This window comes from Biomphalaria glabrata, chromosome 10, assembly GCF_947242115.1.
Source record: "Biomphalaria glabrata chromosome 10, xgBioGlab47.1, whole genome shotgun sequence".
In the NCBI taxonomy this organism is placed as follows: domain Eukaryota; kingdom Metazoa; phylum Mollusca; class Gastropoda; family Planorbidae; genus Biomphalaria; species Biomphalaria glabrata.
The window spans coordinates 44,390,858-44,507,507 of NC_074720.1; the positions used below are offsets into that span (position 1 = coordinate 44,390,858).

At 37.7% G+C, this 116,650-nt stretch overlaps 2 protein-coding genes across 9 annotated transcripts in view; one reads left to right on the forward strand and one right to left on the reverse strand.

Moving 5' to 3' along the window:
- Nucleotides 1-901, reverse strand: part of LOC106054269 (polyglutamylase complex subunit TTLL1-like) — a 24,333-nt gene extending 23,432 nt beyond the window's left edge. For 2 of the 6 annotated variants that reach the window (XM_056043561.1, XM_056043559.1), the window contains exon 1: nt 759-901. The gene's annotated coding sequence lies outside the window, so the exon portion shown is untranslated. Of the gene's footprint in view, nt 1-344; nt 466-528; nt 678-758 lie in introns of those variants that run through there. The other 4 variants (XM_013210062.2, XM_013210061.2, XM_056043557.1 and 1 more) reach the window with 3 other exon arrangements.
- A 38,830-nt stretch (nt 902-39,731) lies between these two features.
- Nucleotides 39,732-110,246, forward strand: LOC106062840 (uncharacterized). 3 transcript variants are annotated; one of them, XM_056043553.1, is made up of 22 exons: nt 39,732-40,180; nt 61,377-61,852; nt 62,291-62,387; nt 73,708-73,903; nt 76,153-76,352; nt 78,385-78,532; nt 84,736-84,894; nt 85,150-85,314; nt 86,970-87,141; nt 88,587-88,769; nt 92,938-93,080; nt 94,421-94,521; nt 97,036-97,282; nt 97,724-97,882; nt 99,983-100,036; nt 100,406-100,481; nt 100,594-100,709; nt 101,679-101,837; nt 104,210-104,432; nt 105,405-105,540; nt 106,131-106,370; nt 108,073-110,246. In XM_056043553.1, exons 2-22 carry the CDS (start codon nt 61,645-61,647, stop codon nt 109,547-109,549), a joined length of 4,659 nt encoding a protein of 1,552 aa, XP_055899528.1. In that variant the 5' UTR covers nt 39,732-40,180; nt 61,377-61,644; the 3' UTR covers nt 109,550-110,246. The 3 variants fall into 3 exon arrangements, with proteins under 3 accessions (XP_055899528.1, XP_055899529.1, XP_055899530.1); XM_056043554.1 differs by lacking the exons at nt 39,732-40,180; nt 61,377-61,852; nt 62,291-62,387; nt 73,708-73,903; nt 76,153-76,352 and adding an exon at nt 76,381-76,832; XM_056043555.1 differs by lacking the exons at nt 39,732-40,180; nt 61,377-61,852; nt 62,291-62,387; ... (1 more) ...; nt 76,153-76,352; nt 78,385-78,532 and adding an exon at nt 82,905-83,141.
- Nucleotides 110,247-116,650: the final 6,404 nt, after the last annotated feature.

The following is a 116,650-nucleotide window of genomic DNA, read 5'->3' on the forward strand; positions in this document are numbered from 1 at the left end:
TTCATTTTAATAAAAACAAGCCAACACTGGAATAATCGGGACATGCCATTTGAAAATATTAACATTCTAGAGCACATTGAGCACAAATTTTGTACAAAAAAAAATAAAAATGTAATTTTACTATGAAATTCAAAATACCAACGTTTATGGACCTATGCAGGTTTTATATGAAAAATGGAATACTACTTCCGGTGTTTATACGCGGATTTCGAACTCACTATAGTTAATTATATCTCAAACATAATTATAAGAATATTTAGGAATAAGTCAATGATGGTAATAGTTTAGATGCCCAGATACCTAAACCGGCCACCATGTTTTCTAGTCTACAGACAGATACACACCACCGCTGATGTGTGATGATGATCACTTGGTAAGTTGGTCTGAAAATCAAAAGACTGGACGTCACTGGACTTGGACACTTGACTGACTTGAATAACAATAAACTTTATAAACTAGACTAGATTATAGACGTCATCTAGATCTATATTATAGTATACATAATTATAACTTAAGATCTAGACCTACACTCTAGAATATATACATTCTCAGTATATCATCTAATCTACTAATGACTTCGGGTTGTTCATAGTCATATCCATGATACTGTGTGTGAATGCGTCCTTGGTTTCGATATATTTTTTTCGCATCTCAATAGTGTTGCCAACTCAAAAATATATCTAGACTCTAAATACTATTATATAGTATTACATAAATATTTTGTTTCGGACATTCCTTCAAATTATGAAAATAATTACATTTATAGGAAGACGGTGGATGGCAGTTGACAGGGTTCAAACCCGGAACCTTTTAGACCACCGAACGTCAGTCCAGACGAAATATGTCATTCTAACACACGACCAGGCAGCCCTCCAGTTCCAGTACACCGAGTAGATCTATAATAATGACAAAAATAAACAATCTATTTTCTAGGTCAGTGTTTCATGTGTTCCACGTTTTCCGAATGGTATTTATCTAGATTTGCACATGTGTTTATGTGTGTACGTAGACAGTAAAAGTAGCAATTTTGTTACCTACAGCAAGGAGACCCTTTATTATTTCTGTCAAAAGTTTGACTGCTTATTATGTCACCAATCTCGAGAAGAGCCCCCCCCCAAAAAAAAAAGAGAAAGAAATAATATATTATAAAGTTGTAGACCATACAATCTTTATAAAGAAGTATTTCAATTATTTTTTTTTTAAAGGCACCTTTTATAAGGATCTTCCGTGACAATAAAAAGCCAAAAAGACCACAAAAGCTAGTAAAAGCAATGAAATTAAAAGCAAAACTGGTGAATGTTTTTCGTTTTTATGTTTGAAGAAAAAACAAGAGAAAACGAGTTTTGTTGCACTGCTTGGGATAGATGAACGCGTGTAGAATGTGCGGTGCGGCGTATGATCGTTTTATATATGAAACTTTGTTAGGCTGAAACCATAGACATAAATAAATATAGACTGGAAGTAGGAAGTTATTTTTATTTGGGGGAAGTGAAATATGTTTTATGTACTATATCTATGTGAAAAAAAAATGGCGGCGATTGAGCTATAAATTCTAGGACTAACATTTCAGCCAATATATACCTTTGATCTTTAGTTTTGAAAAGTACAAAACTTCCATATTCCCAATATTTTGTCTTTGTTTCATAATCATAGACATAGGCAAATATATATAGGTTTGTGATGTGGATCTACAAACTTATCTTTTCCCAAATATTTCCGATAATAATTTGTTCTTTGTCGTCCAGTCTATATATATATGTCTATGGCTGAAACTAATGACTAGACATTTAAACATTTCTTAGATTCGTATTATTAAAAATAACGTTTAATTTTCACTATTGTATAATTTTTTATTTTTTGTTCATTTTTTATTTGTTAAATTTTTTTCATCTTTTTTTTTTTTTTTTTTTTCATCTTTTTTTTTTCTTTTTCATTTTTTTTCTTTTTTTTTTTTTTTTTCATTTTTTTTTTTCAATTTTTCTTTTTCATTTTTTTTCTTTTTTTTTTCAATTTTTTTTTTTTTTTCATTTTATTTTTTTCAATTTTTCTTTTTCATTTTTTTTCTTTTTTTTTTAAATTTTTTTTTTTTTCATTTTATTTTTTTCAATTTTTCTTTTTCATTTTTTTTCTTTTTTTTTTCAATTTTTTTTTTTTTTTCATTTTATTTTTTTCTTTTTCATTTTTTTTTTCTTTTTTTTTTTTTTCATTTTTTTCTTTTTTATTTTTTGTTCATTTTTTTTTTTGTTCATTTTTTTCTTCAATTTTTCTTTTTCATTTTTTTTCATTTTTTTTTTCAATTTTTCTTTTTCATTTTTTTTCTTTTTTTTTTTCATTTTTTTTCTTTTTTTTTTTCAATTTTTTTTTTCATTTTTTTTTTCTTTTTTTTTTTTTTCTTCATTTTTCTTTTGTATCAGATCCTCTTTCTTACTTCATTACATATTGTCCACATATTGCAGTTAGGTTTCCAATATGGATACGTTTTTAATGTCAACTTTTATTTATTTATTAAGCTTTTTTTATTTCACAACGAGCCAGTACTGTGCAAAGAATGGCAGGATTGGTAGCTTCTAGATACATAGAAAAACAAGTTTGTTGGACCAGAAACCTTTTAACACAGCTTATATCAACTCCCTCCGCCTGTCTTCTTGGTAAAAATTATGGACTTATTCCCCTTTTTATTTTCTCCTACTTCTAGGATCAAATTGAAATTGTGCATACTTATTCATAGTCTATGCCAATACATGAATCAATAAAAAAAATAATTAGTTGATCAATCAGTGGTAATTAAATAATTTCGTTTCTGTATTGAAAAAGGGAGTTAAACCTTGGAGTATTGAGAGAAATTGTAGCGATTTTAGCGGTTACTCCCCCTAGATGAGCCTTTAAAAAAATGTTTATACTTTGCTTGATATTTAACAAATCTTTTTTTAAAAAGTGGTCTTCCTCTTTCACTATTGTTTTCTTTACTGTTCCTTAAAATGTTTGAAAACTAGGAAGCTAACACACTAATTAGAAACGGGGCAGGTAAACCGTTAGGAGTCCAACTATATACTACAATAGTAATACTCTTCTAAACTGTTTAACGTGTTTCGGAAATCACTTCAGAGTTGGAGATAATCTACTTCCTAGTCCAAACCTCCCGCAGGACGACACGGTGGGGGTGGCAGCGGGCAGAGTATGAACCATCTAGAGTCGTGAATCTGGTCGTGAGGTTCGCTGGACTGTCGTTCGGATTTATCGATGGTCGAGGGTTCAAATCCTGCCCGCTCCCATCCCCCCGTCGTCCTGCGGGAGGTTTGGACTAGGAAGTAAACTATCTTCAACTCTGAAGGAACATCCGAAACATGTAAAACATTTTACAAAAACAAAACATTTTACAAAAAAAATTAGAAACGGGGCGGGTAAACCGTTAGGAGTCCTACTATATACTATAATAGTAATACTCTTCTAAACTGTTTAACGTGTTTCGGAAATCAGAGTTGGAGATAATCTGCTTCCTAGTCCAAACCTCCCGCAGGACGACATGGTGGGGGTGGCAGCGGGAGAGTCTAGACTACTAGACGATCGAAAGACAGTCCAGCGAGCATAAAGCATGACTAGGCAGCCACACTTATACAGCAGTATAACTATAAAACAGTTGAAAAAAAATTGTTTTAACGTGGCACATTGATCTATGTATGAAAAAATAATAATTTGCATATTAAATGAAAAGGGTTCGCTTTTAGAAGATCAAAAGTGGTCGGTGCATCTATTTCGATCACGGTTTCATGCAATGGTGAAAATTGTTTTGTTTTTTTCATTATCATTATTGTACATTCTAAATCTGTCAAAAAGAATAATGTGTAACAACGTTAGTTCAGTACAAAAAAATTTGTATAGATCTACAGCATAACTAGGACACGTAATTTATGTATTGTGCCAAAAATAATGAACACTTGGCTGATAGCCTAGCATTTTTAGACTGACGGGCTTGTAAATTGTTTGAATGTCTGCTTGCAGATTGCTTCAATAACTTGCTGGTAGATTGCTTGAATAACTGGCTGGAAATTGCTTGAATGACTGGTTGGTAGATGGCTTGAATGACTGGTTGGTAGATGGCTTGAATGACTGGTTGTTAGATGGCTTGAATGACTGGTTGGTAGTTGGCTTGAATGACTGTTTGGTAGATGGCTTGAATGACTGGTTGTTAGATGGCTTGAATGACTGGTTGTTAGATGGCTTGAATGACTGGCTGGTAGATGGCTTGAATGACTGGCTGGTAGATGGCTTGAATGACTGGCTGGTAGTTGGCTTGAATGACTGTTTGGTAGATGGCTTGAATGACTGGTTGTTAGATGGCTTGAATGACTGGTTGGTAGTTGGCTTGAATGACTGTTTGGTAGATGGCTTGAATGACTGGTTGTTAGATTGCTTGAATGACTGGTTGTTAGATGGTTTGAATGACTGGCTGGTAGATGGCTTGAATGACTGGTTGTTAGATGGCTTGAATGACTGGCTGGTAGTTGGCTTGAATGACTGGCTGGTAGATGGCTTGAATGACTGGTTGTTAGATGGCTTGAATGACTGGTTGTTAGATGGTTTGAATGACTGGTTGTTAGATGGTTTGAATGACTGGCTGGTAGATGGCTTGAATGACTGGCTGGTAGATGGCTTGAATGACTGGCTGGTAGATGGCTTGAATGACTGGCTGGTAGATGGCTTGAATGACTGGTTGGTAAATGATTTGAATGACTGATTGGTAGATGGCTTGAATGACTGGCTGGTAGATGGCTTGAATGACTGGCTGGTAGATGGCTTGAATGACTGGTTGTTAGATGGCTTGAATGACTGGTTGGTAGATGGCTTGAATGACTGGTTGTTAGATGGCTTGAATGACTGGTTGTTAGATGGCTTGAATGACTGGTTGTTAGATGGCTTGAATGAGTGGTTGTTAGATGGCTTGAATGACTGGTTGTTAGATGGCTTGAATGACTGGTTGGTAGATGGCTTGAATTACTGGCTGGTAGATGGCTTGAATGACTGGCTGGTAGATTGCTTGAATGACTGGCTGGTAGATGGCTTGAATGACTGGCTGGTAGATTGCTTGAATGACTGGCTGGTAGATGGCTTGAATGACTGGGTGGTAGATGGCTTGAATGACTGGTTGGTAGATGGCTTGAATGACTGGTTGGTAGATTGCTTGAATGACTGGCTGGTAGATGGCTTGAATGACTGGTTGGTAGATGGCTTGAATTACTGGCTGGTAGATGGCTTGAATGACTGGCTGGTAGATTGCTTGAATGACTGGCTGGTAGATGGCTTGAATGACTGGCTGGTAGATTGCTTGAATGACTGGCTGGTAGATGGCTTGAATGACTGGTTGGTAGATGGCTTGAATGACTGGTTGGTAGATGGCTTGAATGACTGGCTGGTAGATTGCTTGAATGACTGGGTGGTAGATGGCTTGAATGACTGGTTGTTAGATGGCTTGAATGACTGGTTGTTAGATGGCTTGAATGACTGGTTGTTAGATGGCTTGAATGACTGGTTGTTAGATGGCTTGAATGACTGGCTGGTAGATGGCTTGAATGACTGGCTGGTAGATTGCTTGAATGACTGGGTGGTAGATGGCTTGAATGACTGGTTGTTAGATGGCTTGAATGACTGGTTGGTAGATGGCTTGAATGACTGGTTGGTAGATGGCTTGAATGACTGGCTGGTAGATTGCTTGAATGACTGGGTGGTAGATGGCTTGAATGACTGGTTGTTAGATGGCTTGAATGACTGGTTGTTAGATGGCTTGAATGACTGGTTGTTAGATGGCTTGAATGACTGGTTGTTAGATGGCTTGAATGACTGGCTGGTAGATGGCTTGAATGACTGGCTGGTAGATGGCTTGAATGACTGGTTGTTAGATGGCTTGAATGACTGGCTGGTAGATGGCTTGAATGACTGGCTGGTAGATGGCTTGAATGACTGGTTGTTAGATGGCTTGAATGACTGGTTGTTAGATGGCTTGAATGACTGGCTGGTAGATGGCTTGAATGACTGGTTGGTAGATGGCTTAAATGACTGGCTGGTAGATGGCTTGAATGACTGGCTGGTAGATGGCTTGAATGACTGGCTGGTAGATGGCTTGAATGACTGGCTGGTAGATGGCTTGAATGACTGGTTGTTAGATGGCTTGAATGACTGGTTGTTAGATGGCTTGAATGACTGGCTGGTAGATGGCTTGAATGACTGGTTGGTAGATGGCTTAAATGACTGGCTGGTAGATGGCTTGAATGACTGGCTGGTAGATGGCTTGAATGACTGGCTGGTAGATGGCTTAAATGACTGGCTGGTAGATGGCTTGAATGACTGGTTGGTAGATGGCTTAAATGACTGGCTGGTAGATGGCTTGAATGACTGGCTGGTAGATGGCTTGAATGACTGGCTGGTAGATGGCTTGAATGACTGGCTGGTAGATGGCTTGAATGACTGGCTGGTAGATGGCTTGAATGACTGGCTGGTAGATGGCTTGAATGACTGGCTGGTAGATGGCTTGATTGACTGGCTGGTAGATGGCTTGAATGACTGGGTGGTAGATGGCTTGAATGAATGGTTGGTAGATGGCTTGATTGACTGGCTGGTAGATGGCTTGAATGACTGGGTGGTAGATGGCTTGAATGACTGGTTGGTAGATGGCTTGAATGACTGGCTGGTAGATGGCTTGAATGACTGGCTGGTAGATGGCGTGAATGAATGGTTGGTAGATGGCTTGAATGACTGGTTGGTAGATGGCTTGAATGACTGGTTGGTAGATGGCTTGAATGACTGGCTGGTAGATGGCTTGAATGACTGGCTGGTAGATGGCTTGAATGACTGGCTGGTAGATGGCTTGAATGACTGGTTGGTAGATGGCTTGAATGACTGGCTGGTAGATGGCTTGAATGAATGGTTGGTAGATGGCTTGAATGACTGGTTGGTAGATGGCTTGAATGAATGGTTGGTAGATGGCTTGAATGACTGGTTGTTAGATGGCTTGAATGACTGGCTGGTAGATGGCTTGAATGACTGGCTGGTAGATGGCTTGAATGACTGGCTGGTAGATGGCTTGAATGACTGGTTGGTAGATGGCTTGAATGACTGGCTGGTAGATGGCTTGAATGACTGGCTGGTAGATGGCTTGATTGACTGGCTGGTAGATGGCTTGAATGACTGGCTGGTAGATGGCTTGAATGACTTGCTGGTAGATGGCTTGAATGACTGGCTGGTAGATGGCTTGAATGACTGGTTGGTAGATGGCTTGAATGACTGGCTGGTAGATGGCTTGAATGAATGGTTGGTAGATGGCTTGAATGACTGGTTGGTAGATGGCTTGAATGAATGGTTGGTAGATGGCTTGAATGACTGGTTGTTAGATGGCTTGAATGACTGGCTGGTAGATGGCTTGAATGACTGGCTGGTAGATGGCTTGAATGACTGGCTGGTAGATGGCTTGAATGACTGGTTGGTAGATGGCTTGAATGACTGGCTGGTAGATGGCTTGAATGACTGGCTGGTAGATGGCTTGAATGACTGTTTGGTAGATGGCTTGAATGACTGGCTGGTAGATGGCTTGAATGACTGGCTGGTAGATGGCTTGAATGACTGGCTGGTAGATGGCTTGAATGACTGGCTGGTAGATGGCTTGAATGACTGGCTGGTAGATGGCTTGATTGACTGGCTGGTAGATGGCTTGAATGACTGGGTGGTAGATGGCTTGAATGACTGGGTGGTAGATGGCTTGAATGAATGGTTGGTAGATGGCTTGAATGACTGGTTGGTAGATGGCTTGAATGAATGGTTGGTAGATGGCTTGAATGACTGGTTGGTAGATGGCTTGAATGACTGGCTGGTAGATGGCTTGAATGACTGGCTGGTAGATGGCTTGAATGAATGGTTGGTAGATGGCTTGAATGACTGGTTGTTAGATGGCTTGAATGACTGGCTGGTAGATGGCTTGAATGACTGGCTGGTAGATGGCTTGAATGACTGGCTGGTAGATGGCTTGAATGACTGGCTGGTAGATGGCTTGAATGACTGGTTGTTAGATGGCTTGAATGACTGGTTGGTAGATGGCTTGAATGACTGGTTGTTAGATGGCTTGAATGACTGGTTGTTAGATGGCTTGAATGACTGGTTGTTAGATGGCTTGAATGAGTGGTTGTTAGATGGCTTGAATGACTGGTTGTTAGATGGCTTGAATGACTGGTTGGTAGATGGCTTGAATTACTGGCTGGTAGATGGCTTGAATGACTGGCTGGTAGATTGCTTGAATGACTGGCTGGTAGATGGCTTGAATGACTGGCTGGTAGATTGCTTGAATGACTGGCTGGTAGATGGCTTGAATGACTGGGTGGTAGATGGCTTGAATGACTGGTTGGTAGATGGCTTGAATGACTGGTTGGTAGATTGCTTGAATGACTGGCTGGTAGATGGCTTGAATGACTGGTTGGTAGATGGCTTGAATTACTGGCTGGTAGATGGCTTGAATGACTGGCTGGTAGATTGCTTGAATGACTGGCTGGTAGATGGCTTGAATGACTGGCTGGTAGATTGCTTGAATGACTGGCTGGTAGATGGCTTGAATGACTGGTTGGTAGATGGCTTGAATGACTGGTTGGTAGATGGCTTGAATGACTGGGTGGTAGATGGCTTGAATGACTGGTTGTTAGATGGCTTGAATGACTGGTTGTTAGATGGCTTGAATGACTGGTTGTTAGATGGCTTGAATGACTGGTTGTTAGATGGCTTGAATGACTGGCTGGTAGATGGCTTGAATGACTGGCTGGTAGATTGCTTGAATGACTGGGTGGTAGATGGCTTGAATGACTGGTTGTTAGATGGCTTGAATGACTGGTTGGTAGATGGCTTGAATGACTGGTTGGTAGATGGCTTGAATGACTGGCTGGTAGATTGCTTGAATGACTGGGTGGTAGATGGCTTGAATGACTGGTTGTTAGATGGCTTGAATGACTGGTTGTTAGATGGCTTGAATGACTGGTTGTTAGATGGCTTGAATGACTGGTTGTTAGATGGCTTGAATGACTGGCTGGTAGATGGCTTGAATGACTGGCTGGTAGATGGCTTGAATGACTGGTTGTTAGATGGCTTGAATGACTGGCTGGTAGATGGCTTGAATGACTGGCTGGTAGATGGCTTGAATGACTGGTTGTTAGATGGCTTGAATGACTGGTTGTTAGATGGCTTGAATGACTGGCTGGTAGATGGCTTGAATGACTGGTTGGTAGATGGCTTAAATGACTGGCTGGTAGATGGCTTGAATGACTGGCTGGTAGATGGCTTGAATGACTGGCTGGTAGATGGCTTGAATGACTGGCTGGTAGATGGCTTGAATGACTGGTTGTTAGATGGCTTGAATGACTGGTTGTTAGATGGCTTGAATGACTGGCTGGTAGATGGCTTGAATGACTGGTTGGTAGATGGCTTAAATGACTGGCTGGTAGATGGCTTGAATGACTGGCTGGTAGATGGCTTGAATGACTGGCTGGTAGATGGCTTAAATGACTGGCTGGTAGATGGCTTGAATGACTGGTTGGTAGATGGCTTAAATGACTGGCTGGTAGATGGCTTGAATGACTGGCTGGTAGATGGCTTGAATGACTGGCTGGTAGATGGCTTGAATGACTGGCTGGTAGATGGCTTGAATGACTGGCTGGTAGATGGCTTGAATGACTGGCTGGTAGATGGCTTGAATGACTGGCTGGTAGATGGCTTGATTGACTGGCTGGTAGATGGCTTGAATGACTGGGTGGTAGATGGCTTGAATGAATGGTTGGTAGATGGCTTGATTGACTGGCTGGTAGATGGCTTGAATGACTGGGTGGTAGATGGCTTGAATGACTGGTTGGTAGATGGCTTGAATGACTGGCTGGTAGATGGCTTGAATGACTGGCTGGTAGATGGCTTGAATGAATGGTTGGTAGATGGCTTGAATGACTGGTTGGTAGATGGCTTGAATGACTGGTTGGTAGATGGCTTGAATGACTGGCTGGTAGATGGCTTGAATGACTGGCTGGTAGATGGCTTGAATGACTGGCTGGTAGATGGCTTGAATGACTGGTTGGTAGATGGCTTGAATGACTGGCTGGTAGATGGCTTGAATGAATGGTTGGTAGATGGCTTGAATGACTGGTTGGTAGATGGCTTGAATGAATGGTTGGTAGATGGCTTGAATGACTGGTTGTTAGATGGCTTGAATGACTGGCTGGTAGATGGCTTGAATGACTGGCTGGTAGATGGCTTGAATGACTGGCTGGTAGATGGCTTGAATGACTGGTTGGTAGATGGCTTGAATGACTGGCTGGTAGATGGCTTGAATGACTGGCTGGTAGATGGCTTGATTGACTGGCTGGTAGATGGCTTGAATGACTGGCTGGTAGATGGCTTGAATGACTTGCTGGTAGATGGCTTGAATGACTGGCTGGTAGATGGCTTGAATGACTGGTTGGTAGATGGCTTGAATGACTGGCTGGTAGATGGCTTGAATGAATGGTTGGTAGATGGCTTGAATGACTGGTTGGTAGATGGCTTGAATGAATGGTTGGTAGATGGCTTGAATGACTGGTTGTTAGATGGCTTGAATGACTGGCTGGTAGATGGCTTGAATGACTGGCTGGTAGATGGCTTGAATGACTGGCTGGTAGATGGCTTGAATGACTGGTTGGTAGATGGCTTGAATGACTGGCTGGTAGATGGCTTGAATGACTGGCTGGTAGATGGCTTGAATGACTGTTTGGTAGATGGCTTGAATGACTGGCTGGTAGATGGCTTGAATGACTGGCTGGTAGATGGCTTGAATGACTGGCTGGTAGATGGCTTGAATGACTGGCTGGTAGATGGCTTGAATGACTGGCTGGTAGATGGCTTGAATGACTGGCTGGTAGATGGCTTGATTGACTGGCTGGTAGATGGCTTGAATGACTGGGTGGTAGATGGCTTGAATGACTGGGTGGTAGATGGCTTGAATGAATGGTTGGTAGATGGCTTGAATGACTGGTTGGTAGATGGCTTGAATGAATGGTTGGTAGATGGCTTGAATGAATGGTTGGTAGATGGCTTGAATGAATGGTTGGTAGATGGCTTGAATGAATGGTTGGTAGATGGCTTGAATGACTGGGTGGTAGATGGCTTGAATGAATGGTTGGTAGATGGCTTGAATGACTGGGTGGTAGATGGCTTGAATGAATGGTTGGTAGATGGCTTGAATGAATGGTTGGTAGATGGCTTGAATGAATGGTTGGTAGATGGCTTGAATGAATGGTTGGTAGATGGCTTGAATGAATGGTTGGTAGATGGCTTGAATGAATGGTTGGTAGATGGCTTGAATGAATGGTTGGTAGATGGCTTGAATGACTGGTTGGTAGATGGCTTGAATGAATGGTTGGTAGATGGCTTGAATGAATGGTTGGTAGATGGCTTGAATGACTGGCTGGTAGATGGCTTGAATGACTGGCTGGTAGATGGCTTGAATGAATGGTTGGTAGATGGCTTGAATGACTGGTTGGTAGATGGCTTGAATGACTGGCTGGTAGATGGCTTGAATGACTGGCTGGTAGATGGCTTGAATGACTGGCTGGTAGATGGCTTGAATGACTGGTTGGTAGATGGCTTGAATGACTGGCTGGTAGATGGCTTGAATGAATGGTTGGTAGATGGCTTGAATGACTGGTTGGTAGATGGCTTGAATGAATGGTTGGTAGATGGCTTGAATGAATGGTTGGTAGATGGCTTGAATGACTGGTTGGTAGATGGCTTGAATGAATGGCTGGTAGATGGCTTGAATGAATGGTTGGTAGATGGCTTGAATGAATGGTTGGTAGATGGCTTGAATGACTGGTTGGTAGATGGCTTGAATGAATGGTTGGTAGATGGCTTGAATGAATGGTTGGTAGATGGCTTGAATGAATGGTTGGTAGATGGCTTGAATGACTGGTTGGTAGATGGCTTGAATGAATGGTTGGTAGATGGCTTGAATGAATGGTTGGTAGATGGCTTGAATGAATGGTTGGTAGATGGCTTGAATGACTGGTTGGTAGATGGCTTGAATGAATGGTTGGTAGATGGCTTGAATGAATGGTTGGTAGATGGCTTGAATGAATGGCTGGTAGATGGCTTGAATGAATGGTTGGTAGATGGCTTGAATGAATGGTTGGTAGATGGCTTGAATGAATGGTTGGTAGATGGCTTGAATGAATGGCTGGTAGATGGCTTGAATGAATGGTTGGTAGATGGCTTGAATGAATGGTTGGTAGATGGCTTGAATGACTGGTTGGTAGATGGCTTGAATGAATGGTTGGTAGATGGCTTGAATGAATGGTTGGTAGATGGCTTGAATGAATGGTTGGTAGATGGCTTGAATGACTGGTTGGTAGATGGCTTGAATGAATGGTTGGTAGATGGCTTGAATGAATGGTTGGTAGATGGCTTGAATGAATGGCTGGTAGATGGCTTGAATGAATGGTTGGTAGATGGCTTGAATGAATGGTTGGTAGATGGCTTGAATGAATGGTTGGTAGATGGCTTGAATGAATGGTTGGTAGATGGCTTGAATGACTGGTTGGTAGATGGCTTGAATGAATGGCTGGTAGATGGCTTGAATGAATGGTTGGTAGATGGCTTGAATGACTGGTTGGTAGATGGCTTGAATGACTGGTTGGTAGATGGCTTGAATGACTGGTTGGTAGATGGCTTGAATGAATGGTTGGTAGATGGCTTGAATGAATGGTTGGTAGATGGCTTGAATGACTGGTTGGTAGATGGCTTGAATGAATGGTTGGTAGATGGCTTGAATGAATGGTTGGTAGATGGCTTGAATGAATGGTTGGTAGATGGCTTGAATGACTGGTTGGTAGATGGCTTGAATGAATGGTTGGTAGATGGCTTGAATGAATGGTTGGTAGATGGCTTGAATGAATGGTTGGTAGATGGCTTGAATGAATGGTTGGTAGATGGCTTGAATGACTGGTTGGTAGATGGCTTGAATGAATGGTTGGTAGATGGCTTGAATGAATGGTTGGTAGATGGCTTGAATGAATGGTTGGTAGATGGCTTGAATGAATGGTTGGTAGATGGCTTGAATGAATGGTTGGTAGATGGCTTGAATGACTGGTTGGTAGATGGCTTGAATGAATGGTTGGTAGATGGCTTGAATGAATGGTTGGTAGATGGCTTGAATGAATGGCTGGTAGATGGCTTGAATGAATGGTTGGTAGATGGCTTGAATGAATGGTTGGTAGATGGCTTGAATGAATGGTTGGTAGATGGCTTGAATGAATGGCTGGTAGATGGCTTGAATGAATGGTTGGTAGATGGCTTGAATGACTGGTTGGTAGATGGCTTGAATGAATGGTTGGTAGATGGCTTGAATGACTGGTTGGTAGATGGCTTGAATGACTGGTTGGTAGATGGCTTGAATGACTGGTTGGTAGATGGCTTGAATGAATGGTTGGTAGATGGCTTGAATGAATGGTTGGTAGATGGCTTGAATGACTGGTTGGTAGATGGCTTGAATGAATGGTTGGTAGATGGCTTGAATGAATGGTTGGTAGATGGCTTGAATGAATGGTTGGTAGATGGCTTGAATGACTGGTTGGTAGATGGCTTGAATGAATGGTTGGTAGATGGCTTGAATGAATGGTTGGTAGATGGCTTGAATGACTGGCTGGTAGATGGCTTGAATGACTGGCTGGTAGATGGCTTGAATGACTGGCTGGTAGATGGCTTGAATGAATGGTTGGTAGATGGCTTGAATGAATGGTTGGTAGATGGCTTGAATGACTGGTTGGTAGATGGCTTGAATGAATGGTTGGTAGATGGCTTGAATGAATGGTTGGTAGATGGCTTGAATGAATGGTTGGTAGATGGCTTGAATGAATGGTTGGTAGATGGCTTGAATGAATGGTTGGTAGATGGCTTGAATGAATGGTTGGTAGATGGCTTGAATGAATGGTTGGTAGATGGCTTGAATGACTGGCTGGTAGATGGCTTGAATGACTGGCTGGTAGATGGCTTGAATGAATGGTTGGTAGATGGCTTGAATGAATGGTTGGTAGATGGCTTGAATGAATGGTTGGTAGATGGCTTGAATGAATGGTTGGTAGATGGCTTGAATGAATGGTTGGTAGATGGCTTGAATGAATGGTTGGTAGATGGCTTGAATGAATGGTTGGTAGATGGCTTGAATGAATGGTTGGTAGATGGCTTGAATGACTGGTTGGTAGATGGCTTGAATGAATGGTTGGTAGATGGCTTGAATGAATGGTTGGTAGATGGCTTGAATGAATGGTTGGTAGATGGCTTGAATGACTGGTTGGTAGATGGCTTGAATGAATGGTTGGTAGATGGCTTGAATGAATGGTTGGTAGATGGCTTGAATGAATGGCTGGTAGATGGCTTGAATGAATGGTTGGTAGATGGCTTGAATGAATGGTTGGTAGATGGCTTGAATGAATGGTTGGTAGATGGCTTGAATGAATGGTTGGTAGATGGCTTGAATGACTGGTTGGTAGATGGCTTGAATGAATGGCTGGTAGATGGCTTGAATGAATGGTTGGTAGATGGCTTGAATGACTGGTTGGTAGATGGCTTGAATGACTGGTTGGTAGATGGCTTGAATGACTGGTTGGTAGATGGCTTGAATGAATGGTTGGTAGATGGCTTGAATGAATGGTTGGTAGATGGCTTGAATGACTGGTTGGTAGATGGCTTGAATGAATGGTTGGTAGATGGCTTGAATGAATGGTTGGTAGATGGCTTGAATGAATGGTTGGTAGATGGCTTGAATGACTGGTTGGTAGATGGCTTGAATGAATGGTTGGTAGATGGCTTGAATGAATGGTTGGTAGATGGCTTGAATGAATGGTTGGTAGATGGCTTGAATGAATGGTTGGTAGATGGCTTGAATGACTGGTTGGTAGATGGCTTGAATGAATGGTTGGTAGATGGCTTGAATGAATGGTTGGTAGATGGCTTGAATGAATGGTTGGTAGATGGCTTGAATGAATGGTTGGTAGATGGCTTGAATGAATGGTTGGTAGATGGCTTGAATGACTGGTTGGTAGATGGCTTGAATGAATGGTTGGTAGATGGCTTGAATGAATGGTTGGTAGATGGCTTGAATGAATGGCTGGTAGATGGCTTGAATGAATGGTTGGTAGATGGCTTGAATGAATGGTTGGTAGATGGCTTGAATGAATGGTTGGTAGATGGCTTGAATGAATGGCTGGTAGATGGCTTGAATGAATGGTTGGTAGATGGCTTGAATGACTGGTTGGTAGATGGCTTGAATGAATGGTTGGTAGATGGCTTGAATGACTGGTTGGTAGATGGCTTGAATGACTGGTTGGTAGATGGCTTGAATGACTGGTTGGTAGATGGCTTGAATGAATGGTTGGTAGATGGCTTGAATGAATGGTTGGTAGATGGCTTGAATGACTGGTTGGTAGATGGCTTGAATGAATGGTTGGTAGATGGCTTGAATGAATGGTTGGTAGATGGCTTGAATGAATGGTTGGTAGATGGCTTGAATGACTGGTTGGTAGATGGCTTGAATGAATGGTTGGTAGATGGCTTGAATGAATGGTTGGTAGATGGCTTGAATGACTGGCTGGTAGATGGCTTGAATGACTGGCTGGTAGATGGCTTGAATGACTGGCTGGTAGATGGCTTGAATGAATGGTTGGTAGATGGCTTGAATGAATGGTTGGTAGATGGCTTGAATGACTGGTTGGTAGATGGCTTGAATGAATGGTTGGTAGATGGCTTGAATGAATGGTTGGTAGATGGCTTGAATGAATGGTTGGTAGATGGCTTGAATGAATGGTTGGTAGATGGCTTGAATGAATGGTTGGTAGATGGCTTGAATGAATGGTTGGTAGATGGCTTGAATGAATGGTTGGTAGATGGCTTGAATGACTGGCTGGTAGATGGCTTGAATGACTGGCTGGTAGATGGCTTGAATGAATGGTTGGTAGATGGCTTGAATGAATGGTTGGTAGATGGCTTGAATGAATGGTTGGTAGATGGCTTGAATGAATGGTTGGTAGATGGCTTGAATGAATGGTTGGTAGATGGCTTGAATGAATGGTTGGTAGATGGCTTGAATGAATGGTTGGTAGATGGCTTGAATGAATGGTTGGTAGATGGCTTGAATGAATGGTTGGTAGATGGCTTGAATGAATGGTTGGTAGATGGCTTGAATGACTGGGTGGTCGTATATGCTTTTAATTTGAAAAGACTGGTTAGCAGTGCCACTCTCCAAGTCCTTCTTCTTTTCTTTTCTCTCAATTAACACACCCACTGTGACACACAAACACACATAGACTCGATCTTCTCTCTCCCCCCCCCCCCCCCACCTTTTTTTAAAAACCCCAACTATTCTTTCTTCGCAGAATTTTAATGAAATTATACAATTTCCACCAAAGTTAATTTTTTATTTTGAGAATCCATTTTAAAATATCCAAAAAAATCTTATAGAAAAGGACAGTTAGTCTTGTACCTGCTTCATTGACTACTCACAAACAGACTGGTACATAGGCCAACATTTTATTGAATACTCACTTATAGACTGGTAGGCCTACACTCAGAATAGTAGGCCTACAGACATTTTGCTTAGTATTCATAAATAGAGTCTGGTACATATATTTCATTGCATACTCACAAATAGATTTGTACACATACATTTTTATTGAGAATTCACAAAAGTTGGTACAAACATTTTGTCGAGTAGTCACACTAATTCACAGATAGGCTACTACACACAGACTGGTACGGACATTTCATTTGCAAACATTTCTAAGCAACTGAAAGCGTCAGAGACACCTATAATGAAATCTAAGGGTACATAACTGAGCCGCTCTCCTGGGAAAAGATTGGGTAAAGAGGTATTGGCCCTTTCCTTGTTGAGTTATTTCTCATTTCCATTCAGAGAAACCCGCTGGCAAGAGATATATGAGTGCCTGGCAGTATCGATTACTTAAATATTCTCATTATTTGGGGCATAAACCTGACAGACCTAGAGAGTCGTAGAATGTGGAACTAGTTCGATTACACACATCCGCAGAATGATATTGTCAAGTTCCTAGAGGAGACATATTTGAATATTCTAAGTCTAGTGCTTTTTTTTTCCCTTCTAGATATAGGGCCTACATTCATCAATAAATCAAATCATTTGTTTATTGCAGAAAGGACTCATAAATATTGCAAAGGGAAAGCTCCAAGCAATATAAAACTTTGTTTTACAATGTCAACAGGGAAACCTGTATTAAAACCGACAGATTGTGAAATTGGTAAATAAATAAATAAATAATGTCTAGATCCGTATCTAAGAATAAATTACATTTTTGTAAGCTAATTTTTTGAAAAAAATAAGAACCGAAAACAAATGGAGTAATATAAAAATCTAGTTCAAATGTTTTAACGCACTTCCCTCAGACCTCGTAGCAATTCTTCCTACCTATTTCTTCTCTAGTAAACACATCGACATTTTCCCTTTCGTCCAATGAGTTTACGATCAATTTGAAATGCCCAGTCTGCTTGTCATGGAAAAAATTCTTTAATAATCCCGTATGTTTATGTACGGACGGAAAAGGAAGGCGTCGAAAAAGAAATAAGAATGGCGTCAATTAGATGACACATTCTCTGCCATTTTCTTTTTTCTTTTCGTGATCTCACCTTTTAAATATCATAGCAGTAGGCCTGCCCATAATAAACTCACGTTCTTACTGAAAACAAAATAATGAATTAGAATCAATGTCTTTAACTCCTTTTGCAATGCTCTTTCTAATATTTATTTCTTTGAAGATAGGCTTAATTGGCAGCAAAAAAAAAATTTAATTAGAACCAATGTCCTTAACTCCTTTTGCAATGCTCCTCGCCAATATATTTCTTTAAAGATAGGCCTAATTGGCAGCAAAGTGTCTGCCTTTCTTCACAAACCTTCCAGAAAATACACTGACATGTCTAAGGCGCATGTTACAGCAATAGATCTTTTGTGAATGCACCTAGATATAAGAAGCTTTTTTTAAAAAGAAATAACTATACTTCCTTAAGGAATACATGATGCGACATGTCATACGAAACCGCATCTACAGAGAATAGATCCTCGTAAATTGCATATTTGTATCGACATGGAATAGGCATGAGCTCAGCTCTTTTTTGAGACAATGTCTGTAATTATGAGATAAGACAGATCTAATTTTACGAACTAATCTTTTCCAACACTTTAAGCATGGAAAGTTTTTCTGTTTTATTGATATGGAGCGCCATATGCTCTTTAAATCAGAAAAAGCGTTAACTTTGGTCTTTGTAAGTAAATAAAATTAGTATTAGAGTTGTAAGATGGTTACAAACAGATCTAATAACTTTATAATTTCTCAGGCTTCTTACAAATTCAGACGTTCCTTCAAAAAGAAGATAATTACCTCCTAAATGTAGAGAGCATCACAAACTATGAGATTAGAGACAAAGTTACTGCAGCGATTGGACCCCATGTTGACCTGCTAACTATCATTAAAAAAAAACGCAAGCTAATAATCTATGGCCACATTACAAGATCTTCGGGGCTCGCAAAGACCTTCCTTCAGGGAACAGTACCAGGAAAAAGATGAAGAGGCAGACAGAGCAAGCGATGGGAGAACAACATAAAAAAAGAATGGACGGGCCGGTCATTGAAAGAGGTTCTAAGGCAAAAGACAGAGAGGAATGGAGAAAGATGGTTGACGAATCTTGCATGGTGCCCCAACGGTCCAGCAGAGGCGTAGCTAGGGTGGGGGAGGAAGGGGCAGAACTTGAAAATCCTCACGGGACCACACTTAAGGGGACCCCTGAATGAGTGTTTTTTTACATTAAATATAAATATTACGCAAAATGCAGGAACCCCCAAAGAAGTCAAGCCCCCCCCCCCCCGGGGCCCCAAATGATGGCAAATTCCTAGCCACTGTCCAACAGACTAAGGGATAAGTAAAAAAAAAATGTAGGCCTATCCATGTGCCACTCTAGTCATGGATTTTATAATTTCTTAAATATATATTTTATAATTTAATGGTCAACGAATAGGATTGCTAAGACTTCAGTTGCATGTCAAAAGTTCAGTCTTACTGACACTGAAATTCGGGCACAAGACGCCACCTCTCAGGCTCTCGGTGGTGCAAGAATTTATCTACCCTTCCTGGGTTCAACTACCTGTACCAACCTAAATCTTGACATTACGGAAACAAATAAAAATTTGAAAGGAATCTGCAGCCAAGTGAAAACTCTCTAAGCGAGTCTGGAATAATGCCGCATTGACTACAGCAACCAAAATGATAGTTTACAACGCCTGTGTAGAGAGTTCACTGCTTTAGGGTCGTGAGTGTTGATCATTATAGGGCCTGCCGCCTACATGTATCAAGCGCATAGATCGAACAGTTTGCGACACATACGTGTATGAATAGGAGAGGAAGTTTTGAAATTGGTCAATACGCACAGTGTCCCACAGTAAATGTTCCACAGTAAGTGTCCCACAGTAAGTGTTTCACAGTAAGTGTCCCACAGTAAGTGTTCCGCAGTAAGTGTCCCACAGTAAGTGTTCCACAGTAAGTGTTACACAGTAAGTGTTCCACAGTAAGTGTCCACAGTAAGTGTTCCACAGTAAGTGTCCCACAGTAAGTTTCCACAGTAAGTGTTCCACAGTAAGTTTCCACAGTAAGCGTTACACTGTAAGTGTTTAAGTGTCACACAGTAAGTTTCTACAGTAAGTGTTCCACAGTAAGTGTTACACAGTAAGTGTCCCACAGTTAGTGTTACACAGTAAGTGTCCCACAGTAAGTGTCCCACAGTAAGCGTTACACAGTAAGTGTTTAAGTGTCACACAGTAAGTGTCCCACAGTAAGTGTCCCACAATAAGTGTTCCACTGTAAGTGTTACACAGTAAGTGTCCCACAGTAAGTGTTACACAGTAAGTGTCCCACAGTAAGTGTCCCACAGTAAGTGTTCCACAGTAAGTGTCCACAGTAAGTGTTCCACAGTAAGTGTCCCACAGTAAATTTCCACAGTAAGTGTTCCACAGTAAGTGTTCCACAGTAAGTGTCACACAGTAAGCGTTACACAGTAAATGTTTAAGTGTCACACAGTAAGTGTTCCACAGTAAGTTTCCACAGTAAGTGTTCCACAGTAAGTGTCCCACACTAAGTGTTCCACAGTAAGTGTCCCACAGTAAGTGTTCCACAGTAAGTGTCCCACAGTAAGTGTTCCACAGTAAGTGTTCCACAGTAAGTGTCCCACACTCAGTGTCCCACAGTAAGTGTTACACAGTAAGTATCCCACAGTAAGTATCCCACAGTAAGCGTTACACAGTAAGTGTTTAAGTGTCACACAGTAAGTGTCCCACAGTAAGTGTTCCACTGTAAGTGTTACACAGTAAGTGTCCCACAGTAAGTGTTACACAGTAAGTGTCCCACAGTAAGTTACACAGTAAGTGTCCCACAATAAGTGTTACACAGTAAGTGTCCCACAGTAAGTGTCCCACAGTAAGTGTTACACAGTAAGTTTCCCACAATAAGTGTTCCACAGTAAGTGTCCCACAGTAAGTGTTACACAGTAAGTGTCCCACAGTAAGTATCCCACAGTAAGTGTTTCACAGTAAGTGTCCCACAGTAAGTGTTTCACAGTAAGTGTTCCACAGTAAGCGTCCCACAGTAAGTGTTACACAGTAAGTGTTTAAGTGTCACACAGTAAGTGTTCCACAGTAAGTGTTGGGAAATGACCCAAGACCTGACAGCATGGAGACTGTGCGTGCTGGTATGAGCCTCGCTGACAACAAAGGAAAGAGGAAAAAAGATGTCTTATCCGATTCACATAGACAAAAACGAGGGCATGGTGGCTGAGTGGTAAAGCGCTTGGGTTCCGAACCGGGATTTTTAATTTCGGGATGCTCGGTCGTTGTGCTCGTTAAACGTTGACCACAGATGGAGGCGCGGTGGTCGAGCGGTTTGGCACTTGGCTTCTGAACCGGGGGTCCCGGGTTCGAATTCTGGTGAAGACGGATTTTTATTTTGAATCTTTAGGGCGCCTCTGAGTCCACCCAGCTCTAATGGGTACCTGACATTAGTTGGGGAAAAGTAAAGGCGGTTGGTCGTTGTGCTGGCCACATGACACCCTCGTAAACCGTTGGCCACAGAATCAGATGACCTTTACATCATCTGCCCCATAGATAACACGGTCTGAAAAGTGGAACACATAGACGAGCTGTGATATAGTTTGCCACTCCAAAATAGACTTCACAAAATCGAATCACAGCATATTCTTTCCGATTCAAGCAGAAATTCATCTGTTCCTTGACTGTCGTTGTAGGCATAGGCAAACTAGGCAGCCGCCTAGTGCCTCCGATTGGTGGATGCCTCACAAAGGACTCAAAACAATTTTTTTAGAGAAGAAATGGCGAAACTTGTGCTTAATGTTATTGTTGGAGTCATTCAGTTTTAAATAAATAACGTAATTTTAATTTTTCGCTGTTTATTATTTTTATTTATCCTATTTCACTTGAGGAGCCATCAAATTCACTTCGCCTACTGCCTCCAATTATCCAAGGCCGGCCCTGTAGACAGAGCTTTTCTTAGGATGACCCTTTCTTCATGTTCTCTCCGCTGTGCCTTGAAGAATGACTTTTGATAACGAGTCAAGTCTTACACTATGACCAAGCCCGCTCAGCTTTCGTCTCTTCACAGTATTGAAGAGTTCTTCCCATCTGTTTGCCGGCCAGAATGATTGATGACTTATATATATATATATATATATATATATATATATAGGCCTATATATATATATATATATATATAAAGAGAGAGAGAGAGAGAGAGAGTGTCAACGAATACAACAAGGCATTGAAGTTTTCAAACTGTTTGTTAAGAATGACAAATGGGCTGAAAATCGAAACAGATTTGATTAATGATAAACCAATTTAATTAATGTTGAAACCAATTTGATTAATGTGATCTCAATAGGTCTCTGGTGCTTCGTAGTAAGAACTGGCGAGATAATGCAATATATAAGCAGCAATAAAGTTGAGTTCGATTCTCATCTCTAATTAAAATCAGAATAAGAAATAAATCTTTCAAAAAATGTTCATAACATCCAATATATTGTTACAAATGACCAGTGACAGGAAGAGGTTAACGTGTGACCCCGACGAGATAACACAGCAGCGGGTGTTCCCTGGAATGTACATGTATAAACAGAGACAGGATGTGACGTGTCCTTACATGTTATTCCAAAAGGTACTAGCAATGTCCAGTGACAGATAGAGGTCACAACTTGTGACCCCGGCAAGATGACACTGCAGCCGATGTTTTCTGGAATCTACATGTATAAACAAAGACAGGATGTGACGTTTCCTCACGTGTTATTCCAGAAGATACTAGCAGTGTTTGTGGAACTTTGGAGGATCGATTAGGGACTCTATATAAGCCAGAGAGTTAATATGAAAGTTAGTCGTGAATGAGTCGTCGGTACTGTTGTCTACTGTGCGAGACAGTAGAAGAGAGATGTGTACGACTCGATGCAAGTTAACTAGGGTAGAGTTAACTGGAGTGGACTACTGTCGTTTAAGTCTATACAGCGGACTTGAGCCGTTACAGTCGATACAGTCGATGTAAGACGTGTGCGGCTCTGATTCGGTAGACTTGAGTACGACTTGGTTCAGCTTTGGGAGACCTGGAGCGACACTGAGAAGTGTGTCGTTGGTCTGTTCTGTGGAATACGGCTCGATGCAAGTTGAGAAGAGATGAATAGCAACGAAGTGAAGGGATGAATTGCAACGAAGTATAGCTAACTGTAAACTGACAGATATTGTACAGTCTTCTACGCTACATGTTACAGTGACGAATTGTTAGAGTTAATAGTCATTAAAGTTATATGAAACTGAAAGTTTAGTCGTCAAGTTCTTTGCTGTGTTTTTATTTGTGTGCCAACTAATACATCTAGCCAGAAGATTCAGAAATACGTAACAATATTTAACTACATCACCATAGACATTAATGATTTAATGGAGACCATTTTAATTATGTAAAAATTAAATAAACAAGATCTATTGAACTAATGTAGACATCTATTGTATAGCCAGTGACTACTAAAAACGTTTATTGAAAGCAGTACTGTGTCACGGAAGCTCAGATTCGTGATTCATCTTATTATTCCTCAACGCATCCGTCCTCGTGTAACACATCTGTCATCGGGGCAGAGCTCAGCCAGACTACACCAAAGAATCTCCACACGTTAGCGCTGCGTGTGCGCGCGTGTGTGTATGAATGTATGCAGTGCCAAATATCAAACAGGTCCAACATAAGCAATACCCTACGGTCAGTGATCACGGCTACTCAACGCGTCTTTCTGCGGTGCGAGAGAACTTAAACAAACACACACACACATTTATGTAAAACGCTTGAATTGGGAGTAGTACAATAGAAAAGGGTAGCTAAAACAGGCTACTCGTAGTTTGTAGCCAAGTTAAATGAACTAATTTCTGTTCATGCTTCAGGAAGTTTTGTATATAAATAAATCTGGATGGCCGGTTGAACCCGGTATCTTCGAGACTACAGATTGTCCAGAGAACATAGAACACCACCAGGCAGTTAGAACTAATATTAATAAAAACCTGTTTCTTAAATGTAAAATAAATTCACAGTTTTATATTTACACATGCATCTATTCCTATTCCACAAACAGGCAATAACAAGTCGGATTTGACCTACCATACAGAATTAAACAGGCTTTTGACGGCAGTAGCCTATATCAAGAATCTATATAGTGTAAATGTCAAGCACATAGACATAAATAAATATAGACTGGAAAAAGGAAGTAACTTCATGTAACTTGAAAACATGTATATCTATTGTATTCGGATTTCCGAATTATGAAAAGTTGCATGATCTTCATTCTTAGAGATTAAACAAAGCTACACTGCCTCCTTATTTTACAATATATATAGGTGTGTATCAAAGTTAAAAAAGCACTTTTATACTGCTCATAAATGCTGTATAATAAAGTACACAAAATTGCAAGTCACAAAATTTTCGTTTCATAAAACTCTTTAATTGGCCAGTCTATATTTATTTATGTCTATGGTCAAGCACTTTAATTTCTTAATGCAAGCAAACTATGTCAAGAAATGTTTTTTCCTTCGGCTGCATTGCTTGCCAACTATAAATGCAAGTGTATCCATAATAAGAAATGTTTCTCAGCCTATCGCACCTCTGGCTTTTATTAAACACCATTTTTGTTTCGCAAGACATATCATTTCACTGTGTCTAAAGCACCAGAATGGAATCCAATCCTACAATAATTATTTGTAATTATTTTCCCCAATGCTTATAGCTTTAAAAATGAACATTTACAAAGATTTACAAAAAGATTTACAAAGATTTACAAAGATTGAGAGGTAACAAAATCAAACTTTGGGAGCAACATTTTTAGAACCTCTCGTCTCACTACCACAGTTTGGTATGTGACCAACTCTAAGAAACTCCTTTCCCGAGGAATCTTAACTTCATAACTTCATCTAGCTAAAATAAACTTAGCCGCAACTTGTTAGATTTAACCTTTGATGGGAGTTGTTATGATTGATTGCATTTTCGAAGAGAATAAAAGCAATAATTTATCCGCCAAATATCATTGGCCTCCTTCAGTCGTAGAACGACTATGGTTCATCTCGCACACTTCCTCTTGTGGCTGTGGAGTCCTATTTTTTCATTCCATTGACTTCCGCCAAATATAATAGCAAACAAACTACACATCTTAAAAAATTACACATACGATATATGAGCACAAGCATCATCAACCAATTAACATAATAGATGCGAAGAAAAACATTAGAAACAAATCAACAGGCGAGATATGAGCACTTACATGATTAACTAATCAACAGGCGAGATATGAGCACTTACATGATCAACTAATCAACAGGCGAGATATGAGCACTAACATAATCAACTAATCAACAGGCGAGATATGAGCACTAACATAATCAACTAATCAACAGACGAGATATGAGCACTAACATGATCAATCAATCAACAGACGAGATATGAGCACTAGCATGATCAACTAATCAACAGGCGAGATATGAGCACTAACATGATCAACTAATCAACAGGCGAGATATGAGCACTTACATGATCAACCAATCAACAGACGAGATGTAAAGAAAAACGTCACCACAAAATAAAATACGAGAAATTCAAAAAGACGCTATACGAAAGGCACAGAATTGCTTTTGTAATAATCCCTAGATAGGTCTAAGTTTCTATTTCAACGAAGATGAAGGGGCGAGGGTGTTTGAGTGGTACTACACTTAGCTTCCGAACAGAGCGGTTTCAGGTTTGAATCTTGATGAAGACTGGGATTTTGAATTTCTAGATTTTTAGTACGTGAATGAGTCAAGCCAGCTCTAAAGAGTACCTAGCAGACATGCTAAAAAAAAATTAAAGGCAAAGTCATTGTCAATTAACATGAAGACGAGTACTATATCATTTTTTATATACACAAAGATGAAAAAATTTTGTTCTCGTCTAAGCAAAGTGACGTAAAATTTCGAACTTTATCTTTAGTCGATTCTATTCAGTGCAAGTGTAATATGAGTCTGGTTCAGTTTGTTTTACATTAGCTCAGAGTTTATTTCCCCATTTTTCCTTACTCTGGCCTTATCTCTTTGCTTCAAAGCCAGGCCTCCAGCTCTTCCAGCCTCAAGCGAAGAAGATCGATCTTGATCATTTCTCTCTCGTGTAGAGTTGTTGATTCTTTATCCTTTAAGGAAAACCTTGTGTGCATCTACCTTTTGTCTTGCCTTCTATTGCATAGCTTCCCATATAATAAATCTTGTGCGTTGGAAATTGAAAAAACTGTCATTAGAACGTGTCCAGTGAAGGGAACGCTCCAACCCAGGTTATCGTTCTTGAAACCTTGTTATTAAAGATATCAATATGTTTACAGTAAATAGATTTCCCATGTGGAGTATGAGTAACAACTGTTAGACACAAAACATTAGCAGGTGTAGCAGTATATCCAAATAGCAGATGTAGCAGTATATCCAAATAGCAGATCTAGCAGTATATCCAAATAGCAGATCTAGCAGTATATCCAAATAGAAGATTTAGCAGTATATCCAAATAGCAGATCTAGCAGCATATCCAAATAGCAGATTTAGTTTCTAAGGACGCGCTATGTTGGTGTCATTGCTCTGTTTGTTTTGCCTTTAGATGGAGCTCTCTATTGCGGTTTTCTTCCCCAGTGTTGGGTAAGTCAGTGTGGGCTTTGCGAGGCCTTGATCAAATTGTGGCACCGATCTTAAGGTGTGATATATCTCATTCGAATAATATGTATAACTTATATTTGCCTTGTAAATACTATTAATATTTATTCTTCATTTATACCACATCATATCATTACTACATTAAACCTTTGCTTTGTTATATGCATTTTCGTTATTCACTAGTATACGTTACTATTTGCATTATTTGTTCTCTTGGTAATTATTTCATAAGTTGATTGCTAGACTGTTAGGGGTGTCCAGGCAGACGAGCCACGACTAAAGTACAACCCAGCATTCCTTAATGACCAGCGTTTGGTGGGGGAGCCCGGGATGGTATATCATACCCTTGTTAAACCTGACAGTTGCTATGAAAAAAACTGGCCAAATAACCTATTGAAAACTACACAATGCGTTTTATAAAATACATATTAGTGGTCAAGTCAAACTGATTAAAAACATTTTAACGGTTCAAATTTTGTTGGTTTTCAATGAGTATATTTTGAAGTGCACTTTTCTAAAAACATTTTTTATAAAAACAAGATGGGTGAAATAAATCTAACGTGCCATAATTTAGGGATTTGGATGTCTCAAAAGATTAGGGGGAGATCTGAAAAGATCATCCACGTCATGGAGGAGACTATGACGCAGTTCCGGTCGCGCTAACAATAACCCACAATCCCCTGATCGTCTGCTCGTCGAGAAGGCTGGGAATATGCCACATAGCAATAGGCAAGGCTTTTGTCCAACAGATGTAATAAATAAAATGGAGAAACCAAGAGGGAAAAAAAAAATCATAATTCACTTTTTCGCCAAAAGCAGAAAACACTCCAGAATAATACTGGTAATTGCACAGGAAGGTATTTATTACACCCCCACCCCCCTTTTCTTCAAGACATGGTGTAAATTTTATGAGAAATGTAAACATTTTTTTAAAGTTTCATTCTAAAACTAGACTTAAATATCGCATATTCTGGTTTACATATAATGTTTACAAATAATTTCTACAGATTATACACCAAATGAATGCGTTGTTAAGTCTATATGCACGATAACTGGGTCACTGGGTGTCAAAATCGACCTTGACATTACCTTATGATCCGGTCCACTAGCTGCATGATGGGTATCCATTCTTTTCCCCCTTATAATTTGTAATGTGTAATAATAAATCTAAGGCAGAATTCATACATTAGCGTAGCGGTGCTATGCGGTCCTTGCTGCTATCGGTCCGCCGATACGTCGGCACAAAGTGTAGAAAATCTCCTAAAAAATTTTGAAAAATGAATCTTTGCTTACATTGGGATTCTTAAACTTTCTTTCATGGAGTTCAATCATTTTGTAGAAAAAGACGAGAAAAATGGACCTCATTCACCAATCGTAAACAAACCTCATTTAGTCACGTGATGCTATTGCTAAAAAAAAAAAATGGAAAAAAACGGTCACGTGACAGTATGTGTGTATTACGTAATGTGTATAGAAGATATAGAAAACCACGTGACTAAATGTTGTTTGTTTACGATTGGTGAATAAGGTCCATTGCCAGATGTTGATAACAACGGGCCCCATATCTCAATAAGCTTAGGGCCTTATTAAATCTTATTCCGGTCCTGATCGGGAGTGGTACCGTGCCATTTAACTGGTGTGCGTTAGTGAATATAGGTAATTACATCTAATCTATTACGGGAGATGTGTGCGACTAGTATTCCAATATTATGAATATAAAGTCTGTACGTAATGATAGTCCTAATAGAGAAGACGCTGTGCCCGAGTGATAAAGCGCTTGGCTTCCGAACCGAGGGTTCAATTCCCGGGGTTCGAGTCCTGGTGAAGACTGGGATTTTTTTTATTTTGTATCTCTAGGGCGTCTCTGAGTCCACCTAGCTCTAATGGATAGCTGACATTAGTTGGGGAAAAGTAAAGTACATCATCTGACCTATAGATCGCAAAGTATTAAAGGGCTACCTTATGCAATGATAGACAGAGGCAAGTTAATGCAATGATAGACAGAGGCAAGTTAATGCAATGATAGACAGAGGCAAGTTAATGCAATGATAGACAGAGGCAAGTTAATGCAATGATAGACAGAGGCAAGTTAATGCAATGATAGACAGAGACAAGTTAATGCAATGATAGACAGAGGCAAGTTAATGCAATGATAGACAGAGGCAAGTTAATGCAATGATAGACAGAGGCAAGTTAATGCAATGATAGACAGAGACAAGTTAATGCAATGATAGACAGAGGCAAGTTAATGCAATGATAGACAGAGGCAAGTTAATGCAATGATAGACAGAGCCAAGTTAATGCAATGATAGACAGAGGCAAGTTAATGCAATGATAGACAGAGGCAAGTTAATGCAATGATAGACAGAGGCAAGTTAATGCAATGATAGACAGAGGCAAGTTAATGCAATGATAGACAGAGCCAAGTTAATGCAATGATAGACAGAGGCAAGTTAATGCAATGATAGACAGAGGTAAGTTAATGCAATGATAGACAGAGACAAGTTAATGCAATGATAGACAGTGGCAAGTTAATGCAATGATAGACAGAGGTAAGTTAATGCAATGATAGAGGCAAGTTAATGCAATGATAGACAGAGGTAAGTTAATGCAATGATAGACAGAGGCAAGTTAATGCAATGATAGACAGAGGCAAGTTAATGCAATGATAGACAGAGGCAAGTTAATGCAATGATAGACAGAGGTAAGTTAATGCAATGATAGACAGAGGCAAGTTAATGCAATGATAGACAGAGGCAAGTTAATGCAATGATAGACAGTGGCAAGTTAATGCAATGATAGACAGAGGTAAGTTAATGCAATGATAGACAGAGCCAAGTTAATGCAATGATAGACAGAGGCAAGTTAATGCAATGATAGACAGAGGCAAGTTAATGCAATGATAGACAGAGGCAAGTTAATGCAATGATAGACAGAGGCAAGTTAATGCAATGATAGACAGAGCCAAGTTAATGCAATGATAGACAGAGGCAAGTTAATGCAATGATAGACAGAGCCAAGTTAATGCAATGATAGACAGAGGCAAGTTAATGCAATGATAGACAGAGGCAAGTTAATGCAATGATAGACAGTGGCAAGTTAATGCAATGATAGACAGAGGTAAGTTAATGCAATGATAGACAGAGCCAAGTTAATGCAATGATAGACAGAGGCAAGTTAATGCAATGATAGACAGAGGCAAGTTAATGCAATGATAGACAGAGGCAAGTTAATGCAATGATAGACAGAGGCAAGTTAATGCAATGATAGACAGAGCCAAGTTAATGCAATGATAGACAGAGGCAAGTTAATGCAATGATAGACAGAGCCAAGTTAATGCAATGATAGACAGAGGTAAGTTAATGCAATGATAGACAGAGCCAAGTTAATGCAATGAAAGACAGAGGCAAGTTAATGCAATGATAGACAGAGACAAGTTAATGCAATGAAAGACTGAGCCAAGTTAATGCAATGATAGACAGAGGTAAGTTAATGCAATGAAAGACAGGGGCAAGTTAATGCAATGATAGACAGAGACAAGTTAATGCAATGATAGACAGAGCCAGGTTAATGCAATGAAAGACAGGGGCAAGTTAATGCAATGATAGACAGAGCCAAGTTAATGCAATGATAGACAGAGGTAAGTTAATGCAATGATAGACAGAGCCAAGTTAATGCAATGAAAGACAGAGCCAAGTTAATGCAATGAAAGACAGAGACAAGTTAATGCAATGAAAGACAGAGGTAAGTTAATGCAATGAAAGACAGAGCCAAGTTAATGCAATGATAGACAGAGCCAAGTTAATGCAATGATAGACAGATACAAGTTAATGCAATGATAGACAGAGGCAAGTTAATGCAATGATAGACAGAGGCAAGTTAATGCAATGATAGACAGAGCCAATTTAATGCAATGAAAGACAGAAGTAAGTTAATGCAATGATAGACAGAGCCAAGTTAATGCAATGATAGACAGAGGTAAGTTAATGCAATGATAGACAGAGGTAAGTTAATGCAATGAAAGACAGAGCCAAGTTAATGCAAGGATAGACAGAGGCAAGTTAATGCAATGATAGACAGAGGCAAGTTAATGAAAGACTGAGGCGATTTGTCAAGACAATATAAAACAGTGTGAGCTAAGGGTTAATGAGCGATGTAATATAAACATGATAAAATAGTGTGAGCTAAGGGTTATGAGCGATGTAATATAAACATGATAAAACAGTGTGAGCTAAGGGTTAATGAGCGATGTAATATAAACATGATAAAATAGTGTGAGCTAAGGGTTAATGAGCGATGTAATATAAACATGATAAAACAGTGTGAGCTAAGGGTTAATGAGCGATGTAATATAAACATGATAAAACAGTGTGAGCTAAGGGTTAATGAGCGATGTAATATAAACATGATAAAACAGTGTGAGCTAAGGGTTAATGAGCGATGTAATATAAACATGATAAAACAGTGTGAGCTAAGGGTTAATGAGCGATGTAATATAAACATGATAAAACAGTGTGAGCTAAGGGTTAATGAGCGATGTAATATAAACATGATAAAACAGTGTGAGCTAAGGGTTAATGAGCGATGTAATATAAACATGATAAAACAGTGTGAGCTAAGGGTTAATGAGCGATGTAATATAAACATGATACGGCATTGTAAAGTAATGGGAGACAGCGCGAAACGTTTGAGCTACGATTAAGCAGCAATCATTGCAACGTGAGTCGGAGTGAGTTAATGTAAGAACAGTGAGATGAAGTGAGACTAAAGGATCCAGAGACAAGTGGTACACTCTTGACTAAGACACCAGGCATGTTGAGCTAATAGTCTGATTCTATGTGATGCAGGGTAGGAATATGAACAACAGAAAGAGCGTATGGGGGGAAATGGGAGGCACTGATAGGGACGGGAAGGTGTTGTCCTTTTTTTTGTCTTAGGTTTAAACTGTGAAACTCCAAAAGCTAAAGCACTATCTTATCTTATATAATACAGACGTTACTTCAAAAAAAGAAGATGATTACGTCCTACGAGTCATGCATTTAGTCATGCATATTAACCAATGACTTAAATTCTGCCAAGTCACTGGTTTTCCTGGCTAGCTCAGGCAACCCGTTCCATGCTCTAATAGCACTAGGGAAGACGGAGCTATTATTATTATGAACAGAGCAGGAGACATTCTTTTAACGTCACGTTACTTAGCAAACACTAGCAGTTGGTCACATATCAAGTATTCCGGTATGCTACTTATCTGATAAAAAAGATGATTACGTCCTACGCATCATGCATCTAGTCATGCATGTTAATCAATGACAATCTGCCAAGTCACTGGTTTTCCTACTTTCCATGAACTAATAGCACTAGGGAAGAAGGAGGATTTGTACAAATTTGTCCCAGCATATGGAACGAGGAATGTGCCTTTATCTTTGTGTCTGAGTATTTTATTACTGACCGGTAAAATAGGAGAGAGATGCTCCATCACAGCTTCCGTATGTCATAAATGTAATGAGCTAATTACTGGTCTATTTGTCATGAGTTAGGGTGATCTCTATTCGCCCTGTTCTAGCAATTATTCATTCCTCTCATTGATTGCTTGCCTTAGATTTAGTCCGTTATTTTATTAAGGCTAGAACATGATGTTTATGAAGGTGACGGTGTGATCTGATGAGCGACATGATGTGATCTAGTTTGTGAGATGTTCTAATCTGATGCGGTAAACCCAGGCCGTAATCTTATGCTGTAATCTCAAGCCGTGTGATGTTTAAGTAGGTCCCTTTGTTTACCCTAGCTGTTTACCTATGTCCACAACAGAACAGAGGCTGATACACACGTGTTTTTGTCGCGACAAAAATAGAAGCCTCTCTTTTTTGGTAGGGGGAGGGGGGAACTAGGGGAAGGGGGGGAGGAAGGAATGCCTTTATTTTGACCCGGCAGGTAATTTCAAAGATCAACTTACCTGATCAATGTAAACACAGAATGAAGGATTCTGAGGGTGGGAGCAGAGTGGCGGGGCAGTTGTTTAGTCGATGTAATCAAAACTGCAAGCAAACAAGTCTGGAAGCGTACTTATAATGGAATGGCTGGGGGCTAAAGACTCATCAAATAGTTCGGAAAGATGGAATCTATTGGGGCGATAGTGTCATCTCAAACACACGAGTGATGGAATGATCTTGTGATAAGAGATTCATTCAAAAAAAATCTGAGTGATGACAAGGTTTTAGGCTTGGGTGTCATGTGATAAACTAGATATAAGAGATCTTCTTATGTTATACAGACGTTACTTCAGAAAAAGAAGATGATTAGGTCCTACGCGTCATGCATCTAGTCATGCATGTTAACCAATGACTTAAATTCTGCCAAGTCTAAAAAGAGATGAAATGATTCGGGGATAAAAAGATATCTAAAAGTTGAGATGTTTTGATGATTTGAGTCATATTTTGTGATTCTTGATACTGCTGCCGAACTGTCAAGGCGCGAATAGATTTCTAAGTGTTTTGTAAAATGTTTTACATGTTTCGGATGTTCCTTCAGAGTTGAAGATAGTTTACTTCCTAGTCCAAACCTCCCGCAGGACGACGGGGGATGGGAGCGGGCAGGGTTTGAACCCTCGACCGTCGATAAATCCGAACGACAGTCCAGCGCGCAAACCGTACGACCGGGCAGCCATCCCCTAGACATATGTATAACATGAAGGGGCCTATAGATGAAAAAAACAAACTCTTATTATTTAATGCAACATAGAATTGTTTGAAATATACCAAACATGAAGGTTTGCAAAGAAATTTTATTTAACAAAGTAGTCTACGAGCAAATATTCAAACCTGTCTTTCCATGAATAAAATGCTTTTGATGCTGCATTATTTAAACAATGCCCAGCCTAGGGGCGACTACTGCGCTAAACTAGATAAAATTCTTTTTTCTTCTCGTTCTTTTTGGCACGTCTGTGTTTGCAGAGACAGTAGAGTTTTAGATGCGATCAAACATCATTTGAAACTGTCTTCTGACACCAAAGGCATTCTTCGAGGAAGACAAGGGACTCTATATCTTAATCTCCTCAGGGCCCGATATTCTATTTTCGTAAAATATTTAAAGGTGTCTATTTTAACTCAGAGGAATATATAATAAAACAAGCAAAATAACACAAAATCTTAAACGAAAAAAATCTTATGTAAGAGAAAAAAACACTGATTCACTGCCATTTGTCTCAATGCTGCAAAAATAAGCTTGATTTTTCGTTTTACAATTAAAATTAGTTAGTTAACACTAATTGATCAACTAATTGGTTACTTTTTTGTTGATTCATGCATTTTCATTGATTATGAAGAATTGTGCACAATTTCAACATGACCCCAGAATGGGAAGTGGGAGAAAATGTTGTGTACAATTTCAAATGTACAGCCCATAGACCTAAATAAATTGTGTACAATTTCATATGTACAGCCCATAGACCTAAATAAATTGTGTACAATTTCATGTGTACAGGCCATGGACCCAAATAAATTGTGTACAATTTCATATGTACAGCCGATAGACCTAAATAAATTGTGTACAATTTCATATGTACAACCCATAGACCTAAATAAATTGTGTACTATTTGATATGTACAGCCCATAGACCTAAATAAATTGTGTACTATTTGATATGTACAACCCATAGACCTAAATAAATTGTGTACTATTTGATATGTACAACCCATAGACCTAAATAAATTGTGTACAATTTGATATGTACAACCCATAGACCTAAATAAATTGTGTACTATTTGATATGTACAACCCATAGACCTAAATAAATTGTGTACTATTTGATATGTACAGCCCATAGACCTAAATAAATTGTGTACAATTTGATATGTACAACCCATAGACCTAAATAAATTGTGTACTATTTGATATGTACAACCCATAGACCTAAATAAATTGTGTACAATTTCATATGTACAGCCCATAGACCTAAATAAATTATCTCTAGACTGGACATGGACATCTTTTAACACTACAAAAAAGGTCAAGAAAATTTATTTTTAAATTCGAAACAAGGCGTTGTTTTGTAAAGTAGCTGTAAGTGTAAAGTTGTTGTTATTTCAATCCTAACCTATGTGAAACATAATTTAATGTTCAGATCTAGATCTAGTAATTGAACATAAAAAATAAGAGTACTCTCGTCTCATAATTATTATTTTGCAATTTTTAGATACATAATCTAGAAAGATCTTGGTAATCAATCTATTTAAATGTACATAAGATGATTAAAATCAATAGAAATGAATTATTTCGATCTAGGATTTTTGAATTATTATCTCTTCTCATATTCCTATCTTATATAATACAGACGTTACTTCAACAAAGAAGATGATTACGTCCTACGCGTCATGCATCTAGTCATGCATGTTTACCAATGACCTCAATTCTGCTAATAGACTAATTAATAGACTAATTAATTAAGCATCGTATATCACTCAAATACAGCTACCATCTCTTGGAGACCTTTTTCAAGAAAGATGCATTTCCAAAACACTCACGATTCTTAAATACAACCTGCAGCCATTTAACCACTGTAACATCAGATCTGAACGAAGTGGTCATCTCCTTTCCATTAGGACTAAAACTGAAAGATTTAAAAACTCCTTTATCCCACTGTCGGTCAGAGTGTTACAAGATCAGCTGTCGTCATCGAGAAGTACATAGAAGTCCAATTCATAAAGCGCTGGTTGTGAATGTGTATGTGTGTGAGTGATTGCTGTTCGAATTTTTTCATCCACATTGTTTTTGTACAGTAGTTACGCTGAGGTTGTCAATTGTAGTCAAACTGAATTTCCATTTGATTGGATCAATAAAATTATCTTATCTTATCTTATCTAAGTCACTGGTTTTCCTGGCTATGCTTTTCTAGAACATATACAATCCTTACACCTCAAGGTGATTGGTAAAAACAAAGAGATTTCAAAGCTTTATTCTACTTTCAGACAGGTCGTTTCAAGGTCATTTGACGTCACCGAGAAGTATATATATGAGCCCAATCGGCCCACTTCAACATGCGCTGGTTGTATGTGTGTGGCTTTCTTCGGTTGTGTTATTTGTGTTTGAGTCTATATTGTTATTGTTATTGGTTGTGCAAAATATGTAGGTCACAGCTGGGGCCGCGTAGCCACGGGAAATATTGCACTCCTCATTAAGCTTCTGACTCGAAGACAAGCCTTATTATTATTGTTATTTTTATAGAATTAATATTGGAAAAATGTAGTTCAACTGATTTTCTCTTTGTATGGATCAATAAAATAATCTTATCTTATTTAGACGTCTCTCGACCTGTTCTGATTTCTGTATATACAATTCTCTCTATTTGTATTCATTTGATTATCTTCGGAATCTTTTGTTGTATAGTTCTTTTTTTTCCCTCATTGTTTGAGTTGTGCGCGTGCGTTTTTTTGCATTGTTTTTGAAGCTAATTAGACAAAACAAGTGATCCAACATTAAATTAGCCTTGTGCACCGTCTACACCCGCAGATTTGTTTCTAACCTTTACTTTGTTTACTTGGGCCTGAATTTCTCTCCCTTTTTTTTACGTATGTTTTGCACTTTCAACGGCCCGCATATTAATGTTCCCCTCTAACATACTTTAAATCTTGTGAAGTCTAGCATCTCTTAAGTTCAATTGAAAAGTCCACTCTCTCTCTCTCTCTCTCTCTCTCTCTCTCTCTCTCATCCACCTCCTTTTTATTTTGCACCCGCTGAAGGACATCGTAATGCTCTCCCATTTAGACTTTTGACTTGGATCGGTCCGCTATTTCTCTCTTTGTCTTTCTCTCCATATCTTTCTCCTTCTGTCTTTATCTTTTCACGTCTCCTTCTCTCTCTCGCCCATATAGTTCTCTCTCCTTGTGTCTCTCTCTGGAAAAAAAAATAGTTTTAGTTGTGACATCTCCGGGAAAAAGATATAGTTTTAGTTGTGACAGCTCCGGGAAAAAGATATAGTTTTAGTTGTGACAGCTCCGGGAAAAAGATATAGTTTTAGTTGTGACAGCTCTGGGAAAAAGATATAGTTTTAGTTGTGACAGCTCCGGGAAAAAGATATAGTTTTAGTTGTGACAGCTCCGGAAAAAAGATATAGTTTTAGTTGTGACAGCTCCGGGAAAAAGATATAGTTTTAGTTGTGACAGCTCCGGGAAAAAGATATAGTTTTAGTTGTGACAGCTCCGGGAAAAAGCCTACTTGGATCCAACCATCAAAATAAATGGACAGGAAATAAATGCAGTTGACAGATTTACCTACCTTGGTAGCACACTCTCCGGAAACGGAAACATCGATAATAAAAATCGACTTTCGAATCGCCAAGGACAATGGTAGAAATGTGTGGAACACCAGACGAGGTATTACCACAAGTACCAAGCTAGGAGTGTATCGGGCTGCCTTCCTCCCAACGTTGCTCTACGCCCTATAAACGTGGACAGTGATGTTGAGATCTTCTCTATCAGGCCTTCAAACACTGCTCAACACAACGCATCTAACTAAAGAACTTGACAACAAGAGATCCAAATTACAATGTGGTAGTTTAATATCTGATTACATCAACAGCCAACACTACACCATTAGCAACACGATATGCTGACTACAAACGCTTTACAGTACATCAACAGCCAACACTACACCATTAGCAACACGGTATGCTGACTACAAACGCTTTACAGTACATCAACAGCCAGTACTACACCATTAGTAACACGATATGCTGACTACAAACGCTTTACAGTACATCAACGTAGTAAACTGGATGGCTGCCTGGTCGTGCGGTTTGCACGCTGGACTGTCGTTCAGATTTATCGATGGTCCCGGGTTCAAACCCTGCCCGCTCCCATCCCCCGTCGTTCTGCGGGAGGTTTGGACTAGGAAGTAATTATCTTCAACTCTGAAGGAACATCCAAAACATGTAAAACAAACAAACAAACTCTATCTCTCTGTCTAACCCTGGACTCGTACTGCATTACCCGAACACTCACTCCACGCCGAACTGACTTCACGGTTGACTAAAAGTCTCTGTCTCCTGTATGCAACTACCTTACACACTCTGCCTAGGTAAGCGAAGGCTTTCGATCACATGACCATAACCACGGGTCATATTTGCGTGTCCATAACAGCCGTTGACCTGTGTCATTCGCCTAAGTCACCATTACGGCCGTTGACCTGGATCATTAATATGCGGGCCTAAGTCACGCATTAATCCTATCAGTCTGTCGCTAGAGTTACAATAGTGTACTGAAGACATGTACAAAAAAAAAAAAACAACACTAACCACTTCCACGTGACATGCCTCTGAAAAACAGCCCAGCGACTCTTTTTTTCTATACAAACTCAATAGCTTTAAACTAAACAAGAAGATCCTTGAGACTTTTCACGGCGCGACTATACAAAATCTGCTAACATAAGGAATAACTTGTTGGCAAGGCAACGCCTCATCTAAACTGTTGCGACGTCTAGAAAACATCATTTAAAAAAGCATCAAAAATTACACTCACAACATACCACATTTAAAGGAACTTTTTGAACAAAAGTGCCTAAGAAAAATCGAAAAAATCTTGGAAGACAACGGCCACCCGCTCCATCAGAACTACGTCAGGTCGTCGCGAAGTGGGTGACTGCTGTCAATCAAAACAAGAACGGAGCGGTACAAAAACTCGTTCGTACCTCACTCGGTCAGACTCTATCACAGGCACTCATTGGTCAGGGTACATGAAATGCACCAAGATACCTGTGTGTAGTCGCTGAATGAACTCTTTATGTTGTCTGTTGTATTTATGTGTATTTTTCTGTTGTGTTGTCTTTATATGAGAAAAGAGTCCTTGTAATCACAACGAATTTCCGTAAGGATCAATAAAGCAGTCTTAGTCTTAGTCTAAGTCTTAGTCTGAATGCTAGATGATAGCAAGAAAAAATACCTGACAATGAAGCCCTCTAAAGAACCGGCTTACCAAGCAATTAGACAATTCTGATGCAGTCTCATTTGAGATATGCAGGCCATGTCTGCAGAATGGAAGACTCAGGCGTCTCTAAAAGACAGTAAGACTCCTATATGGCCAGCTAAGGGATGGAAACGGAGCACAAGCTGAACAATGTAAACATTTCAAAACTCAGTCTCCAACCTTGACCCTGCCACCTAGCAGACGAAAGCTTATGATAGAGCATCGTCTCGGCGCGCTGTGAAAGCCTAACATTCCGGGTTCACATAGGTGATATGCAGATATGCAGGCCATGTCTGCAGAATGGAAGACTCACGCGTCTCTAAAAGACAGTAAGACTCCTATATGGCCAGCTAAGGGATGGAAACCGAGCACAAGCTGAACAATGTAAACATTTCAAAACTCAGTCTCCAACCTTGACCCTGCCACCTAGCAGACGAAAGCTTATGATAGAGCATCGTCTCGGCGCGCTGTGAAAGCCTAACATTCCGGGTTCACATAGGTCTCACCAGTCACATGAATGACCATCAGTTTAATTGGTAAAAGCTGAAAATGATAATTGTTTCGCCTCTTTTCTCTATCAGGAGTTACAATTTCATTTTGCCAAACTAAGCCGATTTTTTAAATCGGTATTCATTTATTTGTTTATGGTCTGTAAATATTATATTAAAAAAAAATGGAGTAATTAAATTTACTAGATGTTCTGGATTTTGAATGGCTGCCTGGGCATGTGGTTGGCTCTCTGGGATGTCGTCTCGGTGGTCCCGAGGTTCAAACCCTGTCCGTCGAATTCCGCCGTCCTGCGGGAGGTTTGAGCTAGATGTTAAAATATTCAATTCTAAAGGAATATCCGAAACTTGTCAAACAAACTTAATGCTGCACTTGGCCACACAATATCTTCTCAATATCTACAAGGGGGCGACTGACAAAGTGTGAAGGGAGACAACTCGCAAACTTTCAACAGATAAACGCTATGCTTATGAGAACCCCCCCAAAAAACTGAACAAAATTCCTGGTACATTTTTCACACTAAATGTGATAAACAAATGACAAGTCTTATAAAATATAAACTTTTGGGTCGATCCTAGATGAGTTGCCTCCCATGGTCATACCAACCAAAATCTATAGAGCTGTTTTTTTTTTTTTTTAGGAGAAAAAATAATTTCACTAAAATATTTCTTATTAACGCAGACTTTTATTTGAGAGTTTAGAAATATATTAGATCTATCTCAATTCACTGACCTAAAGGAACTATTGATATTAAAAAAGGTTCATATAAAAGGGGTGGGGGTGGGCGATGATTGTGCGTGCTGCGTGGTAATAAGAAGGGAAGGGGGGTGAGTAATTCACGTGCAGTGTCTGCTGCTCTTCTAACCCCGCCGTCTCACACGTCACTAAGCCAGGGAATTGTCAAGTTTTTCAGCCAAAAAAAAAAAAGTTCTGGTGGTTAGTTCCAACAAGAGTATGCCAGTTTTTCATTTTATTTTTTTTTTTGAAGTTCTTATATTCTATAGTACATCGATGGCGCGCAAAAAAAGTACATGCTTTATTTATTTTTTGGATTTGAAGAATGTTTACTGCCGTATTTAATAATGTGTTTTCTATGTTGATAATAGACAAAAGTATCACTGAAACGAACAGAAAGCAAGCACTACTAGAAGTGCTTAGGATTAAAACCTAGAAAAAACAACAAAACGTCTGGATAGCAGTCAGTGTTCTATCTAAACAAACATCTTCACATATTAAAACTATTCTCTATACACTCATGCACATTTAATCAACGCATTGCGTCTCATCAATCATTGGATTTATCTCTACAATTCTTTCAACAAATTATTCCAACGAATAGGCATAATATAAAAAGTGGATTCCTTCTGTATTTCCAATGAGTGCAAACAGCAGAACCATTACATGTGATTAGTAGGTAAGTAGCTCTATTATCTGGACAATTTAAAAAAAAAAAGTTTTCTGTTTTTAAATGTGTCAAGAAACAGCTAAATATATGAATTAGACTGTTAATTATATTTATACTTTTAATAAAAAAATAAATAACTTACCAAGATGTGACAGAAAACTTGACTACTATTTCCTGATAAACGCTAGAACGCTTAAGTTCCCCTTTCAGACCTTGTGATTTATAGGGTAGATGATGTAAAGGCTATCTGTTTCTGTGGCCCACGGTTAACGAGGGTGTCATGTGGCCAGCACAACGACCAACCGCCTTTACTTTTCCCCGACTAATGTCAGGTACCCATTAGAGAAGGCTGGACTCAGATGCGCTAAAAATCCCGAAATTAAAAATCCCAGTCTTCACCGGTTCGACAGTCAAGCTCTTTACCACTCAGCCACCGGCCCACCAGAACGCTATGTAAGACCATTTTTTTTTAATTGAAATATTTACCATCTATGACTCAATGGCATCCTTTAGTGTCACTAATCGACTTTTCTACTTATCGTTGTAAAAGAGAAGTGCCCGGGGCCACAAACCTTTGCCGTTGTCGTAATGGTGTCGAACATTCACCATGGTCTAACATCTCAATCAGCTTTTGTATTATCAACTTTGGAGGTGCTGTTTGTCAAGCAAATGTTTATTCAACATTATATCAAGACAGGAGGATAAACTGCAGCATCAAAACTGTAGACATTCATAGGCCTGAATATTTGCTGTTTCTTTAAATATTTGTGGAAACTTTTTTTTACCTTTACCTATCCCTTAGTCTGTTGGACCGTTGGGGCACCAGGCAAGATTTGTCGACCGTCTTTCTCCATTCCTCCCTTTTTTTTTTGCCTTGTTTAGAACCTCTCTCAATGGCAGGCCCGTCAATTCTTTAATGTTGTCCTCCCATCGCTTTTTCTGTCTGCCTCTTCTTCTTCTTCTTTAATTTACTAATTTTTCAATTCATTGGATTTGAAAGGTATTGCTATCTTCCATTCTAGGCGATGCATCTCTTTACACCTACAGCGCCCAGGTCTGCCACCCTAACTCTAACCCTAACCATAGTTCCATAGGTTTTGTTTACCTTGTCAGTTCTGCTGTTCGTCCGGTCAGCCACAATTAATAACACCAGGGAGTTTTTGGTCAGAGCTTTTTTTTTCCCCCTTCTTTTCTGCCCTAGTCTCCGCCATGGCTCCAGAAGCCATCAATCATTCGAACTAGAAGCGTGTCTGTTTGTTTGTCTGTCTGTTTGTCCGCTTCTCATCCATCACGTGAACCACACTTAACTTTCTGGTTGGAGCCAGAGGACGAAAACTGTGAAGCAATAGTCAATACACCTTCAAATAATCAACACATCTTTTAATATAGGGTATCTCTCGACTACACATCAACCTTCTAGACATTAAAATCACATACAACTACATATATACAGAACATCTAATAAAGTTCCCCTTTCAGAATGCCCTATAAGGCAGATGATGTTAAAAAGGTCATCTGTTTCTCTGGCCAACGGTTAACGAGCAGGGTGTCATGTGGCCAGCCCAACGAACAACCGCCCTTTCTTTCCACAATTCAAATATCCATTACTAATGGGTTGTCTCAGGGGCGCACTACAAAAACCTGAAATTCCAAATCCCAGTCTTCACCGAGTTTCGAACCCAGGACCCAAGCGCTTAACCGCTCAACAATCGCGCACTCCACATCACCCCCATACAGAACATGTTGATCTACAGAAACACATCAATATCACACATCCATACTTACATATCACACATCCATACATACATATCACACATCCATACTTACATATCACACATCCATACTTAGGCCTACATATCACACATCTAAAGTACCTAAGTATAAACCATCTACAAACCAAACATCCATACTTACATATCACACATCCATACTTACATATCACACATCCATACTTATATATCACACATCTAAAGTACCTAAATACAACCCATTTATATACCTAACATCAATACTTAAATACACATCTAAAGTACCTAAGTACAACTCATCTACAAACCTAACATCCATACTTAAATATCACACATCTAAAGTACCTAAGTACCACTTATCTACATAACAAACATCCATACTTAAATGTCACACATCAGATTACATGAACTTGACCTGAAAATGCCCTAACCTATTTTGATGTATAGTGTCCTTTAAATGTCCAGATATATATTTTATGTCATCGCTAAATATAGAATTAAGATGTATGTATATCCATACAAATATCCATACTTACATAACATAGTAAAGTTCCCCTTTCAGACCTTGTAATCTATAGGGCAGATAATGTAAAGTTTCTGTGGCCTACGTTTACTTTTCCCCAACTAATGTCAGGTACCCATTAGAGCTGGGTGGACTAAAAGATCCCGAAATTTAAAATTTCATTCTTCACCAGGATTTGAACCCGGGACACGCGGGTCAGAAGGTTGGCGCTTTGCCGCTCAGCCACCGCGCCTACGTACTTACACACAGCAAAGTAACACTTGATCTACACACCAAACATTTATGCTAACACACCACAAATCTACTTCAACATAAAACAAATGTAGTATTAACTCTTATGTAGTAATAGAAGTCAATATAATTCATCTTTCTCCTCTCTCTGTATTCACGTTAACTGGATGTATTCTGTTTCTCTACTTTCTCTACTTACTAATCTTACGCTGAACATCATCCGTCTCTCTGTTCTCTTTTATCTCTCTATCGTCATTCTACAGTAGTTTTACATTCGCTACAATGTCGATATCTTTAACCTACACTAATATACACTTTTACATGTCAATGATGTGTGGTGGCCAAGGCGCTAGATGCTAAAACAAGATGTCGTGGTCTTGGAAATCCTAGCGTTACTGGTAGGTAGCTTATGTAGTGTAATGAATAACAAAGCCCAAAGCATTACCAAACGATGTAATATTTTCACTACTTATAGAATCACGTTTAGATGGCTGCTTGGTTGTTGTGGTTGCCTGGTAGGCTTTCTGGACTGTCGTTCGATTGCCTTGATGGTCCCGGGTTGGAACCCTGCCCGCTGCCATATCCCGCCATCCTGCGGGAGGTCTGGGCTAGGATGTAATTGTCTTCAAATCTGAAAGATCATCTAAACTATGTAAAACAAAGTTAAACTCTAATGAAGGCACTACATTGCACGCTAGAGTTAAACTCTAATGAAGGCACTACATTGCACGCTAAAGTTAAACTCTAATGAAGGCACTACATTGCACGCTAGAGTTAAACTCTAATGAAGGCACTGCATTGCACGCTAGAGTTAAACTCTAATGAAGGCACTACATTGCACGCTAGAGTTAAACTCTAATGAAGGCACTACATTGCACGCTAGAGTTAAACTCTAATGAAGGCACTACATTGCACGCTAGAGTTAAACTCTAATGAAGGCACTACATTGCACTCTAGAGTTAAACTCTAATGAAGGCACTACATTGCACGCTATAGTTAAACTCTAATGAAGGCACTACATTGCACGCTATAGTTAAACTCTAATGAAGGCACTACATTGCACGCTAAAGTTAAACTCTAATGAAGGCACTACATTGCACGCTATAGTTAAACTCTAATGAAGGCACTACATTGCACGCTAGAGTTAAACTCTAATGAAGGCACTACATTGCACGCTAGAGTTAAACTCTAATGAAGGCACTACATTGCACGCTAAAGTTAAACTCTAATGAAGGCATTACATTGCACGCTAGAGTTAAACTCTAATGAAGGCACTACATTGCACGCTAGAGTTAAACTCTAATGAAGGCACTACATTGCACGCTAGAGTTAAACTCTAATGAAGGCACTACATTGCACGCTAGAGTTAAACTCTAATGAAGGCACTACATTGCACGCTAGAGTTAAACTCTAATGAAGGCACTACATTGCACGCTAGAGTTAAACTCTAATGAAGGCACTACATTGCACGCTAGAGTTAAACTCTAATGAAGGCACTACATTGCACGCTAGAGTTAAACTCTAATGAAGGCACTACATTGCACGCTAGAGTTAAACTCTAATGAAGGCACTACATTGCACGCTAGAGTTAAACTCTAATGAAGGCACTACATTGCACGCTAGAGTTAAACTCTAATGAAGGCACTACATTGCACGCTAGAGTTAAACTCTAATGAAGGCACTACATTGCACGCTAGAGTTAAACTCTAATGAAGGCACTACATTGCACTCTAGAGTTAAACTCTAATGAAGGCACTACATTGCACGCTATAGCATTAAACTCTAATGAAGGCACTACATTGCACGCTAGAGTTAAACTCTAATGAAGGCACTACATTGCACGCTAGAGTTAAACTCTAATGAAGGCACAACATTGCACGCTAGAGTTAAACTCTAATGAAGGCACTACATTGCACGCTAGAGTTAAACTCTAATGAAGGCACTACATTGCACGCTAGAGTTAAACTCTAATGAAGGCACTACATTGCACGCTATAGTTAAACTCTAATGAAGGCACTACTTTGCACGCTAAACAAATGCGGTGCTACTTGTCCTGCAAGACAAGGTGGTGCTACACTGAACGCTAAACAGTGTAGGTTCTACATTGTTTAAGTAAGACTCTAATGAAGCTACAACATGACACGCTAAACAAGGAGGTGGTACATAAGACGCTAACGCTTAACAAAGAAGGTGCTACATAAGACTCTAACGCTTAACAAAGAAGGTGCTACATAAGACACTAACGCTAAACAAAGGAGGTGCTACATGATACGCTAAATAAAGGAGGTGCTACATGATATGCTAAACAAAGGAGGTGCTACATGATACTCTAAACAAAGGAGGTGCTACATGATACGCTAAATAAAGGAGGTGCTACATGATACGCTAAATAAAGGAGGTGCTACATGATACGCTAAATAAAGGAGGTGCTACAGGACATGCTAAACAAATGCGATGACATATAAAACTAGTAGCTTACAAACTTGACATAATTCTACTCATATATTTTTTTACAACCAGATTACTGATGAATTCCTTGATATTTTGTTATGAAATTGTTTCAATGTGGTAATGTATACACGAATCGAGTCACCTTGCAATGGCTGTAGAACCACATTACCCATTGCCACTTAGTTGCAATCCGAGAGTGACTTAAAGTTAACCACCGACTTTGCGAGCCCCAATCCTATGATCTTGTAACTTGCAGACATTCTTTAAAACAATAACTAGTTCCAAGGTATATCTACGAGTCAATCTAACCGTTCATGTTAATATTAAAAAATTTATTTGTGCTCAGATTTCCAGGCTGAGTTAGACATGTTCATGGCTATTGTGGAAAAAAAAAAAAGTAAAGTTCCCCTTTCAGACTTAGTGATCTATAGGGCAGATGATGTAAAGGTCATCTGTTTCTGTGGCCTACGGTTTACGAGTGTCTCATGTGGCCAGCACAACGACCAACCGCATTTACTTTTCCCCAACTAGTGTCAGGTACCCATTAGAGCTGGGTGTACTCAGAGGCGCCCAAAGATCCGGAAATAAAAAATCCCAGTCTTCACCAGGATTCGAACCCGGGACCCCCGGTTCGGAAGTCAAGCGCTTTACCGCTCAGCCTACGCGCCTCCTGGCTATTGTGGAGGGGGGGGGATTGATGAAATGTAAGGTTCGACAATTTAAATGCATTTTAAATCTTTCTTATTGCTTCCATTCGGAGAGTTTCTTGAAAGAACCATAAATGGACCTATATATATATATTGAGCAATTTACAAAGGAAAAACAACAACTACGTGACTGAGTTGTAATTAACAAGTTACTAATCAAAAGAAAAAACAAATTATCTGAGCTTTAGTTAGAATTATAATGAAGTATTGACTGAGCTGTATCCGACAAACTGTTAAAGGAAAAAACAGACTAATTGACTGCACTATCTAGTTACCAATTTATTTACAAATGAAAAAAAAAGATAAGTCGATTGGACTGTGGTAAGCTGAGCTGTATGGTGCTGGCTTCTCGCAGGCAAAGGTCAGTGTTTTGATGTATATGGAGTTTACTTGTGACAAATTAACTAACTATAACTATAGTCAGTGCTTTTTTTTGTGACGGTACGCACCAGCACGGCGTACCGGCACCTTTTTCAATGTGGGTAAAAATTATTACTTTTCATGTATTTTAACCATTATTATTAATTTATTAGTAGTTAAAAGTTAGGCAATCCGTCACTGAGTACTGGCACCTAATTTTTTTTTACAAAAAAAAGCACTAGATATAGTGATGTTTGTTTCTTTTATATGTTCCGGATGTTCCTTCAGAATTGAAGATTATTACATGCTAGCCCAAACCTCCCACAGGACAGCAGCGAACAAGGTTTAAACCCGGGACCATTGAGACTACAGTTCTGAGCACACACTACACAACTATACAGTCATGTCTTATGACAGATACATATATTTGCATTGCAAGGTTTGAACCAGCTCTTCTCCTTAGGCCCCAATTCACAATTTATTTCCTGTATTGACTTTTTCCTCACACAAACATTTCTCTCTCTCTCTCTCTCCGTCTCTCTTTCTCTCTCAATCTCTGTCTCGCTCTTATTCACTCTGTCATTCTAGGACAGTGGTTTGTTATTATATTGAGGGACCAGCGCTAAGTGCCAGGAAAGTGCCCACTATCCTAGTGATGACGTCAGTGGAAGGGTCAATACAAGAGTTGCTCATCCTAAGATTAAACGACTTCCCTCCCCTATTTTTTTTTCCTGTACAAATAGTGGGAAAAGGGTCAACGTCTAACCCCTAGCTAAAAGGCGTTTGTTGTTGTTATATAGATAGGTGTTTTTTTTCGTATATAGACGGTCGTGGCTGGCTACTATTATGTACTTTAACTATAAATGCAGACATGTATCCTACAATGTTGTCAACAATCAAGAGAGAGATTTGAAGGCAACCAAACTATCGGCTTGACCAATGAGACGTTCAAATTACGGTAACTGAACTTTGACCTCTGGGAATAGACCCCCCTGATTTTATGAGGCGGGGCTTGCCGTTAATGGATCATGTAGAGGAAGGAGAGTTAAATCAATAACCAATATTTTTTTTCTTGGTCCAAGGAAAGATGAAAATTAACTGGCGTCAAAACAAACTTGATCCCGAAACCTGAGTTGGCTTCTTGTAGGATATTTAATAGTTCTAGATATCTATATGCCAGATATTCGAGGCATCTAGCTAACTAACTGAAAGATATTTCATAAGTCTGTTTATCAACTAGGCAGATTGAGAAATTGAACTAACAGAGTAAATTAATCTTTGATAGTAGACATTTTGATAAACTTCAGAATGTAACTAACTATAGATCAAACAAATCACGCATCAATTTAAAAGTAGTTACCGCCACTATGTCTTTGCACACAGACACACACACACACAAATGTAAAAAAAAAAAAAGTAAAATGTCAAGACCTGTTTAAAATATAATACAGAATTCAATTTCACAATTTCATAGATCACACCATTGTTAATTAAACTTTAGTAGGTAAACTGGTTTCCCTTATATTATGCTCTTAATGAAAGAGTGTATAAAGTGTCCAAGAGACATGTCTAGTCACGAAGTCATTGGATCAAAAAGAACTTCCTTTGAAAGGATGTCAGCTACTTTCTCCATGTAACATTAAGGGCGCTAGGGGGAAATTGGCAATTGGATTTCCTCTCGGAAAGATTAAAGCGGTCGAAGAAACTGACCAATCGAGTTTGCGGCCAGGAAGTTACAGAATGAAAACCTGCTAGTCTTGTTACGGTATAGAATAGAAAGTCTTGTCACAAAAAGTTAACAGCGTTAAACGAAATATGTTACTACAAGATTTACAAATCTTGTGCTATGAACATTGATTAAAACAGTTGATGATAAAAGCACAAACGAACTGAAGCTAAACATACCCCTTAGTCTGTTGAACCGTTGGGGCACCACACATGATCTGAGGACAGTCTTTCTCCATTCCTCTGTCTTTTGCGTTGGATAGAATATCTTTCAAGGATCAGTCTATTATTTAATGTTGTCTTCGCATCGCTTTCTCTGGCTGCCTCTTCTTCCTTTTTTCTGGTGCTGTTCCATGATGGAAGGTTTTTGCGAGCCCTAAAGACCGAAAAGCTAGTTTTTGTTGTTAATGTTGTTTATTTGGGCAGTGATACACAGGCCATCGTGGGCCCCAGCTGCTGCTGTGATTCTATTTTTAACCTCGTCCGTTGTGATGATTTGGAGGTGATATCTCGTATAATGTAGGATCCTTTTGTAACATCTCAATTCAATTGCATGGATTCTCCTCTCTAGTTCCGCGCTTAGAGTTCAAGATTCCCAAGCATACAATGTGGCCATGACCAAGAAGCGCATCAGTCTGAGGATTTAGTACTTAGGGCTCCTCCTTTGTCTTTCTAGATTGTCTTGAGCTTTGCAAGTGCTTCTGTGGACTGCAATTCTGGCCGATAGCTCTGAGGTATTTATACTCCTTCTCTCCTAAGTGACGATACCAGATTTGATTCCACCAGAATGTGGTAGGATAGTTACGGAGAGAAAGAGTTAACCTTTCAGACGCCAGCTTTTCTCCTCCAATACCGATGTCCGTTTTAAAGCCCTGCCTAAAAGTCAAGTAAAGTTCCCTTTTCAGACCTTGCTATCTAAAGGATGATGTAAAGCAAGCTCATTTCTGTTCCACGGTTAACGAGGGCGTCATGTGGCCAGCACAACGTGATCCCCAAGTAATCTCAGGTACCCTCTAGAGCTAGATGTACTCAGAGGCGCCCAGAGATCCAGAAATAAAAAAAAATCCAGTCCTCTGTAGGATTCGAACTCGGGACCCGCGGTTACGAAGCCAAGAGCTTTACCACTTAGCCACCGTTTCTACCCTGCTTAATAGTAGTAATGGAAAAAGATGATCACAAACTTGAGTGTACATTTTGTCGGATCTAGCTTTACTTGACATTGTTACTGAAGTTGAAAGAATTCACGCTGATAACTGCAAATAGACTACATGTCTCATAGGACGTATTCATCATCTTTTTTTCTCAAGTAACGTCTTTAGTTTATAAGATAAGAAGATAAGAGTTTAGTGAAGTGGTACGTTTTAGTGTTTGGTATCTTGGTATCGACTAGACTAAATCGTCGTATCTATAGGGTTTAAGGGTTCACCGTTATTTAAAACCTTTAGTAGTTCTCAACTATTGATTTCTGAGATCTGACCCAATCTCATTTTAATGACAACTCAGCTTCAAATATTAGCAGTGACATCACAGGGAACCGCTTGCCAGTGACGTGTGGAGGTCATTTGTCTCAGATATTAAACTACCAGATGTCCAATTCTTGACGGACAGCTCAGTGAGATGAAATAACGGCTGGTGATTAAGTTGATTCACTGTTTGACTTAAGGTGCCAAAAAGTCTAGACCAGTTATTAAAATAAGGCACAGATTGATCTAAAATCACATCTATGCAAATATATCGCCTTCAGTTAAGAGCACATCTTAATACGTTAAATTACACATAAAAAAAGAGTATACACATTTAAAGTAAACACAGACAAATATATAATGGTTTAATATTGTTGTAACCCTATTCGCGACGTGTGTGATCAGCTGACATAGGTGACACAGTCTAGCGTAATACAGTCTAGCGTGCTATATGGAAGGGCAAGGGACAGTACTGGCAGGAACTTTGCACGTGAATAGGAACCGGGTTATGGTCATCTGATCATAAGCTGCGTGGACCAGAGACACTGTGTGTGTAAGGCAGTGCAGTTCAAGACAGGACAGCGAGTAGACCGGGGCTGTTAGTCTGCCATGAAGTCGGTCCTGGTGGAGTCCTGAAGTGAATGTACGAGTCCAGGAAGAGATTTAGACACTAGAGTTTATTAGTTTAGTACGGTGATGTACAGTATAGCATGTTTAGTGTTGATGTATTGCCAATGGTGTCATATTGGCTGGTTTAATTGACCATTATTAAAGCACCAGATTATTTCGAGTCAAGTTCTTGATGTGTTGATGTGTTGTGTGTTTAGCAGTGTTTTACAGAACGCCTGAATAGGAGAGATCGTAACAATATGTATGAAGTATTAATCCTAATTGACTATTTATGCAAGATCTTCTTCACCTATAGTTTGTTGAACCGTTGGGGCACTACACTCATCATCGGTACATTTTTTTTTGCTTCTACCAGTATTTTGCATTTTAGATACATTCAATATTAGCCCCATGCTTTCTCTTATATGTCTTCCAATTGCTTTTTCTGTCTGCTTTTTTTTTCCTGGTATTGTTCCATTACATGAAGGACAATCTTAAGTATTGTAAGACTTTTTGGCTTATAATATGTTGTTTATAACTACTATATTATGACTATACATATTACATCTTCACAATTATTATAAATCACATGTACATATGGCTTTTTTTTCCAATTAATTACAATCTTTAGGTCTTTTCAAGTAAAAAGAAAAAAAGGTTTAGTTGCTAGCTTTGGAAATTAATACCAACGATATATTAAAACCACTACTACTTTTAGTCATAATTAAGTTGCTACTAATGCCTTTTCGAAACATCTAGAAGCATCTAGAAATTTCTATGAGAAACGCTGAATTAGAGTTACCAAAACTGATTGAAATTTCCCATTACTCCTAACTGTCCTTGGCGAAGAGTTGACCTTTCTTTTTTCCATTGGAAGATGGTGAGATACCCTGAGTAAACTCCCTTTGATTGAAAAGAAGAGATCTTTCCAAACAACAAAGCTTTGAAAGACTTCCTTTTAAATTATGGCCCTTTCTTTGGGATGAACTTAACAAGAAGAACATTTTTTTTTATTTATATATGTTTTTTTTAAAAAGACTACACCTGCTTAATACAACTTCAAATATGAAAATATTTTAATTAAAAATGTGGGTCAAATTGGATATCGAACTCGTGATTTTGACACCGTCAGCTTCTTGATCGATAGTTTCTACTACTTTCTACCAAATAGTCTAGCAGGGCATTGTATAAAACTACCATTATTTATTGGTACCTTCATTACATGTCGAACTCTTAAGATCTAGTCTGGTTTTACATTTACTATTTAGATCTAGAATCTAGCCTCAATCTACAATATAATTACGTTTAAACATAAGCAGAGTTTAGATAATCTTTCAATAAATAAACTTAAAGTAACTATAAATTTAGTAAACTACTCATGTATCGGTACACTATGGCTAACTATGCCATGTTTTTCTTTATTTAATAATTCTAATGATATTCCAACTCTTTCTCTCCTAATCGACGATCCCATCGTTGATTTGACCTCATTAAATTAACTTAAAATTTAATTTTATAACCGTGACTTTGTGTTATATAAAAAGAGCATACATTCCCCTTCAATTCTAGACCAAACAAAACATTTTGTGACAACAAACAACAAAGCTATTGAAGCTTAATCATAACAGGGGAGTGAAATAGTAATGAACTAAAAGAAGAACTCCTTCAAAGAGTGGAAAAATAATAACGGAGAGAAAGAGTTAAACTCTAGACTTTGTAAAAAAAATGTTTGTAAAATGTTTTACATGTTTCGGATGTTCCTTCAGAGTTGAAGATAATTACTTCCTAGTCCAAACCTCCCGCAGGACGACGGGGGATGGGAGCGGGCAGGGTTTGAACCCAGGACCATCGATAAATCTGAACGACAGTCCAGCGTGCAAACCGCACGACCAGGCAGCCATCGAAGACGATGCGCAAAATTTTCCTGAACTTTAATTTATTAAACTCTTGAATACATTGTACTCCGCATATGGAGATTCCCGAATGCGATAGTTCTTTCAAGAATGCTATAGTCCTTTCAAAACCGATGTTGGCTCTAGATTTAAGTCTAGTTCTCAAGCCAAATGTAGCCTACATTTATTTATTATTTACTTTGAAAAATTAGAACGGTCAAACTAGAGGTTTCTCCATCCACGCGGCCAGCGAGATATTAATTCTCAGCGAAAAACATCATCTGTTAAATTTTTAGGAAAACCGTTAAAGCCGTTTTTGAGATCATAGTCCTGGTTCTAGGTTCCAGATTCCATGAAGTTCTGACTTGAATAGAGGTATTGTAAAAAAAAAAAGAAACGTAACATCTTTAACATGCTTTTAAATCATAAAAGTACTAGCCATGTGAGATTAGGTCTAAAAGTGGCGCAATTTATTAATCGTATGACATTAGATCTTAAAGTAACAAAACCTATTAGCCAAATTACATTAGATCTAAAAGTGATGCAGTTTATTAATCTTTTGACATTAGATCTTTAAGTAACAAAACCTGTTAGCCAAGTGACATTAGGCCTAAAAGTAACACAATTTATTAGTCGTTTGACATTTGATATCAAAGTGACAAAATCTATTTGCCATGCGGCTAATAACGAAGATCTAGAAGTGCCAAGACAAATTGTCACCAGGTTATTTTGGATGGCTGTTTGTGACACCGGGTTCATATTGTAATATTACATGTTGGCATTGTCAGGATGGCTACGTTTGTACGTTCATACATCTCTCGTAAATGAGGAAATAACTCTCGATGTAGCAGACACAAATATATATAATATATATATATATATATATATATATATATATATATATATATATATATATATAATAGTAACAACACATAGGAAATACACAATCCACGAATAATCAGTAATAATCCTTTATAGAAATACTTTTCAATGGTAATAACTTATTGACTGGTACAAATACTTTATAATAACTTTCTTAAGTGACTACATTCAATGACTGCTTTCTACTGACTTCTCTTACTGACTGCTCTTAAGTAACTGGTTAGCTCAACGTTAAAAATGTTCACCTTCCAGATACATGATTCATGAACTATCAAAATATCTACTATATGGCACCAACTTTGAGGAGGTGACACAAATCAGTGAAATAATCATGTTTGTACTAATTGTTATAATAACCTTCAACCACAAATAACAAGCTAACCCTACACGTTTCAGGACTCTCAAAACTGATGCAGCAATGACCTTTGAACTTGGACACTTTGCGTCCTTGGCAGGGAGGGAGGGATCTACCATGCAATTCAGAAAGTTGAAATGTTGACAATAAATTATACGCCAGCTTTGGCATCGCTCATCTGCTGACCAGTAAGATTGAAGTTACAGTGCATTCCTTCACTGAGCAGTGGCTAATAACCGATGTTCCTCTTATATCTTTACCTTAGAATGTACCATAACTCCATAACCTTTTCTTTTTTTTTATAAAGGCCAGGGATTTGCTTCCCTTACAGTTTAATTATGATAACAGTGGTTCTCAACCTTTTAGGCTCGGCGACCCTTTTTTACAACCCCCACTCTGCCGCGACCCCCCCCCCTCCGTATACACACACAGCAATAGAAGAATGGACAAAAACAATTCTTTTTTTTTTCGATGGTCTTAGGCGACCCCTGGCAAATCGTCAATCGACCCCCAAAGGGGTCGTGACCCACAGGTTGAGAACCCCTGATCTATAAAGAGGCGGATACATGCATAAAAATGACAATTATAATCTAGTGTAGATATGGATAATAACAAGTAAACTGCAATGAATTTCTTTTACTAATCGAAACTGTTATAATGTGTAGGCTAATGGCAATGTTTTCTATTACGAAGATTAAGGATGGGTGCCGTGTTTTCATGACCACGTAGGCTAAACCCAGTTGCGACCTACATATTTTCCTGCACCTAATGCAGACAAAGCCGTTGTCCGCCGTTGTCAATTAAAGTTTTCTTTACGACTTCTGCGCCTGTCTTCTATAAAGGCTTTTCGTTGGGTATAATGTGTTTCGCGCAGCTTTTGTGAGAGCTCTCCAATAGTACTTCAAAGGTTTTATGCTGCCTTTTTCTTTGCCAGTGAGGGCAAAATGGCGCCTGATTTGATCATTATAGCGCTTGAAATTGTAACAGTATATAATAGTATAGGAAACGTTGTACTACTTGACTTATCTCTTATCGTATTCATGGTAAACCAGTAACATAGACTAAAAACAACGCAAAATATCTAGGTGTTATAATAAATGAAAAACTGTCATGGAATCCCCATATTGATGAAACTATAAAAAAAAAAGCATTAGGGTTTATTACAAGAAATTTCTATAAATCAATTAAGATCATAAAATTAAAATGTTTTTTAACCTTGGTTAAGCCAATAATAGAATATGCATTCTCTGTTTGGGACCCCTCAACTCAAGAAAAAATTGATAAGCTGGAACAGTTACAAAATAGAGCAGTGAGATTCATAACAAACGAATATTCACATTTGACTAGAGTAACACCTTTAGTAAAATCACTAAATTTAGAAAGCCTTTAGGAAAGAAGACTTTAAAGTAGCAGTTATACATAAAGCACTGAACCATAATCTTCAAATGCAAAATCAAAATTTAGTAATATACTCAGAAAGACACAAAGATAAAGGCACATTCCTCGTTCCATATGCTAGGACAAATTTGTACAAATGCTTCTTTTTCCTTAGCTAGCCAGGAAAATCATTACTTGGCAGAGTTAAGGTCATTGATTAATACGCGTAGGACGTAATCATCTTTTTTTGACGTAACGTCTGTATTATACAAGATAAGATAAGATACACATAAACATGCACCAAACAAAACCGACATTAAACGTGACAGAAAGTATGACGTGATCACTGACCAATCATATATATATATATATATATATATATATATATATATATATATATATATATATATATATATATATATATATATATATATGTATGTATGTGTGTGTGTGTGTGTGTGTGTCTGTGGATGAGATAAGTTTAAAAATAGAGTTACTCTATGGAATAGGTTGACAGTTATTGCCAAGACATCGCGCTAATAACATCTGGTTAAAGAAAGAGGACTCAGACTTAATCAATTGTTGATATTAAGTTGAAGAAGGTATACGCTGCACTTCTGTTGAATGGCTGCCTGGTCGTGCGGTTTACGCGCTGGACTGTCGTTCCGACTTATCGATGGTCCTGGGTTCAAACCCTGCCCGCTCCCATCGTCCTGAGGGAAGTTTTGGGCTAAGAAATTAACTCTTTCTCTCCGTAATTATTTACCCCATTCTGGTGGGATCAACGCTGGTATCGTCAGTTAGGAGAGAAGGAGTTAATTATCTTCAACTCCGAAGGAACATCCGAAGCATATAAAACATTTTTGTTACATTTTTATTACAAGTTACTGTTTGTATGATGTTTGCTGGAAGGGTCCCAGATTGCAGATGCCATACACAACAGAAGTAGAAAGAAGGGTGAAAATTCAACGGTGCCTGGAGATTACATATTTCTAACCTGTGACTGCAGGTGTGTATCAAGGATTGGCCTCTTTAGTCACACAAGAAGTTACAAAGGGAAGAGATTCTATCTCTCTAGACTAAAATGCCACAGATGTTTGCTGATAAATAAAAACAAAATCCAGTACAATGGACCTCATTCACCAATCGTAAACAAACATCATTTAGCCACGTGATTCTCTATCTCTTCTATACAAACTACGTAATCCATAAAGGCTGTCACGTGAAACGTTTTTTTCATTGTTTTATCAATATTATCACGTGGCTAAATGTTTGTTTACGATTGGTGAATGAGGTCCATTAATGGGACACCATGAAACAGCTAGACATTATAGGTAAACATCGACAGATAACTATCTATATATAGACCCACTATACAGTCTGGGTTTATTATAATTTGTATGCTCGGGTACAAATTTATTATTACACTGAAACTTGATTTTTTTACATTTAACTTTTTCTCTCCTAATTGACTATACCAAAGTTGATTTGACCTCATTAAATTAATTTTATAGACCTAATTGTGTTTTATATAAAAAGAGCACGCATTCCCCTTTAATTCTAGACCAAATAAAACATCTTCTAATAACAAACGACAAAGCCACTGAAGCTTAATCATAACAGGGTAGTGAAATAGTAATGGGTAAAAGGAAGAATTCATTCGAAACTTAGAAAAATAATAACGGAGAGAAAGAGTTAAAAGACCCGACTACTTGTAGATTCACCTATGGGTGTCCTATATTATAAAGGTCAATGCTATTTGAGAAATATATATTTACTAATAAAAACAGTTCGACAGTTTATTATGAATATTCCTAACATACTATACAACGATTCGATGATTTCTCCCTTTTATATAAAACACCTGACAGCATTTGTCTGCCCCTGCTCACCTATTGCGTGCTATGGTCAGATCTTCTGTTTTATCGACTTCCGTATGAAGTCAATAATTTCCATCATGCAGAATTACATTTATCTTTATTACAGTTATGGCGTATAAAATCATTCTTTGAGCGTAGGAATCATGAGAGAAAATAGCGAGATTGAGGAGAACAAAGAAGAGTAAAAAAAGAAAAATGATAAAGAAACGAAAGAAAACAAAGAGTAGATTTTTAAAAAGTCGTAAGACAACAAAAAAAGACACAAAACAAAATAGAATGAAATATTTTTGTATGAAAAAAAAAAAAGACCATATATTATATTTCAACCAAAGCCCGCTGCCAGAAGATCAAATAGTTATAATTTTATCCTTGTTTCCAGTCTAGTTGGCAACGCACTTTAAGACTAGAATTGAACACCTTCTAGACTGCAATCACCAGACAGGTGAATACACTAACGAAGACGCAGGTGAACACAGAAGAAAACACTAGTCAACACATGAAGAACACTATCTGGCGTAGTAAACTGTAAACTATTTTTGACTGTTGTAAAATGCCTACACGAAAGGGGAGCTTATTTGTCTACATTCCTAACACGACTGAATTTTTCTTGTTAGCAGAAAATGGCTGAATGCAATTTCGAAAGTTTAATTGATGGGACTAATATTCCAGTTAGGTAAAAAAAAAAAGTAAAGTTCTCCTTTCAGACCTTGTGGTCTATAGGGCAGATAAATATAAAGGTCATCTGTTTCTGTTGCCTACGGTAAACAAGGATGTCATATGGCCAGCACAATGACCTACCACCTTTTACCCAACTAATGTTAGGTACCCATTAGAACTGGAAGGACTCAGAGGCGCCCGAAGATCCCGAAATTAAAAATCCCAGTTTTCACCAGGTTCGAACCCCGGGCCCCGGACCCAGGTTCGGAAGCCAAGCGCTTAATCGCTCAGCCATTGCGCCTCTATTCCATTTCTGGATACATATTTTAAACCAAAAGGAAATCTACTGACAAAGACACGCGAAAATAAGAAATTAAACCGACCACCGAAAGAGAGCAGTTTGGCATCATTCTTGCCGGATGTAGTACAGTATGTATACCACAGCTGTTACGTCATTGGGGAATGAAGTACGGTACTCCGGACAATAAAACAAACTTATTTTTTTAATGAAATCATTGTCAGTCCTTTATGTTCCTTTACGTTGATCGAGGAACATAGGGCCTCGTTTAAAAGAACACGACACTCTCAACGGTCTCTGGCTAATCAATCAATTGCTTCCCAGCTATTTCCTGCGTCTTTGCTTCCTATAGTATACTGCGTCACCATATTCATTTGGGTCTTCCTCTGCGTCTTGTGACCTGGGGGTTCCAACAATGTAAGGCCTGTTTAGCTCTGTGGTTGGCATCTATTCTTCAGGTCTGACCAATCCAAATCCATTTCCACTTTTTATCAAAAATGTGCACCTCTATATTTCTGTGTCCACCCTTCTCCCAGAGTCAGGTGTTTTCTACTTGGTCATACCACTGTATTTTCAATATAGTTCTCATAAAACGCCACCGTTTTGACACCACCGTTTTGTCGCCGCCGTTTTGACGCCACCGTTTAATCGAGAGAGGCTCTTTTGTTAATTTATAAAACACAAATCTTGTTATAATAAAAATTCTATGTTCTAGTATATAGAGTAAGTTTGAATGATTTTAACTATTTCATGAAAGCATTTTTGCGAACTTGAAAGGCTGACTGGTCATGTGGTATGCGCATGAACGTGTCGACTCGATAATTCCTGGATTCGAACCCTGCCCGCAGAAATTACCCACCTTCTTGTGGGAGGTTTTGGGGTAGGATATAATAATCTTTAATTCCGAGAGAACTACCGAAAATGTCAAACATACAAACTATGAATGGTCAGATCCCTACATAGACCTTGATGTTAATATGCTTCCCCCAGGGCCCATACCCATAAAATATAGTTTAAAAACACCCAAACACATGATAATGTTAGTGACAAGATTATATTATCTCAAAAGACTTAAATTCCAAATCTAATGGACAAAAATAACTTTTGTTCTTTATTTTAAAAAGTGCATTTCAGTTTGAACACAAGTAAAAAAAAAAAGTAAAGTATCACATTTCAGATCTTGCGATCTCTAGGGCAAATATGTAAAGGTCATCTGTTTCGTTTTTTTCCAACGGTTAACGAGCAGGGTGTAATGTGGCCAGCAAAACGACCAACCGCCTTTACTTTCCCCATTTAGTGTCATTAGAGTAGGGTGGACTCAAGGGCGTCTTAAAAATCCCGAAACTCAAAATCCTAAACGAGATTCGAACCCTAGACCCGTCGGTTTGGAAGCCGAGCGCCTTACTAGTCAGCACACATACCAAACATAGATATTTAAGACATAATAAAACGAGTAGACATAGTATGACAACTCGCGCCAAAACTCAAAATCCCAAACGAGATTCAAACCCTAGACCCGTCGGTTCGGAAGCCGAGCGCTTTACTAGTCAGCACACATACCAAACATAGATATTTAAGACATAATAAAACGAGTAGACATAGTATGACACCTCGCGCCAAAACGTCCTGCCTCGCTCACAAACATCTGCTTATGAAAGTCTGTACTTTTTGTTGTTGTTTCAGCTATAGTCTATACCCTTCAGTCTATACCTCATAAAGTACATCTCTGTTAAAAATTCTTAGTCGTTTTAGAAATGTGGGAAGGTTTCCAGATTGGTTTTAAGTGGGTAACAGTATGTTCCACCTGACACATTGTCTGCGATCCAAAGGTATATGAAACTATCAACTTGTTTCTGAGTAATGTTTCCCATTTAGACCTTGTGATCTATAGGGCAGATGATGTCAAGGTAATTTGTTTCTGTGGCCCACTGTTAACGAGGGTGTCGTGTTGTCAGCACAACGACTATCAGCCTTTATTTTTCCTCAACTTGTGTCAGCTACCCATTAGGCGCCCTAAACATCTCGAAATTAAAAATATTAGTCTTCAGCAGGATTCAAACCCGGGACTCCCGGTTCAGAAGCTAAGCGCTTTACCACTCAGCCACCGTGCCTCCTATTGTTGCGTAGTTTAGACAAGTGTCTTTTGCTTTCTCCTAACTCTGATTTTTTTCCCTCTACTCGTATTACTTGTACGGGGCGAGAGTGTCTTGTAGTTTTGTTTTGAATTGTTTTTGCTACGTCACAAAGTCCGGTGACATCTATTGGATCATTCTTTGTCATGAGGCAGTTCGCCCACTGAATTTGGTTGAAACGGACGGTGTGTTGGTCCGTAAAAGGGTTATTAGTTTGTACTAGTTTCTCGGACTTATTATTCAGTAGGATTTTTGGACCCCTGTTTAGGGGTGCCAGTTTGGAGTTGTAGGTACTGAGCTCGATCCTAAGCCAGTGTGGGCGTTGCTTGTCGTCTAAAAAATATACATATATACTACAGTCTTGAGTGTCATTGTCAGATTGGCGATCATCGACGGCGTTGAGTGTCAGGCCGTTACGCATCATTGGTATCATTTGGGATCAGCTGAGATCTAACTTTGATATTTCCGATGTTGGCCGTATTGTGACGTCCGTTGGTAGCAGTAGCAAGGTGCTTATGTGAACTATTGATTAATATCTATCTACATATAATTTATATATCTATTATCTATTCATCATTTTATCACTCTCATTGTACATATACATATTTCAGTATCAATTACATTATTTTTTTTTTGTTATTTAAACTATCCACATAGTTGGTTACTCTATGTACGACGGTGTGTGAATGATGTTCTTGTCAGGTTGAACCCTGGGACCTTAATTGTGTACAGCTAGTTAACAAATAAATCCTAAACCTGACACCTATAGTCTGAAAAGACAGTTTTATATATCTATCGTGTTTGCTGTTTAATGCGGTACTTTCTTTTTGGTGGCTTATTTTGAGGCCTATATTTTTTTTTCTGCTCCACGTTAAGGTATGATCTTTTCGTGAATATCATGTAGTCCAGTGATGTCCAAAATACGGCCCGCTGGCCAGATTCGGCCCGCGACGTGGTTCATCCGGCCCGCCAAAACGTCGGTAAAAAAAAATGTAGAAAATCCCTATCCCAACGTTTTTTTTTTTGTTTTTTTTTAAAGCTGAATAATATACTTGACCAACGTTAGGGCTCAGACTTTTTCTCTGATGGATTGGTACCATGACAATTAAAATGTGCAGGCTTATGCTATAGGAGAGCCTAAGAAACTAAAAGAGTGAATGGATCTTTACTTTTTTGTTGTGGAACATAACCAACGTATTAGTTTCGTAAAGTGTGGATGTTTTAATGCACAACAACAACAACCGATTATAAAACATTCTTATTTTGACTGGGGATTTAAAGATGATTAAACTACGCATGAAAGGATCGATGGGATTATTTACCAACAAGAGACAAGAATTTGAGCCGTTGGTAAAGCGAGCTACAATGTTGCTCACATTTTAACTAGAGGAATGATGCCAGTTTCCGACGATTTAAAAAATAATTAACCGCCAATACCCCATTAATTAATGTAAGTACAAGATGTAAAAGTTTCTAATAAACTTGTTTTCATTTCATTTTCATTTAGTTTTGAGCATTTTCGGTCATGCGGCCCGCGACAAGAGTGTCGGAAATTAAAATGGCCCGCAGGTTGAATTAGGTTGGGCATCACTGGTGTAGTCTTTGAGACAATAAAAAGTTTGTAATTATCAACTATAATGTAGACTTTTAAAAGTCTGAAAACAGCTATGCTATATTTCTTGACAATAAAAGTTTGTAATAATGTAGACTTTAACAAGAATGAAAACAACATTTCTTGAAAATAAAAATTTGTCTGTACATGTTCAATCTTTCAGCATACCATGTGGTGAATTTATGTAGATTTTTTCACTTATGCTAATGATAAGTCTTACGTGATATAATTGTATGACTTTTTGGTATTGTTTGATTTTGTTATTACCATCTTATAAATTTACACTTTTTCTTTTAATTTCAGATGTTTTCAAAGCCCATTGACATGTCTATATATGTCTACATAATAACAGTCATCTGTAAATCTTATTTTACGGATCGATACACACATGAACTACCATATACCAAACGGATTAAAGACTGATCAGTTCAATTTCCAGTCAACGCTACTTCGAGTGTCATATGAAAATCGAAGCGGAATTAATGTCGCCTAATAAATTCCTTACCAATTCTTGCACTGCTCTTTCTTCCTCGGATTGTTAGCGGCTGTTGTCGAATTCTGGACAGGAAGTATGAGTCGTTCATCTTTTGGCTTAAGAAGGTCTTTTAATAGTGGGCGGAAGTTATCACGCGAGCACAGGAAAGACGTCCACTCGTCTCAGAAGGGCCAGGCCAGGGCTGAACATAATGACATGCATGAGAAGCGGCAACGAAGTCGCCATGACAACAGGGACACTGACAAAGCTACCAGAAGTATATTCGGTGATGTCCCACTCACTGGTAAGAAGAACAAATCAATTGCAATGTCTGTTCTTGAATTCAAGAGTTAATAATAATAATAATAATAATAATTTTATTTATAAAGCGCTGTTAACAAACAAAATGTAGGCTCAAGGCGCTGTAATAACATTACAAACATAGACATTGCAATTGTAATCAAAAAGTAATCTAAAAAAGTTTTAAACAAGTAGGTCTTAATGTTCTTCTTAAAAGTGGTATATATATATAATATTATATATATCCTTTAAGTGGCAGACTGGTTGTGTATCTATGTCACAGATGGTTTGTGTGTATCTTTAGAAATCACATTAGAGTTTAGAGCTCTAATTAACATACACAAAGAGATTAATACATGGATACACGTAGGACGTAACTATTTTCTGTTTCGAATGAACGTCTTTATTGAAATAACATTTGGTGTTACGATTTTTGTTTCAGATACTGAGCGCAGATATCTCTGGGCAGCTCAAAGTGGCAACTTAACAGCCCTGGAAATGTTGGTGGAAGATTCTAGCACTTTTAATCTCAGCTGTAGGTCAGTATATTAGCATCAAACTTGAACAAAGTTATCACTTACGACATGATTCTAGTATTGCCAAAAATACGTGAACTTATTTATCAGTAACATCACCTCCACTAATTAGCTCCCCTAGAAAATTGACCATTCGTTCTACTCTAGCCATTCAAAACCGTTGCTCTGAGATCTGATATATCAAGTCCAATAGATCCAGGGGCGGCCTTAGCAGTGCGCGGGGCCCTGGACGAGTGTCATATGCAGGGCCCTAAGCCGCACGGGTAGACTATATAGACCGTACCACATCACGCTAACGTCTCGTCTGCCTCTAATGCTGTAGGACAGCGGTTCTCAACCTTTTAAGCTCGGCGACCCCTTCTTGTAAAATGTTTTACTTATTTCGGATGTTCCTTCAGAGTTGAAGATAATTACTTCCTAGTCCAAACCTCCCGCAGGACGACGGAGGATGGGAGCGGGCAGGGTTTGAACCCGGGACCATCGATAAGTCCGAACGACAGTCCAGCGTGCAAACCGCACGACCAGGCAGCCATCCTACTATCTTACTATCCCCCACTCTGCCGCGACCCCCCCCCACACACACACAGCAATAGAAGAATACACAAAATACAATCCATATTTTCGATGGTCTTAGGCGACCCCTGACAAATGACCCCTCAAGGGGTCGCGACCCACAGGTTGAGAACCCCTGCTGTAGGCCTTATTTTTGTTACAAAACATAGTACCTTAAGTAGGTAGTAGCTACTGTACTTTTGGCCGTTTGAGTACATTACATAATGATCTGCATGGAAGATTTTGCCTTTTAAGGTTTATGAACGTAACTAATGATTCAGAAATATTTTTCATGAACAATCAATAAACTAGATAATAATATATCTGCTAAACACGCCGGAGATTAACTCTTTCTCTCCTAACTAACGATACCGGCGTTGATTCCACCAGAATGTGGTAAATAATTACGGAGAGAAAGAGTTAAGATTGCGACAACCGTAAGGAGAGTAAAAGGCTCGACTGTTGTGCGCTCGGACTCCTTAGTGCTTTCCTTTCATGTCCGCACAATTGTCGTATCCCTGGCCGCGACAATTGGCGACGTCCAAGATTCTCCAGCACGGCGAGAGGAGCCTCTGACAAACACTTTCCTGTTGCGTCGTCATCATGTAGAAATTAGATGAAGTGTTCCAGCACCTTCACTTTTTGATCTCATAAGTCCACAAAACCCAATATAAGGGACTTCTGCTCTTTGTGGCTAACATCAGGCGTGCAGTCAAGGATGACGGAAAAATGTTACGCTAGATTGATTTTATCACTAATGTTCCGTTTTTAGATTTGATGCCATCAGGTCCATAAGTTCGTTTTGAACCCTATGCCCGATGCAATGTTCGTGAGCCTCGGTGTTCTTAATTCGTCGAAGATGTTCTTGCATGGTTGGGTCGACTTCGGCCAGCAAATTCAATCAAGTCTGAAAATTGACCGTTGTTCGTTTGTTTTCTGTCCTCCCACGAAATGTGCCGTTGTTTTCGTCAAGGTACTGTACAATCGCTAGAATTTTGGTTAAGACTGCGCAGTTTTTCATTTCTTATTTGTTCCTGCATCACGTTATTCGTTGTGCTATCATTTGACATTCCTAGAGCTAAATCCAACCACGCAGTCCCACACTTAACGGGATTTACAGAAACCTCGAGCTGCTGAAGTTTATTATGTCATGTTAAGAGCTTAATGGTAATTGGTATCATATAGATGCTTGGAAAGATTTCCAAAGATATTGAGTAACGAGTCCTAGTTTATGAGAACTGATCTGGTTTTCGAACCTGACCGTGACAAAGGCATCTCCGATCGCGGGGCCCCCTTAAGGCGCGGGGCCTGGGGCTATTGCCCCACTAACCAACCCCTAAGGCCGCTACTGAATAGATCAGTACAAAACTAGGCACTAGATTTCACTAGAAATATATTTCTGACTGTGTAACGCTGAACTTTCGAAAAGGGGAAATAACTCCTTTTTAAAACAGCAACTCTTTCCTCCCTCCTTTTTTCACTTCTTTGGACCTTCACGGTAAAAAAAAATAAATCTTTCCTTTACCTCCTCCATTAGAATAATTCGATTGAGACCTCCCCAACCCTTTTGAAAATGTACACACCACAGACCTAAATATATCATATAATATATATATAGGTCTGTTGTACACACGTATTTTTTGAACTTTCAAGTGCGTGCAATTATCGATTTTGATCTGTTCCGTCCGTTTAAAAAAAAATATTTTTAATTAATAGCTAAAAAAAATAAAATAATAACGATTCTTGTCATTAGGTTTTATAGTTTGCTTTTTTTTTTTTTTTTTAACATTTTTTTATTCTAAAACAAAAGCAACGAAAAAAAAAGGTATAAACACATAACACGAACACATAACACGAACACAGAACACAGAACACGAACACAGAACACGAACACAGAACACGAACACGAACACATAATACGAACACAGAACACGAACACAGAACACGAACACAGAACACGAACACATAACACGAACACATAACACGAACACATAACACGAACACAGAACACACTTTTCTTTTGGAGTACTCAATCATAACAAGACAAGGCATAGAGCCTACAATTCAAATGTCAGCCCCTCCCCCCCCCTCTCCATCCACCTTTCCTATTCGGCACGCTACATCATGGTAGGCACTCCCATCATTTGTAATGATGCTGCCAAGGTACGTGAACTTCAAGCTTTGACTCGCGAAGTCTGACGGGGGCACCCTTTGCCTTATATCCCACTCGCAAAATTTTGGTCTTATCTAAGTTTATGCTTAAATAAATTTTCTTTAGTTTTTAATTGAAAACATCTATCATGGTTTTTAAGCAAAGAATGTTATAAAATATTTAAATTATATACAGTAAAAAAAAAAAAGAATGGGAATAAACGTAAGACTTGACTTTCAATAATAACAAATGTAAACAAAAATGTTTTAGTAATTTGATGTGAGCAAGCGACAGAGCGAAAAATATAAATGGAGAGAAGGAGAGTGAGAGAAAGAGAGAGTGAGTGAGAGAAAGAGAGAGAAAGTGAGAGAGAGAGAATGAGAGAGAGAGAGTGAGAGAAAGAGAGAGAGAGAGAAAGAGAGAGAGTGAGAGAAAGAGAAAGAGAGTGAGTGAGAGAAAGAGAGTGAGAGAGAGTGAGAGAAAGAGAGAGAGAGTGAGAGAAAGAGAGAGAGAGAGAGAAAAGATTTGCAGTGGCGTAGCTAGGATTTGGGGGCCTTGAGGGCTTGACCTCTATAGAGGCCCCTGTTATTTGACATTCGACATCACGACACGAGGTAATGGGTAATATTTAATGTAAAAACAAATTTCGGACGACACTCAAGTGGGGGCCTGGGGTAATTTTCAAATTCCCCCCTCTAGATACGCCACTGACTATTTGTTAGCAACACGTGACTATGCTCTTGGCTTCGTATTTGAATTCGTATTCAACTCATATAAAACTCATTGATTTGCTGAATGGAATAGGGGCACGTCACTCACGCTGGAGATGCTCCCCATCTTAACCATGTCAATGCCCCAAAATGACATTTGAATTATTTGTTTATATATTTTATCAAATTTCAGTCAGAATTGAAAATTTATTACATCCTTACCCCAAACCTTCTGAAGGACAGTGGGGGGGATGGCGTCAGGTAGGGTTCGAACACCGGATCATCTAGGCGACAGTCCAAAGTACATACCACACGACCAGCCAGAGGTTGTTTTAACGACACATGTTCTGTTTATTATTCTTTTATGGGATGCTAAGTGAAACAATATTTATAGCATCTGATGTTTGCGCTTTTGATATTTTGTTTCGGCAATATGTTTCAGTAAAAACGTTGTTTGGATATGAGGATAGATCTCTCATTAGCATTTGGAGCTAAGGTCTCATCTTTTTCGTCGAGATACATGTTCAAGCGCCTCTAGCTTTTGCATAACTAAACATATCGAACCATATTTTTTAAAACAAAGATTAACTAAGAGAAGCATCGAATAATCACTGCTATATATCTCAATAGTGCAAGATTTACTTGCCCTTTTCAATATAAAACGAATTCATTAATTACCACAAATTGATACATTTATTGATTTTTTTTTATTGATTTGTGTATTGTATTCGACTAAGAATAATTGTGCGAAATCTCAGTTGGAAGTGGGAGAAAAAAATGTGTAAACGAATCCTCCCAGATAGACAAACAGAGTGAGTTAATATAAGCATTGTAAAAAGGTTAAATTAAAGAGGTCCTAGTGCTTCTCCTCCAGTGTCTACATTTGAACGCAAAGAAGTAAGATCTAAGTATCTAACCTTTCTTATCGAGTTTGATGGAATTTCAACTAAAATTATTGTCATCCTCATCATGTGTTCCTTGATTTTAGCCGTAGGTGGCGCTGCGACAGTTCGCATAACCCAGTGATGCCAAACCTAATTCGTTCTGCGGGGCCATTTTAATTTCCAAATCTCGTCTCGCGGTCCATACCACTGAAAAGGTACAAAAAAAAACGAAATTAAATTCACATCAAACTATTAAATGCAGGCCACAGTACTTACATTAATAAATAATTTGAGGTTTATTCCATTTTTTACACACCTGAAAAGGTCTTAATTTCTCTGCTTAAAATGTGAGCAACATTGTAGCTAGCTTTACAACCGACTCATTTTCTTGTTTTATTATTATTTTTTTGTTAATATTCCAATCAATCCTCTAATCTGTAGGCGTAGTTTAACAATCTTTTATTCGTGGCTCAAATCAAGAACGCCGCCATATTTGTTTGATAACGTCGTTTATACTTTTTTTTTGGTCAAAATAGTCACACTTGCTTTATAAAACAAACATGTTGGCTTATTATCATCATTGGCCTCCTTCAGTCGTAGAACGACTATGGTTCATCCCAGAGCACACTTCCTCATGTGACTGTGGAGCCCTATTTTGGAGAGACACTCCCGTCCACAGATAGCGCAGGTTAAGGTGGCTTTTACTTCGGTGGTAGAGGAGCTGGCCGTTTTTCGGATTGTGCGTTTTTCTTCCTGAACTGAGACCCATGTACTTTCACTGTCCATAGCTTTCTTGGTCACTGTCTCTCTCCATCTATTGCGGTCTAGAGCTATGTCTTCCCAATTATCAGTATTGATGTTCACTGATTTGAGGTCACGTATTATCATATTACACCAAAAAGCAAAGAACTGTTCACTTTTCCTATTAGATTCTAAATACATTTAGAGAGTCCCAGTTCATAAATACACAAGGTCATGCACCAATCCATCAGATAAAAAGTGAGGTCTCTAACGTAGGAAAACATACATTTAAAATTATTTTTTTTTTTGAAAGGGGAATTGTCTACACTTTGTGCTGACGTTTAAGCGGGCCGGATGGAACCACGTCGCTGGCCGGATCTGGCCCGCGGGCCGTATTGTGGGCATCACTGGCGTAACCAAATCCCTCCATTGTCCAGGTCAGCAGCAGAAGGATATCAAGAGATAGGCCAGTCCATTCTATTAATAGTCAAAAGAAACAAAAATTGACATGCCTTAGCATGTTTAGATTTCTACTTTCTTTTTTTTTTTTTTTTTTTTTCAGTATTAGCTCAGACTTTAACCCTTAAAACGCGTGTGGTAGTATAACCTCTAAACATCAGTATTGTAATTCCATTTAGTATGTTCTCATTCTAAAACAGCTCAGCACTTTAAGGGTTAAACAAACAAAAAAGGTGGAGGGTCGTCAAAAGTTGGAACGTGGTGTAAGGCACAAGGAAACAAAAGAAATCTCTATTTCTAGCTAGAATCTAGCTAATAGTAGTATGGCTGGGCAGCTAAGTTGATCGATCATCGCGCTAATAACGCAAATGTCGTGGGTACGATCCACAAACTTTTTACAAAGCTTATATCAATTCACTTTGTATGTCTGGTAAAAAATGTGTACACGATATTTCTCCCACACCCAAAATCGGATCAAGCTCAAATTTTGCACAATTATTTCTTTTACCTGACAACACAAGAATCAATAAAACAATTAACCAATTAGTTAATTAACTATTGATAAATAATTATTTTGTGTGGTATCGAACAAGATAATTGACTGATGTGGTGGTATAAGTTGAATTAGCGCCCTTTATACTTTGTAAGTCGCCGCTTTAAAGCTGAATCTAACAATAGATAACTATAAAATCTACTATATTCATAAGCGATAAATCGACGGAGTGGTTATTGTGTTGGCTTAAGGAAGCTTGAGAGTTCGAGTTCAGGTCTTTCAACTTTTCTTTAGAAATGCATTTAAAAAGCGATCCCGTAAACATTGACATAGATACCACCCCCACCCCCCTTCTCTCTCTTTATCATTCTCTTTCCCAACTGGTCCAGACAATTGATAGCGTATTGAGAAAGCTAAAAGAGAGAAACTGTGCAAAACAAGAACAGTTGGTAAAAATATATTTTAAAAAAAGTAAAGTTCCCCTTTCAGACCTTGTGGTCTATAGGGCAGATGATGTAAAGGTCATCGGATTCTGATTCTGTGGCCTACGGTTAACGCTGGACTCAGAGGCGCCCGAAGATCCCGAAATTAAAAATCCCAGTCTTCACCAGGATTCGATCCCCGGACCCCCTTACCGCTCAGCCACCGCACCTCCAAAAATATATCTAATCACACATATTTATTTGTGTTAGTCTAGATCTGCTACAAATTTTAATACATGGCTGATCCAAACTAATTGATACAACTACGCTTAATAATAAGTTAATTTAAGATTTGTTGACTTTTTAAAAAGTTTTTTTTTTTAAATGTTCTTCTTTTCAATTTTTGTTTTGCAATGAGAAATAGGAATGTTTTGTTCACTATATTATTTGAACATTTAAGAAGGAATCGATTTTAAATGTTTTTTTTTTTTAAATATTACTTGTAGTTTTCTATTACAAAAGTTTAATTATATCCACTTTGGTGTCAGCCCTGACGGGTGTCACCCGGTGAGTACCCTCCCACCCCACGCCCATGTAGCTATTATTTATATTAGGAGCTCAATGCTTACGTTCCTACACTCTCCCAAAAGCCAGGTTTAGATTGACGAGAAATCTGAGCGAGGATGATGTTTATAAGTGTGTGTGTATATGTACGGCCGATATGCGTGTGGAGACCTAGGTCTATGTTTCATCAGACGAGTTAGTGCGCTCAACCCATCAGTTAATATTGGACTAGCAGACCGAACCTTCGGTCAGTAGTTTGTCTTTCATGCTTTTTCCCCGGTTCCAAACAAAATGACACGAACTTTACCGGTCTCCGGGGAGCTGGGTTTATTTTCTTTACAGTTCTCAGGGGACTGGGTTTATTTTCTTCAAGATCAACAGATCTGTAGATTTTTTTTTTTTTCCTTTTTTTTTTTCTGACATAAAACCAACTTTGAGATGTGACTGACTTCTAAGGCTTGACTTAAGACAGCTCAATATCGTCCAAGCAACTTCACGAGGAATGTTCTTAATTCTGTTCGCCAATGATAACTAAGGGAGTTTATTCAGACCTTGATATCATCTTTCCATTAGAACCATTTTTATACCATAAAATGTAGATGCCTCTGCACCACTTATAAGTCATACAATTAGGCTACATAATAAATGGGTATAATATTTGACAAATATGCCCGCAGGCTCACAGAAAAACAAAAACAAAGTATGTAGGCCTATAATCAATCTTTCATGCTATAAGCATGCTCAGTAATCTCTGGTTCAATCTATATTGTGGCCCCCTGGGGGAGGGGGGGAGGTTTCCGTGCTGCCATTAGGCGTTTAACAAACAGCTCGAGTCAGGATTCAAACATTACCGCCCCCCCCCCCCCAATAAGAACTTAAACAGTTCTTACCACTCAAAATTAGTCTGCACTGATGGCACTGCAGTTGGCCACGGGATACACCTTTGGGACCAAAATAAAATCTACTGCCGATGACAGATTTGGAAGGCGAAAAGAGAACCCAAATCTACCATTTTCGGACAATGGTTAAGTCTGCGCTTGATGTGGCAAAATATGTAGGTCGCAGCTGGGACTGCATATCCACCGTACTCCTCATTAATCTTCGGACTCGAAGAAAAGACTTCTTCTTCTTGTCGGGGTTCTATAAAATACATGGATATCGCACTGTTAGTAACAGTCACTGCCACATAATGAACTAAATGAAGTAACAGTCACTGTTACAGAATGAATTATCTGTAGTAACAGTCACTTTCACAGAATGAACTATCTGTAGTAACAGTCACTGTCACAGAATGAACTATATGTAGTAACAGTCACATTCACAGAATGAACTATCTGTAGTAACAGTCACTGTCACAGAATGAACTATCTGTAGTAACAAAGTCACTGTCATAGAATGAACTATCTGTAGTAACAGTCACTGTCACAGAATGAACTATCTGTAGTAACAGTCACATTCACAGAATGAACTATCTGTAGTAACAGTCACTGTCATAGAATGAACTATCTGTAGTAACAGTCACTGTCACAGAATGAACTATATGTAGTAACAGTCACTGTCACAGAATGAACTATCTGTAGTAACAGTCACTGTCACAGAATGAACTATATGTAGTAACAGTCACTGTCATAGAATGAACTATCTGTAGTAACAAAGTCACTGTCATAGAATGAACTATCTGTAGTAACAGTCACTGTCATAGAATGAACTATCTGTAGTAACAGTCACTGTCATAGAATGAACTATCTGTAGTAACAGTCACTGTCACAGAATGAACTATCTGAAGTAACAGTCACTGTCACAGAATGAACTATATGTAGTAACAGTCACATTCACAGAATGAACTATCTGTAGTAACAGTCACTGTCACAGAATGAACTATCTGTAGTAACAGTCACTGTCACAGAATGAACTATCTGTAGTAACAGTTACATTCACAGAATGAACTATCTGTAGTAACAGTCACTGTTACAGAATGAATTATCTGTAGTAACAGTCACTTTCACAGAATGAACTATCTGTAGTAACAGTCACTGTCACAGAATGAACTATATGTAGTAACAGTCACATTCACAGAATGAACTATCTGTAGTAACAGTCACTGTCACAGAATGAACTATCTGTAGTAACAAAGTCACTGTCATAGAATGAACTATCTGTAGTAACAGTCACTGTCACAGAATGAACTATCTGTAGTAACAGTCACATTCACAGAATGAACTATCTGTAGTAACAGTCACTGTCATAGAATGAACTATCTGTAGTAACAGTCACTGTCACAGAATGAACTATATGTAGTAACAGTCACTGTCACAGAATGAACTATCTGTAGTAACAGTCACTGTCACAGAATGAACTATATGTAGTAACAGTCACTGTCATAGAATGAACTATCTGTAGTAACAAAGTCACTGTCATAGAATGAACTATCTGTAGTAACAGTCACTGTCATAGAATGAACTATCTGTAGTAACAGTCACTGTCACAGAATGAACTATCTGAAGTAACAGTCACTGTCACAGAATGAACTATATGTAGTAACAGTCACATTCACAGAATGAACTATCTGTAGTAACAGTCACTGTCACAGAATGAACTATCTGTAGTAACAGTCACTGTCACAGAATGAACTATCTGTAGTAACAGTTACATTCACAGAATGAACTATCTGTAGTAACAGTCACTGTTACAGAATGAATTATCTGTAGTAACAGTCACTTTCACAGAATGAACTATCTGTAGTAACAGTCACTGTCACAGAATGAACTATATGTAGTAACAGTCACATTCACAGAATGAACTATCTGTAGTAACAGTCACTGTCACAGAATGAACTATCTGTAGTAACAAAGTCACTGTCATAGAATGAACTATCTGTAGTAACAGTCACTGTCACAGAATGAACTATCTGTAGTAACAGTCACATTCACAGAATGAACTATCTGTAGTAACAGTCACTGTCATAGAATGAACTATCTGTAGTAACAGTCACTGTCACAGAATGAACTATATGTAGTAACAGTCACTGTCACAGAATGAACTATCTGTAGTAACAGTCACTGTCACAGAATGAACTATATGTAGTAACAGTCACTGTCATAGAATGAACTATCTGTAGTAACAAAGTCACTGTCATAGAATGAACTATCTGTAGTAACAGTCACTGTCATAGAATGAACTATCTGTAGTAACAGTCACTGTCATAGAATGAACTATCTGTAGTAACAGTCACTGTCACAGAATGAACTATCTGAAGTAACAGTCACTGTCACAGAATGAACTATATGTAGTAACAGTCACATTCACAGAATGAACTATCTGTAGTAACAGTCACTGTCACAGAATGAACTATCTGTAGTAACAGTCACTGTCACAGAATGAACTATCTGTAGTAACAGTTACATTCACAGAATGAACTATCTGTAGTAACAGTCACTGTCACAGAATGAACTATCTGTAGTAACAGTCACTGTCACAGAATGAACTATCTGAAGTAACAGTCACTGTCACAGAATGAACTATCTGTAGTAACAGTCACTTTCACAGAATGAACTATATGTAGTGACAGTCACTGTCACAGAATGAACTATATGTAGTAACAGTCACATTCACAGAATGAACTATCTGTAGTAACAGTCACTGTCACAGAAAGAACTATCTGTAGTAACAGTCACTGTCACAGAATGAACTATATGTAGTAACAGTCACATTCACAGAATGAACTATCTGTAGTAACAGTCACTGTCACAGAATGAACTATATGTAGTGACAGTCACTGTCACAGAATGAACTATATGTAGTAACAGTCACATTCACAGAATGAACTATCTGTAGTAACAGTCACTGTCACAGAATGAACTATCTGTAGTAACAGTCACTGTCACAGAATGAACTATAGGTAGTAACAGTCACATTGACAGAATGAACTATCTGTAGTAACAGTCACTGTCACAGAATGAACTATCTGTAGTAACAGTCACTGTCACAGAATGAACTATCTGTAGTAACAGTCACTGTCACAGAATGAACTATATGTAGTAACAGTGACATTCACAGAATGAACTATCTGTAGTAACAGTCACATTCACAGAATGAACTTTATGTAGTAACAGAAGTTCTACTTTAAAACGTGAGACTAGTTATCCGATGTAGCTTACTAACAAATCGGATAAAAATATGTGAAATGATTTATCCAATTATTCATGCTAACCTATGTGAATTAGTGAAACATAAATTTTGTGCAATGTTTTGATACCCATTTTGGCGCCCCTTACGCTGCGGCGCCAGGGGCGGATGCTCTACTCTCCCCACTGTTGGCACGCCACTGATTCTATCTGTCTCATTAGGGATTACTTAGGTCGGACTGCTCTCCAGCTTGCAGTTTTAGGCGAACACTATGACTGTATCCAGCTTTTACTGGACAAGTCAAGACTGGACATCATCGAAGAAGGTCTGCTGCATGCCATCAAAACAGAAAATGTCAAGATTTGCGACATGTTCCTGGCACATCCGGTGTACTCCGATCAAAGGTCAAGGATGCAGGTTAGTAAACAAACTGTTTTCTTGTATTACGAGATTATGTTTTTGAAATTTAATCTACTAGAACAGATACGTTATGTTGGTGATTTTAATGGGCACAATTTCTTTGGCAATAGCAAGTCACACAAAACTTCAAAGACTTCTAGAAAAGTTTCCCTTTCATACCTTGCAATCTATGGTACAGATGATATTAACGCATAACAACCAACCACCTTTACTTTCCCCCAACACAAGTCAGGTCCTCATTAAAGGTAGGCGGACTAAGGACCAGGGTCGCCCTAAAAAATTCAAATTCCAGTTTTCATCTAGATTCGAACCAAGGACCCTAGCCAAGCGCGTTAACCACTCAGCCCTTCAAAGACTTACTTAGACTTCAAAGACTGCTACATCTAAATTTGGTTTCTGGTACTAGCCACAGCTTTTCTTTTCAATGTCACCCAAACTGTCCCTCTATTTTATTTTTTACACTAGTAGTTATCCATATCCTTCTTGGCAAGTCTATTTTATGTTTTTTTTTACACTATTTGACATCCTTCTTGGCAAGTCTCGTATGCTCACTAAAGTAACAAACGAATATTCACATTTAACCAGAGTAACACCTTTAGTAAAATCACTAAATTTAGAAAGCCTTCAGGACAGAAGACTCAGAAGTAAAGTAGCAATTATAAATAAAACACTGAACCATAATCTTCAAATACAAAAACAAAATTTAATAAAATACTCAGAAAGACACAAAGATAAAGGCACATTCCTCGTCCCATATGCTAGGACAAATTTGTACAAATACTCCTTCTTCCCAAGTGCTATTAGAGCATGGAATGGGTTGCCTGAGCTAGCCAGGAAAACCAGTGACTTGGCAGAATTTAAGTCATTGGTTAATATGCATGACTAAATGCATGACGCGTAGGACGTAATCATCTTCTTTTTTGAATTAACGTCTGTATTATATAAGATAAGATAAGTTTCCTTCTTAATTTTTTTTATCAACACAATTCTTTGTCCTTAAATAGTTTTCTAAAAATGAAATTAATTAATTAAAAAAAAAATTAAAATGGATGAATAATTAAAACAACTATTATAAAGGAGCTTTCCCATCAACCACAGTTAAATAAAATAGATCAACCATATGAATTTCACGAGGAGTCATCTCAAGTAGGCCTACTGCAGTCTGCACAGTATTATTTAAGAACCATAGGTTCTAAAGTATTGTAAAGAGTCACGTTCCCAAAACACAGATGTTTTTTTTTAATCTCGTCAATGGGATAAAGTATATAGGTTAGGGCATGAGAAATTAAAAAAATTAAACCTCACATTCAACATTGAAGACTTTAAGTAAATCGCAAAACAAAACTATTTTCCACCGTCTACCTAAACATCGACCTGAAACATCGACCTGGTCTTCGATCAGAGACATCGTCGAAAGAAAAAAAAACACACAACATCTGAGACTCCCAATCTAGAAAATGGTCCCCATTCCCTGAGTGGAAGTACCCACACCAAATGAAATTGTTTTTCTGTCGTCCATAGACAGACATCTTATTGATTTTATTCCCGAAGGAAGGACACTGTTAAAAAAAAAAAGGAAATAAAATATAACCCATAAAGCCAAATAATATTCAGATTTTGAACTTGACGTTAAATGATTTTTACAAAATATATAGGGCTAGGGTATAGGTTATATATATAGGTTATATATCTATATATATATATATATATGAGCTGATTTTAAATGTGTCAAAGAGAAGTATAAATATTCTGCCGTTAAAGCTAAAAACCAACATTCAACGAGCAGTCTACTTTACCATATTTCGATTGCTCGCGTGTTAATTTGTTCCTTATATGCCCTTTAGTTTTGTGTTTAATTCTATAATTTCTATATTTTAAGAATATATTAATAGGGTATGATTTATACTTTTTTTTTCGTATGAACATTATATGTAACAATACCATTTTACCACACATGTAGAAATAGCACAACACTATGTCATGTAACAATTCCATTCAAAAATGTCAAGAGTATATCATACAAGAGTATAAATAGGCCTATACCAAGAAACAATATCGTATAAGTATTGTTATATTACAATTATTATAAGATTTATACGGGTATACCATGTAACAGTATACAATGTAACAGTATAATCTGATCACACTATGTAACATATCATAACATTTCCATAGGAACATATAGGCTATCACAGTAGGCCTACACTATTTTATGAACATATCATATAAATGGCTTGATTTTTCAGTTAGAGTTTCAACATGGCTTCTACGAGCAAGAAGATAGCAGTTCCAGCTTTGCGCCCGATATCACACCTATAGTGCTGGCTGCCCAGTGCAACAACTTCGACATAGTGCACATGCTGATACAGAAAGGTTTTACCATCTCCACTCCCCACAATTACTTCTGTCTCTGTACCGAGTGTTACAACCACAAGACATTTGACAGGTAGGCTTCAACAACTTCGACATAGTGCACATGTTGATACAGAAAGGGTTTTACCATCTCCACTCCCCACAATTACTTCTGTCTCTGTACCGAGTGTTACAACCACAAGACATTTGACAGGTAGGCTTCAACAACTTCGACATAGTGCACATGTTGATACAGAAAGGGTTTTACCATCTCCACTCCCCACAATTACTTCTGTCTCTGTACCGAGTGTTACAACCACAAGACATTTGACAGGTAGGCTTCAACAACTTCGACATAGTGCACATGTTGATACAGAAAGGGTTTTACCATCTCCACTCCCCACAATTACTTCTGTCTCTGTACCGAGTGTTACAACCACAAGACATTTGACAGGTAGGCTTCAACAACTTCGACATAGTGCACATGTTGATACAGAAAGGGTTTTACCATCTCCACTCCCCACAATTACTTCTGTCTCTGTACCGAGTGTTACAACCACAAGACATTTGACAGGTAGGCTTAAATACAAGAGTTTATAAAACTTTACTGACTTTGACGTTTAAACACTTTCATAAAAATTAAGTTATCGTCTAGACGAAATTGTTGTAGGGACAAGCATTCAGGGCCGGCCTTTGGCCAATTGCTCCAAATGGGTCCAGCGACTGGCAGAGGCCCCGCAATTTAGGCCTACATATCAGTATCAGTCATGGCTCTTGTCACAGGCTTTTAAAGATGTAGGACTTAAAGGGTTAACATATTTTGGGTACCATACGATGAACGTAACTCTAATTAAGCCCTTGGCACTTATAGTGTTTGAGTTGCTTCCCATGCATGCTGTATAATAAATGTTGATACATGATCTAATTAAAAGTAATAGCTGTTATTGTGAAAAACACTTAGAAGAGGGGCCTCGCAAGCGTTGGGCCCCGCAATTTGTAAGGCCGGGCACTACAAGAGTTGTTACGTTTACCTGGTTATGTGACCAATGGGTTAACGCGCTTGTTATTAGGCCAGGGCCAACACAACGATTAATATTCATTTCTAAATTTAAGCTGGGTATTTTGCTGATGTCGAAAACCAAGTGTAAATAAAAACAGCTGGAAATTAAACAGAGACTTTTGATTCGGCAGTCGAGTGCTTCAAACCTCGGCTTTCACATTCTCGCCAATAAATAAAACTGGGCTTAGCTTTCTATGGTGAAATTGTTCTAAACGTTTCCTTAACCCTTAAAGTGCTGAGCTTCTTCTTCTTCTTCTTCGTTCTCAGTGTTATGTTGGAGTGTTCAGATGACTAGACCAATACATGAGATGAACTGCGCAGAAGTTTCCAAATCAGGGAGCTCTCCATATAGTTTTCTTTCTATTGGGGTGATTTGGGGCCAATGTCTTATACGGGCCTCTTGGTATAGAGAGCAGTTTTGGAAGACGTGGTCGGCATTCTCTGGTGATACTCCACATGGGCAGATTTCACTGGTTCCAATTTTGAGCTTCCGGTACATGTCTTGTCGCATTCTGTTGTGTCCGGTCCTGAGTCGAAAGATTAGACGTTGGTCTTGTCGGGATAGCTTATAGTAAGCGTCATCTTTCTTGTGATTTGGATGAGAGCTCGTTCATGTCTCATTTATTTTATTTACAATTAATTTCTTCAATTCTTCTGGATAGAGTGCAAAGTTTATTAGTGAGTTAGTTCTCCCACTCTTGGCGAGTGTGTCAGCCTTCTCATTTCCTTCTAGTTCTATATGAGCTGGGATCCATTGAATAACAGGTTGTTTTTTTTGTGCTGAGCTGTTTTACAATGGGTGCATACCAAATGGAATTACAATTCTGATGTTTAGAGGCTAATATACCACACGCATTTTAAGAGTTAAAACTACAGAACCATAATATTTGTGAATATGTGTCAGTGTCATCCCTTCGATTAATTTGGTTTTAATTGAGCATAATTTTTCTATAAAGTTTTTCAATCTGATAAACACTGACTCATATGGTTAGTTAGGGTTAGACAAATAATGCATAAAAATGATGTTGTGTTTTCATTTTAAAGTTATATGTGCGTGTATGTGTAGGGTGGTCCATTCCAAGTCAAGACTTAATGCATATCGTGGACTAGCCAGTACTGCCTACCTGGCCCTATCTTGTGATGACCCAATCTATGCAGCATTTGAACTGAGCAGAAGTCTGCAGAAACTGGCAGATAGGGAGAAGGAACACAAGGTAATTAGCCTACTTTAATTTTCATTACAGACGTGAATAAAGCAAGGGGCTTAAAAAACTGATTTATAACATTATTTTGTTAATACATTTTTGAAGCAATGATTGAAAAAAAAACAACAACTGATAACCTACTATTTTTGATCTGATCTAAACAACATCTAGAGCAGCGTTTCTCAACCTTTTTTTGCTCGGCGACCCCTTATTATAATCCCCTACTCTGCCGCGACCCCCACCCACACAGCAATAGAAGAATAGACAATAACAATCCATATTTTTGATGGTCTTAGGCGACCCCTGGCAAATCGTTAATCGACCCACAAGGGGGTCGCGACCCACAGGTTGAGAACCCCTGATCTAGAGTATCCAGCCATCGAGGCCAGGGGCGGCACCGGCTCCATGTTTTATTTCTTTTTTCTTTTCGGCCTTCTGAGCTTCAGTACTCACATTTACTTATAGATTTTTTAAAATTTAGCAGTTCAAAAACAAAGAAAACAAATTTCATGATCACTCACGACTACAAGTAACATGCTACCCCAGAAATTGTTCATAGTTCATTTGGTTGTCCTATTTTCCGGCTGTAGACGTCATGGCTATTGTTCTCTGTTGAAGGACACATGTACGAATACATGTATTATAGATGTCCCCTCACATGCCAAACGATGATCTGCTTCCAGATACTTCCTCCCCACATCTGCTTCCAGATACTTCCTCCCCACATCTGCTTCCAAATACTTCCTCCCCACATCTGCTTCCAGATACTTCCTCCCCACATCTGCTTCCAGATACTTCCTCCCCACATCTGCTTCCAGATACGTACTCCTCATGCCTTATGTATGTAGAGATTGAACAATAGCGTTCTGTGAATGCTATAAGCATGAAATTTGCAATATAAAAAAGGTATTCAATGATTACAATGCATTTCATAAATATTCATCGCTATTTATTTTGTATTTTAGTAATGCAGTCTCTTACAAAAAAACTTAGTAGGTTATTGATTATGGAACTGTGGAAGAAAAAAAATGAAATAAAATTTGCTATGTTTGGTTATTGTGTTTTGCTAGTTTTATTAATTATTTACACATTTAATTGCGGAGTATTGTGTGGAGCAGGGGTGGGCAAATTACGTCCCGCGGGCCACATGCGGCCCGCCGGAGTGTTTTATGCGGCTCGCGGACACCCACAGAAATCAGGTGTGCTCACAGATTATACATATAAAAATGCAAATATATTATAAAATTTAAAAAAATTAAACATCCCTTTATATATATATTATTTGAAACTTCTTATTCGTATCACGTATGATGAAGAGGCTAAAGAAACATCGTCTCTACATAATATTCTAAAAAGTTTAAAGTAAATAAACATTCTTCTTAGTGGCAATATTTAGAATCACTCAGTCATAGATACAAACTCAGGCCAGTATTTGTTCAATACTTGGAAGAACTGTGTTGAAAGTTTTGGTTGATTGGAAAAATATGGCAAATGTAGCAACTGATGGAGCCCGTGCTTTGAAGGAGAAAAAACAGATTTTTTAAAAAATAAACTAAAGAACAATATTCCAACAATAGACTCTAAACGGTAAATTTGCGTCAAGTTGCATTCGATATAAAAAAATATTATCGATTTAATTATCTCAGGGGTCTTAACCACAGCCAGTTCCTAAGAAGTATGCCCTACTTGAAGATTTGAAAATCATTAAAACATTCCAATGTTCGGTAGCACAGCAGTATCTGCTGTTTTATCATGGGTAAGGTAAGAAGAATATTGGATCTCAAGGAAAACATTGTTTTAACCCTTGAAAGACATTGACTGAGACCTTTTTACTAATATTTCTAATGTGAAGTGGAAGACAGACTTCAAGGTTTTCACCAACAATTTTGCAATTGGTTGTTTTCAAATGTATGTGCTGGTTAAATCTTTGAAAATCAAAGCTTTCCCATCTCTACATGCAAGCAAGCGAAAACAGCTTTTGTCATTTCTCTTTGCTGAAAGGTGGCACTGAAATGTGACACTGAAAGGTGACACTGAAAGGTGGCACAGAAAGGTGACACTGAAAGGTGACACTAAAAGGTGGCACTGAAATGTGACACTGAAAGGTGACACTGAAAGGTGACACAGAAAGGTGACACTGAAAGGTGACACTGAAAGGTGACACTGAAAGGTGACTCTGAAAGGTGACGCTGAAAGGTGACACTGAAAGGTGACACTGAAAGGTGGCACTGAAAGGTGACACTGAAAGGTGACACTGAAAGGTGACACAGAAAGGTGACACTGAAAGGTGACACTGAAAGGTGACACTGAAAGGTGACCCTGAAAGGTGACGCTGAAAGGTGACGCTGAAAGGTGACGCTGAAAGGTGACGCTGAAAGGTGACACAGAAAGGTGACACAGAAAGGTGACACTGAAAGGTGACACTGAAAGTCGACACTGAAAGGTGACACTGAAAGGTGACACAGAAAGGTGACACAGAAAGGTGACACTGAAAGGTGACACAGAAAGGTGACACAGAAAGGTGACACAGAAAGGTGACGCTGAAAGGTGACACTGAAAGGTGACTCTGAAAGGTGACACTGAAAGGTGACACAGAAAGGTGACACTGAAAGGTGACACTGAAAGGTGACACAGAAAGGTGACACAGAAAGGTGACACTGAAAGGTGACACTGAAAGGTGACACAGAAAGGTGACACAGAAAGGTGACACTGAAAGGTGGCACTGAAAGGTGACACTGAAAGGTGACACTGAAAGGTGACACAGAAAGGTGACACTGAAAGGTGACACAGAAAGGTGACACTGAAAGGTGACACAGAAAGGTGACACTGAAAGGTGACACTGAAAGGTGACACTGAAAGGTGGCACTGAAAGGTGACGCTGAAAGGTGGCACTGAAAGGTGACACTGAAAGGTGACACTGAAAGGTGGCACTGAAAGGTGACACTGAAAGGTGGCACTGAAAGGTGACACTGAAAGGTGACACTGAAAGGTGGCACTGAAAGGTGACACTGAAAGGTGACACTGAAAGGTGGCACTGAAAGGTGACAGTATTTCTAATGAAATGGTTGAAAAATACAAGACGTATTTGGATCCCTTCATTGTGGAATAATTTGAAAGCAAATTTTAAGACATCAAGATCTTGGAACCAGTTGTCAAAATCCTCAGCTCACCATTTACTGCAAACGCTTATTCTGCTTAGGCCACAGAAACAGATGACCTTTACATCCTCTGCCCCATAGACCACAAGGTCTAAAATGGGAACTTTACTTTCTTTACTTGTACTTTTTCAGCTCCACTGGACATACTTCAAAGCAAATTATGACCTGAAAGAGAAGTCCCATTGCAGTCAGTTCTTCCTCGGGAGTTTTATTGGTGTTAAAGCTGTATTTCCACACAAACTTTGCTGCTAAAATTTCACAATATTCCGATACCACATTGACTGCGAAAAAGCATTGTGTTTTTGTTTGAAAAAAAAAACAAGTACAAGAACAGGTCGATGACTGTAATTAGACAGCAGTCAAAAGGATAACAACTAGTATGCTAGTACCACATTGTGCACGAATGTAAACAGTAAAATAGTCCTACTTCACAATCGTACATATATATAAGGAATGCAATATTTCTCGTAGATACGCAACCCCATATATATATATATATATATATATATATATATCAAGGTTGCCCACCCCTGGTGTAGAGTGTAGATGACTTTTACTTTGATGACAAGTCTAAAAGAGCCTACAGTAAGATGGTGCGCAAATGTTTAATTAAGCTTATTGATTCATTAAAACTTGTTCATAAACGCACCAATGTTAAAGAAAATCGTTAGACTCATACATAGGCCTACATATCCCTAGATAGATAGATAGATAGATAGATAGATAGATAGATAGATAGATAGATAGATAGATAGATAGATAGATAGATAGATAGATAGATAGATAGATAGATAGATAGATTAGATAGATAGATAGATAGATACAAGCATACAAGAGTTGCTCGATTAGTGTATGATATATATTTATTATAATAATAAGGCTTGTCTTCAAGTCCAAAGATGAGGAATACAATATTTCTCGTAGATACGCAATCCCAGCAGTGACCTACATATTTTGCTACATCAATGGCAAGCATTACCCTTGTCCGACGGTGGTCGATTAAGATTTTCTTTTCACCGTCTGTTTCTGTCCTCGGCAGCGGATTTTCTTTTTGGTCTCAAATGCGTGTCCCGCATACATACACACACACATATATACATACATACATATATCTATATATAGGCCTGTATATATAATAATAATATAGTTCTGTGATAAATAGCAATGGGATTGTATTATTTCTGAACTTTAAAAACTAAAGATCATTATTTCTCTGAATGTAAAAGGCCAAGGCCACTACTTTAAAGTCCATATTGTTGCATCCTCTGTTTAGGATCCCCCAACTCAAGAAAACACAAAGTGTGACAAAGAATGTAGATCTGGAACAAATACAAATATATATATAGAATTGACCAGCTCTGCCCTCCCCCCTTTTCTAAAGTTTTTCCACCTCTTTGTTAGGACGTCAAACCCCCTAGGCTTGGAAGTTGCTAGATGTGGACTTAACTCTATATTTTTGGGTAATTTAAATTAAATGTAATTTAGATTTCAGGGTATTAGTTTACGTGACTAGAATTAGAAACGCTAAATCAGGCTAAACTATTACCGACTTCAGGTTCAGTACTGAGTATATTATTATTTATTATATGATATCTAGATCTAGTTTATGTGACTTGATCTATCAGAAATATTAATAGTTTTACTGCCATCTCTTCTTAAATAATAGATATCTAAAAAATTCTAGATCTACTATATTAGATAATTAGTAATAAATTAGTCTGTATACCAAGACTAAATATTGATATCTAGATCATAGAGTCCAGTACTAGATATAGATCTATATATACATAATATATAGAGATATAGTATAATTCTAATTTAGAGATGATTCAATGTACTTTAATATAGATTTAAGTAGTCTATACTAGACTCCACCTAGACCTGGATCTAATTGAAATATTGATTTCACAATATTACTGGTGGCATGAGGGAATGGTGTAGGTCTACTGGGTTCAAACTCTGAACCCCAGAACACCTGTAAAAATGTTTGTAAAATGTTTTACATGTTTCGGATGTTCCTTCAGAGTTGAAGATAATTACTTCCTAGTCCAAACCTCCCGCAGGACGACGGGGGATGGGAGCGGGCAGGGTTTGAACCCGGGACCATCGATAAATCTGAACGACAGTCCAGCTCGCAAACCGCACGACCAGGCAGCCAACCTGACAATGCAGGCCCACATGTTTATTCTTATTTTAGGCAAGGACCATATATCTTAATTAAGATTTTAACAAAACTTAATTCAGTAAGAAGCATATAAATATAATAATAATAATTTTATTTATAAAGCGCTGTTAACAAACAAAACGTAGGCTCAAGGTGCTGTAATAACATGACAAACACAAACACGACAATAAAAATCAAAAACTAATCTAAAAAAGTTTTAAACAAGTAGGTCTTAATGTTCTTCTTAAAAGTGGTGTAGCATGTTGTCTGTCTAAAGAATATGACTATATATAACTATTATATAAGAGTGATTTGTAACATTTAATACTATTTTACTAATAGAATTAAATGCAATGTGATGACAAACATCCAATGTTATGTTATTGCTTGTGTTGACATGTAGACACACAGGGCACAGGAGTGCATGAAAGAGAACATGATACTTAAGGACAATGATTTTTTTTACTTGATAATAAGGCCTATACCTTGTCTGTTAAAAGCAAATTTGATAACAGATTTATAGCTTGTTAAAATATTTCCATTGTTGTAGATCTATTATTAAATCACCATGCATAAACAATTTTTTTAATAACATTCTTTTGCTAAGTATTAATGCTAAAAAATGTTTTCGCATTCACCTTCGAATTTGAAGATAATTTGATCCTAGCCCTAACCTCCTGTGAGACAACAGTAGAATCAAGACAACGGAGTGACAGTCCAGAGCACATACCCCATGACCAGACAGCCTGCATCCAATGTCATCACTGAATTACTTGAGAAATAGTTTTATAAATAATTAGATAGACACTATCTTTTTTTTTTTTAAACATGGATAAAATTATAAAATTCAAATACGTCTTAAATAACAAAATATGACTGTCAATCACTAGAGTGAGTACAGAGGGCTGAGTGAGAAATGTAAAAATTTTGCTGTTGACCTGTTGGACCAATGCAGAACCAACGAAGAGGTGATGGCAGCTTTACATGGTGGCACCAATACTAGAAACTTGTCTCGGATAAAAATGGCCATAAGATATGAACAGAAAAAGGTAATTAGTACTTGCTTCTTTTTTTGTTTTGTTAGCAATAAAATATTGTATAAACTTAATTTTATTGTTGTTGTTTTTGTTTTTTTTTAGACATAATGTTTGTAAACTATTTCTTATGAATTGGTTGACAAGCTAAATTAGGAAACAAGTGGTAACAATACTTATATTTATTTATTTGATATTTATATATATGAAACATGCAATAAATGCTTGTACTTTTTTTTTAGCTACAAATATTTTGTATTTATTTCACAGTTCATTGCCAATGCAAGCTGCCAAGAACATCTAGCCAGCATGTGGTATGCTGGTGCTTCTTGGTTTCAGCATCAAAACTTTCCTATTAAGCTTGTTCTGGTGCCTTTAGGAATTGTCTTTATTCCTGTGACAGCAATAGTTTATGTGTTTCTACCCTATTCTAGAGTAAGTCAACTCATTGATACTTAAGTAAATCAACTTATTGATACCTTAGTCAGTCATATCATTGATGCTTATAAGTAAGTCAACCCACTGATACTTAAGTCATATCATGGATGCTTATAGGTAAGTCAACCCACTGATACTTAAGTCATATCATGGATGCTTATAAGTAAGTCAACCCACTGATACTTAAGTCATGTCATGGATGCTTATAAGTAAGTCATCCCATTCATACTAAGTCAGTCTTATCATTGATGCTTATAAGTAAGTCAACCCATTGATGCTTAAGTCATATCATTGATTCTTATAAGTAAGTCAACCCACTGATACTTAAGTCATATCATGGATGCTTATAAGTAAGTCAACCCACTGATACTTAAGTCATGTCATGGATGCTTATAAGTAAGTCATCCCATTCATACTAGTTCAGTCATATCGTTGATGCTTATAAGTAAGTCAACCCATTGATACTTAAGTCATATCATTGATGCTTATAAGTAAGTCAACTCACTGATACTTAAGTCATATCATGGATGCTTATAAGTAAGTCAACCCATTCATACTAAGTCAGTCATATCATTGATGCTTATAAGTAAGTCAACCCACTGATACTTAAGTCATATCATTGATGCTTATAAGTCAACTCATTGATTCTTAAGTCATATCATGGATGCTTATAAGTAAGTCAACGCATTCATACTAAGTCAGTTGTATCATTGATGCATAAAAGTAAGTTGACCCACTGATACTTAAGTCAAAGCATTGATGCTTATAGGTAAGTCAACCCATTCATACTAAATCAGTCATATGGTTGATGCATACAAGTCAACCCATTGATACTTAAGTCAAATCATTGATGCTCAAGTAAGTCGAATCACTGAGTTATAAAATACCGGTAGCTTAAAATATAGAGAACGAGTTTTAGATTTAGAACAATTCATTTAAACAGTTGCAGGCACTAAAAAGAAAACTAGAATATCGGCAACTGTCGCGAATAGGTTATTGTTTATATCAGTTGTTGCCCCTAGTGTTTGTTTATATTTGTGAACACAATATAGATTGTGTACTATTGATCATTTGTGTTTTGACCTGTAGTATGTGTGTAGCTATTTTCATTATTTAGTGTTATAAAGCTTTAAATGTTAACACTTTTTTTGTTATATTAAAGAAATATACCTATCCTATGCAGCGTTGCCTGCACAAGGTGTGATAAAATATTTTAAAGTCACAATTGCTTCTGTATCACTATATAATATTTTCTTAGTTCTATGGGTTTAAAGCCAATTAGCTTTATCATTTTTAGTTATTACAGAGAAAAATAAATAATTAAAATGTATAGAATAAACGTATAAACTTCCAAGAAGAAAATCAGTAATGATAATTTATATAAAAATTAGTTGTGTCGGTCTTTGCTCAAATAATACTCAATTAGGTTCAAGTGGACATTACAAGAAAATATATTTTGCAAATATTAAAAATGCTACTTTTTAAAAAAAATTATTTTACAGAAGGTTGTTGATTTTCTCTTTTGATAAATAATTCTTACTTGTTTTAAGAACAACTTCATTTTTAGATATAATTTTTAAGATGTTTATTTAGTACTTTCTAAATTTCATTTGGTACTTTTTAAGATGATATTATTTTTACCTGTTTTTCAGATTGGGAAAATTTTAAAATCACCATTCATGAAATTCATGAATTATATATGTTCCTATACTGCATTCTTGGTGCTGCTGTTTCTGGGAACTCAGTTGTCTTCATTTAAAAGTGTACATTTATTTAAAGGCATTGAAGGAGTTGTGAATGGACTCATTATGTTTTATGTTTTAGGTGAGTTCTCTAGATTTTATGAAATTTTAAGCTTCATATGTTCTTTCCTAAAAAATATTATGATTTAACCTGAATGTAACCTGTTATTCGATGGATCCCAGCTCATATAGAACTAGAAGGAAATGAGAAGGCTGACACACTCGCCAACAGTGGGAGAACTAACTCACTAATAAACTCTGCACTCTATCCAGAAAAATTGAAGAAATTAATTGTAAATAAAATAAATGAGAAATGGACGAGCTCTCATCCAAATCACAAGAAAGATGACGCTTACTATAAGCTATCCCGACAAGACCAACGTCTAATCTTTCGACTCAGGACCGGACACAACAGAATGCGACAACACATGTACCGGAAGCTCAAAATTGGAACCAGTGAAATCTGCCGATGTGGAGTATCACCAGAGAATGCCGACCACGTCCTCCAAAACTGCTCTCTTTACCAAGAGGCCCGTATAAGACATTGGCCCTAAATCACCCCAATAGAAAGAAAACTATATGGAGAGCTCCCTGATTTGGAAACCACTGCGCAGTTCATCTCATGTATAACAATGAAAACGATGAAGAAGAAAGAAGAACCTGAATGTCTTACAGTACTGCAGTGATGACAATCTGAAATGCAAACCAAAGGGATGGGTAGCCTATTCTGTATGTGAAAATCAAAGTCCCTTATAAGTTAGATCTTATTTCTTATAATAATAATAATCTTTATTATCAGTATGGAAATTTGTCTTACAATTTGTGCATTACACCAAACAAAAAACATTATAACTATAAGAAACCAAAGTGTACATTCACACCAGACTCACTTATAATTTACAAGTGACAAAGTTTATACCAGATTGTTCTTATTTAATGATTTGATTGCCAGGGGAACAAAAGAGTGTTTGTGTCTGTTTGTCTCTCCAGTTATTCTTTGAGCTGAGTACCATCAGTTATACTCTAGGCTAAATGTAATTACCAATGTGAATATGTCTTGGTATGTCCTGGGATTAGAACAATCAGTTATATTTGAAATTTTAAGCTTCATATGTTCTTTCCTAAATAAATATTGTGGTTGAACACAAACATCTTGCAGTTCTGCAGTGAATGACTTCAGGAAGGGTTTAAACTTGGGTCAATAGTGATAACAATCTGAAAGGGCCAGGTAGCTACTTTTATATGTGAAATCAAATTCTTATAAGTAAGATCTTATCTCTTATAGTTGTATTTCCAAGTATTTACAGTTATGCTTTTAGCTGAGTACCAATAATTTATATTTGTATATCCAATTATACTAGGCTAAATGTAATTACCAATGTGAATATCCTGGGATAGGTATAATCAGTTATATTTGCATATCCAGCTTTGTAAGGGTTGATGTAAGGCACATATTTATTTTAAAATTCCCAATGATATTTTTGATGTACTTTTTATCAGTGTAATCAGCTATGTTAGTATGTCCAGGTATGTTCTGGGCTGAGTGCAAACAGTTATGGGAGGAAGGCGTGAAAGGTTACTTCTCTCAGATGTGGAACTACATGGACATCACCATGTTGGCTTTGTATACTGCTGGCTACTCCACCGAAGGTGTGATCTATACAAAAACCAATGGATACTTCGCTGACAATCACCTGATTCACAGTGAAGGTAAATATTTGTAGCCTACTTATTGACTTTCTCAGTAAAAATGGGCAACAACAAAAAATGTGTTTAGCGTAACAAAAGAAAAATGAACAAAAAGACAATGTTAAAAAACATTTTCAATCAAAATTTTAAAAAATAAAATCTACTATTATTAACAATATCTTGCTAAGTGTGTGAACACTGAAAAAAAAATGTTATAGTTTATAGTTATTTAAGAGAATTATGACCTTTTATAAAATTTACTGGTGGTAAATGCCTTTAAGGCTTTCAAATTGTTAGAAAACAAAATTCCAGCACCTGTTTGGCTGTTGAAATATACAGAATTATCATTGAAAAATTCACTTATTTACATCACATTTGCTACAAATACTGTTAACTTAGATATAACAATGTTTTGAATTTCTGAATAATAATTATTTTCCAAGTGTAAATCTATTCCACTATCTCAATACTCTTCAAACTTGTTTGAATTAGGAACATCCAGCACTCAGTTTAGAGACAGCTCCATGCAGATTGTTACATGAGTCTTTTTTATTGTGCTGATTTGAAATCCATACATTTGCAGGTAGTTCTAATAAAGTCACAAGTTCTTTTGGGCTCATGTTTCCAATTTGGAAGGAGAAAAAAATGCTATCTATGCACAATGACGAAGGAGTGTCATTTCAGTTTTGTTCATTTTCCCTCCTTCTGATAGAAATTGAATCCTTCACACAGTTCCAATTGAAACTGATATTGTCCTTCTATTCATTGTTTCTATGCATTTCTTGTCCAGAATTACTTTTTAAAAATGCGTTCAGTAAAGTGATAGTAAATGTTAACGGAATAAGAATATATTGGGAAACAGAAATGCCTCAGGACTTTGTCAAAAATGTTGTGCTGACAGCCAATTAATTAGACCTGTTTCTAGAGTTAAACTTCAACACCATTTTTTGTGACATGTATTAAATGCTGAGGTTTTAGGGTTAATTATAATAACCATTCAACATTTTTCATGTATTGTAGTCGTCTCAACAGAACAGTGCTGAATATCAACAGTGGCTATTAAAAAATCAGTTTTGTAGACATCTAAAAAGCTTTTGATAATCTATCAAAAATGGCTTTGGAAATAGAGAATATGTCATCCCTTAAAAATTCACCCAAATCCTTCAACATCTCTACAGCCAATGTAGCTGCTGCATTGAGACAAGAAGGAACAACAGAGTTCTTTAACATTGAGACATCTTGTATTCCTTCCTGTTCCTTCTAACCACCAACTACAGAATGAACCAGACAGCCTTCAGTGTCCCATGATGTGTACTGAATTGAATGATGGACTTTACATTTGGGTCTACACAAAAATGTATACAAGAATGATGGAGAGACTAGTAGAGAGGCAACCAAAATTGGCCTCCTCATAAACTTGGATAAAATTATGCAAGTGTCCCCATCAAATTGATCACTGAAAGCTTGAACAGCTGGTAAGCTCACATACCTAGGCAGCATCATAGCAAATGATGGGGATGCCTATCATGATGTAACATGCTGAATAGGAACGGCTTGGGCCATTTTCCAAAGGTTACAGCCTATTAAGTGGGAAGCGTGGTCGAGAGGCTAAGTGCGCTTGAACTTGGCTTGGCTACCTAGAAGGGGGCTCGAGGTTCGACACCCGACTCGGGCTGAGTTGTGTTTACTGAGCGCCTAAAGGCAGGACGCAAAACCAACTCCTAGATACCCCCTCCCCCCACTGGTCCACAAATGTGATTGGACCAAAGCGCTCTGAGCATGCTATAAGCATGAAAGTAGCGCTATATAAAAGCTATAAATCTATGTAAGTCTGCCACTCTAGAATTGGCTTGATTAGCCACACCAGATTCTGCCCTGTCTCAAGATTAAACCAAAACCAGTGACTCATTTGGGCGCATCCATTGCCTTTCGAGACAAAAAGGAGCCATACAACCTATTAGGACAAGACAAGCTATTAGTTTAGTGAAAAAAATCCACCATATTAAACACAATCATCATCTCAATAGTCACATATCCATATGAGACATGGAAGTCAACAGCCAAGGTCAAGAAAAGGCTAAAATGTGACTCAGCAAAGTGGCTAACGTGGCTCAGATATCATGCTGGAATATTCATTGAGCATGCTTACCTCAAACTTTAGACGTCAGAAAGAAAAGAGTTTACGGGGGGACTACAAGCTAAGACTATTTAGTTTTTGTAAAATGTTTGACATGTTTCGGATGTTCCTTCAGAGTTGAAGATAGTTTACTTCCTAGTCCAAACCTCCCGCAGGACGACGGGGGATGGCAGCGGGCAGGGTTTGAACCCTTGACCGTCGATAAATCCGAACGACAGTCCAGCGCCCAAGCCGCACGACCAGGCAGCCCTTCAGTATACTTGTCAACTTGTCATAGTATCTATGTTGAATGAGCTACCATATAAAACATTTTGTAACTTTGTTCTTTTATAATTGACATTAGATATAAGCCAAAACTTTTATTCTTAATTAGTACATTTATAAGGGGAGGGAAATGTTGACAATCCTAAAGATCAGGTAATTTTTTTGGGGGGGACTTGTAAGCAGACTAGAAATGTTTTATCCAATCCCATGGTGAGAGAATATAAATAGGCAAAAAAAACAGTTCTTTTTAAAATTCTGAAAGGGTGATGCTTTTGAAAATTTACATTGTTCATCATCACCTGTCTCTTGACTTTGATAATAGGGGTGACAGTTTGTGTAACCGAATCCATTTTTCTCAGTCAGCAGCTGTTCTTAGTAGGTTATCAAGAGAGAGGCCAGTCCATACTTTTACATTGTATAGCTAGATTTTCTTCAGATGACCCTTTCTTTGTGCTCCAACCACTGTGCCTTGAAGGATAACTTTAGACAGTGAGTCATATTTTACAATATAACCAAACCAGCTCAGCTTTTGACTCTTCACAGTATTGAGGAGTTCCTCCTATTTGCCAGCCAGAGTGTTGACTTGTAAAAGTACAAACTCATTTGTCTTCTTTTTCTGGTATCTGATACCCAACATTTTTCTGTAGCATTTACACTCAAAGGCTTGAATTCTTCTTGTAGCCTCAGTGTTCAGTGTCCAACTTTCACAGTGTTAGTGTTTCATTAAATAGAAAAACAGGTAGAATGTTATGTGCTTTAGAGCTTGATTCAGCAGTTATTATTTTAAAGTTATTTTAAATTAGCTAGGGTTTTTTTTTTATATCACCAGAGAAATTAAATTATCTTTACCATTGTTAGGGCCCTCACTTTTTCTCTGATGGATTGGTACCATGGATGTTTAAAAAAACAAACATATACAGTAGCATTATAAAACAAATATGAAGGCCTTCTTGGTTTGAGCCGCGTATAAAAACTACCCCTAGAGATTTGACTAAAAAAAGGGACAAGAAAATAGTTGGTGGTAAAGGTAGCTACAATGCTGCTCTCATTTTAAGTAGAAATGAAGCATAATTTTTAGACGCGTAAAAAATGATAGACTTTAACTATCCCATTAATTAATGTAAGAACTAGATCCAATAGTTTCAAATGGTTTCAGGTGAATTTTGATTTCATATTTTACCAATTTGTTGATGTGGCCCGTGTCGAAAGTAAAAATGGCCCGCAGGTGAAATTAGGTTGAGCATCACTGGGTTAGAGGATAAAAGTTAATCACTTCATTTTGAAACAAAATTTTTAAAAATTAATTTACACAAATTAATGGAATTGTTTTTTGTTACATTAAAACAAACCATGCATAATAAAAGAGATGTGCATTATCTTTTCTTAGAGATTACAGATTCTATGCTGTTTAAAAGAGAAACTAATTACATCATTTGTTATTACATTACATCTTATTACATCTTGCAAGCTTAATACATTTTTTTTTTCTTTAAAAATGTGTTCATATTTATTTGCTAATAAATATGAAGAGACCAAGTTAAGAGATTTTTTTATTATGCACATATGCTGGACTACTTTCATTAAAATATTTAGCATAAACAGATCTACATATGTTCCACTTACAGTAAAGTTGGTTATGACAAGGATTTGAAGGAAACCAGAGTTAATTTCAGACTAGTTTACAAACTTATTACTTGATTAATTTTACAATTACACATACTTGATTATGCTACTTAGTTTTTACATATATGTCAATAATATACCTCGGTTTATTTTGATTTATTTCAGATGAGTCCATACTAAATCCACAAATTTTATCTAAAGTTTTGTTTTCTGTTGCCAATGTTATGAGTTTTGCAAGAATAGCGTACATCCTTCCAGCGAGTGAGACGTTTGGGCAGTTACAGATTTCTTATGGGCGGATGTTACAGGTAAGAGTTGCAGGTAAAAAAAATGTAACTAATCTTGGGAAAGGTCATCTTAGAAATCACTGGCCCTTGAGCAGCCAAACATTCCAGGCTTGAATAGTTCTCATTAGCCACATGAGAATGTGCAAAACTACAGTGCCATCATCGTATCATAATAGACAAATATATAATTAATCTCAGTCTAATCATTCAACACACAAGGGGTCTTAACAATGCCTGCTTCAAATGACCCCAAAACTTTGTCACTGCAGTACAAGAGAAAGTGTGCAATTCTGAGATCTTTGCTGAAAAAGTTTTAGGACAGCCTCCTACTTGTCTAGAAATGTCTGGAAAGTTGAGGCTCAAGGAAATTATAAGGATTACATTTTAGCTTCTCTCTGGCCTGTAGAGAGTATGTCCTAACCATTAGCACAAAGAAAACAAATGTTATGGGATCACCTGCTACAGCACCTGCCCGCATCCTCATTGACAATAACAAGCTAGATGCTGTAAATGAAGTTTGCTACCTTGGATCTACAATTCAAGATGACCTGTCTCTAGAAGAGGAGATACAAAATTTCATAGGAAAGGCTGCACAGACCTTTGCTAGACTCAGACCAAGAGTGTGGGAAAACCAGAGGCTCACTACAGCAACCAAAACTGAGCTCTACAAGGCATTTAATCTGAGCACACTACTGTATCGCAGTGAGCCATGGACTACTTATACGCTGCCTCCAAAGGATCTTGAAAATTTAATGGCAAGAGAGAGAGTGCTATTCTGAGATCCTTGCACAAACAGGTCTCTTCAGTATCTCTACAGTCCACAGATAATGCTGCCTGCGCTGGCTTGGTCATGTTTGCCAGATGGAGAACCCCGCATCCCAAAAGTCTTTCTCTGCAGGCAACTTGCGTCTGGCACAAGAAAAACTGGTCACTCCCCACCTCCGTTACATGGATGTAATCAGACGAGACCTCAAAACAGTGAACATTGATACTGACCATTGGAAAGACAGCCCTAGACTGCACTACGTGGAGATGGTGACCAAGAAAGCTAATGACAGCAAAAAAACATGGGCCACAATTAAATATTACATTACATGTCACTATTAGCTATACAAATCAACTTCCTTGCACTTGGACAGAAACAGAAGTAGGCCACCATTTTCCTTTACATTGCACTATGGGCTAAGGATTCTTGGCCAAGGCACAATATGACAAGATTTAATCATGATGATAAGAAGAATTTGAACACTAGCCGTTATTATAATAACAACATTAGTCTATGTGAATTTAACTTGAGCCAACTTTAATTAACTTAATTAACTAGTGTGATAAATATTTTAACCTAGTTTATTTCTCCACAGGATGTTGGCAAGTTTATCTTCATCTATTTCACAGTCATGATCGCTTTTATATGTGGACTAACAAGCTTATACAGTATTTCCAAGAACGAGAATTTTGCTGGGTAGAGTCATTTTACTTTCATTTTAGCTTACATTGGGAAGGTATTTTATATTTAATCAATGGATATTTTACTTACACTTACTTAGACTTAGGTCCTCCTGCGCCGTTTGGCGCATTGGGTGGCAAGCTGTCTCCATAATGATCTGTCACTGGCAATGTCTGAAGCCTCCTCCCACCTAGTGTCCACTGTTCTGAGGTCCTCCATGAAGGTGTGTCACCAGGTAATACAAGGACGTCCCTGTTTGCGCTTTCCTCGTTTTGGCTTCCATGTTATCGCAACTCTTGGTGTGCGTAATTCATTTTGACGTAGAACATGTCCCGCAAACCTCATGCGACGCTCAGTCACAACCTCACTAAGTGTTCGACTCCCAGTTCGGCATAGGATTTCCTTGTTTGAGACCCGATCTGTGTAACTGACTCCCAAAATCCGTCTCAGCCATCTCTGTTGAGCCACATTTAGTCTTTTCTCAATTTTGACAGATGACTTCCATGTCTCACATGCATATATAGCAGTTGGAATGACGATTGTGTTGAGAAGGTGTATTTTTGTCTTGAGTCCAATGGCTTGGCTAGTCCAAATAGGCTGTAGCCTTTGGAAAATGCTCCCTGCCTTTCCTATTCGGCACGCTACATCATGGTAAGCATCTCCATCATTTGTTATGATGCTGCCAAGGTACGTGAACTTGTCCAGCTCTTCAAGCTTTGACTCGCCAATGGATATTTTAGCAAAGATAAATCATTTCAGTTTACATAGACATACTCAAAAGAGGGAATGTTTTTCAGCAAGTCATCTTTAACCTCAAAATTTAATTTCTTGATTTGAATGGGTACTTCTCTTTCATTTTGACATTCTTCTTCTTCTTCTAACTAGCTTTATTGCTGTGAGCTCTTTTGCAGACTGTGCCAAGGAAAAATAGTGTGCTCTTTTCTTCAGTTGTTCAGCACTGCCGTACAGGGTGTTGGTTACGTTGGGCTGTAGTGGAAGTAGGGTCTGCCTAAGGTGGATTAGGGAGGGGCATTCAAAGAGATTATGGTTTACGGTTTCATAAGGATGGTCTACAATGGGGAAGTAGTGTGGAATTTATTTTGTTCAGATGGTAATTTAACAGAGGTGTGTGTCCTGTTCTTTGTTGAAAAATTGTAGATTTTTCTTTGCAGGGGAGGAAGTTAATACTGTCCAGTTTGTTAGGCATAGTCATTTCTTTGTACATGGCTCTGCCTGTGTTTCCTGATGCCCATTGCTTAAGCCACTCCTCTTTGTGATTGTTGACTAACATTGACCTTAGGGTGAGGTAGTTAATAGGTCTATCTGGTTGTTCCATAGATGATCCTGCCTTTGATCACTTATCCTTTTCATTTCCTATGATGTCAATGTGTCCAGAGATCCACTGTAGTGTGATATTGATATTTAATTTTGATATCATCTGATGGATTATCACAATTAGTGTTGTCAACTCTCTTGGGCTGTTTGAGGTACTGCTGTTAAGTGCTTGCAGAGTGGATTGGGAGTCTGTAATGAAAACAATATCTGATGGTGATTCATTTTGACATAAACTTGTGTTTTTTTTTGTATACACTAATATATTATTATTTTATTATTTGTGCTAATTAAATAAGTACATTTTCTTGTCTTTTGGTGTAAATCTAGTCATTTAAATTAATTAGGCTTGAATTCTACTATGTCTTTGGTTTTCCTGGCTGATTCAGGCAAACTGTTTCATCTGGAAAGATAGAGTAGGATACATATTTGTCATTGCATTCGGTAAGGTTACTCATTTCAGACCTTGCTATCAGTGGTTGCAGCTAATGTAAAGCCCATCTGTTTCTCTACTTATTTTGTCATAGCAGCAATTTTTTAAAAATCTTTTGGTCACTTCTTTGAGTGTTTGATTAGGTTTAAATGAGTCTTTTCCTGTTGTTTCATTTTTCTTACATTTAATGTATGACCATAGATTCAGACCTTGCAATCAGTGGTTGCAGCTAATGTAAAGCCCATCTGTTTCACAACTTATTTTGTCATAGCAGCAATTTTTAAAAAATCTTTTGGTCACTTCTTTGAGTGTTTGAAATGAGTCTTTTCCTGTTGTTTCATTTTTCTTACATTTATTGTATGACCATAGATTTTTATTATTTTCCTTAGTGGTTATAATTGTATACATAGTCTCAACTAAGTTTTGGATCAGGTGTTTCAATTTAATTTAAGGTGCTTTTTTTATGCCCTTTTTGAATATTACTTTCTCAAATCAGAATTTTCATATTTTGTTTGATAATCTTTTTAGTTGTATTAAATTGTCCATTTTGTTGATATGAGTTTCAATGCTACTCTAGAGGACATCAACTTTTTTTTAATTGAGTGTTGAAAGTTTAATCACTAGTTAAGATGTTTAAGTTTACTAGATGGATGATATATGAAATTTACTTGTTGATACTTAATTTACTAGATTTTACAGGAAATAATTTATTTCCAAATGTACTGACGAATATTTTATTTGCTGACCAAAGACTTTTTATTCAGTCTCTTAGAGACCACTGGGACATTGTTCTGGGCTGCCTTTGGTATGGGGAACTCTCAGGCACCAGCTATTAAAGAAGAAACAAATAGCAGTCAGGATAATGGTGACTCAGAGATAACAGACAGTGAGCTGCTGAAAGTCATTGAGGTGGTTGGCTACATTTTGTATGGAGTTTACATTCTTGGTGCTGTCGTGGTACTGATCAATATGTTAATTGCTATGATGAGTAATACTTTTGAAGACATTCAGGTTTGTTTCATGTTATGGTGTAAGCATTAAGTAAAAGTCAGTATTTATATATCATGTTTTCACTCAAATACTCTTTACCTATCCATGCATCCTTCAGATTTGTTAATTATTACATCGTAGTCCAAACCTCCTGCAGGACGGAAATGGGCAGTGTTTGACAACAGTATAGATTATATTCTACACAAATAGATAGCCATCCAAAGTGGTGGGGTCTCTGGTGATTGAGGATTCAATATAGTTGGAAAAGTTTAAAAAATTGCAAGATTTCTCACTATTGGTGGAGGACAAAAGATTCAATGATTTGAGGCTCTTTGCCATTAGCTATGGATGATGTTTAATTATGACTGCTAGATATTTATCATTGTTGTGGTACACAGATTATTGATTGTTACATTTTCTCCATTTTGTTGCCATCTTTTTACCAAGTTGTATGTTTTTCAGAAAAGTGAAGACTGTGAGTGGAAGTTTGCTAGAGCCAAGCTTTGGATTTCTTTCATAGAGCAAGGGACAACACTCCCAATACCTTTTAATATCATTCCAACACCTAAATCTGTGGTGAGACTATTTCGATGGTTTCAGGAATGTATTTCTTGTCAATCAGTAAGTCTGTTTATCACTTTTACTAAAATAGCACTGTTGGTAAATAAAATTGTTATTGAACATGGACATTATGTCAAATGAACATCGAGTGGGTAAAACATTCAATTTTACTGCATTTCTTTTTCTGAATATTGTTCTATTATAAATTTTCAAATTATTTTCTTGGTCATTCACAATAGAAAGTTCAGAAGTTAATGATTTAGAAAATACTAACACATATTGCAAAAGCTAGAGGGTATGACAAAAATTAGTTTAAAAAAAATAAGGTCATTTTTTTTTTTTTTAAATATTCTTACAAAAAAAGAAGCAAGGCAAAATGATGTTCTCTTTAGGACTGAAATGGATTGTCTTTTTTTTTGGTAATTATTGCAATGCAAATAGAAGTTTGAACAAATTAAATTTAAAATAAATACATAACAAATTAAAGGTGTGTATATGTATTACACAATTTGAATTCTTTCAAAATTTTCTCAGTCCTGCTTTTTATCTTTTAGACTAAGCTTGTTTTTTTGGTTTTTTTAGAGTAGACAAATCCTCCTCATCAAACTAGATTTTAAACCAATCTTTTGAAGTATTCTAAGTAAATTGACTTATCTTTTTTACTAGTGTTTCAAAAGTCAGGGCAAAGAGAGATTCCCATTCAGTATTCAATATTTGTTCTACAGGATTTTTTTCACTGCCCAGACTAGATAGAAGAAAACAAAAATTGAATGACAGTAACATTTTACTGAAATCAAAAAGGGAAAATTATTTTCTTCCTAAGTTGAAGAGAAAAATTAAAACCTTCTTATTTAAAACTTATTTAAAACTTTTTATTTCTCTGCATTTCGTCAGTTATGTTCTAATTGAGCTTAAAGTATGTTTGTTAACAAAGCTGAATAAATTATATTATTACAATTATCTTAAAGCATTTTTTTATATCTAATGCTAAAAAATGCATATTGAAGTCTCAGCAAATAAAAAACTTTCATTGTTTTTTGTATTGCGTTGAAAAAGAAAGTTATTAGAAATAGAAATGGCTTTGTTCCTGAAATAGCTGTTACATAAAACTGTTTCACTAATCTCGCATTCCCTGTGTATCAGTCCTTCCATGGCCCTTCTATAGTTCTTGGAAGTGTATTTCATAGAATGCCAGTAGGTCGACTTCCACAGGACATCCTGTATGGCGATCTAATAGAAGGCAGGAGAGCTGCTGGCATTCCCTGTGTATCAGTCCTTCCATGGCCCTTCTATAGTTCTTGGAAGTGTATTTCATAGAATGCCAGTAGGTCGACTTCCACAGGACATCCTGTATGGCGATCTAATAGAAGGCAGGAGAGCTGCTGGTCGCCCACTTTTACGTTATACGGATGTATGCAAACGCGACAAGAAGCTCTTCAAAATTGACACTGGCAACTGGGAAGAGGTGGCACTGGACAGATCCACATGGAGAGATAGCATAAAGGAAGGGTCACAGATTGCAGATGTCATACACAACAGAAGCAGAAAGAAGGGTGAAAATGCAATGGCGCCTGCTGATTATATATGCCCAACCTGCGATCGCAGCTGTGTATCAAGGATTGGCCTCTTTAGTCACACAAGAAGTTGCAAATGGAAAAGATCGTCTCTCGAGACGTAAAATGCCACAGATTTCATAATAATGTATATAATCTCTTTTCAAAGTAGGAAGGATTAATTTTTCTGTACACTAGAGAAAAGTATCAGCTTTAGGTCTTAGTCTTAGAAATTGGCCTAATTGGAGAGGTAAAAGTTTTTGATGAATTCTCTTATACAAAGGCTCAGTGGCTGTATGAAATGTAACTTATCTTATCTTCTTATCTTATATGATACAGACGTTACTTCAAAAAAGAAGATGATTACGTCCTATGCGTCATGCATTTAGTCATGCATTGGTAAAATTCTATAATATTGGCTTAAAAACAGACTTAAATGCAGTAGTCATTGACTACATAGAAGCTTGGGATTGAAAAAGTTCTCAAACTCTTCAACAGTTACAGAGTAGCATTTATTACTACTTTAACTAATCAGTGTGAAATTTCAGCAACTTCATTTGACTGTAGTAAAAGTCTAAAGTTGTATGCATTAATCTTTCTGTTCTAGTCTAGAAGTGACTCAAACAAGGAGGACAAAAAACCAAATGAGCTAGAATATAAGGTAACTTTTTTTTTTATTTTAAATTTAAAAATTTAGCCAAATGAGTTATCCATTTTCAGCATCTCACAATTTTAGTTTATCAAGATTTATTTTAATATAGTTTATTTTTCAACTTTTTAAATTCTAAAACATTTTGTGATTTGAGTTCATTGAACCTCAGTTTTAATAAATTGAAGCTAATAAAACATTTTCTTACTTTTTCTTAACTTTATTTGAATATCCGAATTTTTTTGTTTCAGTACCAGTAAAAGAAATTAACTTCATATTAAGCTGAATGTTTGCTGTTGTATTTAGAAGATATAAAATCTGTAAATGGTAAATCTTCACTTACTTTACAATGTTATCTTTTGAATTCATTCCCTGATACAGGCAATCATGCATCGTGTGGTCCTGAGATATATACACAAAATGAAGTTTGAGAAAAAAGGAGAAAGTATCAAAGATGGTATACTTTGAATCCTACTAATCCTGCTAAGCTTTACTCAGTTTAAAAATCTAATTTATGTGCTGTTATTATGGTTCGACAAATATTTTTTTTGTTTGTTTGCTATGCCCAGATTTACTAGACACAAGAGAAGAAGTTATCTATCAACTACACTCAATGTATGGACGACTTGCAGCCAGGCTAGAATTATTAGAGAAAGATGTTTTTCTGCTGGCTAAACATGGATGGGTATGTTTGTCTGTCTTTCATTATGCTTATCTAAAAAATAATTGTTTTATAAATGCAAAACTTTGCCTTAGAAATAGGGATGTATGTATAGAAAAAAAAATTATTTGTATATTCTTAAAACATTAATGATAGTTAACATGCATGGACAAAATTCAAAAGTTATGTAAGTAAATAGTGTGAATCAGTGATTAGATTACACACAAGAATTTGAATTTTGATGGGAGAAAGTTTGTTCACGACCAAAATATTTAGTTGTGTGGAGATGCTCTTCGGTAAAGAAGCTCAAATCATTGAGTGCCAGTGGTGAAATTATGCAGTTATTCTAGCGCTTTGTTACAAAAAAAAAGTTCATTAGTTATGTCAGGCTGCCTTATTGTTCACTCAAAACCTTGTGACTTAAATCTATATGCTACTAATCACGTTTGGAATATTAAAAGTGTTAGACAGCATCCTTATCTTATCTTATCTTATATAATACAGACGTTACTTCAAAAAAGAAGATGATTACGTCCTACGCGTCATGCATTCAGTCATGCATATCAACCAATGACTTAAATTCTGCCAAGTCACTGGTTTTCCTGGCTAGCTCAGGCAACCCATTCCATGCTCTAATAGCACTAGGGAAGAAGGAGTATTTGTACAAATTTGTCCTAGCATATGGGACGAGGAATGTGCCTTTATCTTTGTGTCTTTCAGAGTATTTTATTATTTTATTATTGTCTAATTATCTCACTCATTTCCGAAATGACCTCTTGATAAGTCATTTATAATAATGATAGTAAGCAGCACTTATATTTTCCAATAGAATCTTTTTTAATTTTTTTTACTTCTGTGTATAAAAAAATTAAAAACCATCCAACATTTATTGGTTTACCCTTTCTTTGAATGAAAAAGGTATATGGAAGTGTTTTAAAAATAAATGAGAATCACTTGGTTATTATGTTTGTTTGTTTTTTTATTTCTGTTCAGGAACCAGAAGTAAGTCCAAATCATTCCTCATTGTATTACTCAAGGTCTGTTCCATCACATCCAGGCAATGAAGGAATAAGATCTATGATGTCAGACAACAACAAAGATCCATTTCTGTTCAGAAGAAGATCTTATTACCATGAACGCCCTAGGGCTAGGGTAAGTTGTGATAAAGAATTATACAAATATAGCATGGAGATGCTTAGTGTTGGGGATATTAATGACCACTTGGTATCAGGCTTGGGCCCCCCCTGAGAGATGAGTACACACTATATCAGGATAGCACTAAGAGGTAAACTGTAAAGAATATTAAGATAATATTTGCAATGAATAGTGAGGCATGTCAAACAATGTTATACAGGCCGTTAGTTTGTCAGAGCTCATACTCATGCATAGATCTACTTCAAATTAAGCACCAATCATAATTAAAGGGTGAAATATAATTTACAAAGATGATTAAAACATGTTTTTAAAATTGTTCTTTTTTTTTTGGCGCAATTCAGCAATCACTATACTTATTCAGTTCATGTATGCTGGGGGAAAATTTCCCTACAACTAATTAGTATTTTTTCATCTCTGAATATGTCTTAGTAGTTTTTTTTCTATCTTTGGGTATGTCATAATGTCATAAATATGGCTTTGAATACATAGCAATAGATTTTCTCTAGTCTTTCTTCGTTCAGCTATTTCAAACGATGAGCATGTCAGCTCCTCCCCTTTAATATCTCTTCATTTGTGACTAATGGTATAGGGAAATGGATGAAGTTTTTTGTTCATCCTAAAATGTTGTTACTTTAATCTCTTTGATTGTAGTCTTACTTAGACTTAGGTCCTCCCGCACCGTTCGGCGCATTGGGCGGCAAGCTGTCTCCATAATGATCTGTCACTGGCAATGTCTGAAGCCTCCTCCCACCTAGTGTCCACTGTTCTGAGGTCCTCCATGAAGGTGTGTCGCCAGGTAATACAGGGACGTCCCTGTTTGCGCTTTCCTCGTTTTGGCTTCCATGTTATCGCAACTCTTGGTGTACGTAATTCATTTTGACGTAGAACATGTCCCGCAAACCTCATGCGACGCTCAGTCACAACCTCACTAAGTGTTCGACTCCCAGTTCGGCATAGGATTTCCTTGTTTGAGATCCGGTCTGTGTAACTGACTCCCAAAATCCGTCTCAGCCATCTCTGTTGAGCCACATTTAGTCTCTTCTCAATTTTGACAGATGACTTCCACGTCTCACATGCATATGTAGCAGTTGGAATGACGATTGTGTTGATTGTAGTAGGAGATATATATACACACTGGAAAAAGGTATCCAAAAACTATTAGCTAATAACCTTCTGGACCTGATGGTATTCCTGCTATATTACTCTACTTTTTCAGGCATCATGTAATCAGGGTGGAGTACCAAGGAAAGAAGCTAATGTCACTCCTCAATTTAAAAAAGGAGATAAACTAACAGACCAGTATCAGGGTAGGATTGGGGCCATGAACTACATGAAGACAATTTTGGAATAGAGGAAAAGGGGAAGACCCTTCAAGGGGGAAACAAAGTCATATGGAGTTTGTTGAAAGTTGTCATTCAAATCTTGTAATTAAATTCTTCATATGTTTATAGCAAGACAAACGACACTAGCTCCAGCTGGAATAACCTGCCCAGTGTGCAGCCGAACATTCCGGGCTCACATAGGTCTCACCAGCCACATGAGGAGGCATAAAACCCCAGTGCAAAGCCCTCAGCCCCCTGTATGACAAAGTGGTCATCATCAAACCACGATGAACGAACTATATATATATATATATATATATATATATATATATGTTTATAGGGAGACTAATCACATATTTTTTAAATTTTTTATTTACTAATTTTGTTAGCATTTTTGTGACTCCCATGTGTTTTGTTTTACATGTTTTGGAAGTTCCTCTTCTTCTTCTTCTTATATAATACAATTTCCTTTAGAAATGAGGATTATTACATCCTAGCCCAAACCTCCCACAGGACTTAGAGGATGGCAGTGGGTAGAGTTCAAACTTGTAATCATCATGATGGCAGTCCAGAGCACATACCACACAACCAGGCAGCTGTCTGCATAGAACTTAAGTGTATATTTAAGATTGGGCTAGCTTTCTGGAGTCATGTCAAAAAATTGCTGCAACATAGCATCCAAAGGTTTTTAAAACATTTTGAGAATGCTTCTAAGGAAAAGATACAGCTTATTTTGTATTAACACTAGAAAAATTAATTTTGACACCTGAAATACCATGTCTAATTTTAAGAGAATTTAGTTGAATACTTTTGACAATGATAATATTCTGATAGCACAGAAATAACAGTGGTAATCTTTTAGTTGTCTCCAATGACCTAGTAGGTCTTTTAATGATACTTAAAATACTTGATAGTATTTTATAGATTTTAATTAAATGACCATGGTAATCATTTGATTTTGCCTTAAGTGATTTTTTTCATAGTGACCATGACAATTTTTCAGATTGAGCTGAAATTAAAATTATTTTTTTTTTCTAATTTCCTCAGGGACATGATGCCAGTAGTCGGCTATCTCTTGAAGAAAGAATGAGAAAATACAGTGAAACAGAGTCCAGGGTTTGTTTTGCTCCCGATTCAATAGAGAACAAAGTTAACATGAGCGATGGGGATAAAAGGAATCTCAAGAACAATAACTCTCATTTAAGTCCAACAACCTCTATTCACAATATTAATCTAGGCAATACTGTTACAAGCAGTAACATGACAACTAGTAAGTGGCTTCTATTTCTATTGTATACAATTTATAGAGATATTTCAATAAATGAGTTTCAAAAAACTCCATTAATCTTTTCAAAGTAAAGGAAAATTTATCAGTATACTTATAATGTTTGGTTGTTTGATTATTGTTAAACATTCAGATTTTCTTTTATTTGGTTGTATAAATCAGAGCATAGAAGTTGAATGAAGATTATAATCCTTTGCCTACCTAAATTTGTGGCATTTTATGTCTTGAGAGATGATCTTTTCCCTTTGCAACTTCTTGTGTGACTAAAGAGGCCAATCCTTGATACACGATCGCAGGTTGGGCATATATAATCAGCAGGCGCCGTTGCATTTTCACCCTTCTTTCTGCTTCTGTTGTGTATGACATCTGCAATCTGTGACCCTTCCTTTATGCTCTCTCCCCATGTGGATCTGTCCAGTGCCACCTCTTCCCAGTTGCCAGTGTCGATTTTGAAGAGCTTCATGGTGCGTTTGCTTTCCCTCAGCCTACCTAAATACTCAGCTAAATACTCAGCTAAATCTTTGCTCTTCCCCTTCTGTTACCCAACAATATTTAAAAAAAAAAGACTTTTGTGGGTTTTTTCTTTTACATGTTTCTGATGTTGCTTCAAAGCTGATGATCAATGCATCCTAACCCAAACCTCCTGAATTATGGTAGGGGATGAAGATGGGCAGGATTCAAACCCGAGATCATTGAGACCACAGACCAGAGCGCATACCACATAACAAGGCAATTTTAGTAATGCTGCATTAGTAATGCTCTACATTAGGCACCGCTACCCTCTACAACAGGGATCCAGTTTGCATTATGATGACAAAAGAAAAAATTTATTAAGCTATTATGTGTGCTTTACAATCTCTGAGCATTTAACTTATCTAACTTATAGCATCTCATGTAGTCAATGTCAGTTGAGTACTGCAGCATATTTTTGACTATACTTACACTTAATATTATTAGATTTTGATCAAAGGTCATGTGACTCAAGAAAAGAATCAGTTGTCAGTAACTTGTCTCAAAATGTCATTGAGCCTGAGGAGTTTTGTCTGTCCCGTAGAGATTCATTTCGAGTTTGGCCCCAACAGGCAGATATAGCGTAAGTTAAATCTGTTTTGTGTTCACTGATTGAATATGTTTTGTGATTAGATGTGGCAAATTTTGCAGGTCGCTATTGGGTCTGCATGGTCATGTGAAATACTGCACTCATCCTTAATCTTCGGAATCGAAGAAAATGCCAATATATTGAGTTGAATGTGATGAGTTAAATGCATTGTTTTGTTCAGTCGTAATTTATTTATTGTGTTATTAAACACATTTTTACTTTGCAACGCTATAGCTTTTTCTGTTTTGTTTTGTTTTATTAGTTTAATGTTAAGCTGATAATTTTGAATAGATCAAGCCTTTTTTATAAGTGTATTTATACATGTTTACTGGTTTTATTTTTGATGTTTTTAAAATATTAATGGTATCACACAAATTAAATTATAAACTTAATTTAAATTATTTTTAAGGATATATCTTTACCTATTACATTTTTTAGTTCAGAAATAAAATGCTTCATAAATGCCTCTATAAGTATAATAACATGTTTATTGTTAATTTAGTTCTTTTAATGTTGAATTTTTAAAATTTTTTTTTTGTAATTGACCTGCCAGAAAAAATAATTCTGTCAAATATTCTTTTCAGTTTGAACCAAAGAGTTGGAGGAAGGTCACGCGAGGACAGTTTCCGACACAAAAGTTACAGCACTAGTCCTCGGTGGAATCAAGGGGTCATTAAAGAATCATCCCTTGAAGATCAAATCAATACAAGCACTGAACAGCAGGTCACACCTCTAGCATCTGATACCTACCATGTCAATAGCAATGTTCGCAAAGACTTCTTTAGTTATCCAAACATTGATGCACCCTTTGGGCCACCCTCTGGGTAAACTACATAGATAGTTTATAATTAGATTGAACATTTCTTATTGTGTGTCAAAGTGCTCTTTGCATTACTATGTAGGCTAAAATGCTCTCTTGAAATTATTGAAAACCAACTTGAGGTTTAATTGTTCTTTTGATTCAGCAAATGGTTGCCTGTTAGGAAAACTAATGACTTGGTAGAAGTCTCTAACATGCTTAATTGAACTATAATAGTGCATCTCATATGCATAGGACATAATTACCTTCACCATAAGATTTACATATACTGCCAAAACCTGGACTTTAAGTTGATCATTGCTCATTGTTTTTCAAACTATATGTATCACTTAAGTGGGGTAGCTGCCATCAGTTAATTGCGTTTAGACCCTGCAGTTCTCCCCCTTTCCCTATGACCTACCTAGACTTGGCTAGGTAAATAAGCCTTAAACCTAATCCTAAACTATTCATTGTTTGTTGTAGCAGAAATTTTCAGCATTTCTAAATCTCCTTTGATTGTTAGTCATTTTTATTCATACATTCACTATTTTTATCATGGAGCAACCTTAGTTTAATCCAGCTATGCTGTAGAATTAAAATCTTCATCTTGGAAGGTTCAACAAAATAAATCTAAAACATCAGATTTATTTGATTAAAATAACTGATTCACCTTTTTATCCACTACAAAATTACAGACCTGCTGTAATCGCAACTTTTCTGTTTTTTTAATGGAGCATGGGTAAAAAAAACAACACAAAAGCAAAATTAGCGCCTTTAAATAAAGGCTTTATGTGACTAAGAGTAAGGTCATAGGTTACCCTACTAATCTACATATTGATGAAACTACAAAAAAATCAAACAAAGCATTAGGATTTATTAAAAGAAATGTCTACAAAACAAATAAGAACATAAAACTAAAATGTTATTTAACCTTGGTTAGGCCAATAATAGAATATGCATCCTCCGTTTGGGACACCCTCAACTCAAGAAAACATTAAGAAACTGGAACAGACACAAAATAGAGCAGTGAGATTCATAACAAACGAATATTCACATTTGACTAGAGTAACACCTTTAGTAAAATCACTAAATATAGAAAGCCTTCAGGACAGAAGGCTCAAAAGTAAAGTAGCAATCATACATAAAACACTGAACCATAATCTTCAAATACAAAAACAAAATTTAATAAAATACTCTGAAAGTCACAAAGATAAAGGCACATTCCTCCTCCCATATGCTAGGACAAATTTGTACAAATACTCCTTCTTCCCTAGTGCTATTAGAGCATGGAATGGGTTGCCTGAGCTAGCCAGGAAAACCAGTGACTTGGCAGAATTTAAGTCATTGGTTAATATGCATGACGCGTAGGATGTAAACATCTCCTTTTGTGAAGTAATGTCTGTATTATATAAGATAAGAATATAGGCAGTGTTAATATATTTTCTAAGAACTATATTTAATTTTTAGTAGCTTAATTCCAAAGTCAGCTTACACCAAATAGTTTTAAGATTATTTTAATTAATAGCCAATAGTATTTATATTGTGTATATTTGCTTGACCAATGACCAACAATGGATTGGATGATTACCTTTGGTTTATTTAAAACAATAACATCACCATATACAAATATTTATTAAATTCATCCATCTTTCCCTTTTTTTTTTTTTTTTTAATGTCAATTTGTGCCTTATTTTTAATTATTTTTAATTCATTTCTTTTTTTCATAGAGAAATATCTCAAACTCATACTTTTGCTGAGTACCATGAAACTAAACAGAAACGAAAAGAGGCCATCGAGAGTCTGGTTTTGGATGTCCATCAAATTCCTTTTACTAAACTTGATGCCGAACCAGTTGTACCGGAGGAAATGTGCAGACCATCGAATCCTAATCCCTCTGCACTGCCGGCGGATAACAATGTGGAGTCTACTTTCCCAATGAAAAGAACCAGAACAACTTCTGCTGGTGATACATGTACAACTCCAAGAAGCATATTGAAAAATGACGCAGCTACTTTCAATCCTGGACATGATAGTGACAATGAAGATCAGTATGCAGCGAAAATTTCGAGTGTTTCTCTAAAGCACGTCTATCCCAGACAAGGGAAAGCACTTGGATTTAACACATGTAAGAGTAATAACCCTGTTTTCCCAAAATGTACAGAGCCAACGTTTAGCCAGTTGGAACCAATGAAACCACCTCTAAGGGTCATTCGAAAGCTGGGTCATGTTAACCACGTTTATGTCCCGGATCGAATGTCCATTGAAGATCAATCAGATTCATGTGTCATCCAACCTCAAATTAACATTAAGGGACATGCCAATGCTATAAGCACTGAATCACAAATATTTTATACCAAAGTTCCAATGGAAACAAAAATAGTTTGTGACGAGAATACTGGTCTGACTTCTGGTCAGAATTATTTTGCAAAATTAATTCCTGAAGTTAAAGAGCGACAGTCACAGGATGAAATGTCAAGGTTATCAGATACACATTTCTTTCAGCCAGTACAAGACGGTAGTTCTACAGATAACAAAACAAACATTGCTACAACTTCTGATCAATCAGCTAAAGCTTTGGTCAGTCAGACACTCTTTGGAAATTTTCAGAAGAAAGAACCGACTAACAAAGAATATGAAGCTGTTATGCATACATCAGAACCTAATTCTAATATGATTAGAGATGCTACTGAAAAGCATGATTCTATACCTGCTGCCAAGCATTCTTGCTTTGTGACTACGTCCAGAGAAAGTAACATACCAATCTCAGATTCTGACTTGTCATTTTCTGCATCTGACTATGCCTCAACGTCTATCTCAAGGTACCCCTATTATTCATTTAATGCGGGTCTAGATCTACTGCCCAGTCCAGATTTCACACCAATGGTCATCCCAGCACTGGCAACAAATCTCCAACCCTTCCCTCTTCCAACACAAGGAAATGACAGTTTTGTTCAGAGGTGTATGCCAATGGGAGTGCAGGAAACTAGCAGTGTTGATATTGAGAAGGAAAATACAAAGCGAAAATCTTCTAGCGGGAAAAAAACAAGTTTGGTTTCTTTTGTCCGGGGGCGGCGCTCTGACAAAATGAAGGGAAAATTAGGAGAAGAGAAACCTATTCGAAGTGTTTCACTGAATCGTTCTAGTGGCAGCTCTAGACGTGAGCGCTTGAGAACTCTTCAGACTCAAAGAAGTAAAGAAGTTTGATTAGAACACAAGAGACAAATGCATTCTTATGGCATTTTATCTTTAATGCTAATATTTTATTGATGTTAGATAAGTTACTACAATACACACTTTAAATTGTTACCTGGAAAATGTGGTCCAGAAAGCATCCATATTTATATTTTTTTAGATTAACATATTTTGCCCCACTTTTCATTCAGTCCACTCTGATACTTTTGACTTCCTCTTCACCATGATGAGCTAAGCCTATAAAGAATTGCCCCCCCCCTTTTTTTTTTCCCAAGCCTCCCCCTTCTCTGAGTTTTTGTTTAGGTTTTGTTTTGTTAGTTTCAGAAGTTTTAGAAGTGAAGATTATGGGGATGGAACAGTTGCCAACTCAGGACCATCATGATAAGCCACAAAGGGTCAGGCAGTTCAATAGTTTACTTGTTCAAAATGTGTGAGAGTCTTAAAGTAGTGACATGATTTCACTACCTATATATTTGTTTGTTATTTTGGTTTAAATAATTAATTATGTTTTGAAATAGGATGAAGTCATGGGAAGGGAAGGATTCAAACTGTGGAAGGATGCAGCCTTTTCTTTTTGACATTTATTCTTAGTATAAATTCTCAAATGTGGAATGTACAAATATAGGAATGTATAAACTTTGTATTTTTGTCTTCCTTCAGCGATTCTTGTTCCATCTAATAATGATATTAAAAGAAATCTTCAAGCAAATTAGTTTGTACCTTTTAACAGTCATTGTTTTATCAACATCAACAATTGGTCTGATTGGTTACATGATAATACTGTGTCTTTATTTATCATTTATAGTTTAAAAAGCTTTGTAGATGTGTGCAAAGATAAACACAAAAAAATGAAGATATGATAAAGTCCAATTTCAAACATCCTATTTGTTACTGTGCTGCTTATTAATGATGAAGATATGATAAAGTACAATTTCAAACATCCTATTGGTTACTGTGCTGCTTATTAATGATGAAGATATGATAAAGTACAATTTCAAATATCCTATTTGTTACTGTGCTGCTTATTAATGACATGAAAGTCATTAATTCTGTTATTAGTGTTACATAGTTTTAACTCATATACCTGTAAGTTAACCTGATTTAAAAAAAAAATACTTAGAGAGTGTGGGGACTTTGTGTCTGTTGCTTGCCATGAGCTTCAAATGCATTGAACAACTTTAAAAAATAAACGTAATTATGAAACAGCTACATGGCTATCTCATGAAATCAATGGCTTAAAACAATAACTTAAAAACCTAACCCTGCTTAAACTTGAATATTCTGTATATTCCTCCCCCCCCCCCTCCACCCAATCTGATTATAGACTAATAAAATTGATGACAAGATTTTTTTTCTTCAATTTAATAATTCACTGGTAACCACACACACACACACACACACTTTCCCACTGTCCCGAAAACCGCGTTGAGGCACAACGCTACCAGACTGTCTAGACTAGATTGAGTGTATAACCTATAAGAGACGTTGAATAAAGTTATCACACTTAAAGAAAGTTACACTTACAGTAAAGAAGGATAAGTAGAGATCGGGGAAAAGACCCAAAAGAAGCATACCGTACTGGAAACTAAATAAACACAATAACAAGTATCACATAAATGAAAGCAAAAGTAACTCAAATACAAACTGTACCTGGTGTAATTATAACAATCCAAATCGTTTATATAGGGTCAATCAAACATAAAAGATGGAAGATCCATAAAAGATTTTTTACCTTTACCTATCCCTTAGTCTGTTGGACCGTTGGGGCACCAGGCAAAATTTGTCGACCGTCTTTCTCCATTCCTTCCTTTTTTTTTTTGCCTTGTTTAGAGCCTCTCTCAATGGCAGGCCTGTCCATTCTTTAATGTTGTCCTCCCATCGCTTTTTCTGTCTGCCTCTTCTTCTTTCTCTGGCACTGTTCCCTGAAGGAAGGTCTTTGCGAGCCCCGTAGATCTTGTAATGTGGCCAAAGGTTTTAAGCTTTCGTCTTTTCACAATAGTTAGCAGGTCGTCATGGGCTCCGATCGCTACAGTAACCCTGTCTCTGATTTCTTGGTTTGTGATGCGGTCTTTGAATGTGATGCCTAGGATCCTTCTGTAGCATCTCAATTCCATTGCTAGGATCCTCCTCTCAAGCTCTGCATTCAACGTCCACGACTCGCAAGCATATAAAAATGTGGCCATGACCAGAGAGCGCATCAGTCTGATTTTGGTGCCGAGGGCTAAGCCCTTATCTTTCCATATTATTTTAAGTTTTGAAAGGGCTGCTGTGGACTGTGCTATTGGGGCCAATAATTCGGGTTTTGTTCCCTCATCTGTTAACCATAAAAGATATAAACCCGTAAAACTTGGCATCCGCTGACATGAGAAAACTCTGGAAAAGTAACATCAGCTTCCAAGTAAAATAAAAACTTTTTTTTAGAGAATTTTTTATCCGCAATAAGCAGTAACAGTTGGACTGAACGTTGAGGCTGAGAGAAGAATTCAAGCCTTCGATTGTGAATGTGTAGTCGAATGAATGTGTACTTTTACAAGTCAACACTCTGGCTGGCAAAAAGGAGAAATGTTTCAATACTGTGATGAGACGAAAGCTGAGCTGGTTTGGCTATTTCGTAAGACATGTCTTACAGCAAAAGCCATCCATCAAGGTAGAATGAAGGGAGCACGAAGGGTCGTCTCAAGAAACGCTGGCCGAACAATGTAAAAGAAGGGACCGGCCTCTCTTGATATCCTGCCAAGAACAGCTGTAGACCTGGATTTGGTTTGATGAACTGTCACAGCACAGTCAGCACACCTATGAGGAAAGTCGGGATAGATGATGAAATAATTTAACATGGTTAAAGTCTTTCACAGTTAACTTCAGCTCTTAGCAATGAAACATTTTATATCAAACATTTACAACTTCATGCAAATCAAAAGGCTATCAACAAATAACTTGAGACAATAACATTGATCTTATCTTATAGGCCTATAATACAGACATTCCTTCAAAAAAGAATTAATGGGATGTGTGGCCAAGAGGCATTGTTGTGTTTACTGAGCGTCTAAAGGCAGCACGGAAAACTTTCTCCCATATACGGTACCCCTTCCCCCACTGGTCCACAAATGACATTGGACCATAGCGCTCTGAGCATGCCATAAGCATTAAAGCTGCGCTATATAAAAGCTATTTTTAAAAATGAAAGCAAAGTAAAATCCTAGTTTTAGCAAGTCTCACTCTCAACGTATCATCATTTATAGTAAATAGGCCTACTTGGTAATATAGGCCTTAGTCAATCATCACAGGACGATTCGTGTACCTTCTTTTTTTTCTTTTTGTTTTTTTTTTAACAAACATTTGCTGTAAGTTGAAAAAACCTACTGTCAGTAGAGTCAAATGTCTCGAGGATATAGGGTTGGTAAGATGCCCGACCAACAGACTTTTACTGTCAGACACCACCGTGTTTATTCCTTCTCCCTGTACTCTCAGATGGTAATGTTGATGTGATCCTCGTATATTACCCACACATAATGAAAATTATTTGAAATGCTTATTTACATATGAGCTATACAGAGTAGGTCTCATAAAACTGGTCGTGTTGTATGCGGATTGTCGACACGTTGGTCCCCTGCCTTCCTGCAAGAGGTTTAGTCTAAAACACAGTGGTTCCCAAACTTTTTTGTCTCGTAGACCCCTTGGAAGTCTTCGTAGACCCCTGGGGGTCTATAAGACCACTTTGGGAATCACTGGTCTAAAACATAGCCTAATTATCTTCGTTTCTAAAGGAATGAAGGACAACTTTAAAGATATATAGGCCAGTGTCTAAATCCACTCTGTGTCAGCCGCCTATACTTCTCCAACGCATGCTAGGTACCTATTAGAGTGAAATAGACTCGGGGGCGTCTTAAAATCGTCACTGGGATTCGAACTCGAGACCCCAATGCATTCGGAAGCCAAGCGCTTTATCACTCGGCCACCGGGCCCCCAGTGAAAACGTCTGTATTTATCTTATCTTAAATGATACAGACGTTTCTTCAAAAAAGAAGATGATTACGTCCTACTCGTCATGCATTTAATAATGCATATTAACCAATGACCTAAATCTGCTAAGTCACTGGTTTTCCTGGCTGGCTCAGGCAACCCGTTCCATGCTCTAATAGCGCTAGGGAAGAAAGAGCATTTGTGCTATAAATAAGAGGTGGGTCTTTAGGGAGGATACACAACATGTTTATAACTAGATGTTACTATGTGCGTATTCATAATATAACTAGATGTTACTATGTGTATAGGTCAACTAGTGTCGTGTGCAATCGTCGCGAAGAGAAACAAAGGAACGTGAACGAAATCAAAATAGAGCCGTGAGATTTAGAGCATAGACTATATATAGTCTATGATTTAGAATAGGCCTAAGGGGGTGTTACGGTCGTAGCGCAGCACGGTGTGCATGAATAATGGTGCGAATTTGTGTAATGAATGGAAGTGATGTTGAAAAGGGGAAGCAGGGAGAAATTGAGAGGAAGAGAAATGAAATGTTCTTATTTACATAACTTGTTGTAATATTAAAGTATTTATAGAGTAATAACCTGTGAGTCTATTATTATTTCAAAGAGTCTTGTGTCATAACAAGTTTCCATTAGCTAAGTCACTAAAATTGAAGACGCTTCAGAGAAGAAGATTTCAAACAAAAAGTATCAATATTACATATAACGCTGGACACTGAACCATAGCATAGTCCTACAGTACAACCTAATAAAATACGCATGAAAACATAAAGATACATATTCAAGGAATAAGTCGTGCCAATAGCAGTGCGTCTGCTTAACTTGTGCCATTAGATGGCTGCCTGGTCGTGCGGTTTGCGCGCTGGACTGTCGTTCAGATTTATCGATGGTCCCGGGTTCAAACCCTGCCCGCTCCCATCCCCCGTCGTCCTGCGGGAGGTTTGGACTAGGAAGTAATTATCTTCAACTCTGAAGGAACATCCGAAACATGTAAAACATAGAGCAAAGAACGGTTGCCTGAACATTTTAAGGGCCAAGGAAAACCAAAGACTTAGCAAAGTTGGAGTCTCAAGCATGCACGATTAGGTTGAAATAAGGAATCCTAACACATAGAATGTAATTAGCTTTTTTTTTTTCAAAGAACGGCTTTAATTTAGATGAGACGAAAATATGTGTTGTATTAAAAAGTACGTTATACCACTCTTCTTCCGAAAGTACACTCAAATAACATATAGGCTTACATTTAGATCTACAAAACATCAGATGAAGCACATAAACACTTAATTTAATTGCTTACAGCATGCTCAGTGTGCACTAACTTGATGTAATTGTTTACAGCATGCTCAGTGTGCACTAACTTGATGTAATTGCTTACAGCATGCTCAGTGTGCACTAACTTGATGTAATTGCTTACAGCATGCTCAGTGTGCACTAACTTGATGTAATTGCTTCCAGCATGCTCAGTGTGCACTAACTTGATGTAATTGCTTACAGCATGCTCAGTGTGCACTAACTTGATGTAATTGCTTACAGCATGCTCAGTATGCACTAACTTGATTTCATTGCTTACAGCATGCTCAGTATGCACTAACTTGATTTCATTGCTTACAGCATGCTCAGTATGCACTAACTTGATGTAATTGCTTACAGCATGCTCAGTATGCACTAACTTGATGTAATTGCTTACAGCATGCTCAGTGTGCACTAACTTGATGTAATTGCTTACAGCATGCTCAGTGTGCACTAACTTGATGTAATTGCTTACAGCATGCTCAGTGTGCACTAACTTGATGTAATTGCTTACAGCATGCTCAGTATGCACTAACTTGATTTCATTGCTTACAGCATGCTCAGTATGCACTAACTTGATTTCATTGCTTACAGCATGCTCAGTATGCACTAACTTGATGTAATTGCTTACAGCATGCTCAGTATGCACTAACTTGATGTAATTGCTTACAGCATGCTCAGTGTGCACTAACTTGATGTAATTGCTTACAGCATGCTCAGTGTGCACTAACTTGATGTAATTGCTTACAGCATGCTCAGTGTGCACTAACTTGATGTAATTGCTTACAGCATGCTCAGTGTGCACTAGCTTGGTGTAATTGCTTACAGCATGCTCAGTATGCACTATGGTCCATTCTCTTTCCCGTGTTTATCAGTAAACACAACTCCACTTGAGTCGGGATTCGTACTCGAGCCCCCATGTTAGCTAGCCAAGCCGTAGCCAATCGGTTTTGGGCTCTCAGCAACACATTCCAGTTAGTGTTAAGCTAAGCATCAAGACAAGCTCCACAAATGTTGGTGCTGATAAGTAGCTCGAGTAAACACACACTCACGCACCCACTTAACGCAAATTGCAGCTAACAATGTATCAAGTCAAACGCAGCATCTTTTTTTTTCTACGAACTCTTGGCTTGCAAGTCTGATAGAACAAACTGCTATGTCTGGATGAGGTCCAAGTCAATGTCTATATAAAACACTGCTATTTCAAATGTGTCGGGCACTCCGGCGCATGAACTAGAATACATGGCCGAAGGACGAGCACACCGGGAATCCCCACCATTTTTCTATGTTTTATCAAGCTAACCGTGCGGGACTCGCCTTTGGTGTAACTACTGTCTCTTGTGGAACGGCGCCTGGATTATTATCGATATTCCCTTAGAGGATTAGACCCTTCCACAAGAGTCTTGTGTTGATACTCATTTAGTGTAATTACGTCCACTAGCGATTGTTTCCACGTCCTACTACCACGGTGAGGCAGAGAATAGCGTACCCGGCGTGTCACTGACCTAAAAGAAGAGTTGCCTATAAGTACGCATCTTGCGTATTGTGTACGCCAATGGACACGAAAATACGCGAGTAGGCCTACGGTTTATCATCTGAAAATATGCATTTCTGACATTAAAAAAACTTACGTAACACGCTCAGGCAGAATAGTTAACAAACCCAAGAGACTTGATTTGTGATTAGCTGAATTGACTTTAATCTTTGAATAGTGTGTTAGTTATTCTGATTAATAGATTTTCTGAATTAAAGAAGAGAGATGTAATTTTCATTACAGGCGTGAATAAAGCTAGGGAAAATCTGCAGTAGAATGGGGACGCAAGTGATTTTAATAATTTTACAA

Bases quoted from the DNA above. Each gene is read 5' to 3' on its own strand.
- LOC106062840 (XM_056043553.1), top strand. From the start codon at position 61,645: ATGAGTCGTTCATCTTTTGGCTTAAGAAGGTCTTTTAATAGTGGGCGG. The intron at 76,353-78,384 runs GTAGGCTTCAAC...GTGTATGTGTAG, and splicing joins AACCACAAGACATTTGACAG to GGTGGTCCATTCCAAGTCAA. The intron at 101,838-104,209 runs GTAAGTTGTGAT...TAATTTCCTCAG, and splicing joins ATGAACGCCCTAGGGCTAGG to GGACATGATGCCAGTAGTCG.